This window comes from Heptranchias perlo, chromosome 18 (genome assembly GCF_035084215.1).
Source record: "Heptranchias perlo isolate sHepPer1 chromosome 18, sHepPer1.hap1, whole genome shotgun sequence".
NCBI lineage: Eukaryota > Metazoa > Chordata > Chondrichthyes > Hexanchiformes > Hexanchidae > Heptranchias > Heptranchias perlo.
Window position 1 is genome coordinate 10,885,730 of NC_090342.1, and position 144,179 is coordinate 11,029,908.

A 144,179-nucleotide genomic window follows, 5' to 3' on the forward strand; every position below is an offset into this window, starting at 1 on the left:
CAGCTCTTTCAAAGAGCCGGCACAGGCACGATGGGCCGAATGGCCGGCTCTTGTGCTCTACCTACTATGATACATCAGCCTCTTTGGCAGTGTCAGTGAGCTGGTCAGAGGTGAGGGGTCACCCCATCCAATCTTTGATGGTGCTCAAATGAGCATGTGCCACAACTTGTCTGGTAATTGTGTGCACATTTGGGGGTGAAGAGATGCATTTCCTATTCTGAAATCACTAGTGCAGCGTGCAGTTTACTGATTATATTTTTGTCCATTGTAACAGTTGAAAGAAGTGCCACCAGGTTTGAAGTGGAAGGTAGCATTTCCAATCTTATGGAAGATGTTTCCTTGGACCTCTGAATTGTGCAATTTCTACTGTGACAGACTTTCCTTCTCTCAAGTCAAGATTTTAACCCTTCATAGGCCAAACACCCCACATTTACATTGACATTGACATGAACTGCATTAAAGAGGAACCACACTCATTACACAGTATCAAATATCAACACTATTCATGAAACGTCCAGCATACATCGTCCTTCAGGACGGTGTGTTTTGTTTCTATTTTTATTGATATGTAAGGATTACAACCATTGCATACACATGTTATGCAGTTTTATTTCAAAGTTTCCACAAATATATTTTAACAATAAATGATCCATTTAAGGACACATGAATTGAGCAAATTTGTTAAATGCTAAGTATGAAACTTTGTAAACCTTCATTGAAAAACATTTTGTTTACCACACCATACCTGGTCATACCAGTGCAGTTTATTTTCCCAAAGTACCAATGGCAACTGAGTTATGCAGTATGCTTTACACAGTTATCAGGACAGAGTGTAGTAGCTAAGGCCTTGCATAACTTTATTGTAAATTTATATAAATAAACATGCAAGTTTCAAATGTAAACTCAAATAAAATGAAGTGCAGACAAAATATTTACCTCAGACATGCTGGGTTTGTGACTTCCATTTTACAAAAAAAAGAAAAAAAAAAATCAAAAATGCTAAGGTATCAACTGTAAAACACCGAGAGAAATATCAGCACTAATAACAAGTTACGCAGCAAAGCCATTCTTGACATACTTAACTCATCCTGGCCTACAATAGTGTTTCTATGTCTTTAATTATAACATCTCAATAAAATAATTTACCAAGTGTGCACTCACAGAGTGAACTTATTTATACAATACAACATTCAAATCAGTTTTTAATCTGTGTTAATTTTTTTTCTTTTAAAAGTGAAGACCATCATTTACTTTATTGGCAATGGGACACAAAAGCAATTGTCTTGGGTACAGAAGAGCAATCCCTAGCATTATGTAGCTTCTGCCAAGGGCGGTGATAAATCAAAAACACATTCTTTGAACTACATCAAATGGAAAGCAGCAATTCAGCAAAATAAAAATTCAAAAATCCCACTCTAGCTGTTGGCATCCTGGCCCCTTAAATACAGCTCACTAATAAATTCAACAAGATGTACCTAGTACTATATACAATCGGTTACTGTAACATGCAAATGATCACTATACACAATTAAATATGCTGTAAGGCTATGGTGAATTCCAATAAGGAATTAAAACAAAATCAATTCACTTGTTCTATCAAATTTGATAATGTAATTTATAGCTCTATTATAATTTTTGAGCCTAGTTTGAATACACCATCAACTTAGATTTACGAAGATAGTTACATTAGCCCCCTGGTCATACACCAAAAGTAAAGTGTGCAAACTAAGTTTGCTGTACAAATGAAAACCATCCAGCACATCAATTTAATCTGTTATGACATTCTATTTTTAACCCTGAGTACTGCAAGCTCTTTGCAGTTTTCAAAAATCAGTTTTTTTGTCACAGAACACCTGCAGAAATGATTTTCTGTTCACTTCAATGCTGCACCTCACAACTATTTGGAAAGTAGAATTCGAGAAATATAGTGAACCGCTGAGCAACAAATTTGTTGATTCTTCGAACAACATAATTGTAATTTCCATGGTTTTTCTTATTTCGGTGCAGAAATGCCACTGCAGTCCTCAAAGGGTTAAAGTAGAGCTATAAATGTCCATAGACAGCGCACATCACGGTTGTCCACTTTCACAATGTGGGTGCATTCTACTTTGCCTATTTGGGACAGCGGTCTATAACTGAGGCCAATTGCTGATGCTTCAATGGGAAGTTGGAAGTCATTGCACAGCACTGTCAATTGGCAGTTTTGTCACTAGTTCTTAATTTAGATGGCCCTTTCAATGATTGTTTAAACAAAGTATGGCAGGAGGTTTGTCACTGAATTAGTGAAGCAGCTGTCCTTTCAGTTAAGTGCTCATGTTCTCTCTTTCTAAAGCAGGGCATGTAAATTGTGCACTTTGCTACTTACTTTAGCACACGGACACAAAATTCTAACAAAAATAACTAATTTGTGTTTTTTGGAAAACGTTAGCTAGTACATTTTCAAAAACAAGAGAGGAGTGAAGAAGGGGACCACTTAATTATTTCTGCATACATTTAGTGTAAAGAACCTGCATACATCAGTAAGACAAATAGATTTCATGGATCATATACTGCAATTAGCGTCTAATTGAGTTTCTAATACATTTCAGTTTCAAGTAATTCACTTAAGTCTATCTCAACATGTAAAATCCAAAATGGCTTTTAGCTTGGGCTGATGTTGCACTTCTTTTCCAGATGATCTCTCGCTCGTAATTTGCGGTATGCTTCCAGCTTTCCAGTGTCTGGGCAGGAGTCTGCATTGGAGAGTTTCTACATGGCATCATATTTATTTGTCAGTTTGTGTGCATGCAGTTTTCATTCTCTACATCATTCTCATTACAGTCTTCATCACTCTCCCCCGGGACACCTAAAGCAGCAGAAGTTTCCTTCTTAGCACTGTGATCATGTGCAAAATAGCCTGTGCCACTGATTGTGTCTTGTCTCTGGTAGAAGAGGACGTAAGCTGCTTTGGACTGTTGGAATGACAGGAACAGAGGATAATTTGTTAATCGGTGTACGCTCACACCAAACTCAGTGCCCACAACAGCGATTCAGTAGAACAGTTACTATTTGATACTTAACTATTTTACAAAATAAAATACAGCTGACCCAAATGCCACCATTAGTGCATTGGCTCTAATTTAGATGGCCCAGGTTTGAATCCAACCATGACTAACATTCAAACACTATTTTGTTTTACTGGTTTTTAAGATAAGGGAGTCCTCTACCTTTGGGCAGGACAGGAATAATTTCAGACACCCAAAGGGCAACCTTCCTTTCAGCTGATGAGTGGAACCTCTGCAAGCCATCCACAGACCCAAATCACCTTCATTGGACAAGGGGATAGTGGCAGGAAGACAGATATGGAATTGCAAAAAAAGAGCAGAAATGTAGATGGCAGCTCAAAATATGAAGAATAAGACGCTAAAAGAAATGTAATTGTCTTACAAATCAGAAAATACAATGGGCTAAAAGAGTCAGCATTGTGATGGCTATGAACTCTGGTGATTGGCGCAAGGGTAGCACTTTCACTTAAGAGTCAAAAGGTCATGGGTCCAACTCCATTACAGACATTTGAGCACATAATCCTGGCTGACGCATCAGTGCAGTTCTGAGCAAGCATGGGAGGTGCCATATTTCAGATGAGATGTTAAACCACGGCCCCCATTTGCCTACGCTCTGGTGGACGCAGAAGGTCCCAAAGCATTATTTGAAGAAAATGCATGGGAATTCTCGGTGTCCTGGGGAACATTAATACCTCAAGCACCAGCACTAAAACAGTTATCTGGTCATCCATCTCACTGCTGTTTGTAGGACCTTGCTGTGTGCAAATAGATACTATGCTTACCTACATTATAACACTTGCATGCTCTTCAAAGGTGCTTTTACATCCTCGTGTTCTGACATGTTGCTTCCCTAAAGCAAGTTGTACAACTATTTATTAATACAATGCAGGATTCTGTTTTGGGGGAAAATAGTATTGAAAAGGCACTTGCCACTATTTGGTCTTCTGTTGCAGGTGAAACACTAGTATCATCAAAATAGTACCATTTATTGTCATCTTTGTTCTTGGCGAAGGCTGTGTCTATGGGATAAAGCTAAGTTAGCACAATGATAATAGAAAATGCAGACTAGAAATATTCCTGAATACTTTCTGCCCCCATAGATTTAACAAAATCTTCAGTTTAGAGTCTAAAATATAACAGATTATTTCCATTTTTTTTTAATATCATTGCATAACGATTAAAATAACGAAATGTAAGGATCGGCACAGGAAAAGCAGCCCAGTCAGCTAGCTCATTATTTTAAAAACTCAATGATTGCCATTTTTGGACATTTTTGCTACTGAAGCATAAACCTTTAGTAGTTCAATACCCATCATCTTGGATGTTTTAATATTCCCCTCACAATTTATACTTCAGGAATGCTCAAATAAAATTAAAAACAGATCTTAGCACGAGAACATCTGAAACAGAAAGCTACTGTGGAAGAAATGGGGTTTTGAGGTGATGCTCAACAAGGTTGTGTTGTGTTTTCTTGTGATCCACTATGAGCAGCCTCCATTAAAAAGGGAGTTGAATATTTTGGAGCTGCCAATGGCCTAGATCACAGGCAGTAGAAGATCAAATCAAAACAATTCTTCAGCTACTCTTATATTACACTGAGTGCCATGCTAGTGTCGCTGGCTCCTGTGGTGTGGGTGTTTTGTGGCCAGTAAATTTGCCAGATCTGCTGAGGCCAAATGATATAAAGACCCAGGGGATAAAAAGTAGTCTTCCCAGGTGCTGGCCATAACAAATCAGGCAAGTTAATTTTGGTGGTGCTGCTGGTTGTACAAGACCTGTGTACTGAATGTGGCACAACACTAAACAATATCAAAACAGCTTAGTCTGTAGAAATGTGCTTCGGGCAGCAAAGAGAAGACCCAACATGGCAAGTTCAAATGTTAACACTAGTTAAGCAGCAGTCAGTATGCTAGCTTCAGCAGAGACCGAACACTTATACCAGTCAGCCACTTTAGCAGAGATCCAACACTATACTAGTTAGTCATTTCAGCAGAGATCCAGAACTTACACTAGTCAGTTACTTTAGCTGAGATCCAACGCTATACCAGTCAGTCACTTCAGCTGGCTGTCAGGGTTACTGCACAATAGTTGGACAGGACTTGTTCCATCAGTTTCCCCTCACCCCTGCCCTCACCCATTTCTTTAACTGAGCTAAGAACTAATCAAGCTCACCCACTGCGAGCAAGACACAGAGGAAGCTCATTGATAAATTTTACTCTGAATAAAAAATGGCATTAAACATAAAACAAATTAAAATGTCACCACTGTGGATCCAATATTCTGGTAGACATAGAAGAAGAATGCCGATTCGGAATACTTACAATGTCCTCCACCCATTCCACCATAGTGATTAGACACAGCAATCAAATTATATTCACAACGGCCAGCATTTGGATTGATAAGAAATTCAGACATATCTAAATCACTAATGAAAATAGAGAATTACAATTACAAAACTTATTTGTACACAACTCAAAATGTTATACTTGCAGACATTAGCATTAGCTTTTAGAAAGAATAACACTTTACTGTAGTCAGATCCAATTATCTACCCATTTTTAACGATTCCCTATGTAAATGCACAAATCTTAATGTCTCAAATTACATGCAATGTTACTCTATGTAAATACTGCCTGTATAGAATGAACAAATCCAATTTTAGAATTTTCGTAAACCTTATATACTGTTTATTAGATGTAATGTTAACATCTGTAAACCAAGTTGAATATGGAAGGGGAAAGAACTACCAATGAAATTCTATTTCTCTAAACTTTAAACCTTTTTCTACATCTATTCTACTGAGCTGTTTTATTGTTAATCTCATTTCCCTACATCTGTCCCAATTACCTTTTTGTTACTGGAATCTCTCTAGGTTAAATCCCATGTTCATCTTTTTCCTTCCTTTGCTGACTTGGTCCCGACTCTGCCCTGCACTACATTTACTCCCTAGTCTGTCTCCTGTCCACGGTGACATTGCAGGCCCATTGTCTGGTCTTTTTCAGTGCTCCCCACAATGATGCAACTAAAATGGAAACTGAACAGGATGATCACTGGCACAAACCCAGGTCCCATTACTCCATGAGAATGGGAGTTGGTACCCCAGCCTAGACAGCACAGGGGCAGACTTGTTAGAAATATTATTGCAAAGGTCATGATATTGTCAGAGATGCGAGTCTGTCATCAGCTACATTCTTCACAACACAGGAACAGGGTTCATAGGAACAGGAGTAGGCCATTTAGCCCCACGAGCCTGTTCCACCATTCAATTAGATCATGGCTGATCTGTATCTTAACTCCATCTACCCACCTTGGTTCCGTAACCCTTAATACCCTTACCTAACAAACATCAATCTCAGTTTTGAAATTTTCAATTGGGATTGTCAGATTTCTGTCCTTCATAATTTTCAAATTTTTATGTATCTGTTGACTTTCTAGCACGTTTTACCTGTTGTGGTAAACTAATGAAAGTTGTTTTCTGAAATGACAGTAGAGTTTTCCTTTGGGTAGGCGACGCTGTTTTTCAGAAATGAGGCGTGGGTTCTAGGGAGTGTATAAATATTTGCGGTGGGGGGGGGTCCCCATACACAACTGTTTGAAAACCACTGGATTAAATACTGCAGCTCAACACATCCTTTGAATTACATTATTTGTCTTCTCCGTTACATCTGGATATCCTCCTTTAGGCGAGGAGACTGTTAATTTCCCCAGAATCATTGTGGCCTGTACCATTCCGCATTTAGCTAACAACACGAAGGGGGTAAAATTGGTCTTCGCGAGTAGCGCAAAACAGGCTCGTAGTGAATCGGCAGCCTGTTATACACCGCCCCCGGTCTTTTCCATTGAAGTTCACAGAATGACAATTCAAGCTCACTTTGGAGACTCGGTTAATTTCACTGTTGGTCGTACTTGGTTTGAACTTAAAAATCTTGGTAATATTTTCCAAGTCGATGGAAAATAAAATCTGGCGCTGTGTATAATGGGCTGCCGATTCGCTATCGCCCGTTACGCGCTACTGGAGTAGACCAATTTCACTCCCGAAATGTCAGCCGTGGACAGGTCGGCAATGTTAGTTATTCTCTTTCCCCTTCCCCGCACACACCTGTCTAGGTCATTCCGCTCCAAAACTGCCAAAGCCTAAAACAAACTCCACTTACATTTTCAGATAGTTTAAACCAATATGATAGGAACATATGATACTAGCTTATGTTCATATGGGTAAGACAGCCCCAGGTCTTGAACCTACAGCTCAAGCAATGTCAAACTGAGGTGAATTTAAGAGTGCGTGTATTTAAGAACATAAGAAATAGGAGCAGGAGTAGGCCAATCGGCCCTTCGAGCCTGCTCCGCCATTCAATAAGATCATGGCTGATCTGATCCTAACCTCAAATCTAAATTCATGTCCAATTTCCTGCCCGCTTTGATGCAAGAGAAACTATTAATACTACCCACAGCAGCAAATCAGAAGTGACGTCTTGCTGCAGATCTAATACTTGGATCTGAATGTACACCTGTCTAACCAGGGGAGCCATAGCCAGATTTAACTCGCTCTATGACATACCTAATGGGAAAATCAACCAATGTGTCCAGCTTGTCTCGCCAATATCGGCTATAGGAAAATCGCTTCAAATGCACCACCAGCACAGGGGGTAATGACCACAGATCTAGCTTTTTGGTGGCTTGCTGATGTTGTTTGCAGTTTGGACAGTACCTGAAGAAAAACACAATTGAAGAAGAAAAAAAGTACAATCTTTCCCATTCCTTCTCCTTTATCAAACAAGAATCCCCTCAATACATTAAAAAGACCGTCAGTGTACTTAATATGACGGAGTGGAAGTCCCAAGTTCTTAAGTTTCTCAATCTCTTTGAGCAAAGTATTCTGAATGTTGGGCACTGCAGCAAAACCTTCCACAGCTGAGACTGGTGCATATTAGACACACATCATCCCTGTTGCACACAAATAAGCCACGATGAATAAGCCAACTATGATATTATGTTGAAGTAAATGAAAATACAGCTGGAAGTAGCAGATGCTAAGCCTACAAATGTAAGCAGTGAAAGGAGGTGTAAACATCAGCTACATACACATACCAAGCAACATAATGGTGCACCACAAATCTTCACAACCAGCAAAAGTAAAGCCAAGGATCACAAGTGCTCCAGGAGCAGTAATAACATCTTGTGGTGGTAACATTGTGGCTATTGTGATCATTAATCTACAAAGCTTCATTCTGACTTCTTTCTGTAGCAGTTCCAGTTAACATAGCTTTATATAGTTCCTAATGCTGTCTTGATATAGTCAAATTAAATGTCTTAGTGGTCCATTGCATCACCTGAACTTGGGCAGGACTAGGCTTGTGTGCAGATTTCTTACTCTTTATTCTATTTAAATGAGTTGCCCATCTGGCTGATTAACAATGATCAAATAAAACCTTTAGCTGAACAAAATGACAATCAATGTTAACGTAACTTAGCAACATCCTCTATCAACGACGTACTGATTTACAGGAAAGTTTCCATTCTAATCAAAACTTCTTAAAATTACTCACCATGGGTCCTCTGCACCTAGCTTTTCTTTAGTTGTAAAAAGTTCAATACAGTCTTTTAACTTTACAAACATTTTTTTCTGAGGCCTATATTCCATGCTTTCATGCTTCTCAAAATCCTAAAACGAAGACAGACAAGCATTTCTTACTTTAGTTTGTAAAATTATAACGGAAAATGCTTTATCCACCACAGCACAAGAATGTTCACTCTATGCTTGTTATGTTTCCTAAAGGAATGACGCATTGTACGAAAATATACCGGTGATCTCCCGCGGCATGCCATGAAACAGACAATATGTTGTTTTCTTAGGACAGAAATGTTATATCATTACATGCATCGTATATTATTCTCCTGCTGAGGTATAACCATGTTGCTTTAAGGCTATTAAGCAAACACAGAATGAGGTCAAAGTTTAATTGCAGATGGGACAATGCTCATTAATTTCAGGATCCAGGTCAATGACTGACTTGTTTTTTTTAATAAAAACTATTTAGCATCTTTAGCAGTGTGAGGCGGTACCACACTGTACCAGTGTGGATACGGTAGCATAGTGGTTATGTTACTGGGCTGGAGGCCTGGACTAATAACCATCTCCAACAAGAGAGGGTCTAACCACCTCCCCCTGACATTCAACGGCATTACCATCACTGAATCCCCCACAATCAACATCCTAGGGGGTCACCATTGACCAGAAACTTAACTGAACCAGCCATATAAATACTTGGCTACAACAGCAGGTCAGAAGCTGGGTGTTCTGCAGCGACTAACTAACCTCCTGACTCTCCAAAGCCTTTCTACCATCTACAAGGCACAAGTCAGGAGTGTGATGGAATACTCGCCACTTGCCTGGATGAGTGCAGCTCCAACAACACTCAAGAAGCTCAACACCATCCAGGACAAAGCAGCCCGCTTGATTGGCACCCCATCCACCACCTTAAACATTCACTCCCTTCACCACCGGTGCACCGTTGCTGCAGTGTGTACCATCCACAGGATGCACTGCAGCAACTCGCCAAGGCTTCTTTGACAGCACCTCCCAAACCTGCAACCTCCACCACCTAGAAGGACAAGGGCAGCAGGCGCATGGGAACAACACCACCTGCACGTTCCCCTCCAAGTCACACACCATCCTGACTTGCAAATATATCGCCGTTCCTTCATTGTCGCTGGGTCAAAATCCTGGAACTCCCTTCCTAACAGCACTGTGGGAGAACCTTCACCACATGGACTGCAGCGGTTCAAGGCGGCTCACCACCACCTTCTCAAGGGCAATTAGGGATGGGCAATTAATGCTGGCCTTGCCAGCAACGCCCACATCCCATGAATGAATAAAAAAGGCAGCTGATAATATGTAGGTAGAACAACTTTCTTTCTCTTACAAGTAACTTAATTTTGACTCAAAAATCTGGATATGAATCTGTCACGAAACAGTAGCTGCTTCTGACACATAGCTTGTGCATTCTCTTCAAGAGCCATTGTCTAAAGTTTGGTTTCAGCAGAGAATCTACAATGTGGTTTGCACACACATGCAAGGTTAACCATACTTAGAAAATGAGTTCTTCCATACCTATCAGATATGACACACATTACAGCTATTTCCTACTCTTTAACCCTGTTAACTTTTACCAAATCAAAACTATTTAGCACCATTTTAACCACCTGTTCTCAGTGCACACTTGGTATATATTTTACCTCTGCCGCATTGTCATCGAAGCATCGCTTCTTTATTTCAGGGTCCCAGTCTAATGCAAGATATGTTCGCTCTGCGGGTGAAAACAGGTAGAACACTCTCTGAAAGTCACCTCTTAGACAAAACTCATACTTGCAATACAACTGATTGAATTAAGGAATATCTATCAGCTGAGGTGGCCTCACATAACGGGTTTAATCTATAACAGCACGTGCTCAAAGGCCCAGTTGGTAAGGACAGTGTGTAACTGGGAGCTCTCGGGTTTCATTCCCAGCCTGTGCTACTGGATGATCTCATCTTGGCTGTGTGTAGGCACATGATCCAAGCAATCCTGGGATGGAGAGGGAACTCAACCAGGGCTCCCAGTCCTGACATTTATCCAGTGACCGATGCCAGGAAAACTTGTGAGATGACTGGCGAGGATAGGTTTGGATTCAGCCCCAGTGGTAGAACAGCCTCACAACACTATTGTCGAGGCCAAGAAGTATCAGAGGCTCTCTGGCATCCGTGAAACCACGCATGATGAAACAGCCTTTTGGAGAAAAATGGAGGGGAAAATAAAACCCAAAACAAAACAGATAAACCAGAAGGGCATAAAAATCCTGTGCAAATTAACATTGGCAGCATTGATCGAGACGAAGAAATCCAATTTATCAGTGCATTTCAATGTGAGCTTTCACCAAATTAGTTAATATACAGTGTAAACGAAGGTATTTGTTTGTAGTACACAACAACAGGACAAAGGGACGTTCCACTCTACATATATAGAGTTAGCCTACTAATTTGTCACTGTTTAAGGTCAATCTAATATTCTGGTCACTGCATTTCAGTGCAATAATACTTGGGTGTGGAAACGCTACAACTGGTTTGTGCTACTTTTCAGCTCAAAGCTGAACAAAGTAACTTGCCACCTTGCAAGTAATATTCATCTCATTTTCAGACCTCCTCCTTGCAGCTCTTCTATACTAAACTGACTAGCGCCTTGTTTATAACAAGGGATCGATTTCATTCCCTTTAACATCAGGTTCCTCAAATCAGGTTCAAACATCAGTCTTTGGTCAACGAAATTTTAATGCGGTTCAGAAGTCGTCTTCTCACCAAGCAGTGAATGACTAAACAAATTCTTTCAGCACTTATTGCTGTAATGAGACGACCTGACATGCACCTTGTATGATTTCACCAGACCAAAACACGTGTCAAGATGCAGAATCAGAAACTTCAGTCAGAGATAAAGGTGGCTTCTTAAAGAACACTCAGCAAAGGGATGTCAACAATATATAAATATGCAAGGTTTACTTTCATCTGCTAACGACGCCTGATTATTGATTTCATGTCAGTTTATCCCAGATAAGCACATCGCATGCAAGAGTTAAAAACTGAAACCAGCACTTGCATGTAGAGTAGCAAAAGGTACATCTATTTTGCACACAACTCCATTGTGACACATGAGCCATGAAGCCAAGTTCTCCTTCAGTATAAACTAACTTGGTTCCATTATTCTTTCATGGCTCCTTTGTTGCAGTTATCATCACAACAGTGAACTTATTTAAGGGAACCAATGCCTGTTCAGTATTCGTTTACTCAGACCCAGTTAGCCTCAGTGTTAAATTGGGCTTGATGGTTCAGTGGGTGAGTCGCAGGTTTGACCTCTGTGTTGAGTTAGCTGATCTCATGGCAGTTGGCCTCAGAAACCCGACTAGAGAAGGAAATGAAAAAACCCACCAGGACCCGACTCCTGATTGCTGTCCACCGATTCCCGCTGTGATGCCCCGACCAGTTTGATACTAGAGTGAAACATTAAAAATGGTCATTTAGGCGAGGCACTGAAGGGCTATGGGAATTGTTAGAATCAGACTTCAGCGCGATTCCAGTTTTCAACAGGGGAAAGAAAAGTGGAAAATAATAATTTAAAAAGGCCGATTAATATCTTGTTTCTGCTGAAATATACAGCAACGAGTTTCTGGATATTTATTACACTTTCCCCATCCTTCCAAAGCATATTGCACTACAAATCCTGCTGCAGCTTGGGAGGCGGCAGTTAAAAGGTTTGCTCCACAAACTTCTCACTGCTGCTGTCAATGCTGCTACACAAGCGAGTCATAGCAGAGGTAGGTAATGATATGGATGGAATGCTGTTAATTGCATCCATATGATTTATATCAATTAGTGTTAACTGTAGTCAGGTGGTGTCTATCAATTGGGAACTCTCTTGTATCCATTTATATGAGAGCTTATCTAGGGGGTGAATAGTGGATAATGTGGATCTCTGTGAATAAAGGCTTGGAAGCAACTGAAGACCAGGCTCTAGTATTCTATCCTTCACCACCTGGCTATCCAATTTATTACACTGCTTCCTGGCTGTATGGTGCTCCGACCAATGATCTCACTGAGAACTGACACACTCCCAAGGCAAGGAGGCCGGTGAGCTAAGGAATTTCACGCCGTGTGCAAGCTTGACACAACATTCTGGTTGGCACCAAGTGCTCGAGCTACCAGGTGACCTACGTATCGTACTATAATCGGTGTCGGGGTTTCAACCATAATACTTACCATCAAGTCTGATTTGTCGGCTATCTTCAAATCGGATTTGCCTGTCGTCCTTGACATAATTGATATCAGTATTCCCCAAATTATTGAACTGGAATGTAAAGAGTTGTTTTTTATGTCCCTGGAAGAGCTGCACTTTACAAGTGTCTTCAGTGCAGATGCCATTTTCGGAGTCGTCATTATCTCCCCCAACAGAGTCCTCTGATTGGCTGTTCTCATTCTCGGAAGGAAGTTCTTGATCCTGACTGGACTCGTCATCTTGTTCATCTGTCTCCATTTCACCTGCCCAGAGGAAGAAATCATTGCAAAAAATCACCGACAGTCACCAAATTTTCATTGCAACAAACTGTCTTTTCTTCAGAACTTTATATCTAATCACCCTCACTGTAGATAAGCTGAAATGTATCTTATTACACAGTGGACCCCTTGAGATCAGAGAGAAAGCTGATCACACTTTGTGCAGATGGAATTAGAAAAAAAAAACGGTTTGAAGAAAAAGTTTTCTCCGTAAGGTGCATTTTAAAAGAAATGGTGAGGGGGAAGGGCAGTGAAGAAGGGAGAATTCTCCACTAATAATTCAGAAACAGCGAGATTAGAACAGTAACATGCTGGCCTCACCGTCCCAATTATTTACAATTTCGTTAGTTTTCACTTAAGCTCCATTATAGTCTGTAAAGGAGTTCGACCAATGGTAAGATTAACCGCCATTACGATGGATTACTATGTTAGTTCCAACAACTTGGAACAGGGCAGGGTCAGTGCAGTTCAGGATCACCGATGCGGACACAACTTGGCAAAGTTAAATTATAAACCTCCCATCTAATGGTAACAAGGGGGTCGAAATTTGTCCTACAACCCATAAAAATTCTCTCTCTCTCTGGGTAACATGGAAATAAGAGCAGGAATTCATTTGATCTAAAGTGACAAGTGCAACTGAGGACATCTATACAAGGCTGGGTATATGGAGGCTGATTAAAAATGCATAATGCGTTAGGATAATTTTACACTTTTAAAACAAAACTTGTTGGAAGTCAACAAGTGACTGAAAGCTAATAAAATTATTTTCTGATAATGCATTACAACAAGTAAATTAAAGAACTCGTCCTCCGTTAGCAACCTTTTAAAATGAAGTCAATCATAATTGTTTCAACAGCATAAATAAAAATGTTTACAACAGTTGTGATGACATCAGGGAGAGACAGCTTACAAAGAGTACCAAGCCAACTAGTATGTGGGACATTGAATTAACCTACGCAATGTAACAATGAGACTACAATGGCATTACCCCAGAGTATTTACTTGAAAAATATAATTTGTATGAATCCTATCTACATACTTAAATATTAAGTTTGAAGGGCTCGAAGACACTATATGTCTGGCCTCCCACCACCTTTTGCTGCTCCACTAAAAGCAATGAGCTTTTAGTGGAGTTTACTGGAAGCCAAGGCAAAGTGACAATACATTATCATCCATGATTTGAACTTTAGGGCTGTGTGCTCTTTAGCATAGGTAGAACTGTTCTAATTTAGGATGGCACTTGGGGTGGGGTTGGATCAGATAAGTCTTCACCATGAAACCATACAAGCCTAATCATTCGACTAATAGGGACCATTAAACACACTGAGGCTGCACATTCATTCCCCAATCTATTAGGCTACATGGATTGGAAGAACACAACATGCTAAATATCCAGCTCCACACTGCCGAGAACAAATAAGTAGGGATCAAACACAGTCATTTATGCCCCCTTGCCACTACACAATAGAAAACAAAAAGGCAGCTGCCTGGTTAAGAAACACTAATGGTGAGGAGCTTATGGAAGGATAACTAAACTAGCAGTTAACATTTTATTTAAACAGATATTTCGAATCACACAATGGGAATGAAATACATTCCAGTTTTCAGTAACTCAAACCACTGTGATTTGGGTTCAGAATTTAGTTTGATGCTCATCCTGATAACACAGCCAAATATTTATCTCGAAAAACATAAAAACTGGAAATACTCAGCAGCTCAGTCAAAAGTAAGGTTTTTGAGTCACTAACAGTCAACGGTAAATCGTGTGATTTAATTTACACAATGTACTCAAGAACAATGCAAGAAGTCAGGAATGACAAGAGACCACTGAAGCTCATCCCTCCAGTGCATTAACTCTCCCCATCATGGCATCTAATTGCATTTTGAGTAACCCATTGATTTTGCCTGTATTAACCTACATGGCAGTTTATTTCAAGAATTTATCACTGAATGAAGAAGTTATTTCTTGTATCTGTTCCAAATTTACTTTTCACTAATTTCCATGTATGTTCCCTGGTCCTCTTTATTTGACTTACTTTGAAGCAATAATTTGGGTTTACCTTATCTACCATTTAATATTTGATCTACTTTGCTAAAGTCTTCCTTAACTACCTGCTCTCCAAATTGTTAAACTCAAGCTTCTCTAATCTATCTTCATAGCTCATCCCTTTTACCCTTTGGATCAATCTTCATCTCTTTTCTGTACCCATTCTTGTTACCACCACTTGACTCTCATTCGCAAGACACTAACTCCTTGCTGGGTTATTTCACGAGTGCCTGTTACCCACCTGAATCTCAATACTTGTGTGAACTGTTGCACCACAGGGGGCATTCACAGCAATGTTCACACACGAAGTGCACAAACATGCACTTCCAAAAGGAGTTACTGGATAGCGACCAGGAGCAGGAACTGTGACTTATTCTCTTTTCCATAAGCCAAGGCGTTGAGTTAAATTTTTGTGCCCTTACCATATCCATGGCTGAGATCAGCTTACTCAGATAGTACCTGGGTCCTTCTAGCCTGTATGATTCACTGAATAAACTGACTGGGTTATCAGGGAAGCCTCTGTAGCCTTATTTTAAATGCAAGTGTACCTTTTTTGACATGGTTACCAAAACAGTATTTCAAGTGCGGTCTGACCAATGCATTATGAAGTCTTAGCATAACCTCTGTAGCTCACTGTTCTGGACATATATCCTAGCATTCTATAAATTTTTAAATTGCTTCTCCACATTGTCCAGACATTGAAAGTGATGTCTCGACTATTAATCCCAGGTCCTTTTCCAAACCTGTTTGTACTAATTTAATTCTATCTATTGTATACTTGTGTCCCACAGATTTCAAACTATATGTAATAATTAACATTATTAGTGCTAAATTTAATTTGATTTGTGTCTACCTAATTGCATGACTGATCTAAATTCTTTTCTGCAAATCTTTTCCTGCATACTCTGTTTCAACTTGTCACTATTTTTATATCAACAAATCTGAATATCTTACAGTTGGTTTTGGTATCCAGGAGTACAATATTGACCCTTGTAGGATTCCACACAACACTCCCTTCCATTCTGACACCTAGAAGTACCCTCCATTTCTTACTTTTGGCCAGCTTGTTCTCTGATTTCATTGAATCATACACACAGGAGGCCATTCGGCCCATCATGCCTGTGCTGGCTCTTTGAAAGAGCTGTCCAATTAGTCCCACTCCCCTGTTCTTTCCCCAAAGTCCTGCAAATTGCTCCCCCTTCAAGCATTTATCCAATTCCCTTTTGATTTGATCTTGAATTTCCGAGAATTTGTTCACTTAGAAGCCTTTCAACCTCCAAAGAAAAAACGTGATATAAATTTCTATCCATACAGAAACTAACGTAAACTCTTTAGACACAACTCTGAAGTAAAACAACAAAATGGCATTGCCCTGGTCTCAAGCCCCAGTAGTGAACTGCAAACTTTTCTCAGAGAAAGACACAAAACAAACTACAAAGATTCATTCAGCTTACCTACAATTATGAATATGATAAAGTTGTCTTTTTAAAATGTGTTAGGCAATGTCAATAACTTAAATTCTGAGTTTTATTCATTTCACTTGCCTGTAGATCTAATCAGCCTAAATAATCAGTCAGGGTTACACCATTTGACAGCCTGAATGGTACATGGACAGAAACAGAAGATTATCAAACATAGGTAAATGTTGTCGTTTTTTTGTTGCACAATTTATTGGAACAATGGGTTCTGTAGACTTTGGTATCTAATACGAAGATTATAAAATAAAATCATACCAGATTATGCTTCATCTAAACCAAAGTACTGCCAACAGTAGGTATTAAACCACAAATATATTTCTCGTGTGAAAATACTATGGCTAAATATTAGCCTATAAATGTGACTGGACCTACTTTGGCACTCGTACTTTACACAGATCTGCAGATAGAAGGGAAGGGTTTTCCAAGGAACAGCCACAAAGTTCTCATTAAGATTTACGGCATTACCAAGTTAGAAACACTCGAGTCTTACTTGGAGATCCCTCCTCATGTACACCATTTTGCCCACTGCCATTGATACCAAGGTCTTTGGAAAAATGAAGGCTTCCTTCTTCTTCATCATCTTCGTTACAGGTTCTAACATATCGGCTAGAATCAAGGGAACAGGAACAAAAATAAAATTCTTAGAAAACTTGCTTCTTTTTTTTACTTCTGATTAATGTATACTTAAAAGAAATGTGAAAACAAAAATCTCAGATTGAAGGTAAGAATTGTTGCGAGTTTTGAGCCCCGTAACCTGTAGGGTCACTGACAGCCCATTGAAGCCATTCAGTTTAGAGCAGTTCAGAGCTCCCCCTGTGATTAGTTGCATTGTTGGGGCAAACCACAGTCTTCAGTTAACATCAATGTGACATTTTTACAGCAGTCATTCTGATAGAATCTTAATGCGTTTGGTTAATGTGTAGAATGGTGGCAGTTTTGAACTGCAGATTAAATGCCCACTGGGGAAAACGGTTGAGATGACAGAAACTCGTTTCATATAATAAACTAAAAGCAAAAAAACAAAACAGCAGATGCTGAAAATCTGAAACAAAAAACAGAAAATGCAGGAAAATATAAGGTGGTCAGGCAGCATCTTTGGAGAGAACAGACAAGTTAACATTTCAGGTACGGACACTTCATGGGTTCTGTTGAATTGGCCACTATTGGTGGCTGTGCCTTCAGCTGCCTCGGCCCTATGGACTGGAATTCTCTTCCTAAAACCTGTCCGCCTCTATCCTCCTTTAAGACACTACTTAAAAAACCTACCTCTTCGACCAAGCTCCTGTCCTAATGTCTCCGTATGTGGCTTGGTGTCAAATTTTGTCTGATTACACTCCTGTGAAGCGCCTTGGGACGTTTTACTATGTTAAAGTTCTATATAAATGCAAGTTGTTGCTGAAGAGTCCACACATGCTGCTTTCTCTATAGATGCTGACTGACCTGCTGAGTGTTTCCAGCATTTTCATTTCACAAAACACCCATTTACCAAAGGCAGACTGAAAAGCCAATCCTAAAAGTTAAGTACAGCAGGTTTGGTGCCATTCTAAACTCCTACATGCATATGCATTTTGATTATCAAATGCCCCACAGATGTTCTATGCTTGTGTGTGTTTTGCCACAGCAGGAGATCCACCTTCTCATGTCAGCTTATCTGCATAATCGTGGGGGCGGGAACGATGTTCTCTCGAGTGCAGAAGCAGCAACTGGAATGCATAGAGGAGGCAGAGGAAGTATGTTGATGTTTCCCCAACTTAATCTTCTTAGAAGTTATACGGGTTGGTTGACTTATCTAGCTGGGTGAGTGATTGTGTCAGCTGGTGGTAATAGGACAACTTTTTGTGTAGGGCTGAGAGTTCAGACGTGACCATTACCCTTGGGTATCAGAAACCTGCCTCCAGCCAGGAATTCATGTTTATTTATAGATTCAATCAAGGCTACCACACTTCCCCGGCAAAGGATAAACATGAACGAAAGTAACCTATGGGCCAGACAATCAGTACTCCATCTAAATTGTTTTCATCACACTGCTCTTATCTTTAATGATGTGGAGATGCCGGTGATGGACTGGGGTTGACAATTGTAAACAATTTTACAACACCAAGTTATAGTCCAGCAATTTTATTTTAAATTCACAAGCTTTCGGAGGCTACCTCCTTCCACATCGTTCACCTGAGGAAGGAGGTAGCCTCCGAAAGCTTATCTTTAATCAACTGGAAGACACTAAACAAACTATTAATAGAAGACCGCTTGCTGCCCTCACAAGACGAACATAAAAGATTTCAGAATGATGAGAATAACCAAAAGGCCAGACACTTACCACATTTTCATAAGTAATAGGTTATAGAGCTTCTCCTCAGTTATGTTTCTAGGCACAGATATCATAAAAGGTTGGCCAAACAAGCAAGCGTTGCTATGGTGACCGTAGCTGGGCTGCCGATACTTCTCACGTAGATACACCGGAATCACGACAGTGTCTGTGTCGTCCGTCCTACTGCCAGTTACTTCAAAACTACAACAAAAAAAAGCATCTCACTTCATTGTGCATTATCTTTCTACAAAAATCTATTAGTTTTAATGAAGTACAAATCTTCATCGCTGGAGAGGGAAAAGAATTGAAATGGTCCACATCATTCTCAATCATGGCACGTGGTTAAACAAATGAAAACAGTTCATTGCTTGACAAAGCTGTGCTACTTTAAAAAAGTGAAATCCCTATCTCTGTAACCTCCACCAGCCCTACAACCCTTAGAGATCCTCCAATTCTGGCCTCATGCGCATCCCCGATTTTCATTGCTCCACCATTGGCGGCCGCGCCTTCAGCTGCGTTGGCCTCAAGCTCTGGAATTCCCTCCCTAAGCCTCTTTGCTTCTTTCTCCTCCTTTAAGACGCTTTTTAAAAACCTACTTCTTTGACCAAGCTTTTGATCAACTGTCCTAATATCTCCTTAAGAGGCTCGGTGTCAAATTTTGTTTCATAACGTTCCTGCGAAGCACCTTGGGACGTTTTACTACATTAAAAGTTGCTATATAAATGCAAGCTGATTGTTGTTGAAGTTAGTGAACAGAATTTTAAAAAATACTATTGTTAACTTCACTCATTTAAATTGATTAAAAACTCAGTTTGTACGTTAGAACATAAGAAATAGGATCAGGAGTAGGGCCACACATCCCCTCGAGCCTGCTCAGCCATTCAATAAGATCATGGCTGATCTTTGACCTCAACTCCACTTTCCCACCCTATCCTATATCCCTCGATTCCCTTAGTTTCCAATAATCTATCAATCTCAGACTTGGACATACTTAAAGAATGAGCATCTGCAGCCCTCTGGGGTAGAGAATTCAAAAGAGCCACAACCCTCGGAGTGCAGAAATTTTTCCTCATCTCGGTCCTAAATGGCCGACCTCTTATCTCGAGACTATGGGGGTGATTTTAAAACCCAAGAACGGGTGGGTTGGGGGCGGGTGGGAGTTGAAAATAGTTGTTTTTTAGGTTGCGACCGCAACCTGGCTTTATTTCTGGGTTTAACGTTGGCGCGTAAAAGTACAAGCTTACCACTGGGAACGCAAAGTCCGAAAACTTTGCGGTTGCAACCCAAAAAAACAGCTATTTCCAACTCCCGCCCGCCCCCAAACCACCCGTTCATGGGGTTTAAAATCACCCCCCTATGACTCCTAGTTCTAGACTCCCCAGCCAGGGGAAACAGCCCCTCAGCATCTTCCCTGTCAAGCACTCCAGGAATTTTATGCGTTTCAACGAGATCACCTATCATTCTTCTAAACTCCAGAGAATATAGGACGAAGATATATAGTACTAAAATCTTGCAAGGCAACAAGAAACGGCAGTAGGCCCTTATTGGTGCATGCAGCAGTACCTTTCTCCTTACACCCACTCTTTCTCACATATTCATTCTCAACGCCTTCACGCGAGGGGTGCGGAAATCCAACACAAGATTACAGATCGTCTTTGTTGCAGAATAATATTCTTTTCTAGGATGACTTCTGCTTCCGAGCTGTCAAAATATTTAATATTTTGAAACCGTAGACTGAAAAGGGCAGGTTATTTCCCTGCTCTTGCCTACTTCATGGCCCAGGCTTCCCACCTTGACGGCGGATCTGGGGCGTGCCAAGGTGGAAAGCAACTTAAGAATGCAATATTCCATGGGCCTTTGTGGTCGGGTTCCACCCTAGCGATTAAATATACATAGTCGAAGCAAATGAAAAAATACGGCCTCCACTGTGATTTCCGCCACTTGCACTCTACAAGGCCCCAGCATCTAAAGTTCAGTTAACAGTGGAGGGGCTTCACCCGGGAGTTCCAGTGAGCAGGACGAAAGTCTCTGCCATCAGTGCCAAGGTGGAGGGCAAATGGGATGCACAGGAGGCCAGAGTTGGACGACTGAGGGGTGCAGGAAGAGGAGCAATTCTGTAGGAGGCTGCAGAGGTAAGTTGCAATGAGTACATGGAGAGATCTGAGGAGGAAAAATGCTCTTAGAGACACGATAGGGTGCGTTATAAATGTAAGCCTTTCTTGCATTGGTACTCTGCTGTAGAGCTCCCTCTGGTGGAATATTCATTGCATTGTTGGTTAGCTGGTCTGAAGAGAATTGTGAATATTTTCAAAAGATAGCAGTAATTCTGTATCTGTGATACTGTTAACATTAATTAATTCCGTAACCAATTCAACAATGGAAAGATCTAAACTTTCCAGTACTGTGCAATAAAAGTCCCTTGCACAAGTGTCTCTTATGTTCAGGTGGATGTGGACTACTCTGAATGATTGTAAACAATTTTACAACACCAAGTTATAGTCCAACAATTTTATTTGAAATTCACAAGCTTTCGGAGGCTTCCTCCTTCCTCATTTTCACATCGTTCACCTGAGGAAGGAGGAAGCCTCCGAAAGCTTGTGAATTTCAAATAAAATTGCTGGACTATAACTTGGTGTTGTAAAATTGTTTACAATTGTCAACCCCAGTCCATCACCAGCATCTCCACATCATGGCTACTCTGAATGAGGCATTATTGATTTTTGTCTGGTTTGAAGCGTTTAGGGCCAAGAGTAAAGGGCTGCATGGAAAAAGGATAGAGATGCAATTATTTCAGTATGTCATGGGTACGGAGGGGTAGCATATTTGTTGTTTGGAGCTAGTGTTCACAAGTAATGATAAGAGGTCTGCCCTTCAGCTAAAAAGTGAAAACCAGTCTCAACCATTCACAAACCAGCTCATCACCTAAATTATGCAGTGCAAATATTAGTGTACAAGTTTGCTAATGCTCCTGTGAAGTGCCTTGGAACGTTTTACTACGTTGAAGGTGATATATAAATGCAAATTGTTGTTGTATCAATTCCTTTGTCCAGTGTTTTAATGGAGGTGCTAACTAGTGTATAACAATCCTTCAGGCTGGGCTGTGGAAAGGTGGAGTTGTGGCTGGGGAAAGGGAAAGTGGGTGCATACAATAAAACCCAGAAGAGAATGATGGCGATGAAGAGGTGAAAGGCTGCGTCCTTTGCTTTCTGTGCCATAGTTTCTGCTTATTATGAAACACACTCTTCTGTATACAACTGCATCTGGAGTTTGTCTGGAAAAAGTTCAAGAGGGATCACTTTGGGACCAGTGATCATAATTCCATTAGTTTTAGGATAGCTATGGAGAATGATATGTCTGGTCCAGAAGTTAAAATTCTAAATTGGGGAAAGGCCAATTTTGATGGTATTAGACAGGAACTTTCAGAAGTTGATTGGGAGAGTCTGTTGGCAGGCAAAGGGACGTCTGGTAAGTGGGAGGCTTTCAAAAGTGTGTTAACCAGGGTTCAGGGTAAGCACATTCCTTATAAAGTGAAGGGCAAGGCTGGTAGAAGTAGGGAACCTTGGATGACTCGGGTGATTGAGGCCCTAGTTAAAAAGAAGAAGGAGGCATATGACATGCATAGGCAGCTGGGATCAAGTGGATCCCTTGAAGAGTATAGAGATTGCCGGAGTAGAGTTAAAAGAGAAATCAGGAGGGCAAAAAGGGGATATGAGATTGCTTTGGCAGATAAGGCAAAGGTGAATCCAAAGAGCTTCTACAAATACATAAAGGGCAAAAGAGTAACTAGGGAGAGAGTAGGGCCACTTAAGGATCAACAAGGTCATCTATGTGCGGAACCACTAGAGATGGGTGAGATCCTAAATGAATATTTCGCATCGGTATTTACGGTTGAGAAAGGCATGGATGTTAGGGAACTTGGGGAAATAAATAGTGATGTCTTGAGGAGTGTACATATTACAGAGAGGGAGGTGCTGGAAGTCTTAACGCGCATCAAGGTAGATAAATCTCCGGGACCTGATGAAATGTATCCCAGGACATTATGGGAGGAAATTGCTACAGGTGAGGTGCCTGAAGATTGGAGGGTAGCAAATGTTGTGCCTTTGTTTAAGAAGGGCGGCAGGGAAAAGCCTGGGAACTACAGACCGGTGAGCCTGACATCTGTAGTGGGTAAGTTGTTAGAGGGTATTCTGAGAGACAGGATCTACGGGCATTTGGAGAGGCAGGGACTGATTAGGAACAGTCAGCATGGTTTTGTGAGAGGAAAATCATGTCTCACAAGTTTTTTGAAGGGGTAACCAAGAAGATAGATGAGGGCTGTGCAGTAGACGTGGTCTACATGGACTTTAGCAAAGCCTTTGACAAGGTACCGCATGGTAGGTTGTTACATAAGGTTAAATCTCACGGGATCCAAGGTGAGGTAGCCAATTGGATACAAAATTGGATTGACGACAGAAGACAGAGGGTGGTTGTAGAGGGTTGTTTTTCAAACAGGAGGCCTGTGACCGGCGGTGTGCCTCAGGGATCGGTGCTGGGTCCGCTGTTATTTGTTATTTATATTAATGATTTGGATGAGAATTTAGGAGGCATGGTTAGTAAGTTTGCAGATGACACCAAGATTGGTGGCATTGTGGACAGTGAAGAAGGTTATCTAGGATTGCAACGGGATCTTGATAAATTGGGCCAGTGGGCCGATGAATGGCAGATGGAGTTTAATTTAGATAAATGTGAGGTGATGCATTTTGGTAGATCAAATCGGGCCAGGACCTACTCCGTTAATGGTAGGGCGTTGGGGAGAGCTATAGAACAAAGAGATCTAGGAGTACAGGTTCATAGCTCCTTGAAAGTGGAGTCACAGGTGGATAGGGTGGTGAAGAAGGCATTCAGCATGCTTGGTTTCATTGGTCAGAACATTGAATACAGGAGTTGGGATGTCTTGTTGAAGTTGTACAAGACATTAGTTAGGCCACACTTGGAATACTGTGTACAGTTCTGGTCACCCTATTATAGAAAGGATATTATTAAACTAGAAAGAGTGCAGAAAAGATTTACTAGGATGCTACCGGGACTTGATGGTTTGACTTATAGGGAGAGGTTGGATAGGCTGAGACTTTTTTCCCTGGAGAGTAGGAGGTTTAGGGGTGATCTTATAGAAGTCTATAAAATAATGAGGGGCATAGATAAGGTCGACAGTCAAAATCTTTTCCCAAAGGTAGGGGAGTCTATAACGAGGGGGCATAGATTTAAGGTGAGAGGGGAGAGATACAAAAGGGTCCAGAGGGGCAATTTTTTCACTCAAAGGGTGGTGAGTGTCTGGAACGAGCTGCCAGAGGCAGTAGTAGAGGCGGGTACAATTTTGTCTTTTAAAAAGCATTTGGACAGTTACATGGGTAAGATGGGTATAGAGGGATATGGGCCAAGTGCAGGCAATTGGGACTAGCTTAGTGGTATAAACTGGGCGACATGGACATGTTGGGCCGAAGGGCCTGTTTCCATGTTGTAAACTTCTATGATTCTATGATTCTATACTATCCAGATGTTGCATTTGGGTCTTTGACCTTGTTTAAAATAAACATTAACAGCAGACAAATGTGTTAAATGTTCAGATATTAATATTTACAATGCAATTTCAGGGCCTCTCTCTTTCACTGCAAATGTGTAGCCAAACATTTTTAAAAACTTTTTGTCAGAAGCAAAATTTAGGTATTGGAACAAACAATTCACAAGATTAACAGTTACACATTTACTTACACAAATATATCATCTTTTTCCATAATGCTACTCAGGTTTTCATCCATAGAAAATATTCTATGGAACCGGTGATTGTATATATCTGTGACAACCATCTGAATACAAAGCACATGAAAATTACATCAACAACTATGACGAACGAAATTAAAAAAACTGAACTATTTAAAAATTGGAATAACCCGATTCTTACTTTGTCTGCAGGGACATCTGATAAAGTGGACAGTGCAGCACACAGATCTGAAATAATACCTATTTTAGGGACAACAACTTTATACTGGAAGAAAACAGAAGAACTTCAGTTAAACAGAGATTTTATGTCACAGTATCAGCAAAAATGTTCGTGTGACATGCATGCATGTGTAAGCTTAAGTGTAACAACTGCATAAACAAATTCCAATATTATAAAATAGCCCAGGTTATCTATCCTCAACTAACTTACTCCAAGTTGCAGCTACATTTCATGTTTATGGTTCTCCTGTAATGGCTTTTCTCCCCCCCCGCTGCACGATCACCTCAGGAGCCCCTAAAGGATCTATACTTGGCCCCGTCCTCTTGCTTATCTACATGCTGCCTCTTGGCAACGTTATCCCACAGGCATGGGATCAGTCTACTACTAATGTTCTTATTTCGACACCATAACCACTTTGATGTTGTCAGACTGCCTGTTCGACACTTGGATACGTCAAGCTTTCTTCAAATGGACATGGGGAAAGTCCAAAATGAACTATTTTGGTAATCAGCACAAACTCTGCTTCCTTACCACCGACTCCACCTCCCTCCCAGTCGTTCACTCAAGCTGAATAAAATCATGTGCAACCCGAGTGTCGCGTTTGACCCAAGCTAAGCTCCAGTCCCCATCGCCAAGACCATTTATTTCCAGTTCCACACACCACTGCCTCGCTTCAGCCACTCCTTCACTGAAATCCTAATCCCTGCTTGTGTCACCTCAAGACATGGTTATTCCAAAGCTCTCCTTGCTGGCCTCTCATCCTCCTCCTCGTGACCTGAACTGAACATCTGTGTCTTTCACACATGTACAGCTTCAATCTCTCTGAAGGTGGACCGAGCAATCATTTTGCGAGGTGAAGATAGAAACGATTGTTACACTGCTTTATTTCACAACATGGTGAACACAATGAACTGCAGTTATGACTGGACTCATATAATTCAAACAGTCCAACTTATTTTGGCATAATGCAAAAGAAAGAACGTCATGCTACCCCACAGCAGCGATGGCTTATAAATATCCTCTGGCATTTCTCACCTTTTTGCTTTAGTGAAACGCCTCACAGCTTTCTCTTTAACAAACCTAACTGTCTTGGTATCCTTCTGTGCCCATCTGTCTTGTGTCTCTTGTTGTTTACAGCCTGAAAATGGGATCAAAGACTTTCCAATACAATGGGTTTGAGTTGTTTAGTGATTACCAAGACAAGCTAACAAATTGATTATTTATAGTCTGTGAGGAAACCTCAAAGCTAGCACATTAGCATCTTAACTACCTATTGTCTCAGGCACCTACTTTTTAAAAAAAAACTTGCGTGAATACATTATGGTTCAAAACACAACATTTAAAGTAAATGGTCAAATGAAGTAAATGGTGGAGGAGGGAGGGGTTTAAATTCCTGAGGCATTGGGACCGATTCTGGGAAAGGCGGGACCTGTACAAGCTGGACGGGTTGCACCCAAGCAGAACCGGGACCAATATCCTCGCGGGGGCATTTGCTGGTTCTGTTTGGGAGGGTTTAAACTGGGATGGGAACCAAAGGGCAGGTACAGATAGGACAAATTCAGACCAGGAAACGGGAAGTAGAAAAGCAGTTAGTGACGTAGTTAGCAGCTCAAAGGCAAAAGAAGCAAAGGTTAAATAGTGTTCAGCACAGGAATTTGACGGGGTTAAAGGGTATATACTTCAATGCAAAGAGTATTACAAACAAAGCAGATGAGCTAAGGGCACAGATAGACACATGGCAGCATATCATTGCTATAATGGAAAACTGGCTTAAAGAGGGGGATATCCCTGGATATAGAGTTTTCAGGCAGGATAGAGTGGGTGGGTAGCATTATTGGTCAAAGAATCAATTACAGTTGTGAGAAGGGATGATATGCTAAAATGGATCATCAATCGAGGCCATATGGGTTGAGCTAAGGAATATAAAAGGGGCAGTCACACTACTAGGAGTGTATTATAGACCCCCGAATAGCGAAAGGGAGATAGAAGAACAAATATGTAGGCAAATTTCTGAGTGCAAAAATAAGAGGGCAATAATAGTAGGGGATTTCAACTACCCTAACATCAACTGGGATTCAAACAGTGTGAGGGGCACAAAGGGCGCTAAATTCTTGATCAGTGTCCGGGAGAACTTTTTTAGCCAGTACGTGACAAGCCCAACAAGAGGGGATGCAATTCTAGATTTAGTGCTGGGAAATGAAGATGGGCAAGTGGGTGACCATATTGGGGATAGTGACCACAATTCAGTTAGTTTTAGCATTATTATGGAAAAGGACAGTTAAATCTGGAGTAAACGTTTTAAATTGGGGGAAGGCAAATTTTACAGAACTAAGAGGTGATTTGGCAGAAGTGGACTGAACACAACTACTTGAGGAGAAATCAGTGGCAAGCACTAAGAAGTGAAATTCTATGGGTACAATGCAAACACGTCCCCTGAAAGAAAAAGGGTGGCACTGCCAAATTTAGAGCCCCCTGGTTGTCTAGAAGTATACGGGGCAAGATAAAGGAGAAAAAGAAAGCTTACGACTGTCACAGAAAACTAAATACTGCAGAAAGCCTAGAGGAGTATAGAAAGTACAGGGATGACGTAAAAAAGGAAATAAGGAAAGCAAAGAGAGGGCATGAAAAAATATTAGCTAGTAAGATTAAAGAAAATCCAAAGATGTTTTATCAGTACATTAAGGACAAGAGGATAGCTAAGGAAAAGGTGGGACCTATCAGGGATGGTAAGGGTAGCTTGTGTGTAGAAGCAGAGGATGTGGGTAGGGCTTTAAATGAAGATTTTGTCTCCGTATTCACAAAGGAAAGGGATGATCTGGACTTACTAGTTAAAGAGGAGGTGTGAAATATTGGATAAGGTAAATATAACGAGAGGGGAAGTACTAGAGGGACTGGAATCCTTGAAAGTTGATAAGTCATCAGGGCTGGATGAATTGTTTCCTAGGCTATTGAAGGAAGCCAGGTAGGAAATAGCGGATGCTCTGAGGATCATTTTCCAATCCTCACTAGATACAGGGGAGGTACCGGAGGACTGGAAGACTGCAAACGTAATACCATTGTTTAAAAATGGTACGAGGGAAAGGCCGAACAATTATAGGCCGATCAGTCTTACCTCGGTGGTGGGCAAACTATTAGAATCAATACTGAGAGATAGGATAAACCGTCACTTAGAAAGGCATGGTTTAATCAGGGACAGTCAGCATGGATTTGTTCAGGGAAGGTCATGCCTTACAAATCTGATTAAATTCTTTGAGGACGTGACAAGGAGGATTGATGAGGGTAGTGCAGTGGATGTTGTCTACGTGGATTTTAGAAAGGCATCTGACAAGGTCCCACATGGCAGACTGGTCAGAAAGGTAAAAGCCCATGGGATACGGGGAAATGTGGTGAATTGGATCCAAAATGGGCTCAGTAACAGGAGACAAAGGGTAAAAGTCGATGGATGTCTTTGCGATTGAAAATCCGTTTCGAGTGGTGTGCCACAGGACTCAGTGTTGGGTCCCTTGCTGTTTGTGGTATATATTAATGATTTGGACTTGAATGTCGGGGGCATGACTGCAGACGACACAAAAATTGGCTGTGTAGTCGATAGTGAAGAGGATAGCTGTAGACTCCAAGAAGATATCAATGGGTTGGTGGAGTGGGCGGAAAAGTGGCAAATGGAGTTCAACCCGGAGAAGTGTGAGGTAATGCACTTAAGGAGGGCAAACAGTAAAAGGGAATACGCAGTAAACTGGAATATATTGAGAGGGGTAGAGAAAGTGAGAGACCTTGGAGTGCATGTGCACAGGTCCCTGAAGGTGGCAGTACAGGTAGATAAGGTTGTGAAGAAGGCATACAGAATGCTCTCAGTTATAAGCCGAGTTATATAATACCAAAGCAGGGATGTAGTGATGGAACTGTATAAAATGCTGGTAAGGCCACAGCTGGAGTATTGTGCGCAGTTCTGGTCACCACATTACAGAAAGGACGTAATTGCTCTGGAGAGAGTGCAGAGAAGATTTACAAGAATGTTGTCAGGGCTTGAAAATTGCAGCTACGAGGAGAGATTGGATAGGCTGGGGTTGTTTTCCTTGGAGCAGAGGAGGCTGAGGGGTGCAAAATTATGAGGGGCCCAGATAGAGTAGACTGGAAGTACTTGTTGCCCCTAGCGATGAGTTCAAGAACTAGAGGTCGTAGATTTAAGCTGATTGGCGGAAGGATTAGAGGGGACATGAGGAAAAACTTTTTTACCCAGAGGGTGGTGGATGTACGGAATTCGCTGCCCGAATTGGTGGTAGAGGCAGGGACCCTCAACTCTTTTTAAAAGTACCTGGACCTGCACCTAAAGTGCTGTAAGCTGAGGCTACGGACCGGGTGCCGGAAGGTGGGATTAAAATGGGCACCTGGTTGTTCTTTGAGCCGGCGCGGACACAATGGGCCAAATGGCCCCCTTCTGTGCTGTATCTTTTCTATGATCCCGAAATGAGACCATCTGCATCTTCCTCTTCAAATCCCACCATGGCCTCGCTCCTCCTTACCTCTGCAACTTGCTCCAGTATCTTTCAGTCTTCTGATTCTGGTCTCCTGCACATTGCCCTGCAGCCCCCCCTCCCCAATTCCCGACCTCTCCCTTCACTCCACCATTAATGGCAGAACCTTCAGTCTCTACTCTCTGGAACTACCTCCCTAAACCCCACTGCCTCTGTACTTTTCTGTCTTCATAAAAAACTCAATACCCAACTTTTTGACCTTTAGTTCAATCATGTCTCCTAATTTCTGTCCCATGGCTTTCAGTCCATTCCTCTTATTTCTCTGTAAAGTGCTTTGGGATATTTTGTACTTTAAAAGTGCTATGTAAATACAAGCTGCTATTGAATCTATTGTTTGGATAGATGACCACTTTCTTTTTAAAAAAAAATGTAACCATGACTAAAAGGCTTCCAAATTTATTTTCCAGTTCAAATCGCGAGGTAAACCATGCTTCTCATACCTGCATAGGTTTGGTGAGTGGATCAATTCTAACGAGGAAAACCTCCAAAGTGCGTTCTTTTTTCAAGGGTAAAGGAAGTGTTAAATAGCAAAATGGGTCAAATGTCACAGAAACCTTAGAACATTCAGGACAAACGAGTGTGGATTTAAAAAGACCATGAAAAATATCAACAATGATGGAATCATTTCGCTTCCTGTGATTTTCCCATGCCTCCTTAGCAACCACCTAAAGAAAGAAAAAACAAATCGAGGTAAGTTTCAGAGAACAAAGCAACATAGCTCAAAATGCCTATCTATGATCGGCTACTTCACAAGTGACTATTTCCCTCTGGGAATAAAATTTGACCAAAAATGTTTATAGCTGTGACTCTTTCTATATTACATAGAAATAGATCATTCGGCCCAACTGGTCTATGTTGGTGTTTATGCTCCACAGGAGCCTCCTCCCACCCTATTTCATCTATCCCTATCTGCATAATCTTCTATTCCTTTCTACCTCATGTACTTATCTAGCTTCCCCTTAAATGCATGTATGAAAGAGAACAGTTTTCGTTCCTTGGAATTTCTCGACATTACACTGATGCTGCTTTACGTTCCACGTGTGTCACAAATGTCCCGTCCCTACTCTCTACATTTCAGCATTTGATAGCAGAGTTGCGACGGTCATAGTGATAAATGCCGGACAGCAAGAATCTTTGGATTGTACCAGAAATATGATGTTGACAGTGATGTGATATGGGCAATTAGAAACTCTCACTGTTGTTTCATGGGAATTCAAGCAATTAAGCTTTCAGGCCGTGTGAATAAAAATTGATAAACCATGCAAACGGGATCACTTGGGGGCGGAGGGGATTGAACAACTACCAATATAAATTACTTTTTTTTCCCCAATACAGTTTATTTAATCTCCTACCTGCAAGGAGGCAGAACGATATTTAGCAACTGCTGAATCTTGATGGAAACCTACCACTTTGGGATGTTTAGCCAAAAGCCACTCTGCTGACACATGCTTTGGGTCTGCTAACGAAAAGCTCTCACTGTGGGATCAGAGGCTAACTCGTCCGAGTTGGCATTGATGCTTTACCACTTTGGAACCCTGAACATCAATTTTAACAATGAAGTGAATGGGGAAGGAGACTATTTCACATTGAAAGCACTTCTCCAGAGAACACTGTTCAACATCAACAACAATAAGCATTAACCACAGCTGCTCCCTAAAACAAAAAAAAATTACAATTGGTTGTACCTCATCGGGTCTTCCTTCTGCATCTTTCAGCTGAATATATGGCTTTTTTCTAATCCTATTCAAATCTTCATGTAAACCATCAAGAAGAAAGGCAAGCAATTCTTGAGAGTCTTGTTGCTGGTAGCCAGAAAACTGAGGAGCAAATCGACCCACTTGCGTCTAAAACACAGGATGAATATAAATTGTTAAACACATTTACAAAGGGCCGAGGTGGACAACCAGTGCCTTATTTACTTGCCTTGCCTATGCACACAGTCCTCACATCAGAGTTAATAGCAAAAGGCATAATCAGTCAAAAGAACAAAGCAGGCAGCTTTTCTTCCATTCTGACGTGGCTAACCTATATTTTTAATTTAATTGCAATAAGTGAACTATTTGCCACTGGATGTGCAATAAGAAACAGCGTATTCTTCATTCTTTGTACGACAAAACTTTTTAGGAATAGACTTTATGTGCTTCTTAACCACTCCCCCACGCAACTGTTAATGTTGGATTAACTAGATATTTTTGAAGAATGTAATACAGTCACCATCGTGATTTCCAGAAAGTTATAGGAGCTACATTTAGGGTATAGAGAAGTAACAACTTTACAGCTCCTCAAGCATCTACACAGTGGAAGTGATACTCTAGTTGTGACACCTATGCTGGTGGGTCGAATAACGTGGCAACAATTTCTCCACCCAAATGAACCTGGGACGAGACTTTAGGTTAAAACCTCTACTTGTGTTCTGAAGGCCACTCTTTCAGAAAGCCAAATCAAATACAACTGACACACAAGAAAGGCTTGGAGTTTAAGGAGTAAAGTTAAAACTAACCAGACTTGAAACCAATGCTAATGGTGCAGTTTTCCACGCAAGAAACTCAACGCGTTCAAAGAGGTTCAAACAGAGGGTGCGTGAACTTGAAGAATTGCAGCAAGAGCTTAACTAGAAGCAAGGAGGGTGGCGTGAGCATATTTTCCATATACCTGGTATTAAATGAGACACTAAGTGCACACTGATCACGAAAGGCTGAACTAACTGCACTGCGATCTCCAACAGAACTTGTGTTTTAGAAACCAATGTTGATCAGATGCTGAGATACTTCAAAATATTGAATCATAAAAATTACAACAGAAGGTGGTCAGTCAGCCCATTGTGCCTACATTGGTTCAAGGTCTTCAACTGGAGTTATCTATTTTAATCCCATTTCCCTGCCGCTATACAATATCCTTTTATTATTTTTCCTTCTCATATGCAGTCTTGACGAGAAGGAAATAACGAACAAGAACACCACTGCACAAACTTGCCATTTTGTGTGCTAAGCTGTAATGGTGGACGCTCTGCTGGAACTAATCAAGGTATCTACCACCGAGGAGAGAGACCCTGATCTGATATTGGGCCCGATATTAGGAGGGCGGCGGGTTCGCAGCGGGGGGGTTAACTGGGCGCGTATTTAAAGGGGCAGTCCTCCACTGATGCTGCAGAAAATAGGAAAAATTACAGCATGGAGCAGCCCAGGGGGGGAAGGCTGCTCCCAGGTTTAATGATGCCTCACTCCAGGTCTTAATGGATGGGGTGAGGAGGTGGGGGAGGACAGAGATCTTCCCCCTGGCGGGCGGAAGTGGTCTGCCTCTGCCACCAAGGCCTGGCTCGAGGTGGCAGAGGAGGTCACCTGCACCACCAACATATCATGCACCTGCATACAGTGCAGGAGGCGCTTCAATGACCTAAGTAGGTCAGCCAAAGTGAGTACACTTACTCATTCCACTACACTCCGTCTGCCACATCACTGCCCCCACCCCACACCTCCTTGTGCACTGCCAACACTACTCTGTCACATCACCCCTCACACCCACTCAAAGCTCATCCTCATCTTACCTGCACTTACTCACCTCGCCAGTACTCATCCCACCACTACCACTCAACCCAATCCTCATACAATCTTATTGTTCTATCTCATACTCACCCTCTCATGCATCTCTTTCACGGTCAGCCTCACTCAACCTGGCACTACCTGTGCTGCAGCCACAGGGCATGCATCACATAAGTGCAGTAGGAAGCGTAAGGCAAACGTGTCGTGAACATGAAGGGGATTGCACAAGAGTGTTTGAGGGTTTGTTATGGTTTTTACTAATATTTAATTTCTGATCAAATCACATTACATATTATATTGTCACCATTGCTGCCACGTCTTCGCGAATCTTGTCTGGTTTGTGCAATAATGCCCTTTCCTGAGGATCACTATGAAGACCCACAACTGATGCCACCCATTGTGTCACTGCAGAGTGGGTGTAGGGGTATTTGCAGGGCTCTTTAGTGCAGACGACTGAGAGACGTTGGCGATGTCCCCGGTGGCACCATGGAAGGATGCGGAGAAGTTGTTGAGGGCAGTGGTGACTTTGACAGCGACAGGTAAGAAGATGGTGCTCGGGCCAGCCAGGAGCAGCTCGGCATGAAGGAGGCTGCAGATGTCCACGACTACTTGTCGAGTGACTCTGAGCCTCCGTGTGCACTGCTGCTCAGAGAGGTCCAGGAAGCTGAGCCTTGGTCTGTAGACCCTGTGGCGAGGGTGGTGCCTTCTGCGACGCATCTCTCTTTGCCATTGCCCTCCCTCCTGCTGTGCAGGTGGATGTGTCACAGCACTGTGTTGTGGAGCTCCACGTGTCAGAGGTGGACGGCGTGGCCAGCGAGGCTGGTGATGCTGTACGTCCTCCGAGGTCATGACTGCAGCTACGGCGGCCCCCATCCGGAAGATGTACATTTGAGGGGGTCCGCAAGGTAGGTAAGTGTGTCTGGACACCGGGGTAACTGTGCAAGTTGGTGAATTTTATTGTTAGGAGGGTGGTGGTGGAGGCCAAGCTTTGTCCAAAGTGACAGAGTGGCCTCCTGTAATAAGTGAGGGTCTCCCCCCACCACCTGTCAAATGGACCTTTGCAGCTGCCACAGGCTGATGGCTGCAACACGTCCATTTCAACTGGGAGTGTTTCCCCCAGTACGGTAAACAGCCCCAGTTGATCTGAAAATCCCACCCCTCCTAAAATATCAGGTCAATCAGGTCTGTAAACAACCTGAAGTACCTGGTTAATTACTTCAAGTGGCACCCCGCTGGCTTTAATTGCCGGCGGGAGTCCCACATGCGGGGGCTGCGCGCGCATATCAGCGCGTCACTGGGGAACCTGGAAGTGGGCGGGTTGGAGCCGGGCTCCGGACCCGCCCCAGGAATCCCCGATTTTCGCAGCCCCGCCCACCCTGCCACGAACGCACCCGCTCGGGGGTGCGCAAATCAAGCCCATAGTCTTTCAATAACCAGGCTGTAAATCAGGGTGCCTTTGGGTTCAGATGCAATATTTGACCCCCAAATACGAGGGGAGATCCCATGATGTCCGAGAAACTCAATTTGCGGTGCCAGAAAGGGGATACAAGTATAATTTTTGTTCAATCTGCTCGTATGTTTTGAGCTGCTCGTGGCATCAGGAGAAATGTATACAGAAATCTGTGTCCAGGAAAAGTGACATTCTACCCTCAACACTGACATGGGCCTTGCTGACGAGCAGAAATACAGGAGCTGATGGTTGTCCAGAAAGGCAAACAGTCCATCTTTGGAGACCTCAACTCCTGAAAATACCTTGTGTATAACACAGGAAACGTGGTCCAGTCATTCAGTGTGTACAGGTGTATTTTCTGATCCCGTAGCAAATTTGGCAAGTCACATCATTGTGTTTGAACATTTCACACCACTGAGCATGAGCAATAATGAATGGACTGTTGCATTTTTCACAGTATCCAAAGCCTTTGGTAGATATTGATGTAGACAATTATAGAGACACTGATTTGTCTTGATGTAGTACTGCACGGTCTATTCCTAAGGGTGCGCCGTATGACCATAGCCTAGCTCGGGCACACATTCTACTTTGCATGTGTAAGGACAATTCTTTCCTTAGTCCTGTGTATTCATAGTTCTGAAGTGAGGAGCTGGAGTGGAATGGCACAGATCCTGGGGCTGGATAGGATGCAGAAATCAGAAACATCATCGCCTATCTGCAACATCTTAATGACACTTGGATGGGCTCTGTTAGCATGTGGTTTCTCCAGAACCCCAGGTTGGACTATACTCCTATGGCATGTAAAGGATGCTGAAGGAAGAAGTTTGTAAGAAATTACAAGGCCAGATCACCGGTGTAATGTCATTAGCCGAGAAACAGTACCGTTTATTAGGATACAGTATTCTTGGATATTACAGTTCTACACTACAGACTTTCATTTGTTAAAAATTAAAAATTGGGTGTGTCACTACTGGGATTATTCCAGTATCTCAGTCATACAACATAGACCGCAGGATTTTAACATCCTTTGCAGGTCATTACTGTGATATTACCAGATGGTGATCTGTAGTATACTGTAGAAACATTCCATTCATATCATAATAAAATCTTTATAGTTTTCTTCCTTCCAGCATACATTTGAATATACATGGCCCTAGATTTCTTCCCCCACCCCATCACTTTAACTTATATGAAGGGATCTCAATCTGATATAAAAGTCTTAACTACAATGTCTTAAACATGTCTTTTCTTTCAGAACACGGTCGGCTGTTAGCAACTCCAAAGTTGTAAACCGTACTTTGCGAATCTAGGTTTTCAATTGTTGTCAATGCATCCTGAATCTCTGGAGTGACCAGAGGCCAGGCAGCAAGGCCTTGAGCAGCTAACGGCCCTCAAGTGGCCCAGGACGGAAGGTTTGATGGAAGTTGCAGGCCATGGCCAGGATCTAGGTGCAGACCAGATGAGTCAATGTGAACGATGCCACGAAAACAATGAGATTGATGGTCGTGTGGCCACTCAGATCCTAGAGATTGGGCTTCAACATTGGTCAGTTAGATGATAACAATCAGATGCCAGGAACTAGGGCTTTGTCATTAGCTTCAGCTAAGGCACCAATCAGATTCCAGAAAATGGGACTTGAATGTTGGTTTCAGAGACAAATCATTTTTTTTTACTATAGATTTAATTTTTCTTTTAAATTAATAATGATACAAGCTTTTCCCCACCACTGTGACATTCCATGATTGTCAGGATAAACAGGAATTCTTAACCATAATATTTTTGAGATGAAAAAATCTAGCAATACATGATCAGATCAATAGTATACAGTATCACAATACTGTGATTAACATGTTGCCAATAGTTATTTACAAAACCTGATGCTACTATATGGATTATATTTTTTCCCCTGAGGAAGGAAGTTAAAAATGATCCTTTGGATGAAGTATAAAAACTGAGGTCCTGTTATCAGTTGATGAGGATTCCAGGCACTAACTGCAAAGAGGAAATTAACCAAGCGTCCTGCCTGATGTGCTCCAAACAGAAATATGTTTCCTTTGGGACCCCATGTAAAAAAGGCTGTGCCTACTCACTTAGCCATTTGAATTAACCCTCTTAAAATATATTGCATTAAACTTTCAATTCAGTATGAAATTCCATTGTTGAAGAGTTAACTTTAAATGGTTATACTCAAATCTTTATTTCATCTATAATAATCTTTATTTTAATACATACCTTAAATGCTCTTGGTGTAACATAGCTATATTTTCCTGACCATATCTGCTTGATGAGATCTGCGTAAGCGTTAGCTATTTCTCCTTTCATTCCCAATAGGTTATCATGATTTAACTCATCCACGTACTCATCAGAGAGGAAGTATTCGGTCAGTGGGGGAGTGTTGCTCAGACACTAAGAAAAAGGTAAACTTACATAAAGTAACAAATAAAATAATCAGGTCAAGTTTAACAATTAGTTATTCTGAATTTCTACGACAGGATTGACCATTGCTACCTGCAGGTTAGCCACAGCTGTCTCAACAGTATTATGGAATACATGGCAAGAAAACGCTTATACCACAGTCACTGTAAGACAGTTCCTTGGTGGAACTCCAGAGGTAATGGTGCTAGGCAGGAAGAAAAGCCATTGCTGGGAATGCTCTGGCTACGATCAGATATAAAAGCAATAGCATTGCTCAACAACTAGCTCAGTGCACGTAGGATTGGATTACACTTGCTAGTTTTTCGCAGACAGCATACTCCACTGCCATGCAGTGCTCTATCTCAGCTTACAGCTGGGAACTGGTGAAACAAACCCAATAAAGGCAGGTGAGTCACAATTTTCAGTCGAGAGTTTAATTCAAATTTACAAATATTGACTACTCTGGGCTGCATTTTCTTAATTGTAATTCTGGTTCTCCAACAGGAGGAGCAAATGGCAATACTAACTAGCTCTAGATGCAACTTGTACAGCGGAATTGAAAAGCACAACCAATAAATCTAGTCACTGTGAAGCAGTTGCCATATCAACCAGATCAAAGAGACGCTAAATCCTAGAGGTGAAGTTGCTTATTGCATTTATCTGTTCGCTCCATTTAATTACTGTAAATATAACTCTGATGTTTCTTGACAATCCAGATGGCCTAAGTAACTGAACATACAGTAAAACACTTGAGGAAAGATTTAACTGAATGAAGAGTGAGGAAAGCAAAACCTTATCACTTGAGATTAGTTACCCTTGAATGGCCCGTTTTGGCAGCACAACAGACAATGAGACACTTGGACTAGGACAACCAATGTATTGGATTTCAGTCAAACTGTCAAGGTCACCCACATGATCTATAATAAAACATGGCTTTGCAGGAACAGTATATTCTCTAGATACTTATTTAACATGGAAAGAAAAACCCAGCGAGCAAACTAAGCCAACAACCCATGATTGATGAAGTCAGAAATAGTTGGGAAATATACAAGTCAGTCAATATCTGTAAAGAGAAAGGGCGGATTAAGGTTTCAGGTGTAGATCCTTCATGAGAAAGCCATTTATAGGAGGGGGAAAAGAACAGCAGGTAAAAGTAGAGTTAGCCGTGCTCACTCCTGCCAGAGAGAGTGTTCAATGGTCTGCAATTTTTTTTTTTAAATGCTGGTTACGAGGTGAAAACCATTGGATGATAAAAGTCTTCTCAGTGAAGTAATTAAACAAACATTTAAAAAAGTGGAGGTGAATGAAGTGGGTCTAGCATAGGTCTAAAGTTGCAAAAATCAAAGTTCAGATCACAGGGCTGCGGAATGTCTACGATAAAGGCAAGAGATTTTCCCTGAAGTTTGGGTGAGCTTGATGGTAACAGTGCGAGGGCAAAGATGGAAAGGTCAAAGTTAGAATGAAAACAGATGAATTGATCAGCCGTGGGAAGGTTGGGATCACACTTGAGGGTTGCATCATATTGTAGGTGGCAAAAATGACTGAAGATGATCTGGTAGGTGCAGTGGCGAGCAGGATGGAAGGTGGGGATAAGGGAGATTCTGTCACTGTTGTGAGCAAAGAGGAGGCTGAGAGCAGAGGCACAGGAAATGGAGCAGATACAGTCAAGCACCCTGTCAACCACAGTCAAGAAAACCTTAGCTGAGAAAAAAGAACATTTCAGCTGTGCTAGTACAGGGGAGTGATCAGAGCAGAACAGTTTCTCAGCTTTCTCCTAGCGGTTTGGTACAACTGAGTTGCTTTCTAGGCCACTTCAGAGGCAGTTAAGAGTCAATCACATTGATGTAAGATTGCAGTCACATATAGACCAGATCGGGTAAGGACAGCAGGTTTCCTTCCCTTCCCAGTTTGAAAATTAAAAAAACACAAACAAACATGAGCATAAACAAAAACGGTACAAGTGTGCAGAGTACTGCTGCTCCAAAACACAATGCAATGGACCTCTAAGATCTGGGTGAATGATCATACTTCCCCAGATGGCAGTCCTTGGGTATACTATTAAGGGGAGGTACAAATGAGGGTAGGTGGTTTCCCCCATGGTGCTGGTAGGGTGGGAGTGCAGGGGGCATGGTGAAAGAGGAATATGGCCAAGCCATTCAGGGCTGCATTTGCACATTTTCCAGTGGAGAGAACGAATCCCCATTTAAAGGGAAGTGCCAGTGCTCTACTGTGTTCCTGCCTCTTTTCACAAGTTATCAGATAAAGAAATACAAGTTTATCTCATACTACCTAAAGACAAACTGTGACTTTCAACATACAACAAGCTACAGTTAGAGCAAAAGGATCATTTATCTTAATTGCATTTTTAAAACATTCATCAGCAAGACTGCAATACCTCATTCTAAAAGTCATGAAAGAAATGCATAGCTGTTAGGAAAGAGGACACCATATTCCTTCAAGTATTACTGCACCAAGTGGCTGCAACACGGTAATTCTTCTTCCTGTCATAAAGGCTGTGCATGGAATAGTGGCTGTCCTCTCTCCCACTCATCAATGATCTCTTACCAAATTTAAAGGAAGAAAGCACAACTATGTGGCAGCATCAGTAAAATTTGTTGAATATTGACAAAGTGCCTACGGGATGACTTTGCTTGCATAGGCACTCACCCAAAAAAATCTCCATTTAAATGAAGTGCTAAACACTAGTTCCACTGTTTCAGCAAGTTATATTTAAAATGGTTACTTCTGCTGATTTCATTTTCTGCAATCCCATAAGGGTTCCGGCAAAATTTTGACTACAGTACAAGGAGTAGCGTGAGAGAAATCCAAACATGAACATATTTGACATTACATTAGAAAGCTGCCAGTAGGAAGATATTTCAGTGTGGACAGGGCTAGGAGAAGGAATACATACTCCTAGTACTTTAGTGAAAGCGTTCCACGGATAGGAATATTCTCTGTAGTCTCTCTCACGCACCAAGCACCCTGCACAAAAGATTACTGGTGTACAGACGATGGACGCGGAAGCCCTTAATATCAGTATTAAATATTTACAACGTTGAACGATTAGAGGTCTCTAATTAATGACCTACCTGAACTGCTGAATTCATAAAACACGTGTTACCCAAATTACTCAGGCCACAGTGGCCAGACTGTTCACTGTGTCTTCCTGGTTCTAGGTAATCGTAGTTGTTATAGCCAGAATATGGGGGGATACAGTAGTTTGAGTTTTTCACACTGAAAGAAAAAAAATGGAGCATTTAGTTAAAAAAAAAAATCAAAATTAAATGTCACTGTTCTTAGGACATGTATTTTTTTTTTATTTATAAAGGAAATAGCAGGGCTTACATCTGAAGTATTTGCAACTATAGATTAAAACGTTAAGACTTAACATAATTCTGATATGCACTGTAGGACACCAAAAAACAGTTGCCAGTATCACTGTCATAATGCATAAATCTGTAGCGCCACCAGACTTCCCACAAAAGTACTGGGATCTCTACCATTCATTTACAGGAGCTTTCTCACAGCTCACTTTGTTTTCCACTTCTCCGTCTAATTTTAAACAGTCTGACTTTATACACCAGCAACATAGAATCATCTCATTTCTTCCTTTTTACAGCATGAAACCATCATGGAGGCAAGGCTAAGAGGAGTCTAGAAGGAAAGGAAAGAGTGCTTCAGTTACAGGTGAGGGTGCAGACATTCCAAGGCCTCCATGACATCACTGGCTCAATACATTAGAGGTTCTATTTATAAACTGCTCTGCTAAGGCAGCACAATCTAGGTTTCACATGCAGCGAGGAGCCTGTGGTGGAATGGGGAACTGACTAATGCATCCTGGCAAGCAAACTGTGCAGAAAAGCTATGACTAGGGTCAATTCGGGAAAAAAAAAAGAAAGACGGTTCTTACTTCAGTGATGCCGGAAAGGAAGCTGTAGTTTGAGAAAATTACTGCGATCACCTGAAGACAGAGTTAATTCCTCCTAATGAGTAAGCACTACAATCTCAAGGCTTCAAAGCATAATAGCAGGGATTCCAGGGGATTTGTGTTACAACAGAAGTTGCAAAACTACGAATATATAAATAAACCATTGCAATTTTGAAATTAATTTTTAAGCATTTGATAAATAATGCACCTAAGGACTGAATCAATTAGGACTCTCAAGGTGACTTACAAAGAGCACCGATGAGAAAGGCAACACGCTCCTGTTTAATAAAGCATGGCAGCTGCAAGGAAGCAGTTTAAAATCTGTATTCTTGTGTTAAGGCTGTGCTCCAAAATTAAACAAGCGAAATAAAAATCATGCTGAAACTACATAAATAATTCAGTTTTCTTCCCAAATAAACAATTTAACCGTAATCCATGCACCCCACCCCCAAAAAAAGGGACATAACGATTCAGGTTACATTTATCTTCCTAACCCTTTGAGATATGCTTAACTTTTGTTATTTTAGGAGACATACCCTTTCTAGTGCATAAGGTCTAATTTTATTTATGAAAGTGCAATTACTATGCAGGTATTCACACTGCATCACCGGGGCAGCCCTTTTTAAAATTAGATTTGGTGGGGGGGGGGGGGGGGGGGAGGGAGGGGGAAGGGGGAAGGGCAGGGCAAGGCAAATGAAGAAATTACTCGCACGTCTTTGAATCCCTCTCTCTCGGGTATACTGATGATTCCCGAAGTCAACCATACTTGACATTCAGTCTGACCTTGTATAATCTCAGTGCAGAAATGAAGGAAGAGGAAAATGTCTGATGGTGCATTATAGTAAAAACTGTTTAAATACCCCCTTAAGCCACTCATTCTAAGCAGGAGAATAGATGGCACTTTATGTTTGATGTTAGATCACTTAAAAGACAAAATTCACACATGTATTACCTCAGTCTTCAGAATCTAATTGAGCCGAAGATTAAGTTGGTAATCAAAGCTTAAGGTTTTTAAGCAAAGCGTCATTTGCCACTCAAATGGATTGCACGATGCGGGGAGAATATTGTCCCTCCCACCTCATTATAATGACAAATAGGCATTACATTAATAAAGGACAAATGTTTGTACCATTTATTACATTACCCTCCAGCAACCATGAGATCCAGGGGCTGGTTCACTCTCACTGATTGGGAAAAAGAGGCACTGTATGGGGACCAGTGATTGCACAGGTACAGATGGTGATTGCACAGAAAGCCAGGCTTTACATATTGGAAAGAGGATGACTTAGAGACAAACTTTCACTGGGATCCACAGCTCTTCTGTAAAGGGGATATCAGATTCCTGTGCCTGTATACTGGTCTGAAGGTTGGGGGAGGAAAAAAAAACCCTACTGCGCTACCTGAACAAGATAATCAGCCAACGATGGTCATACATGGGATGTGCTGCAGCTACTGACCAGCACTTTGTGAAAATATTGGGTACTAAGTAGGCTGAAGTTTGGCACTTTGAACTAACAACTTTGGCCCTTGAAATTCAACCTGAGAAACTTCCAATGGTGTTCCAATTTGGCAATAAACATCCATTAATGTTACTTAACTAGTGGTCTGGGATCACACTTGGATATTTTATGGAAATGTTACCATTTTGGATATCTCCTGTTCTAGGAATCAATGTACAATCAGGAAGTGTATGGCAGAAGTCCCCCATCTTTTTGGAGACTACATAGCACCTGCAGTGGAAGCCTGCTGTCCCCTGATTGGGATAGGGTCAACCTTTACCACTGCCCCTAACGTTGGTATTTTGTCTACATCAGTTGACAACACTGCTACCATGATGGCATCCTCCAGAAATACTTTTTCCATCAAACAGTACTGACCCCACCACTTAAACTGCCCACGTTTAAATCAGGCAAATAGCGCAAATCATTTGCCGTTACCTTTCTTGTCAATTACAAAGTCACCGCTCATAGCGTGTTAATTGCACCGGCTATTTCAAAGAGCCGACACAGGTACGATGGGCCGAATGGCCTCCTTCTGTGCTGCATAATTCTATGAAACAGGTGCTCAGTGAGCAGTTCGCACCCCGATTTGCATTGGGGACAGGCTATTCCTTGTGGTGTTTAAAACCCCATGTGAGGCAGGCTAGGGACAGTTCAATTACATTCCCGAAATCAATCATTGTGAGCAACAGAACAGTGCACACTGAAGCACATCAATGGGGCGAGAGAGGGAACACATGGAGCCACAGCACGTGGGAGAAATAAACAAACCCCCTTTGTTTGGACAAGTGCTTCAATTCCAGGTACTAGCATGCAAATGCTTGTTAATCTTAAGCCCTTACCATCGCACTTCTAAATGAGGAACATTAATAATACAGCATACAAAATAGCGCATATATCAAAATTTACAGGATGGAGTAGTAATCTTGAGACTGGAGGTAAAAACACAACTTGTTTTCTTAAGTATGCAAGTTTTGAATGAAGCAGCTTCCATAGGTAAATTTTCTATTAGATAGCCTCCATACAACGCACCTTGGGTAGGATTTTCCATTGGCAGTAACAGGCTAAGCACCACCGGGAGGGGCAAGTGTCTATTTAAATTGCTAGGTTTTTCTGAAAATCTCAATTTACAAGGCCAAAATACAATAGATTTCCTGACTGTTGTTTTACCCTGACAATGCCCAACATGGGCAGAAAAATCTGTAGTATTTGACAGTCAATGGTCATGTTTTGGGATTTTTTTTGGGGCAATATTTCCATAGACAGGATTTGGAAGAAAAACTACATTTAAGGGGAATGTTTTAAAGCAAAGTGCATTCACACAAGTTTCAAGTAAAAAGGGCAGAGACAAAAGGTGGTTAAAATACTAATGTGCTAGGCTATTAAGTGGATAAATTGCTTACTTAAAAGCAATTTATTATCCTGTCTCAGTAATCGATAAATGCCTCACACCCACCATGTTGGAAAGTTCCTCATCCTGGGGACTTAGCAGGGGCTACCTCGCATAAGTCCTTCCCTTGGGTTGTGAATATAGGACGGTAAAAAAAAAGCGACACACACAGGCAGGCTGATTTTTTTTTTAAGAATAGAAAGCTGTGAGGGTGGTATGGTCCAGCGAAGGCTGCGAGAAGTTTGGAACACCTTCAGGAGTAGTTAGAAATTACCTTGTTTAAGTCAAGAAAGATGATGTGGGGAAGTGCAGTGTTCTCATTATTTTGTATTATTTTACGAAGACAAGCTGCACTAATTGAATTCAATGAGTTTGAGCATAACTGTTGTTGCTCTGAATATTATATCTCCTGGGTTAAGCTGTTTATATAAAGGGAATACCAGCCAGTGTGCCTGTCAAGGGCATAGAATCCACTTAAGGGAACAACTGACACCACTGAACCAGAGCAGGTATCTATAGTAGACCCAAATTTGTAATATTTACTTGAAGATTAAAGAAAATGCTGTTTTTAATTTTAGCTCATGTATATGTAAGGAGTATTTAAGCAAGCAATTTTTACTTTAATGGAAACTAAATATTTCAGCTGCCTCAACTAACTTTTAGCATTGTGTTTCTAATTTTTTTTTATTTCACACTTCTGTTGATTTACAATATCAATTCATTTGTTTGAGAATCTTCTCCCAATAATTACTGTAGCCACTATTACCAGATTTGTTCCTTTGTACAGGGCATTTTAACTGTGTAGGACCTGGGCCTGGATAAAAGTCTCTCGCAACTTTTGAGGACTGTGCATGCTCCATATTTCATTACAAGCACAGCTACTGATCCAGGGTGAAAAATTAGATGTCATACTTCAAAATCTGTTTGCAGGTTTTTTGAGATTTAAATCAGAGAGAAATCAATTCGAGCACCAAACTGTATTGGTTCAGTTTATCTTTCGAAATACATCAAGTTCTCTCATAGTTCAGTAAGAATTTTACTTAAAATTTCAATTCACAAGCATTACAAAATGTTTACACACATTTTTCTAAAAGTGTTTATAAAGACACTTTTATTTCACTTAATATAAAATGACCACTGCTATGAGAAAACATATGACTGATCAGTCAATACTCAACTAATTTTAAAAAAACACTTTTAAAATTAAAACACACGAAGTGTGGTAAATAAGGTTGATGAGCTGCTGGTGCAAATAGCCATACTGGAATATGATGTTGTGGTAATAACTGAGACCTGGCTCAAAAAAGGGCAGGATTGGGTACTAAATGTTCCTTGATACAAGATGTTCAGGAAAGACAGGGAAGGAAAGAAAGGGGATACGGGGGTGGCAGTATTGATTAAGGAGAATATTGCAGTGCTGGAAAGAGGATGCCCTGGAGGGGTCAAGGACAGAATCTATTTGGTTAGAGTTAAGAAACAATAGAGGTGCCATTACACTACTGGGTGTATTCTATAGACCACCAACTACTGAGAAAGATATAGAGGAGTAAATTTGCAGGGAAATTAGAGAGAGGTGCAAGAGCAATAGAGTAGTTATAATGGGGGACTTCAATTATCCTAATATAGACTGGGATAGTAAGTGTAAAGGGCAGAGGGGGAAGAATTTTTTTTTTTTAAAGTGTGTTCAGGAGAACTTCCTTGATCAGTAAGTTTCTGGCCCAACGAGGAAGGAGGCATTGCTGGATCTGGTTCTGGGGAATAAGGTGGGTCAAGTGGAGCAAATGTCAGTCGGGGAACATTTAGGGAACAGCGATCATAGTATCATAAGGTTTAGATTAGCTATGGAAAAGGACAAGGAGCACTCTAGAGTAAAAATACTTGATTGGAGGAGGGCCAATTTCAGTGGGTTGAGAACAGATCTGGCCCGGGTAAATTGGAATCAAAGATTGGCAGACAAAACTGTAATCGAATAATGGGCAGCCTTTAAAGAGGAGATAGGTCAGGTACTGTCTAGGTACATTCCCACGAGGCGGAAAGGTAGGGCAACCAAAGCCAGAGCTTTCTGGATGACGAAAGACATAGGGCTCGATATTGCCAGGGTTGTGGGTTCGCGGCGGGGGGGCTATTGGGCGTGTGGGTAACGCGCCCGGTGAAATCAGTCTGCCCCGCGCGCGATCGCAGCCTAATTGGATCCACTTACCTGTTCTTCCCGGTTCCCCAATGCTGAGTTGCGCGTTGGGCGGACTGCGCATGCGCAGTAAGGTCTGTCAGCTGGAGGAGCTATATTTAAAGGGGCAGTCCTCCACTGACAGATGCTGCATCAGATAGGAAAAAATACAGCATGGAGCAGCCCAGGGGGAAGGCTGCTCCCAGTTTAATGATGCCTCACTCCAGGAATCATTAAATGGGGTGAGGAGGAGGGGGGAGGACAGAGATCTTCCCCCCGGCGGGCGGGAGGAAGCGGCCTGCCTCTGCCACCAGGAAGGCCTGGCTCGAGGTGGCAGAGGAGGTCACCTGCACCAACATATTGCCCATCTGCATACAGTGCAGGAGGCGCTGCAATGACCTAAGTAGGTCAGCCAGAGTGAGTACACTTATTCATTCCCCTACACTCCGTTTGCCACATCACCGCCCCCCACCCCACATCTCCTTCTGCACTGCCAACACTACTCTGTCACATCACCCCTCACACCCACTCAAACCTCATCCTCATCTTACCTGCACTTACTCACCTCACCAGTACTCATCCCGCCACTACCACTCAACCCAATCCTCATACAATCTCATGGCTCTATCGCATACTCACCCTCTCATGCATCTCTTTCACAGTCAGCCGTACTCAACCTGCCATTACCTGTGCTGCAGCCACAGGGCATGCATCACATATGTGCAGTAAGAAGCGTAAGGCAAACGTGTCATGAGCATGAAGGGGATGCACAAGGGTGTTTGAGGGTTTGTCATGGTTTTTACTTCTATTGATTTCTGACCAACTCACATCACATATTGTATTGGCACCACTACTGCCACGTCTTTGCGAATCTTGTCTGGTTTGTGCAATAATGCCCTTTCCTGAGGATCACAATGAAGACCCACACCTGATGCCACCCATTGTGTCACTGCAAAGTGGGTGTAGGTGTATTTGCAGGGCTCTTTTGTGCAGACGACTGAGAGACGTTGGTGATGTCCCTGGTGGCACCCTGGAAGGATGCGGAAGAGAAGTTGTTGAGGGCAGTGGTGACTTTGACAGCGACAGGTAAGATGATGGTGCTCGGGCCAGCCGGGAGCAGCTCGGCATGAAGGAGGCTGCAGATGTCCACGAATACATGTCGAGTGGCTCTGAGCCTCCGTGTGCACTGCTGCTCAGAGAGGTCCAGGAAGCTGAGCCTCGGTCTGTGGACCCTGTGGCGAAGGTAGTGCCCCCTGTGACGCATCTCTCTCTGCGGTTGCCCTCCCTCCTGCTGTGCAGGTGGATGTGTCACAGCACTGTGTTGTGGAGCTCCACTTGTCAGAGGTGGACGGCTTGGCCGGTGAGGCTGTTCGCCCTCCGAGGAGGTCATGACTACAGCTACGACGGCCCCCATCCGGAAGATGTACATCTGAGGGGGACCGCAAGGTAGGTACATGTCTCTGGACCCTGGGGTAAGTGTGCAAGTTGGTGAATTTGATTGTCAGGAGGAGGGTGGTGGAGGCCAAACTTTGTCCAAAGTGACAGAGTGGCCTCCTGCAATGAGTGAGGGTCTCTCCCCCCCCCGCCTCCCACCTGTCAAATGAACCTTTGCAGCTGCCACAGGCTGATAGCTGCAACACGTCCATTTCAACTGGGAGTGTTTCCCCCAATATGGGAAACAGTCCCAGTTGTTTCTAAAATCCCACCCCTCCTGACATATTCCCTTAATCAGGTCTGTTAATGACCTGAAATACCAAGATAAATATTGTTAAGTGGCACCCCGCCAGCTTTAATTGCCTACGGGAGTCCCACATGCGGGGGCTGCGTGCGCATGTCGGCGCGTCTGTGGGGAGCCCGGAAGTGGGCGGGTTGGAGCCGGGCTCCCGACCCGCTCCGGGATTCCCCGATTTTCAGAGCCCCCCCCCCCGGCCAGGAACGCACCCGATAGCGGGTGCTAAAATGGAGCCCATAGAGTGTAAGATGATGCAGGGAAAGGGGGAATATGACAAATGTCAGGTTGATAATACAAGTGAGAACCAGGCTGAATATAGAAAGTACAGAGAAGTGAAAAGGGAAATAAAAGGGACAAAGAGAGAGTATGAGAATAGACTGGCAACTAACATAAAAGGGAATCCAAAAGTCCTCTATAGGCATATAAATAGTAAACGGGTAGTAAGAGGAGGGGCGTGGCCGATTAGGGACCAAAAAGGAGACCTACGCATGTAGACAGAGGGCATCGCTGAGGTTCTAAATAAGTACTTTGCATCTGTTCTTACAAAGGAAGATGCTGTCAAAGTCACGGAAAAAGGAGGTAGTTGAGTTATGGGATGGGCTAAAAATTGATAAAGAGGAGGTACTAGAAAGGCCGGCTGAACTTAAAGTAGATAAATCACGAGGTCTGGATGGGATGCATCCAAGGTTGCTAAGGGAAGTAAGGGTGGAAATTGCGGAGGTACTGACCATAATCTTCCAATCATCCTTAGATAGGGGGTAGTGCCAGAGGACTGGAGAATTGCAAATATTATACCCTTGTTCAAAAAAGGGTGCAAGGATAAACACAGCAACTACAGGCAAGTCAGTTTAACCTCGGTGGTGTGGAAACTTATAGAAATGATAATCCAGGACAAAATTAACAGTTACTTGGACAAGTATGGATTAATTAAGGGAAGGCCAGCATGGATTTGTTGGAGGCAAATTGTGTTTAACTAACTTGATTGAGTTTTTTGATGAGGTAAAAGAGAGGGTTGATGAGGGCAATGCAGTTGGTGTGGTGTATATGGATTTCCAAAAGGCATTTGATAAAGTGCCACATAATAGGCTTGTCAGCAAAGTTGAAGCCCATGGAATAAAAGGGGCAGTGGCAGCATGGATATGAAATTGGCTAAGTGACAGGAAACAGAGGGTAGTGGTGAATGGTTTTTTTTCAGACTGGAGGAAGGTATACAGTGGTGTTCCCCAGGGGTCGGTACTAGGACCACTGCTTTTCTTGATATATATTAATGACTTGGACTTGGGTGTACAGGGCGTAATTTCAAAATTTGAAGATGGCACAAAACTTGGAAGTGTAATAAACAGTGAGGAGGCTAGTAATAGACTTCAAGAGGACATGGACTGGCTGGTGGATTAAAGCAGAGAAGTGCAAAGTGATACATTTTGGTGGGAAGAACGAGGAGAGGCAATATAAACTAAAGGGTACAATTCTAAAGGAACAGAGGCCTGGGGGTACATGTGCACAGATCGTTGAAGGCGGCAGGGCAGGTTGAGAAAGCGGTTAAAAAAGCATACGGGATCCTGGGCTTTATAAATAGAGGCTTAGAGTACAAAAGCAAGGAAGTTATGAAGAACCTTTATAAAACACGAGTTCAGCCACAACTGGAGTATTGTGTCCAATTCTGGGCACCGCACTTTAGAAAAGATGTGAAGGCCTTAGAGAGAGTGCAGAAGAGATTTACTAAAATGATTCCAGGGACGAGGGACTTTAGTTATGTGGATAGACTGGAGAAGCTGCGGTTGTTCTCCTTCGAGCAGAGAAGGTTGAGAGGAGATTTGATGGAGGTGTTCAAAATCATGAGGGGTCTAGACAGGATAGAGAGAAACTGTTCCCATTGGTGGAAGGGTCAAGATCCAGAGGACACAGATTTAAGGCAACATGAGGACAAACTTTTTTATGCAGCGAGTGGTTATGATCTGGAATGCACTGCCTGAGGGGGTGGTGGAGGGCAGATTCAATCGTGGCTTTCAAAAGGAAATTGGATAAGTACTTGAAGGGAAAAATTTGCAGGGCTACGGGAAGAGGGCGGGGAAGTGGGATGGGCCAAATGGTTACAGCACAGAAGGAGGCCATTCTATGATTCTGTAATTCAAGTTTGAAGAAGCTTGTTAAAATTGCTAGTTTTGTCCTTCTTGGCTTAAGTGAAAAAGTGGATGTAAAAGTGCTTAATACCCTATATCTGTACTATGGAAAAACAACAATACCGTAATAAAAACATACCACCAGACATGAATACACAATGGTCCTTGAATAAATTAAAGCCTCTGATACCTTTTCATTTTAGATTCTCTTCAAACAACTGATAGTTTATTAATCCAATTTAAATAGATTAGAACTACACAAACGATTAGAATTATTGCACTGTTCATAAAAGAAATAATAGTAAGTAAAATCCTCCATTTCAATTGAATATCCACGATTCAACGCTTTTAAAATAGTCACTCCCAATGGATTCAGTTAATTTATAAAAAAGCTTGTCCTTGCAGCTTTGAATATTTTCTCCTCTAGGTGCTCTGATGGCCTAAGGTGTTTATCCAGCGAGTAGGCAAGCCATACAGTCCAAGTAGGTCCCAGATTTGATCTCTGGTCCATGCTTGGTTAGCTGATCTCGACTGCTGCAGTCCTGGACTAACAACAACCTCTGCTGAAAGTGTGCCTATTACAACACAGATTCAAGAACCCATCGATGCTTACTGTCCAGTCACACATATGAAGAATAGTCACTTGGACAAGGAACTAGATGTCGGGAGAGAACAGTATTGAGCTCAACTGTGATGACTGAGTCTACCAAGGAACTCGTTTTATTCTAAAGTAAGAAATCCAAGATTTCCCCTTCCTCCTCCAGGGCGGTGATGATAAACAGGACCACTTCCTCGAGAGGTAGGGCTTTAACATGTAGACCCAAAGCTTACATTGTTGATTGGGTATCAGAACTACATAATTTACCTCATCACACCTTTCCACCACCACTTATGGGCCTGCTCAGTGGGCCTGTAACATGTTACGGTTCACTGGCATTCCTCATGATAGGAGCTACTTGTGTAAGGCACCACTGCGTGCCAATCGCTTGCAAAATCATATCCCAGCGAGGGACATGAATCAAATGGAGTTGAGGTGCAGATTAGCCATGATCTGATTGAGTGATGGAGTAGGCTAGAAGGGCTGAATGGCCTCCTCCCGTTGCTAAGTTCCAATGAGACTGTGTGGTATGTTTTGATTTCAACATAGAACGTAGGAAGGAAAAAAAGTTTGTAGGACAACATATTTACAACTTAGAAGGATCAAGAGTGCAACGCTCAGAAGAGCTATAGAAATATCAAAATAGAGTGTAGCTGGTTGTTAAAAGTCCATCTCATGTAAAAATGTCCAATCCTGAGCTTGGTGGAAGTCTCATCACCTGTAACTTGATGACTGAACTGGGAACTGTATTATTTTTATGCCATAGGGAAGCGAGGAACTCCAAATCCAGAGCCACAGCTACAAATGCTCAAGTAGTTTAAAGAGTATTATGTGTGCACAGTTCCAGTTGACCAAAGTTTAAAAGCCACATTGGTCCTAGTCTGAGAGCCAGTATCTTGATTAAAATAAGCCTGTCCAAAATGTGCAATATTTTCAGATTCAATTTCTTTACTTCAAAGTAACTGTTTCTTTTCATTAAACTTCTCTCTTGTACCGTGCTAGCGATTTTCCATAATTATGGGAAGTAGATATCAAAAGCAGATTTTTCTTGCTCCCATAGCATACAGCAGATTTGCCAAATTTAAAAGAATGTTCACTATTAGTTTTGCTTGCTTTAATTTATCCCAATGTTTGCCCTTTTTCCACTGGCACTCAAACATTACTTGGCAACCCCTGATATACACAACACACATTACATTTAAATGCAGGAAGGATTTGGCCAACTGAGAACTGATTACAACAGCATACTTGACTGCTTATGAAGCCTCCTACCTGCATATTAACCTAAACCTCATCAGAATATTCTGTTTACAGGATCATTCGCATTTTGCAAACAAGATATTCTTGTAATAGAGCTTGAGTTTACATCTTCCAAGTTTAATATTTATGAATAATCAAAAAGCACTTTAATTAAATAAATCCAAATACAAAATAATTTTGTACTTAAACTAATTTGTTCCAGACTTGTTTAATTTTGTAGTTTTCTGAAAACTGATTGGAACATAATTGACAGTGGAAAACAATATTCTGATAGCGTGCTCTGCCAATGCCTGCATTTGCAACTTCACTTAAATGATATTTTTGACTATTCTTGTTAAAAGAAAATTCCAATAGTTCTCTACAATGTTTGCGCAGGAATTACTGCCAATCAATTTAAATTTGAATTTTCTACACAATTTGATTGTTTCTTAATTGCAGCCTGGACAGTGTATTACTTTACTGTGAAATTTTTTCTATATATCAGTACTTTCTAAACTTATGGAAGCCAAGGTTAACGCACAAATTATCCACTACCTTGAAAGCTCCGGCCAAATTCACGATCAGCAGTTTGGTTTTAGGCATGGCCGTCCACATTATGTACCTTTGCCCTTGAACACTTTGGTGAAGTGTATCATGGTCTTGGACACCTCCAAGGGGTCTGACACTGTGCACATCTAAATAATTTACCAGCATATGGCCTCCCATCAAATGAATGTTCACTACTGACTAACTTTCTCTCAAATTGTTCTCTCTGTGCTGTGGCTCATGCCTCAGATTCTTTTTACATTAACTCAAGGGGCTCTGTCCTCACCTTACATCAATGACCTGCTACATTCATCTAACCCTATCTACTTATGCTGATGACTTCACTCTACAGTCATCAACTTCCCTGAGCTTGCACATCATAGCTGAATGATAACATCTTGATTTCCTTCATGCTGTTAAATGCAATGGAAATTTCTTTTTATTCCTTGAAGTCAAAGTTTCTTCATTTCTCTTTGATGGCTCCACTCTTCACCTATTCATCATCTCCTCTAATTCAAGTGCAGTTGCCACATTTCCTCTATTGCTAAAGCAGTCAAGAAACTTGCTTCTTCTTTCATATCAAAGATTTCCTTTCAGCATTTCATAATGTTCTATAAAGCCTTCATCCATCCAATATTTGAACACGTCTCCCATGTCTGGAGAGGCTCTTCTAGCACCTTTCTCTTGCACACATGGACAAGATATGGGAAAATGCTCAAGTGATAGCCAATCTTCTTCACCTCTAGCCTTCAACCTACCTCTCGCTGTTGCAACCATTCTTGTCTTTCCCTATCTTACTAATGCTACTACAATCAATGCTCCTCTGGCTTTCCCCTTGTTCCTAAGTTCTAGATGTACCACCCTACACAATCTTTCGCCTCTTCTCACATGAATTTAAGATTTCTATGCTAACTCATTCTTTCTTCAAAACTGTGTGACTCTTCATCTTGTTCCTTTCTTCTGCAATCTTCACTCTTTTAAAACCCAAGTTAATCACGTAATTATTAGTTACTGATTTACCTCATCTCTTATGCTTTTCGCCTTTGATGGTATCTGCACTGTGGGCCTTGATTTGATCATGGTCTCTAAATAAAACCTCTCTGGCAATTGGATACATGTAATCTGAAACACTGAAAATCATTCATTTAAAAAAGATACAGGTTCTTATACAAGCCTACTTATAATATAGTACATCACAGAATAATGAGCCATACACCTGACAGCACTCAGTGCAATTGCACAGAAATAGTACAGACTGTGTCCTGATACACAGGTTACTCTTTACAAAGATTAAAAACACACAGACAAATTAATAAAAGTTTCTATATGAGTACAGTACATGTAGTCTTTTATTTAAGATTAAAGGTTTAAGATTTTTTTAAGCAGTAGAACTGACTTGTTTTTCCACTCAAGTATACAGAAACACCCATAATTTACCAACTCTTCGTTGCACAATAATTTAAAAACTAGGCAACTGGATATTTGGAGTGTAAATTCAGCTATCATAAACCTATCAGGATTCAACTAGATCACAAAGGTAAGTAGTGGTCAGTAAAGTATAAATCCATACAGATTAAGGTAGGCTCATTACTAGACTTACTTATCTCTTTACATTATTTTATTTCCCCCAAATGTTTATGTTTCTCCTCTCTTCCTACTTGGCAACCTTGACACATACATCAATAATTAAATGCCATTGATGAGTTACATTTGAAAGCTGTTTAGTTCTAGGGGTAGAAGAAGCCCCTAAATACAACTACCTAATAAGCAGAGAGGGAAGCCTTTCATATTACCGGTAGCATATTCCAGAGGAATGGACAAAGCTACAGTGACTCCCTATACAAATTCTAACACAAAAGAGGAGCTCAAGAGCAATATTCGTTTCTCAATGGGTCATTTCAGCTTAAATGGAATTTCAGGGGAAATATTAATTTGCATAATGAAACAGTGGGAAGTTCAAGTAATTGCAGCTCCAAATTCTTTGAACAAAGGTGTGGCAGCTACACAAATCCACAATCTCCACTCGAGAAGAGATTGCAATATGGAGAACTTTCCAAGCCATTATATGTATATACTTTTTAAAAACAGTTGCACAAGCGCAATCTCCAAAGTGTGATAACCTATCAATCGTAAGCCATTCCAAAATTTATGTCATGCCACATTTCAACAGTACATTTCAATGGCAGTCTGTTTCCACGTCTGGACAATTGTACATTCTAGCATTTGGATTTCTACACGCCTGACATACTGTTAAAATTGCAATCCCTTTACACATAATCCATTTATTTTCTTTTACTACAGTGCTCAAAATATTAAAATACATGACAGGATATCAATGTTCATATTGTTGAGTCAGTGACTGAAAACTATATCCAAAAGTGATCCTCACTCCATTCACAAGCCAAATGTATTCAAAAAAAGTGCATGCAGAGACATTAACACAGTTCTAAAGAAATGCTACTTACTTTCTGTTGTTGAAGCTGCTATAATTATTTGACAGAGATGAAGGGGAAACCTTTGGCAATGTTGAAAAATTTGAAGCACTCGGAGACCTTGAAAAATAATGAAATTATAAAATTTGATAATAAAGGAAAAAAAATCCAAGTTTTACGAAGTTGCTCATGACCTGAGTGGCAAATGGATGCTACATATTAAAAGCATCAACTTGTAATGTAATCGAAAGCATGTTGGGTAATGCCCTTAAATACTACTTGTATGAGTTGCAAATGAATCTAGGAAATAGTTACTTTGCTGGGATACCTTCTTGAATGTAGTTAAATCAGGGCTAGCTGATTCCAGCTGTTCTGGGTTGGGAACTCAAACAAAAATCCACCCAGTAGAAATGATCGCTGAATTAGCTACTATTGGAATAGTCTGCCTATTCAGTAGAAGTAAATTCATTAGGAAGTTGTTCGCTTTCACTAGTACGAGTTAATGGAGTTCTACTACCATTACTGTGTACAGTGGAAAGCATTACTGCACTTTAAATTAAAAGGCCACTCAGCTTTTTCAGTGGTTGTTCCTCCAGCTCACCTTGTACAATTGATTACGTGAAAGTGGAAGGTTAGTATATTTTCTGGCCCTGTACAAGGTGTCACACAGTACATTAGCCTTTATCAAGCCAGCCTTAGAATAAAATTTCAGAGCAGACTGGTAGTCTGTGAGTTGATGACCCCTTCATGAACTGTGAAGTTCAGAGCTCCCATATGCTAAGACCACTCCTGATCATACTCTGCATTTTTGTTAAGTGTGAATACACCAAGTTTCAAAACAATTGAACTGTTTTCTCATCTGTATTAAAGATTTAAAAAACTTACATTTGTAATTTACTGATTATCCCTACATTGCTTCTCTAATTGCTTGGCCTTGCTGTGTACTTTTTCTCCCCGCACTTTGTATTTTTTTTTCTTTCTCCTTGCTCTTTGATAGAACTCACAGCATAAGTAGCCATTCAACTGGAGTTATCTGCTCTAATCCCGTTCCCCTGCTCTCTCCCTATATCTTTTTATAACCTTCCGTTGCAAATATTTATTCAATTCCATTTTTGAATAATATTAATAGTCCATCTCAATACTGCTTGTGGTAAAGCACTCTGTGTTCTAATAACCCACTGAGTGAAAAAGCTTCTAACTTCCCCCTTGCTTCTTCTAGTGATGATCTGGAGTCAATGCTCCACGTTACCAATTTATCAGCCAATGGAAACAAATCTTTCACTATTTACCCTCTCAAAACATTTCATAATTTTTAAAACTTATATTAGATCTGCTCTTAACCCTCTCTATCAGTAAATCAATGACCCAATTCTACGAGCCTTTCTTCACAATTGTAGCCTTTCACCCCTGATATATTCAATTGAATCTTCACTGTATCCTGGCTCCACTATCCTGTCTTATTTCCCCTCTTTATTTAATTTGCTCCTTCCTCTTCTTTGCTTTTTATCCTCCCACCATTCTACCTCTATTTTCTTACTCCAAGTCCCTACAACCTGTGACCAAATTCCTAATACCACAGGCAATATCTGCACTTAGTGGTGTCTTAGTTCTCTCTCGTTCTCTCTTCTATTTTCAAGCTGTTGGCCAGACGCAGCTCGTGAATGGACATTTATGTGAAAAGTCATGTAAAACAAGAGGCTGCACGAAGCACACTCAAATACATTACCGGAGAGAAACCTCTGCACTAACACCTGCTCTCAGGCTGTGCCTGAAAGCAGGACACAGCAATGAGAGGCCACAGAGACAAAAGCAAATGTACAGACATCTCTCTTCCCAGCAATTAGGATTTTGTAAAATTAAGGTTACCTCTTCCCTCTACTTATTACTGTCTCATTTTTTTGGAAATTAAAAATAAAATGCACAATGCCAGCACTCCAGTGGCTTGGCCATAAAGTGTAGGAAATTTTAAAGCTATATAACCAAGATACTTGGGATTTAACATATTGAGTATCTGCACAAGACATAGATACTGCTATTTCTACGTCCAGTTTTAAGGTTATTGGCATAATTTAAAATATTCTCATCTGCTTCGTTTATAAAAATGCATTTGAAGAAAGTAATAGTTTGCTAAATGTTTCATATCACCATCCTTTTTTATCCACCAGACGCCACTTATTTCATTATTTTTCCTCATCAGATTTTCTCCCACCCCGCTTTCCTGATGCTAACTCTTCAACAGTTCCATGGGCGCTGATCACTCTCTACTAACTTGCCCAACTGGCTATTTATTCACGCATAAACCCAGACAGTGAGGATCAGCAGCCAATCTGACCCCAAGTGGCATCAATCAAAGCCAAACCCAATCTTGATCACTTCCAACATTGCACACACATGTACTTCTAGTAAGAGTCGCTGAATAGCAGCCTGGAGTAGGAACCTTGGCCAATATTTCTCCTTACAAACCCAAGGACACCGAAGCCAAATTTACCATGCCTGATACTACAGCTGAGGTCAGGTAGCAGCACAGTTCAACTATTCACTAAACTCATTCAACCATCAAAGCAACGCAGGGAATACTTATTTTGAACTGAAAATACTGTTCGCCTGCATATGAATACATATTACACTTTGCTACAAACAGTAAGGGTCAAATATTTTACCACAGTCTCACTCTTGCAGATTCTCAAAAAAAAACTTACCTAATTTCCAACGGATGGTTAGAATACTGAAAACAGTTCCCAGCCGTACCACACCCATGAACAGAAGACTTTTAAGTAAAACTTTTATCATGCAGTGCAAACTTCACGTGCACGTTGTGCTCACAATTTTCAGTGAGAAGAAACTTAGTCAATGGATTGACAAGCTCCCGGCTTGCTAACAGGCAATATACATATTTAGTTGGAAGTACACCAATTCCATACTTAAAGCATAAAATGAACAGGGCGTGTCATAAAATTACTGCACCACAATGTTTTAGGATGCCAGGTGGAATGTAAAAGGAGCTCACTGGTATTCTGCTTCAGAGTTCCTGATAGCCTTAGTCTTAAAAAGAACATTGCAGTAAACTTTCAATACAACATACCTTTTCCTGAAGAAAGAAAAAGAGGGATGGAGAAATCTCAGTATTTAGATTAATAAGAAGTGTTAAAGGTACATAGTTTTTATTTCTACAGTTGCAGGTTTAAGTATCAGGAAAGGGTGTCACTTGTAGTTTGCTAACCATATTTGCATGGGACTGAATATTTTCACTGCACAATCTAACAGCGTGTTACTTTGTTTTCATTTTTAATTTGTGTAAATATATGATTTTGCAGCCCATGGGTGTAAAATACTATGCGGCACGGAGTGATAGGAGGCGGGTTTGCACCAGCTAATTTCCCATGGAATGACACCCAATCTAGGCTATTATGTGAAGCAGAGGCAAGATATAGCTTCATAAAGGAAGTGTGATAATAAGAGGTGAGTCAACATCCTTTTTCACTGCTCTATGTGGTCAGTAAACGCCATGAGAAGTCACTTGCCTGACATTTTTGGCATGGGGTTAAGAAAAAGAGACACACAATTTGGGAAATGTATCTAAATTCCTATTGAATAGTTGGCAGTCCCCGGCAGTACCCAACAATTAAGTTAATGGCTAATCATGAGGGACTTTGCATTCCCATCAAATAAAACCTCTCGTCCAAGCTCCAAATGTTGTCTCACACTGTCACTAATGACATACAGTAAGATTTCTATAAATGTGGTCAGTTTTCAGTCTGACTGCTGGATAGGCTCGTTCTCCAATAAAAGCTAGCTCCCCACGAGCTTGGCTCCCTCTTCATCTCACCCAAAACTCTGCTGCCCGCATCTTATCCCATCTCTCAGCAAAGCATAAGATTGGATTGGGGTCCATAAAATATTGTACCTTGCCAACATCACCCACTTTTGTGCATTTGCTTCAGGGTTCACATGCTCAGAAGCAGGGGAAGGAATGACCACAAACCAAACTGAGATCATGCAAGCGCATCTACGCTTCTTTTAGATATCTTAATCAATCCAGAAAGAAATCAGGCAGAAAATAAATCAATTAACTATGTTTACCACATTCAGAATCATAAAGATAAATGTATATTAACATTGCATACTGTGCACTTGCAAAATTACAACTATTCTGAAAATAGCTGAACCACCTTATTTTCAAAGTGCTCTACTGAAACTGTAAATACGGTAAGTTAATCCTTAAAACGCTGAAGTTCGCAACTGTATATGCATTAAACAAATCACTGAGTTTAATCATATAGATAATGGATCATTTAACTCAATGAAAAATAATAAAATGTCAGCATAGCTGTCTTTTTGCAATGAGGCTCTGAACTGGCTAAATACCATTAAATCAGCAAGAATATTCCAATTTTAACCGATGAAGGAAAGCAGTCCTTGGAACATAACTTCAGTGCCCATGGAAGTTTTTCAGGAAACAGCCATTTAAAAAACTCAAACACAAACCAAACTACTGGATTTTTTTTTAAAAAAGAAATATTTACAGAAAATTAAGGATTCAATTAAATATGTGCAAGCACCAGGACAGCTGAACATACAACCCAAGTTTGGGGGCTGTGGCATGCTTCATCCTCATTGCAATTGAGTGAAGTTAGTGCAGTATTTTTCCACTGCCAATAGAGGTCTTCCTAGCATGAACTGTAAATACTGTAGAGCTTGCAGTGTGAAAACCAAGTGGCAGCAAATTTACATTCAACACAGGAGGAGCAGCGACCACGAAGGAGGTGCCCCTAGAACTGAAGTCATATTTAGCCACCCCCACCCTCCCCAATCAAAAGACGGAAATTTGCATCCCAAATTTACAGATGTTGGCTATAATTTCATTTCAGTCAGTAAAATGCATAGTTATGCTTTCTAATGTATACTGCAAATGACAGCCAAGAGGGCTAAATGGAACTCATGTTCCAAAATTGCAGTATTTGGCTGTACTAATTCATTTTGACCAGTTATGCTATTCATCTGAGGTTGGGAGAGAAAAGAGAAGTCAGTCTCCATTCGGCACGAATGTCCATTAGGAGTGGTAATTTTCCATCACCAAAGAACAAAGTGTCCAAGAGGAGGCAAAAGGCGGCTTGCATTTATATAGAGCCTTTCATGACCTCAGGACATCCCAAAGCACTTTACAGGCAATTAAGTACTTTTTTGAAGTGTAGTCACTGTTGTAAAGTAAGAAACATGGCAGCCAATTTGCAGACAGCAAGGTCCCATGAACAGCAATGTGATAATGACCAGATAATTTGGTACTGTGACAGTGTAACAAACACTATGCATAGTCTCCTGCTTTCCTCCCACATAATAAGATATGGTGTTCATTTTACCTCAGAAGGATGAAGTGCAAAATGAATCACTTCGGTATCCAAAATTAAGATCTTCTGTTGCTGAATTTGTCACTCAACCAACTGAGCTATGTTAAAATAAAGTATGATTTTTTTTTAAACTGAAAATTTTTAATCTTCCTTTTTTTGTATTCTCTTTTACTGGTTAGGATTTGCGTTTCTCCAGATTTTTTTTTACAATGTACACTGTTGGACGATAGACAAGATAATAGAGTATAAATGTTCACTTAGGCGTCAGCCGTGGCTCAGTTGGTAGCATTATCGCCTAGGTCAGAAGGTTGTGGTTCAAGTCCCACTCCAGAGACAAGAGCACAAAATGTACGCTAACACACCCTGTAAAGTACTGAGAGTGCGCTGCACGATCAAAGGTGAAGTCTTTCGGATGAGATGTTAAATCGAGGCACCATCTGCCCTCTCAGGTGGAGGCAAAAGATTCCACAGCACTATTCGAAGAGCAGGGGAGTTTTCTCGGTGTCCTAGCCAAAATTTATCCCTCAACCAACATTAATCAAATGGATTATCTGGTCATTGCCTCATTGCTGTTTACGGGATCTTGCTGTGCGCAAATTGGCTGCCACATTTCCTACATTACAATAGTGACTATACTTCAAAAATACTTAATTGGCTGTGAAGCATTTTGCGGCGTCTGGCGGTCGTAAAAGGCGCTATATAAATGCAAGTTCTTTCTTTCCAAAGTTAATGTTTAGTTGTATGCATTCACTTCGATCAGCTCTCCGTCTTCAGTTATAATCAATTTTTTAAAAGCTTATAGTCCGTTCTTATTTCCATATTTTTTGGGATTCACTTTTACTGACTAAGTTTTGGGTTTCTCCAATTTCCCTTACTTCTCATTATAATTCATTTCCTTTATTCACACTGAACTTAAATATAAGGGCCACATAAATTAATTTGTGTAATACCACTGATGTGAGCATTCAAGCCTTCGTTTAACTGATGTTTTCTTTTCAGTTAAATTACTAATTAGTTTTAAATTCATTTAGTTTCATCTTTGTCCTCCATTTTGCCTTTTGATATGTTTCATCTTTCACACAATTTTTCAAACTCCTTTTGCTAAGTTTGTTTCAAGAAGAGCGCATTTCAGAGCATTAGTGAAATAGACATGCACAGGCTGTTTCCAAGACACTGAACTCATCATGCTGTGCAATGAGTTACTTAAACCACAGTACAAGGAATTTGCTTCTTTACTTCCTCAAGTGTCATTCATGGACTGCTTTTTTATTATAGAAGATATATAAAAACACATTCTATCTGTTTATTTTTTCATATATTTGAGCTTTGAATATGTATTTTAACAGGAACAGATTATATAAACATTATACACATTGGCAGAAGGTGAGGCTGCTGGTCTTCAATTTCAGTGAGAGTGCATTCCCAGACCATATTCCTCTAGCCTAATACTGCCAACAGCTGTGGAGAAAGCAGGCAAAACAGCAACTATATTTTATAAAATTTATTCCTCATCGTGAAATACTAATTTTTGTCACTACAATCAGGAATATAGAATTGTTTCACAACCAAATTTATTATTGAGATGATTGATTGCTTGCCAAAATACTTGTGGTACTGGACAAACCGTAGACAATGGTTATCCTCCCTCAATGATACTTCTGTAGGAGGTGGAAAGTGAAAAACCTGTCGTCTTCATTCGCAGTGACTGCCTAAAGATAGAACCCAGGAGAAAACTACAGGACTCAGAACACACTGCCAAAATGCAACACCTTCACAATTGAGATAGGTAGGAATTGTGCCATGTGCATGTGCCTGTATACATAACTTATGTTCCATCCCCAAGTCAATTCCAAGGTATTAATTCGAAAGATGAGCATAAATATCAAATCTATTTGAACACATTACAAGCAAATTTTATTTAGTGTACAACTGAATGATGTATGCTTGGTCATGCCATTTTCCAGTAATCTCACAACTGTTCAAACTGAACATCAAGCATCAACAAGTTCACAACCAGTTAGTCTCGCACAAAAATGGTAAGCCAAATAAAAACCATCCTATGAAGCCAAAACTCACTCTATATGCAGATAGACTAGGTGACCGCAAAGCAGCTGTCTGGTCTCCAGGTTCATCAGTTATAAACCAATCCCATTTCACTCCTGATCCTTTTCATCATATTGCTATATTGCAACTGTTCCCAACTCATTTTTAAAATTTTCTATACAAGTTGAACACTATATTATTTCCCTCATCAACTTTCTCCCTTATCGACTCTGAAGTCATGGACCCAAGGTGGATATCGTTCCTTAGGTGGCTTCAACCTTTTGTTAACTCACCCAGTAGCCATTTTGCCTGAGGGAGCCTGATCAGCAAGTATCGGTTGACTATTTGATCACAAAGGCCATCAACAAGTATTTCCACCCCACCATTCTCACTCAGCATCTCCAGCAGCAGCTGACAGATGGTGACAAACTGCAAAAGAACAGATCAATGTTTTCTTTGCATAGTCCAGGGAGGTTGATGTCAACTAGAGTGTTCCTCCTCACTACGGCCCTGACTGAGATGATGACAGATCAGCAATAAAACCTCAGATCTTGATGCTTTGTGCCAAACACTGTACATCTATATACAAGAATTGTAACAACTTTTTTTTTTAAAGGTACCATGTTTATAGATATAAACACTAAATCAGCTGATTCTACCCCTCCCATCCCCGATCAAAATGTCTCATTTATTAGTAGCATGTTCAAAATTGTAAACTATTCCTGTGGTTACGTCTAACTCGAGTTGCAACAATTTTGTTTGAACCATTTGTGGCGGCAGAATTCAGAATGGCCTTGCATAAACATCTTGTTTTCCAGTAGCAAAATGTTCGGATGCAGTACATAACAGAAAAAGTGCCTACCAGAATCTGAAGGCATGGGTAAACGGAGGTGCGTCAGAATACTGATGCAACAGGAAGGAGATAAAACTTTAAAGACTGGCATTGTTCATAGTGTGATATGGTACTGATAGAGGAGTACATGCTAGACGTCAACTATCTTTGCTCTAATTGATAACTACTTGAAGAGCTTCACTTTGTCATGAGGACACACCTCTCCCCATCTCTCACGTCCTCAAACGCTACAATCCCTCACCCCCCCATCCCCCAAGTTCTCTATTCCTCCAACTCTGGTCTCGTGCATCCCCTCCTCACTTTGCCCCACCACTAGAAGCTGTACCCTCAACCATTTAGACTTGCGTTCTGAAACTTCCCTCTTGTCCTCCAAGGCCCACCTTAAATCCCATCTCTTTGGCCAAGTTTTTGGGCCCCCCTCCTAATTTCTCCTTCTTTGGCTTGACGTTCATTTTTGTCTGATTACACCCATGTGAAGCGCCTTGGGACTCCTACGCACAGAAGTTACTATTATAAATGTAGATAAAGAATGCACATCGCACCTTGTGTCAAAATGCACAATTTTACAAGAAATTACAAAAACATAATACATTTTATTGCTTAGGATTGTAGCAACGTTGGTATGTCATTTTAACTCCCTGCCCTTCCTTGTTCTGATCCTAACCTTGCTCCTCTAGGTCTGTATTTCAGTGACATTATCTTGCTCCCTAGACCCCAGATCTCATGCACTCTGGTTTAATCCGTCTTACTCAGGCGCCAGTTTCAACAGTTTCATCTTTCACGCCGTTCTCTAATGGGTCAAACAGGCAGGTGTTCACAGCACTGGTGTAGGAGCCAAGACTTGGAACTTAAAAAAAAAATCATAATCACAGCTTTAGCAATGTAGCATATACAAAGGAATATGGAGGGCACATAAATATGTTGCAGCTACTTAAAAATAACACTACTGCAACGTTCCTCATTGTCAATAGCATGTTTTACAAAATCCCTGAGTGGTCCTCTGTGGTGTACAAAAGAGATATGAACTACAAATTTCAATGCAAGAGGAATTCGAGAGATTTCACGTCAGACTGAATAGATGGAACATCCCAAAACAAAAAAATTCCCAAGCAACTTATTTTGTTTTGTAAACCGAACAAAATGAATGAATGATTATTCGCTGTGGGAATTATATATATGCTAATGTTTCATTGCATGGATTATAGAACTACGCAAGAGGATTGCAAAGAGGAGCAGTGCTTGATCAGTTGGAGAAGATTATAAAAGATATGGTCATGATTGAGTTTTGCTACCTTAAGGGTGCTATGTAAATACAATTAATGAAAAATATTACAGTGCTACAAAGAACATGTTTATTCATAAAAGGAAAAAATGTAACATTTTACATGTCTATAGGAATAAATGCAGAACAATGTTGCCAAGTTGTCTCCTGGGTGACTGTCAACTCGAGTTTGTGCGCTCAGTCTCCCAACACGAGAAAACACAAAAACAATAATTCATGGATGCAATTTGCCATAAGCTTCTGATTTGTCATGGCCTAGGGAGGGGGGGAAGGAGCCTGCCTAGAATAAAGTTGTCCGAATCGTCACCAGCATACCATTTTTACGACAATCTTTTCGGTCCATTTTCCCTTCCTCTCATTTTTCTCCTTTAAATTGACATAACTTTCTTTTAAGCTTCATATTAGCCTCTTTTAGCCAAGAAAGCAGAAGTCTGGGTTAACGATTTCTCCATGGTCACCATTGGCACTGAAGGCAGGACGGATTCCTTCCAATTCTTTCAGAGTACTCTTTTGTGTAACCAAGCTAAGAACAGGTAAAACCCCACAAAAGTGGGTAGCTGAATTTGGCTGTGAACTGAATCCAATGAAAGCTGCTGGGTCCTTCAAGGAAGGGAATCTGTCCTTATCCTGTATGCCTTAGATGTGACTTCAGTACCACACTACTCAGTTCACACTGAATATCCTCTGAAGCACCCAAGCAAGTTCCTCAGTGGCAAGAGCAATAGTTTACTTCAAGACGACAGCCTCCACCACCTTCTTGGGGCAACTTGGGATGGGCAATAAATGCAAACTTGGCAGCAATTCACAGACACTGAGAACAAATTAAAATAAAATGAATGCTCTACTGTTAAGAGCTACTTGGCTGCCACATTTTACCAAACAGAAAGCTATACGAAAAGCATTAAGCTTTACTTCGGCTACTCTCAGAAATGTTTCTAAAATTTGCACTATTTTGCTCTAATCTGCAACTAGATTAGTGCACAGAGATTAGGTACTGGAATTTAATTGTTTTCATACATTGAGACAGATGGGACATTTCAGCAACATGTTCTTTCAGGATTTTTTTTTAAGAAAGTTCAAAATTAGATAACTAAATGCGGCAATAACAAACTCACTTGTTAGAAGCAGCACCTCTTGGCCATGTTCCATCTTCATTTTTCTGCTCTATTACCAGTACCTTTCAATTAAATTACACAGTAGAGTTAAAATAGGCAATAGTGGCAAACAATTACACAAAATAAATACACTATCAAACGTGCCAGCAGAAAAGCTAGTATTCTATATCATATACAACTAGTCTTCACAAAGGAAGTCTATATGTTAAAAATTTACATGCATTCAACTTTTTCCCTTATAAATTCCTATGTGCACATTTATAATGGAAACTATTATAAATTTGTCACGCTGTAATTACACCCTCCCCCTGCAGCACCACCACTAGTGGAAGTGTGTAACTACAGTTTGACAAATCTACATAGGCAGTTTCGATTATAAATGTGGACATAACAATTTATAATGGGAATAGAAACATTAGAACAAAATGTATGACTTTAGAATGGGAATTGAATTATGTTCCACACCCTGGTCCAATTACCCCCTTTCCAACTGAAAACTCTACTTGCTCTTGACTCCCTGTGCGCAACTCGTTATACCCTTCCAGAATGACTGGAAAAAACGAAAATGAAAAAGCTGCAAATGCAGGAAAATTTGAAATAAAATCGGAAAGAGCTGAAAGTACACAGCAAATGAGTCAGCATCTGCAAAGAGAAAAGACAGAATATGATGTTTTGGGGGTATACCCATCATCAGACTGACTGATGACTATGTTGGTACCACTTCCTGCTCTCGCTCCGATCTGAAGAATTTCATTAACTACGGTTCCAATTTCCACCCATCGCCTTCTCTGATCTTCTCTTCTCTTCCCTTCCCTCTCTCCCACCACCTCCCCATATCTCTGGCAACAGACTTTCCAATGACATCTATTGCAAGCCCTCTGACTCTCACAACTATACTGAATACACTTTATCCCACCCTGCCTCCTGTAAGGACTCTATCCCTTTCTCCCAGTTTTTCCATTATCACGTTTGCTCTGATGAATCCACTTTCCACTCCAAAGCTTCTGAAATGTCCCTGTTTTCTCCTCAGCCAAGGTTCCCTTCCACAGCAGTCAATAGAATCCTTGACCCTTTCAACCCCATTTACCGAGGTCAATTTGATGAAGTGTACACGCATCCAAAATATAAAACCGTCTTTTCTCTTTACAGATGCTGTCAGCCCTGCATTTTCTGTAGCTATATAGACATTCTGTTCTGTGGATATCAACTATGGAAAAAGTTTGGTCAGAAATATGTATTTGTGACTCAGCTGTGATAGTAGGGACTACTGAAAGAATACTGTGTATTAATCACTATTAATGCTTTAACTGTACAATCAAATGCAAATAACTTGGAGAATTCAGATAAGGTTCAAATACTTTCAGAGAAAGCAGCGTCACTTATTTTAACATTACCCCATTTCCTATATACTTTTGTTGCATAAGGACTTCTTCCATCCCATCCCCGTGATAACTTAAGATTCAGGCGAATAAGACAGTGAGTACTTAAGTCATACAACTGGGTTCAATCCCTGGTCTGTGCCAAGTTAGCTGGTCACAGTTGGAGCAGCAGTAGGAGTTGCTAAAGTTGACCTCAGCAGCCTAATAGGGAGGGGAAAATTGTTATCCAGTGACTTGTACTGAAGTGTTTGTCTAAGTGAGGACATCAGCAGCCTGGACAATGATGCCGCCCACATTTAAACAGCATCCTACCTAGGCACTCAAACAAAGAACGGCCAGTCAAGCAAGGCAACAGAGGGTACCTGGCACCTGTGGAAACATATTCCATCAGGGAAACAACTTGGAGGTTTGATGGGGGAGGGGTGGGGAAGGAAGAAAACTGGCATGTTTAAAATTATTGAGTTACACCATTCTGGGACAAGGGGAAATCAAGTTTGATCTGTTGTGTTAGGAAAAGTTTTCAGAAAAATCACATAGGTCATACATGTCATGTACTTTTTCTTTCTCTTTCCATTGATACGTTTCTGTTGCATCCTATAGAGTGGGTGGAGGGGGATGAGGATGGCAGGGAACAGATTCTCAATCAACTGCCTTGGTCTCCCAAATGATCCAAAAGCTTCACTGGGTGCTTAATATGAAATAAAATGATCTCAGAGAAAAAAAAGATAGAGGAGAGGAAATATATGCCATGTTTATACTGCACTGAAGGATGTGGCATTTGCTCTATATTGACAACAATGCAAGCAAGAGCCATGTTTTCACTGCTTTTCATACCACTGTGAAATTGGTGCTACTCAAAACACTTGCAAGGAGCACTGCTCAGATCACATTTTTTTTATTATACAATTGAAATTGGCTGAGATAGATTGTTTCAATCATTAAACTTTAACCGATAATAAAGTAAGCTTCATTACACAAAAGCCTACTTTTTTGATGTAGTTTGCACCAGTACGTTTATACATTTTTCCAGGTACGTGACCACTTCTTTCAGGTGGTTTGAGTGACAGGTGCAGCTTGCCACTTTTAACTTTGTTTATGGTTCAACATTGATGGTTCTGAAATCAGAGTGGGGTGAATGAGGGCATACCCCAAATAAGCCATAATAGTTGTTGGGCATGCTTCCAATTTGCTGCCTTGAGGGTTTAAAAAAAATAAAGGCCTGTTCTGGCATTGGAGATGCACAGAGAAAGTTTGATATGAACACAGAATAGGCATTATGAGTGGGAGGATTTTTTTTTCTAGCGAGCTGCAAGATTTCAATGTTATCCTTAATTGGGAACAATTTAACCACAGTTGAGTGTGGCAGGCTATCGAGGAGGCTTCAGTTCTATAAACTCCAACTATTTCAAGTAAATTTGGTAACTTACAGCTGGACAGTATCTACTTTGTTTTGTTAAAACTTGAATACTCCAAAAAAAATTGCCTGCATTATTTAAGAATCAGTATCCATGTCAGAGGCTTTTACGTCAAAGATGCCGTTTTCACACACAGTTTTTGTACACGTGGAACTGATTGATACAATTTTTTAAAAACAGGATGACATTTGCAGTAATAGATAGGTCTGATTTGACAGATACATTTGTAATTTAAAACAGATAGTTTCTCTAAGAGGAGCAGCAATTTTTAAAAATGATTGGTGTGGTCATATGACCAACTTTCTAACATAATAGAGATTTACTTTGTACCACACTATCTTTATGATAGCCCCACCCCTTCCCTCAGTAGATGAGTGGTTGTTCATATCTGAGGATAAATCAAAGGTCAATGAATCATAATCATGAACAATTATCCACATATTGTTAGTTGGTTGAAAGTTATGCTTTTCTTGAGGGTTTTTTTTTTGCTGGCATTACTACTTCTCTTAAATCGCATTTATGTAACTTAGAAAAACATCCCAAGGCACTTCACTGGGATGTAAGGAAAATGGACAATGAACCAAAAGAGAGATTAGGAGGGGTAATCAAAAGTTTGGTCCAAGAGGTGGGTTTTAAGAAATGTCTCAAAAGGAGGAAATGGAGGTGGTGAAGCACAGCCACCAATGGTGGGACGAGGGGAGAGAAGGATACACAAGAGGCCAGGGGAACAAAAAGTGAGAGAGGTGGGGGGGTGGGGCTGGAGGAGGTTAGAAATTAAGAGGGGTGAGGCCATGAAATGATTTAAATACAAGGATAAGAATTTTAAATTTGAGGCACTTCAGTCCTGTGGTCACAGATTCAAGTCCCTGTTTTGCACTTCAATATCTGCCGATTACAGTGATAAAGTCCACTCTCTTCTTGGCATGGCTGCTACTCGAGACGTCCCAAGTTAAGAGAAGTGCTTCACCTCTGGGATGTGAACAATCACCATAAGCCATCTCAGTCGACAGCAGGGGTGCTGGCAGTTGTAGAAGTGTCGGTTTTGCTTCCATTATTTTCTCAATTGAAGAACAGTGGACTGAACGGAGACTAAGGGGAAAAACTGGAGAAAATTGGAAGTAAAAAGCTTTTGGAAAGAAAGATACCCAAGTTAAAGATTTTAAATACAGTAATCCCTCTCTTTTCTGGCCTTACAAAATACAGGTAAGGACAAATGCGTTTAGAACGTATACCAGTAAATTCCATGCGGCTTCTCAGACAGGTGATAAATATGTTAAGGTACACAAGACCATGACCAAATTGGGAGAGATCTCAGAGACTTGCTCCAGAGCTACCGAGTGGTTGTCAAAGCAAAATTTATTGGGAATTTTAGCGTAGCAATTTACACTGGTAAATGTGGCCACAAAAGTGCGATCAAAAATCATGACAACAGGAAGTAAGGTTTATGGACAGTAAGTGCTTGCACTATGGAAGATTTATATGATTTACCTGTTACTAAGGTAGCCATAAGCTGTCCTTAATGATTGAGTTTTAGAATCAGAAATTGCTACTGGTTTCAGGAACCATCAAACCTGCACCCTACCCCCCTCACCTTCAACTGCAAAAATAAATCAATGAAAGAACACCATATTTTAAAGTACTATACCTGCCCTTGATATAGTCCTGCATCTTGTATCGTGCTATCAGGCTTATTCATGGGTTCAAATGTGTTGCTCATATACTTATTCCACAATCTAATCTCTTTTTCATCTGGAATACTAAACAGTTTCCGCATCTCCTTTTCAATTGTATCTGAGATTTAGAACAAAAGCAGTAATGAGGAATTCCTTTCCAGACATTAGTACAGAAGATATTTTCAAAGTTTGATAATAGCAATCAGTTTTATTATTCAGAGGTATGAAGGACATATTATTAGTCTCTGCTAGTTATATCTGTGAATATTTATTTTAAAAATGGAACATTTACTATAGGCGGAGACTTTGTCAAACTCTAAATGATGTGCTACCTTCACATACAATTGGGACCCTATTTCCATCCGGCAGAGAAAATCACTCAGGGACAGTAACCCTTTAACTGTTCACAGGTGATTCATACACATTCCTGTAATTTTGCACCTGGGATGTTAGATGTCTACCCCAGGCATTTTTTCAAGAACGAATGTTAACAAGGACATGAATTATGAAAAAACACAAATTGTTAGTGGGTGAATTAGAGGGGGGGGCGGTGTATTAGATTCAGTGAAGGTTAAAGAGCAAGTCACATTTTAGACAAAAGCTCCAATTAATCATTTCCTTTATCTGGCAGATTTTTGTGTGAATAAAAGGTGACCAACTCGCTGTTCCGTAAGGTATAGAAACCAGACGTTGAGTAAGGTTCCTTCTGCCTTCATGAAGTACCACAAAGCCAACTTCAAAAGAACATCCCTTTTTACAGTGTGATTTTTTTTTAAAAAGTTTCCACACCAGACATCATTGTGACCCAAGCGCATACCGGCTATCAACAATTGTGGTCCATTTGTTCACTGCAGTCTGGGTTGAGATTACCAAAGGAATCTTGTGTGGCAGAGAAAAGACTTTTATCCCATCAATCTGGGCTAGATTTGAGCCTAGGTCACAGAGCCAAAAGATCACAATACTGACTCACTGCCCTTTTTCAGTGTCTGAATTTTTCTTCGCCAATAACAAGTCTCAATGGCACCAAGGAAGTGACTTGGAGAAGTTACTGAGGCCAACACTACTGTGGCTCAATTAGCTGAGTTAAAACCAAAATACTGCTAGGTTGATGGCAGTAACTATTTATGAAATTCAGCTCCTTCCAGTTAGTTAGCTGGGGCTCATCACCAAAATTCACTAGATATATTAAAATATTCAAAAGACTCTTAGAAAGATGTCAAGACTGCCTCTTTAAGCTTTTGTATATATACACACACAATAGCTTTATTTTTGCATAAACTGGCATTGAACCAATAAAGTACCATACATGCATCTAAATGTAAGTTCTGTTTTATACTGACAACAGATGTTATTTCCCAGAAACATACAACAAACATGGTCACACAACTGTGCAATCTTGCTTCGTGTAACAAAAGATCGTAATGACCATTCACAACACTTTATATACGTGCACAGCATGTGAGATTTAGATGACAAAAACTTGCAAACTCCCCATCAGCTCAGCAGATGAAAGCATCGTCTGGTTCAGCAGTGAGCTACATAGATCAGGAAGGACCTAGATTCAAAATCTGGTTGGTGCAGAGCAAGAATTGGGGCGTAACACTTGGTCTCAGGATCTCTGGACTGGCGATGGTGAAAAAAAGAATCAGCTTGGGTTCCTACTTAGAATCATTATCTGTTACATATGTGCACTTTCCAACAAGGGTGAGTGTCAGATGAAGACAGAATCAGGCTCAGCTGTGATGTTCCTCAAGGTGAAAAATTAACCCAAGTTCAGCCCTGAATAGCTGCTTGGCTATGATACTACAGGGCTGTCAGCATGCATGGAAACCATATACCAGCAAGAGGCACTGCCTTTTTAACAGTGGGGGAAAAATGGGGGACAATGGGAACAAAAGACACTAACTCAGGGGGAAATTGAAGCATGCAATCCAATTGACGGCCTTCAAGTGGCACATCCTAAATTGGACTACACATTTATAACTCCATCCGTTAGTCAAGTTGTATTAACATGCATCATGCATGCTAGTTCATGCATGCATTCTTACATTTAATTTTACTTCTTCCCCATACAAATTTTTCTCCCCTCAACTCCAATCTTTAATGCATCAACACCTTGTGGAGATATGGTCCTGGAGGCACTGGTCACCCTCTGGTGCTTTGCCCAAGTGGCATTCCTCATATAGTGGCCTTGACAAGGAACACATACAAATCAGGACCTATTCTGAACTAACATCTACTGCCAACATGGATCCTCTGAGTAGCAATCAAGAACGGGAGCCCTGGCCAATTTTATCATGCTTGGTTTAGGGAGGTCACGGCCAACTGTGTAGCCCCTGTTGTGATCACAGGGAGATCAGCTAATTCAATATAGATTTGGGATTGAACACGGACTTTCGTAATCCACGTGGCTCAACTACTCATTATGAACTTGCCAACCTTCATTTTATTAATCCATTAAGAGAAACAGTGCTTCCAAGCACATGCAATAAATATGGTGGGCTGCAAGTCACTGTAAATATATACATTTGTCACTTTTAAACCAAATTTACAATATACAGATTAAGGAAGAAGATTACATTACTTGGTTAAAAGTCCACTGACAGTAAACTAAAATGGAGTGTGACACAAACTTCAGAATCGAAGAATTGGGTGTTTTATTGAGGATGATGATATAGTAAATGTTCCACAACACCGCATCACAAACAAGATAATCAGCTTAGTGATACAAAAGTGCTTTAATCATGGCCATTGCTTCACAGTGACTGAATTAGTTAAGTTCTGTTTGTATTACACAAAATTCTGGAATTTCTAAGTGGTATTTTTGGGATTACATTCCTTGATTCCATCCATTTATAATTAGGATCACCAGTATACGATATGGTCTATTCTATTACGGCGTGGGATTACAGGATTTTGAAGGCTGCGTTCTGCAAATCCTTCCATTTTTCCATGAAAACCACAAAATCACAAGTATTGTAGCCCTGGCTATAATACTTACCACCACTGGCTGCTGAAGTGTTCCACAAAGCCAATATTTGCCTGGCCATGGAATCTCATAGCCCTGTTTTACTGGCAGCAGAAAAGGCTTTACCTCCTGCTTATCTGGAAGAGATGTGTCTCTCGCAGTTGATAATTGGTGCAGCACAAAAGTTCCTAGCGCACAAACGCCAAGAACACAAAATCTGCTACAGATTCCACTCAATATTGAATCAAAAATTCTGTATAGAATGCCAGTAGTGAGGCTTTGCCTTCCAGATGGTGTCATTGTGGAACTCTCTCTTGTATGCAGAAGTTCAGGTACGAGAATTGAGTATCATTTGCTGAACCTGGATTATTAAAGCATACATTAAGCTATGGGAAACCCAGCAGAATTTTGGCAAGCTTTGCTGTGCTGCAAGCAACGAACAGGGCAATTTTATAAGATCCTCCCTCCGCACAGGTGCCTCCTGTTATTCCACTTTTTTTTTAAACCTTGTAACAAGGGTAGGGTATATTAGAAGTGATATTTCTAGCAGACAACAGAAAACATATTGGATTATGCAAAAGCAGAGAGTCCATTCAATGCGCGAGAAAAAGTTAAGCTTCCCTCAATGGCAGACTTGGCAAAGAGTGTCCGCGGCTGAGCCACAGGGACCAGGTTTTATTCCGTGTTTGTACTGAGCTGGCTCCTTTCAGCTGGGATGACAGTAGGAGCGCTACAACTGAGCCAGGGAGAGAGAGAAACAACATAATCAGCCCGTGTTCCCATTCCTGATCGCTAGAGAACAGTCCTTGCTTGAAAGTGCGTATGTGGATGCCGGGTTTGGTCATTATGCCCCAGATGATTAAATGGCCTACCAGTAATCACCATCTAGGCTTGTGTGAAGAAAGTGCACTTGAGTGAGCTACAAGAGGACATCCGTAGAATTGCATCCAGCAGAAAACTATGCCTTCAGGAAGAGGAAAAAAGTGGAATTTTTCACAAAAAAATGTTAAAAATTGTCGCGAACAATCACTCACCTATGATGTCAGCTTTGCTAAATCGCCTTGTTATGACACTGTTCATGTTGCCATTTTCACATAATTTTAATTCTGTTAGGTACACCTCCACTTTGCAGTGCTTCACAAACATGCCCTGCTCCACCACCTGAGAAGAAAATATCACTATAGTAATAATAGCCATAGACAGAAGATTCCCTCGAGTCTCATTCAAGGCAAATCCAGTTTAGTGCAAGCAAAGTGGATTTTTTTAAAAATTACATGAATACTTCACTGTATATTAACCTAACTTTATAAACCAGCAATAAAAAAGGTGGCTACTACACCTTATTTACATGTCTGTTTTTGAAGGTAAAAAACACTTGCTGATTGATCATAGATTAATGTTAACGTAGCCCTCTGGAGAAGGCCACAGCTATTCAGTCTCGCTCTTCCGTAGTGCAGAATTCTTTTGCACCTTTTAAATTAGGCTCCTGCATCTGAACACTTCCACCTCAGATTACACGATAGATGTACAGGTATACACTGAACCACGTAAATAGATCACTCCCCTAGCCCCAATGGTTGTGCATGTCCAGTGTTCTTGCACATTCACCACATGAATTATGGATTACAAGAAAAACCTAAAACATTCCACCCCAATATGTTGGTACACTCATGCTAGGACACAGTTTCCTACAGTGAGTCTGTAACTCTCAAGAGGAAGACACTGAAAATCAACAGGCATCAAAGATAACACTGATGAGGACAAGTACACTTAGTCATTGATCAGCAGAAGTAGAAGAGTGACTAAGTACAGGATGTTGCACGGCCTACCATCGTCCACTTCAGAGGTTACGTCCTCAAAGAAGTTGGAGGTTGGTCAGACAAGATGTTCCCCATCTGAATCCATGCTGGCAATTGTTTACTAGGTTATTATGGTACAAATACTCAGGTTTATTCCTGATAATCAATTCCATTATTTTACATGAAATGGACTGTAGTTGCCAGTGTCTGTTCTATCCTTTTTTGAATATGGGCACCACATTGGGTGTTTCCAATGTACTACTACCTCCTCAGTAGCCAGTAATTCCATCTTAATGGTTGTCACTGCATAACAAATCTCCTCCTTAGCCTCTCAGCAGTCACGGACAAATACCATCTATTTCTAGTGATTTGTTTTGAGCCCCTTTAGTCTGTCTGGACTTCCATCTCATTTATATCAAGGTCACTGATTTTACTTTGGTTATCTGTGTTTGGGAGGTCATGTCATTCATATTTTCCCTTGTGAAAGAGGAAGTAACTATCTTGTGCTCATCTTCAATATTTGTACCATTTGCATCTTTTATGGCATCTTTTATGGCTCTGAATGGCCTCTTACTGAATTTTTTTTACTGTTATGTTTAACCTCTGCTGCTATGCTTTTATTTAGGTCTCTCACTGCCCTATATAACATCTTTTAAAACTTATTTTTGCATTTTCTTATATTTAGTCCAGAAAACCACTTCCCTTCCTCTATGCAGGACTTGTAGAGGTCATTTTTCCACTTTGCATCAATTTTAATGTGTTAATCCAAATCACGTTTGTTTAGTCTGAGTTTGTTGATTTTTGGTATGTACTTATCTTGCATGCTCAGCATTATACCTTTAACAGTTTAAATTCAAATTCTCTACACGTACAGATGTGTCCTTTTTTATGCTAAGTGCAAGACACCCTCGAAGTTTTGTCATCCCATTCACTCAAGGGAGATAGTTGGGTGATTGAAGAACTCCCCAAAGTATTTCTCTGATTCTCTCTTTTGGGCACCTACCCACAATGGCACAGCTGAAATCAGGAAGTGAGGATGCAGAGAATTACAGGCAGAAACCCATCGTTCATGTTCTACTTTATCATGTACTTTCATATGAATGTGCACTAAATAAGAAAACAACTGCATTGCAAATGATTTCTTCTGTAGCTATAATGTTTCAAAGCTGCGTGAGACCTGGAACTTTACTAGTTATTAAGGCAATTTTAAAAAGAGTCCACATTGATTGAAGCCATTAGAAGTAAAATCAGAGTATTCTATTGCACTCAGTCAGCAAATGCATTTATCTCCTGCTTGCAGGCACATGGACACTCCTTCACCTTTACGGCTCACAAGGTTAACCAAGCCATAAAAAAAACCTATCAAATAGAAGACATTACTTTAGAGTTAACTTTTAAAATACATGACTGCTCTTATCTTCGTAATTACAGACACAGTAATTCTACTAGCCAGACATTTCTGGCCTGATGTATACATTCTTAGAAGGTATGAGGGATGATCTAAGTTAAAACTAAGAGTGCGGGGAGAGGGAGAGCACACATAAGGGTGAAAGAACAAGAAACAGCGAGATCAAGAGTGGAAAAAAAAAAATCGGTGGAGGGCATGGGGTGTCAAAATCAGCCACTTGTTAAGTTCATGATCTTTAAAAAGTGGCCCCAGTGGAAAATGTGTACATCAAGTGAGGACAGGATAGGTCTAGGCTGTGATGCCCTCTCCTCCCACCCACAAATGCACAGTCTGCCAATACTCGCTGTCTGGCTTTACACCTCAAGGAAGGCCATTTGACTGAGGTACCAGAGGGCTGCCAAAAAGTGTGGAAATTTACCTCAGCATGGGTCAGCATCTTAAGGAAAGATACGAAGAGTGACAGCTGTGACCCAGTTGTCACTGATGAGAGAAAAAGAACTGAGGATAGATCTGTGGGCAAGGCTTTTACTCCACGGAGGAAGAATGGAGAGTGTAAAAGTTTTTGTAGGACCCTGTCTACAATTTCCTATTGGTTGGATGACCGACCTATCTTGAGGTGTGTCAAGGATCAAAATGAACTGCAATGACATTTAAAGATACTTGGCCCTGTGTTAACAGAACATGTTAGCCAATCAAAATGGATCACAAAATATTTAAAATGCACCAATCTGCCCTCATAGCGCCTATCGCATAATCTTAGAAGTTGTAGCTAGGTTAATCTCATCAACCCAAACACATTAAACAAGCAAACAAAAGAAAATATAATTTTGAAACTGAATTCTGTAAAATCTGGAGACAGTATAAAAGCTCGTCCACAGATGCAGACTCAATTTCTTCTCAATTTGCAGGGCTACGGGGAGTGGGACTAGCTGGATTGTAGAGCCGGTGAGGACTCGATGGGCTGAATGGCCTCCTTCTGTGCTGTAACCTATGATTCTATACTGTACTCATACAAAACTATCTGGATTATTTTATTACTGGATTTACCTTTTCTTTTCAACTTAAATTCTCCATCTTGAAATTGGGAGTCAGGACAGAAGTGCTCAAGTTTTCATGTCCCCATGATATTTCCACAAGTCCACCAGATGCTAACAGCAGCCTTTGTTCTGGGGAGACTTGTGGAAGCATTAAGGGGACGTTAAAACTCGTGCCAATAGGTGAGTGAGAGCTGACCATGAGAGTATCCTCAGAAGACTGAATACGCAGTGCTGAATCATGGATGGGGCAAATTATGAAAACTAGATAGGCACCAGCATGATAATAGCTCTGAAAGCTACTGACTTACAAGTTCTATAGCATCAGCTAGCCATAGAAAGCTGATACACATGCTCCAAAATCTTCATGCCACAATTTTAATATACAAAATTAGCACATTATTACAGTTTCGTGTGAGAGGGGGGAAAATTACAAAGCGTTCATATGAACTTGTACAATGCCAGTGAAACAAGTTTAGATGTTATGCAAACTAAGATTAGGTAACAGCCTTGAAATCACCATCTGCAATATTTTAAAAAATTTACATCTGTATGCATTTCCCATCAACCCTTCGTTATAAATTCCTATGCCCATTCTCATAATGGAAACTGTCAAAGTAAACTTGTCACATTGCTTTGCCAAAAGTAAACTAGTCACATTGCTTTGCCAAAAGTAAACTAGTCACATTGCTTTGCCAAAAGTAAACTAGTCACATTGCTTTGCCAAAAGTAAACTAGTCACATTGCTTTGCCAAAAGTAAACTAGTCACATTGCTTTGCCAAAAGTAAACTAGTCACATTGCTTTGCCACTATTGGTGAGATGGCGTAACGGCGGTATGACAAGGTTGTTTATAATGGAAATATAAAAATAGGGACAGAATGTATGACTTTAAAATGGGGGATGGAATTAGATCTGTGCGCTTGGGTCAAATTTACCCCATCATCTAATGCTGCTTCACCTGAAGAGTACACTAGGTCTGAATTTCCATGTACCGTGCCACGGGAAAGAGATCAACTTTTATTGAAATGCCATATATGAAATGCACTTTTAAAACTGTAATTTTTATTGTTTTGGTCAAAGTAACCCTCCTCTCATGAGGATTGAGCAAAATGGCCTTCACAAAGTAACTTAATCTACGATGAGGTAACTTGAAATTGATTATTTGGAAATGTCATACCCAACAAATATATATTTCTTAATGAATCTGTACTCCTTTTGAATCAATTGCTAATGTAGAAAAATGCCTTAATAACAGTATGTATAAAAAAATATATAATTCTGAAGCTTAGAATTGCATAAGATTTCAGAAAACACAAGTGTATGTAACATTTTACTTGCGAAAGGGTAATTTTGCAAGCCTAGTAAGTAGTTTCCGCTAATAAAACAGAAGCTGTCATCCGGTGAGTCACTCAATACATGACGGGGTCCCTTCAATTGCAAGTATTACTGCTATTACAGTCCTCAGCCCTATTGTGGTATCCCCAGCAGAGCATTTATTTAAAGTTAGCCATATCACAAAGGGAAAAACTATTCATAAAAATGTTCCTTGCAAAATAAATTTTGAATGTATTCAATGTTACAATTCTGGAAAAATTAATTCCACGGATGGAATTTCTGGAAGTTCTTGTTTGCTTACACCAACAGTTCTACCTCATTTTCCTTAAGTTACAGGAAGAGCAAGACCGAAGTTTCCTCTTGTGTGTGTGTGTGTGTGTGTGTGTCTCTCTCTCTCTCTCTCTCTCTCAATCAATCAATCACATCTTCCCAGTTTATGTTGATGCCACGTAAATGTGTCAAAAGATATACACAATGTCCCATGTAGAGCTGAAGGTAATAATTCAAACATTTCTGACCCAAACAATAAGAACAGTTTATAAATAACTTTAAAACCTTGAGAGTTAACTGTCACTATGCCCACATCTATGGCAGGAATGGAACTAGTTAGGATGGTTTCAAAACAGTTGGCTACATTATAATTGGTTTCTGTTCGCCAACCCAAATGAGAAACCATAAGCAAAAAAAGCACCGACCATAGTGGTATATTTTGTGTATTGGCAGGCACGCACAGGTGGAGGGGAATTGCAATGTAATGCTAGGTAGACTTCATCTTGTATCTGACTTAAGCTGTAAGTAACCTTGAAGTTGACATTTTCAATTGAGTGCAAAGAATTGTCTATTTCCCACCAATGCCATCCTTTATCCTCAACGTACAAAACGGAAAAAAAACTAAAATTCAATTTCAAAGCAACCATATCACCAGCATAACCAATACTGCCGCACAAAAGGAACTATTGGTAAACTGAACATCTTTCACTCATCGACTGTTAGGAATCTGCAACATAAAGCAAGGATATTTTAAATTTTAACAAGCAGTGGGGAATCCAGATTTAGTCCAATGATCAGAAATATGTATATTTCTGTTACCCCATTTCATAATTTGTTTGCAGTTGTTTAAACAGCCACTTCCCTCCCATTATATCAATGGTATGAAGAGTCATGACTAGGACTTTGGGCAGCCAACTCCTCTACAGGAGTGAGTTTACCAGTGATATAGGTTATTGACATTAATGATACATATTAGGTACGGCAACATAAACACTAATTTTCTGAAAATAAAATTAGCTACTTCAATCATTTAAAAGTATATTGGATAACTAAATTATGGTATATTAATTTCAAAGTAGCAATTATCAATCCATTGAATCCTTTTCATTTGAGATCACTTCTCATCATGCTTCAGCATTAAGAACTAGTGGAGAAGGAAGACAGCGATCAATGGGTGCTGTCCTTTTGATGTTTTAACATACACAAATTTCTATACAACTCTCCCTTTCAGATGGGCTTACTCCACTCTTTCGTCCAAAAAAGCCTGTGCGCGTAAGGTAAAATAGGTGAGTGTTTACCCTGTGCAGGATAATCTGTTCAAAAAATTGGTGACAGGAAATTTGGTCCAAAGTAAAACACTAGAGGGGGTTTCGTCAGATGTTGGGATGCTGAGGGTTCCAAAGGCAATAGAGCATTGTGAGAGTTGCTTGAGCTTCCTCTACTGGAATCTTTTGAAGAATTTTGGGTTTAAGTGGGAAAGGAGAACAAGAAACCACCAGTGCCCACACACTGTCGTCCCTGTGGCAAACACCTGGTAGCTTCTTCTTCAAACACCAGGCACTAATATTATTTACTCCTGAAAAGATTTCAGTACCAAGGGCAAACCTGAAGCATATCTAAGCAAAGGGCTCAGGACGGAATGCCCCCTTGCTACTTTGAGCCTGGCCAGTTTGCTGGTGTATGTCCAAAGAACACTGATTTGCTTTCAGTAATGATCTGAAAGTGCTGCAATACTACCAAAATGCCATCTGGACTCTGAATAGATACAAAAAATGGGAGTTGTTTCATTTCCATTGTTTCACACAATGTTGTGAATAGTCCTTCCTCTGCTCTCCTACAATACAGGAAGGAGGTTACACGGGTGATGCCACTGCTGGATGGGTGGTTTATACTACAACTTCTTCCAGCTCTCTTGCTATTGAGTCTTGGCCTAAGGGCATTTGACCACCTTACCGAACCCTATTTATGGTATCAGCCTTGGTTCAGTGGTAGCACTCTTGCCTCTGAGTCATGAGGATGTGGGTTCATGTCCTACTCCAGAGACTTGAACACAAAAGCTAGGCTGACATTTCAGTGCAGTACATCAGGAACTGTCAGAGGTGCCATCTTTCAGTGTGACATTAAACTGAGGCCCGGTCTGCACTCTCAGGTGGTCATAAAAGATCCCATGTCACTATTTGAAGAGCAGGGGAGCTCTTCCGGTGTCATGGTCAATATTTAGCCCTCAACCAACATCACTTAAAACAAATTATGTGGTCATTATCCCATTGCTGTTTGTGAGACCTTGCTGTGCGTAAATTGGCTGATGTGTTTCCCTGCATTACAACAGTGACTACACTTCAAAAATAATTCATTGGCTGTAATGTCCTGAGGTCATGAAAGCTTCCATATAAATACACGTTCGTTCTTTCTTTCTTCTTTAGCAATATTAGCTATGTCCATCAGGAGTCATGCCAAAGAGAGTCGAAGGTTCATTTCCACATGCTTCCTAAAACAACTAAAAGGGATTGTCAACTTGTTTTGCGTATCTGCAGAAAGATGCAAATATTGCAGCGTAGCATGAACTAAACCAAGATGTCTTGACTAGAAGATACTGTTCCTGAGTCCAGGGTGTCTATACTTGACTGCTATTCCCATGTAGCCATTATGAAGTAGGTCCTCCACCAGTGGAACAAACGTTAACTTGTTGGAGCCAAGAGGTTAGGACAACAGATCAAAGATCTGTGACAAATCCTCTCCAATACATTTGATGACAGACGACCTTCAGTTGAAGTGTACCATTGACGAAGACGCTCCTTCCTCACAACTTGCTTGGATGCCAAGGTTTTTCACCCCAATAGGGGTAACTTCTCATGCTTCTGTTGCGCTTGTTAGACAACTCAGAATCAGCAACTTGCAATATGTAGATAATGCTAATATTCTAAAGGGAAACTGTGTCTATTAACTGGCTAGTACAAAAAAATGGAAGAGCTCAAGAACCATTGAAAGCTCACCATTTCTTTCTCCTCTGGCAATGGCCTACAATCTCAGCTATTGCAGTACATGATCACTGCAGGAAGATTGGTTCTGAAAATGGACCTGAAGGAACCAAATTTTAAAAGTGACTCCAGGTCCACTGACGAAATATCAACGCCAAAGCCCAAACTTATGAGTTACGACATATCTAGGTTCCCCTCTGGTCACTACAAAAGGTGTTTGGCATTAATCTCAAAATCAATGAAACCAGGCACTACTCTGAATGATCTCTTGGCTCTTCCCAGTACTGACAACATAGTGTGAGAACATTTCACTGCTGATGGTGCCCTACATTTTGTATTGAACTAGTCATGCTCCTGGCAGTGCCTGGTGCTGAGATACTGGAGCTATGATGCAAGTGGTTGACTAATCCCGTGGAATAATATAAAACAGTACTTGGCCAGCAGCAGTTTTTCCAGCGCAGTTTCAAGCATCCACTCCTATTAAAATTAATGAAGCCAATCCAGTTCTATTGACACGATGGGCCGAAGGGCCTCTATCCGTGCTGTATAACTCTATGACTATTACCATTTGTCTTGGAGAAGCTTAGGGATGTGCAATAAATGCAGGCCTTGCCAGCAACACCCACATCCCATGAACAAATAAAAAAGAACACAGATCTCAAAAGACAGCTCTATACAGAATACAGAAGAGTATAATTCATAGTATGTAGAAGACACTACGTTTTTTTTTTAAGGAGGGATGGGGCTCAGGAGTATTTTGTGCAGTTAGGGGATGGGTTAATGGTGTGTGCACTTTCTCGATGTCTGGAAGGGGCAGGTGTGATGGGTCAGATGGGTTTTTCCCCACCCTTTTCATATAGCAAGTCACATTTTGTATGTAAAGACAGTATTCAGTACCGCTTCCTCTTCAAAGTACATCTGCAAAAATGGATGTGTCAGCTCAGGCTGAGTGGTAGCATTTGTGCCTGAGTCGGAAGGATATGGATTCAAGACCCACTCCAGAGATTTGAACACAATCTAGGCTGACACTTCAGTGCAGTACTGAAGGAGTACTGCACTGTCAGAGGTGCTGTCTTTCTGATGAGACATCAAATCAAGGCCTCGTTTGCCCTCTCTGGTGGATGTAAAAGATCCCATGGCACTATTTGAAGAGCAGGGGAGTTATCCCAGTATCCTGGCCAACACTTGTGCTCTACCAACACCAAGAAGAGATTAAATTGTCATTCATCTTATTTCTGCAAACTGACTGCTGTGTTTGCCTACAAAATGGCAGTAACTATACTTCAAAAGTAATTAATTCATTGTAAAGCACTTTGGGATGCCCTGATGTGAAAGGAGCGTTATAAACGCACGTTCATTTCTTCTTTCAACAAATTCAATACAAATGGAAGCCATGCCAAAATGCAAGGTATAGTACTAACAACATTGGACGCAAGTAACTGTAACTCATTCACGGAACTGGCGATGTGCTTTGTGATCAGATGCATCAAAGGGCCAAATTTGCAAGACAGCAGGTGCTCAAATTGCAAGGGAATTAGCAATAGAACATCACCCAATGCAATATATTAGTCATTTGACAGTCAGCGTTGGACTGGGGCTTCAAAATAGCTTTAGGATATTAAGTGCAGGAACAGCAGTTGGGCGCCATATCACCTGCGTGCAGAAAATGTAATTCACTGCAGAGAACAAAAGTCATATAAAGACCCATTCAACGGAGAGAGCAGGAAAATCTAGTCAGATCCAGTAAGTGCATTTCAACGGAATGAAAACGTCAAACTGTGTTACAAACTGTACGCAGGAAGGGGGAAACAAAATATGAAGTAAAATTGCTGTAGGTTACTTTACAGGAAAAATAAATCTGAATAACTGACAGCATAATATCACTTTAAGCAGAGCCAAAACCACTTTCTATCAGTTGGTGATATCCTTCCTTCTGGAGTTCCAAGGCAGTATTATATCTAGCTTGATATACATCATGTGAGAACATTTGAAGAGTTTATTTTGTACCAAATCTAATCTTTCCTAAAAAAATTCTGCTTAAAAAGCTTCTACTTGCCAGTTTTCTGCATTCTTTTGGCTCCCAGCATCTAGTTTGGAAGAGGCTGGAAACAATTCTGAAGGCCTTTTTGCAGCCAACAGAAAGACCAGACTCTCTGAAGATTAAACTGGTTGTGTCAAAACCAGGAAGAGGGCCCATAAACTTCTCATTAACAGATCCAGGAGCCCAGCAGCATCTACAAAGAAACTTTTCTAGAGCGCTTTAAGGGTTAAAAATATTGAAGGATTCTAATTATATGAATGCAATTACTATCTATAAACTGAACGTAACATTTTAATCCAATTCTTCTGAAAAACAGGGAAACCCAATGTTCATTTACCTACATGACCAAACATATATGACAACTTAAATAATACCACATTTAAGCATATTAGACAGTCTATGAGCCTACATTTTGGCTTCCAACATTGCACACATCTGTATTGCAACAGACTGGGTACCTTTCGTGCAATTGGTTCTTGGCTCTCCGTCAATCCATACCAGCTGACCAGCTTATTCCAACCTTCCGTGGGTACCAGTATATAATCCAGCTCATCTATGAGGTGCTCCTTTAGAGACTGTGAATCACCATCTGTGTGGAACAAATGCAAAAGACAAATTTCAGACAACACTGGAAACAAAGTAAAGTTGACTTCAGATAAATTCAAACCTTGCCCGATGTCATAAAATCATCAACAAATATAAAAACTAGATTTGGCTGCTACTTTATCATCTTTACATAAAGTTTTGCACCCGGTGTCTCTCTAATTGTGGGACAATTTTTGATATATCTGTATGATGTAAAGCATTCTCTTTGTATCCTGGTAAATTTGCAAATTTAAAATCAAAAACAAACGCTTACTTCAGTGCTTCTGAGCACATCTTCCAAGTTTTGTAATTTCTTTCATCGGTAATGTAGCTTTTTCCACCAATCTTACTATACTCTTCCTCTAAATACAATTTATATCAAACGTGAAAAATTAAAAATATACGTGAATCAAATCACTACCTTCTACTGTCCTAAAGATTTCTTCAACTCCAGGCCTACTCCTCTCTCCGTAAGCCATCCTGCAATGCCCTGGACTACCTCGGAAATGGGTGTATTTCTAGCCCTGCTGTACACTCGATTGCATTATGGCATTTGAAAAATATGAAGGAATCATTATTTCACTTCTCAAGTGTTCCTAGAATGAGCAGCCAAGCATCAAAGATTGATTTTATCACAACTGTGCTGCATACAAAATAATTTACCTAGCAAATTTCCACTTGATACAAGAAAATTGCATCAAAAATTGATTTTGTCAATCTTCACAATATTTTCCAATGTTGCTTCTACCTTCGAAAAGCCCCCAGGAAGCAAAAGGAAAACAGGCAAAAAAAGCATTTCTTAAACTGTTTTCTGCAGGAACAAAATATTAGAATATTATTTTTGATATAAATAAAATCATATTGAAATAAAAATAGGAGAGAGAAAAAAGGGAACTCAAAGATAAATTGGGGGAAATTACACATCGAGAAGTTTCTGAAAAAATACTATTTTAATTGTACAAAATTATTACAGTAATAAACCCATTCTTGACATCTGAGTAGCTTAATTCCCATGTTTGTTTCAGCATCAATGAGCTGAAAACTTAGGATGTACTTACATTACATCTTTAGCAGTTTCTACTTCATACTGATGGTAAAGTTGCAGTACAAATCTGAAAGCAGGATCTGACTTGGCTCTAAGAGAAGCAGCGAGGCTCTCCTTGGAAAGAGTAGTTTTATACCAGTATGGTTTGAAACTGCAAGAAGTGGAACTCCAGTGTACTGTCAAACTTGGTATAAAAATTGTTAGCAGGGTCCCTTTGATCTCCTGGGTACTTTATAAACCAACCTGCAACTAATTTAAATGCTTATACATTTATAAAGTGTCAATTGTAGCTCAGTAGGTAACACTCTCTGTGTCAGAAGGCTGTGGGTTCAAGTCCCACTCCAGAGACCTGAGCACAAAATCTAGGCTGATGCTCCAGTGCGTAACTGAGGGAGTGCTGCACTATCCAAGGTGCCATCTTTCAAATGAGACTAAGTTAAACTGAGGCCATGTCTGCCCTCTCAGATGGATGCAAAAGATCCCATGGTACTATTTCGAATGGCCAATATTTATCCCTCAGCCACATCATTAAAACAGATTATCTGGTCATTATCCCATTGCTGCTTGTGGGACCTTGCTGCGCACAAATTGGCTGCTGCGGTTCCTACATTACAAGTGACTACACTTCAAAAAAAAGTACTTCATTGGCTGTAAAGTAATTTGGGACAGTCTGAGGTCATGAAAGGCACTATATAAATGCAAGTCTTTTTTTTTCTTTTATATGTGCCGATGTGCTGCCCACACTGTCTACATGTTTAAAATTTATTGTGAAAGAGAAGCTCTGTACATTCCCACAGCCATGCGTGCACAGAGCTCTTTCCTGGGTATTGAAGTTCCTGACTCAAACCCTGATCCTCAACTTACGGACTCAGATCCTGAGTGACAATCCAAATTCACCCCAACAAAAGCAACGATTGGCCACTGGTGCCTGAAAACTTCCCTAGAACAATTGGTAAACTAGGGGTTACGTCACCTTTTGAAGCAAAAATATATTTCATAGTTTGTGTAGTGTCTGACAACATAAATTTTGTGCATTTAAAACAAAATAATTTTCTGATCTTAAGTGAAGCTTCCAGCTCATCAAACACAGTTGTTCGTTGCTATGATTGACAGGTTTACTTATAATAAATCTAAACTTTGTAACATGGGTTAGGAATTCCAGCAGAGAATGGTTGCTAACCTCTCAAACGGGCCAATACAATAATTTGAGGCATTCCTCTTGCAATGGGCAGAAATGTTAATGAACACTGCTAGGCAAAATTTTAAGTTTCTTTTTTTCTTTCAAAAAAAAGGTTAAACATTAAGGTGCAGCACAGCCTTAAAACAGAAGGTATTCTTCAATATTTTTGGAGGAAATTAAAAAATTTATGCAATCCACAAGCGGTTTATGCGATACATGATCGGTCAAAATCTGCAAATACTTTTATCTTCATTAATTACTTCTAACATGAATTTTGCTTGGCAATGTGTTACAAAGTCTCTGCTCTCATAAAAATGTAAACAATTTCATATGAAGCAGGAAATTAGCAACAAAATTATAGCTTCAATTGTAATAGAGCAAGAAAGCAACTATTACAGTATAACAAACAGGCTGGAGCAATATAAGGCAGTAACATATTAAGGGGTTGAGACAATATTATAAACCATTGAAGCTTCACTCTGGATGTGTAGTATTGTCTCAACATGCCAGCTAATGATTCTGTACAAAGTTTAAAGGTAGAGTTTGGGGAGTGGAAGCCAATTCAGTTTTAGTACTTTTTCTATACAAGCGCAGGTATCTTGGAGTGACAAATGGCTGGCTTTTGTGACTGATTCAATGTGACTTTAAGGTGGTTCTGCGTTTCATGATTTGAGTTGACAGGTTTTCAGGTGTTGCACCTTTAACAGTGGAATAACACACTTATATACACTACAGTTCTAACTAAACATTCATACTTCTTAACCAGTGCAGAATGCTATTGGTAGAATAAGAGCAAAGGATCCAATTAACTCCACCAAAACATTAAATAAGATTACATATATATTGAACTGATCAGAATGCTTTTCAGTCTACCTGACCAGCTACTTTCCATTAGCTGCAGAAAGGTGCTACCAATAAGTGAAGCCCAGCAAATAGAAAGCAGAACTCAACAAGCATCTCATACGGAGTCCACTTTTAGTTTTATTTTACTTATGTGGTTTCCTGGAATTTTCCAAATAACATTTTTAAAAAGTTAAATCCAGTTATTACAAAAGTGCTAGAATTTCTGAGTAAAATCTACTGTTTAACAATGGTTATATAGTTAATTTTTTTTTGAAAACGTGCACTTGAGTCAAAATGCAACAGACCACACCAGACTCTATCTCCATAGACTCATAAAAATCAAGAGATTTCAGGAATTCATATAGGTTGTCAAGTCTGCCAATTTTGGATAAAAATAGATAGGGAATCATTTTGAAATCTGGAAACTGATACATGAAAGATTGTCAAAAACTGAGAACAATCTTGTTCGGGTGGTATGGTCATTATAAGGGCAGGACATATGATTCAAGGAGGAGCTCTGTGCAGGCTACGAATTGTACAAATCATGGGGGCACAGATCAATTTTTTAGGGTCAGCTTGATAAGTGATATTTTATTTTTTATGTTTAATGTGGATAAAAGGCAAAATACATTTGTGAAGTCTTTAAATGATTTCTGGAGGGACTAACTGCACAGAATTTGTACAGAAGAAGCGTAAAGTAGTCTGGCACAGTCTCGACGGGCCGAATGGCCTCCTTCTGTGCTGTAACCATTCTATGATTCTAAGTGTGTGTAGTCCTCCTGAATATCTCCATATGCCAAGATGACAGAATGGTTAACAGAACTACTGCGAGCATCCTTTTACTGTACTGTTAAAGTTACAGAACAGGGTCATTAGCAAAGTAATACTGCCAGAAGGTTTTGCATCTAAAAAAAATAAAGCAAGTGGCCAAACCTTTCAGGAGCCCAGAGTTGTCCACGGGGCCAGGATATACATTTTGGTCTCCCATTTGGTATTTGTCCCAGCTATCAAAACCAACATATTTCTTCCACTGTTTAAACCAGCGGCTATCCACCAGGTACCTGTGATGGTAATGAGAATCATGTTAAAAATGGCAAGAATTATTTGATGCCATTGATCAGAAAATTGAAAAGAAAAACAGTTTTACAAAATGGACTGCATAGAGAATAAAAACAGCTCACGTTAACCATCAAATACCCATTAAACAAATAAAAAACATACCAGCAGATACAACCCAGCAGGGTGCAATAGAAAACTATCATTTGGAATCCTCAGATGACTTAGTGTGTAAATGCATCAACTAGTGTGGCAGTAAGCCATACAGATTAGGGAGGTCCCAAATTCTCTCTCTCTTCTGTATAGAGTTACCTGGTCTCAGTGGCCCTGACTAAAAAGGTGCAGAGGTTGGGGGGGGGGAAATCAGCCAAGGCTCCTGCTGCCCTAATGCTGAAAAGTATACATGAGCGACAGAAAAAAAAACAGGCTTGGTTAAGATGACCAACGGTCAAACAGACTGGCTACAATCAACTCATATGGTGAGTTAAACAAGGCATCGGAGAGCCACTCTCCTATTCCCAGCATGAGTCAGCTTCAGGTGAGGAGGAAAAGTAGTGGGGAAAAAATATAATTTTACCTCTGGAAAAGTTCAAGTCAGGTAGCTGTGATGATCTGTACCTCACTACCACAGGCATAGTGTGGTAAACTGAAGCATTAGCTCTTAAGTTGATATACTGTTGAGCAAAGTATGCTCTTTCTTTGTATGTCCAACAGATGACATACTGCACCTGTTCTTTGAACAATGATGCTTTCATTAGATGCAAAAGTAGGAAACAAGTTCCATTAGGGCATGCTGAAAAGCTACTTACCGTTACATTTCATTTTTGTTCGTGTTCAATTGAGCAAATTTGTTGGTATCAGATATTGTAGATAGTTCACTTAGGTTATGAACACAAGGAGATGCCATTTTGCCTTTCTTCTTCGCAGCTGTGCCCAGGAAGTTCTTTTGCATCACTTCCTGTTTTGGGAACAACCAAAAAAAGCTATGGAATTTACTGAATTTTAACTTTTTTTAAATTCAAGTACAACTAAACAAAGTTTCCTTACAAAAGAAGTAGGAATACATAGTTGCAACGATCCTGTCATAAGAAGTGAGGTACAGGGAGTTTCTGGGCACAGCTCTGAACAAGAAAGGCAAAAAATGTCATCTCTTCAATTCCACTTCCCACCTCACCTTTGTCCAAACACCTGAGTGAGCTACATACAATGTCCAGGAAATGTAGTTCTCCTTAGTTGGACAAGATTACAATGCTTCTGGTTATCCAGGGCAATAAAGTAGAAGAAAGTCTGCTCAACACTGCAATCCCTCCATCAACTCAAGACCTAGATTCAGTCCAACCAAGAAAAAGGCTTATGTTCTGAAAGCTCATCTATCTATAAAGGATGTGGAGCACAGTAGATTCTCTTAACCCTGTTTTGAATCAGTTCACCTGCCAATGTCACCCTAATTTTCCTTCACTGTTTTTACATCTCGAATTTGCCCTCCCTTGTTTGTTTCTCTCCCTATTTGGTTGTCACACCAGTGTGTACATGCCAACAAGGCCAGGTGCAGTTCGGGTCAGATTGGCATCAACTCCACTGCCTCGAGAAATAAAAATGCAACGAACGTAAAGAGACCTTTGACGCTGGTTGGCAGTTTGAACTGAACAGATATCTAAACAAAAATTTAAGGCTTGGCAAGAACAGTGAGTAATTTTTCAACTTGATAACCAATATTAGGAAAATGGATTCTTGAACATGGGAACATAGCTGTATTTGGGCTTCAAAGAAAAATCATTTTACCTGCGAGAGAAAAGTACTTTTAGAAATTACCATAATAAATTTCAATGTGAAAATATTTAACAGGTTAAAAAAAGTTACAGTGCAACCATTTATACCACATTACTTTTGATAATTAAATGATCTATATATTCAAGCACATCCAAACCATAATTAAACCAATAAACAAGCATCTTATCCATTACAATCTCTTCTGGAAGCAAGATTCAAAATTAAGAAATGCCACAGTACCCCAGAGACATGAATATATCAAAAGGCATTTGAGAGCTGCCAGAATTTAAAAAAAAAACTTTTATAAATTGCCAACACAAATTATTCTGTATGCAACTTTCAACTGACAGGAAGAGTGCAGCCTCAGCTTACAACTTTCAAAGACCACTAGGATTGTTAAAAGTCAGTTACAAAGCTAATAAACACTTTGCTGAATATATCTGTATTTAAAACTGCAAGCACTGAGAATATCGGAAATCCGAGTGAACATACAGTCAAAATCAAAAGCATAGGAGTTTACTGCACAGTAGGCCATTCGGCCCACTGTGTCTGCACTGCACTGGTTCCTTTGCTGGAGCAATCTAAAATTAATTCCACTGCCCTATTTCCCCGTGGTCTTATTATCCTCTGTTTCAAATATTTATCCACTTTTCCCTTAAAAGAAACAGAAATTTCTAACCTCTCTCCTCATTCTCAATATGACTTTAAATTGATGATCCATCAACTTCCCAGCCAGAGGAAACAGTCTCACTATTTACCTCATCAAGACTTCATAATTTTAAAACCTTTACAAAATAGTCACCTAGCCTTTTCTGCTCCAGTGTAAATAATCTACATAACTCGTCTCTCCTTATAACTATTCTTAAACCGCTCCACCTCCTCCTTTAAGACCCTCTTTGACCAAGCTTTCCAAACTTTTGACCACCCTTCCTAATATCTCCTCCTTTGGCTTGGTGTCCATTTTTTCCCCCCATACGCCTTAGTGAAGTGCCGCAGGACTTTTATCTACGTTAAAGGTGCTAGTTGTTATAGTTTCCCATCTATGCTGTATGCTCTCTATGGCTTTAATATCTTATATAATGGGGTGCCCAAACTGCACACAGTACTCGAATTGTGGCACAACTATTTCCTTATACAAATTTACCATTACCTCTTTACTCTTGCATTCTATGCACCATTTAAAAGACGGCTTTTACCTGCACTCACATTTCCAGGGAATTGTGTATTTGAAGCCCACGAAGTTTCTATTTACCCAAACCTTTCAGTATCTTTTCATTGAGTGTGTACTCCCATTCCTCATTTTCCTTCCAAAATGCATTACCTCACACCTATGCACATTACATTCCATCTGCATCCTCCTGAAGTCTTTTATAGATCTGTTTGCCAAAACCCTTACATTTGAGTCTTCAGCAAATTTCAAGCTTGTGCTCCTCATACCCAAGTGCAAATCATAATCATATTCTATATAAACAAATACTGAGATCAAAAGTGCACCTTGCACTGGCCCTTGTAGTACACCATTTCCAACCCTTCTCCAATTCAAGCAACACCCATTTACTCAAACTCTTTGCTTCCTGTCTGTTAACCACCTTTGTATCGATGCTGCTATATTTCCTCTTCAACCATAACCCTGAACTTTTGTAACAAGCTTGTTGTGAAATACCTTATTGAATGTCTTCTGAAAATCCACATACATCACATCAAATGCATTCTTTATCTAGACAGTCACTTCTTGAAAAAAAATCCAATTAATTTGTCAAACACGATTTGCCCTTAATAAGTCTGTGCTGGCTGGCCTTGATTAACCCAAAAATTTCTAAATGTTCATTAACTTTATTTCGAATTATATAAATTCTAAAAGTTTACCCACAAACTATTAGATCAATAGTTACCCAATTTATTCTCCTCCCCCTTCTTGAACAGAGGAGTTACACTGGCCTCCAGTCCCCTGCCACAATTTCCATATCTAAGGAGGAATGGAAATTTTTAAAATCAGAGCCTTCTGATTTCTTTCAACAGTTTATAGTGTGTAACCTCAGGGCCTGGTGACCTTCCTTTTCTAAAGTAATTTCTAATCATTGTTCCACGGCCTTCTCAAGTACACCTATTTACCTAATCCTACCAGCATTTGTAAAAACTGATGCAAAATACTTATGCAATATCTCTGCCATATCATTTTCCACAACTAGATTTCCATCTTCATGAGTGGCCCTACCCTCCGTTCAACTATTCCCTTGCACTTATAAAAGTCCTTGCCGTTTCCTTTCATACAATTAGCTAGCCTTTTTCACACTCCCTTTTGCCGCTTCTAATCTCCTTTTTCATTTCCCCACACTTTCTATATTAGTCCTGATTTTCTTCAATATTGTTAGCACTACTTTCATCATCCGCAGCCCTTATAAGTTTCAGTTTAGCTTTGATCTCTCTACTTATCCACAAACTTCTATTATTCGATGCATCCCCTTTTCACCAAATAGATACACTACCTCTCATATACCTGAAGACTCCCCACTGTCCTGTTTGCTCATTTTACCACTAAGTTAACTTGGGCCAGATCTCTTCTTACTTCACTGAACTTTGTCTTTTTTCTTTGACACATTAACTTTTTTCAGTTTTTACTCCAAAACTAGCTATGCTGTGGTCACTACTTCCTAATTTTCTCCTGCTTAGCGTCACCTCTCTCACTTCTGTGTCAGTGGCCATGGGCTTGAGCGCATTATCTCGGCTAATATTTCAGTGCAGTACTAAGGGAGTGCTGCATTGTCAGAGGTGTTATCATTTGGATGAGGTGTTAAACCAAGAATTTTTCTGCCTGTTTAGATGGACATAAGAGGCACGACCTGAACAGCAAGTGTCCTGGTCGACATTTATCCCTCAACCAAAATCACCTAAACAGGTTAACTGGTCATTTATCACATTTGCTGTTTGTGGAACCTTGCTGTGCACAAATTGGCTGCTGTGTTTGCCTACATGACTAACCACACTTCAGAAACATTTAATTGACTATGAAGTGCTTTGGACCATTCTAAGGATGTAAAATACACTACAATCTGCTCCTGTTAATTCAAGATTGCTTGATGGGGGGTGGAATTTCTGTGGGGTTTCTCCCACTTGTCTGCTGTAAATTCAGTGGAAGAATGCAGAAACCTCAGAAAAATAACATGAGCCTGGCCTTTTTAGCACTAAATTCCCATTTTGCTGTGTTATTTAGGTTGCTTAATTCACTATATAGCAAATTTCAATTTTTGTGTGTAAAAAAGGCTCTGAATTGTCAAGAATAAATTGTATACAAATGCAAGTTTGCTTTTTCTTCTCACTCACTTATTTGCTCCACTGCATTTCCCAGAACTAAATCAATCAATTTTCATCATATATTTAGTCAGAGAAAATCATGCTCAAACTATACAGTGCTCTATATTAGCACTATATTGTATATAAAACAATAAACGATATGGAAAAGGTAGCACCAGAAAATTACTTGAAACCAAATTGTCAGAGTAGGACAAGTGGACAGAGGTTGAAACTAGGTAAACTCAAATTTAGGACTGTCAGGGTGTTTGTCGTCACACAGAGAGTGATCAATACATGGAACAGACTTCTAAGTAGGAGCAGTGGAGGTGAAAATCCTGGAATTATTTCCCAAACAGTTGGATGATGCAATGGGGGGGGGGGGGGAAGTCGACAGGGTCTTTCTGAATGGATTAACTAAAGTTAGCCAAATGGTCACACTCATCCTTATTTACTTTGTGATCCAGTGCACTCAGAGCTAATGACCTATATATATTAAGACTCACCCTCTAAACAAGAATATTCAAAAGAGAACAAAAAACAATGAAGTCGATCAGAATCCTTTTAAAGTGATTGACTTTAAAATGATATTAAATGGGGATAGAGCCAGAATACACAGCACACTGAAGCTCAAAACGAAGGCCTGGTAGGATGCAAATTCCTTATCTCAGTTGCATTATATCGGGAGGCACCAAGCAGAAGTTAGATGATTAACCACAGGCAAGGAAGGTAACATCAAAGATTAATCACCCCTGCACAACTTAAAACTGGCTATAGAGTAACACGGGCAGAGGCTGAGAACTGGCTGACTGCTCGTCCTCTCATTTCCATATGCACAGGGAGATTCTAGAAATGGGGTAAAAGTTGCCATAAAGTAGTATTAATGCAAAACATGCAATATGAAAATGAAACATTTGTAGATTTGGACCTATGAACAGATACAGTAAACTTTGCCACTATGCCACTAAAATGTTCTTGTAACTCAGATTTATTTTGATTGATGGGATTCACAATCAATATTATAGTGGCATTGCTTCAATTTCTTGATGACTTAGTTGTTCTTCATTTTGCACTTAGAATTTACTGCCTAAGTCAGCTCTCTTTCCAATCAAATCTACATGACTGCATAAATATCAGATACAAAAGTAAGCGGTCTGCACAAAAGTGACAGCACAACCTCAGTCAAAACACCAATTCTTCAATGATGGTGAAGTATATCAGTAACCTACCAGCACAATTCCATCACGTCCACTGTAACTCATGGCCTCGGCCTTCATTTGGAAGTAACTTACTTGAAAGTACAACTGCTTGTAACAAGTTTAGGCATAGCTTGAATGGTGGGGTAAACTTGGGTTAATTTCTTTGCTACACTGCAAATACTGTAACATCCATCTATTTCCCTTTGTACCCTTCTCTACACTTGCCTGGCTGCTGTTGTGGCTAATAGTAGTTCTGCGAATCATAGTTATAATCTAGTTCTGAACAAAGAAGCAAATGTGTTCTCTAATTCTAATCTGTTATGGGATCACGGTGAAACAGATTCCAAATAAAATTCAACAGCATAAAATCTAGCAGCAATACAGCAATCTCGCATTGACAAATAAGACAGTGAGCGGAAAGATTGTGTACAATAGAGTGGCTATGCACAACCTTACCAAGTTTGCATCTATTATTGGTAGTGCAATGCTTCTCTGAATATCTTCAGGCCCACTGGCCTTATTCTCAAAGCCCACAGTTAAAATATATAGTTATTGAGGGCAAGATGAGGACAATTACCATGACAATGCACAAGCTCATTTATAACTCCAACATGTGAGGCTCCTAGAACTCAATATTGAGAACTGCTAATATTTTCTCATATCACCACCTCAAAGAGCACTAATACAAACAAAATCACTGCAGGTCACATTTACCTGCAAGTTAAATGTGGATGAGTAACCATACCAACATTATTAGAGGGCACTTGAGATGCAAATAATACTGTGACATAAACAAGCAACATTGGAATCAGTGAAGATCTTCTAAACAATTTTGGCTGAGTGAATGGGTTCCCTCTCACCCTAAACTTTAGTGCAGAGCAGTTAAACCACACGTCATAGAATGTAAAAACAGTGAACAGATCAGGTACCATTTGGTTTATATCCTCTTACTTTCTACAATAAGTATTTCTAGTCATATAGAAAACTAAACACAAAACATACTGTATACAGGTACGGTAGCATAGTGGTTATGTTACTGGACTAGTAATCCGGAGTCATGAGTTCAAATCCCGCCATGGCAGCTGGGGAATTTAAATTCAATTAATTAAATAAAATCTGGAATTAAAATACAAGCATCAGTAATGGTGGCCACGAAACTACCGGATTGTCGTAAAAACCCATGTCCTTTAGGGACGGAAACCTGCCGTCCTTGGCCTATATGTAACTCCAGACCCACAGCAATGTGGTTGATTCTTAATTGCCCTCTGAAATGGCCGAGCAAGCCATTCAGTTGTAAAATCTCACTTAAAAAAAGTCATAAGAATAAAACCGGACGGACCACTAGGCACCAGACACGACAAAGGCAAACCAAGCCCAGTGGACCCTGCAAAGTCCTCCTTATTAACATCTGCAGACTTGTGCCAAAATTGAGAGAGCTGTCCCACAGACTAGTCAAGCAACAGCCTGACAGCCTCACTCCCAGAATCATACCTTTCAGCCAACCTCCCAGGCTCATCCATCACCATCCCTGGGTATGTCCTGTCCCACCGGCAGGACAGACCCACCAGAGGTGGTGGTACAGTGATATACAGTCAGGAGGGAGTGACCCTGGGAGTCCTCAACATTGACTCTGGACCCCATGAAATCTCATGGCATCAGATCAAACATGGGCAAGGAAACCTCCTGCTGATTACCACCTACCGCCCTCCCTCAGTTGATGAATCAGTCCTCCTCCATGTTGAACACCACTTGGAGGAAGCACTGAGGGTAGCAAGAGCACAGAATGTACTCTGGGTGGGGACTTCAACGTCCATCACCAAGAATGGCTCGGTAGCACCACTACTGACCGAGCCCTGAAGGACATAGCTGCTAGACTGGGCCTGCGGCAGGTGGTGAGCGAACCAACACGAGGGAAAAACTTACTTGACCTCGTCCTCACCAATCTACCTGTTGCAAATGCATCTGTAGGAGTATCGGTAGGAGTGACCACCGCACAGTCCTCGTGAAGATGAAGTCCTGTCTTCGTGGGACACCATCCAACGTGTTGTGTGGCACTACCAACGTGCTAAATGGGATAGATTCAGAACAGATCTAGCAGCTCAAAACTGGGCATCCATGAGGCACTGTGGGCCACCAGCAGCAGCAACAGAATTGTATTCCAGCACAATCTGTAACCTCATGGCCCGGCATATTCCTCACTCTACCATTACCAACAAGTCAGGGGATCAACCCTGGTTCAATGAGGAGTGTAGAAGAGCATGGCAGGAGCAGCACCAGGCAAACCTAAAAATGAGATGTCAACCTGGTGAAGCTATAACTCAGGACTACATGCATGCTAAACAGCAGAAGCAACATGCTATAAACAGAGCTAAACGATTCCACAACCAACGGATCAGATCAAAGCTCTGCAGTCCTGCCACATCCAGTCGTGAATGGTGGTGGACAATTAAACAACTAACGGGAGGAGGAGGCTCTGTAAACATCCCCATCCTCAATGATGGCGGAGTCCAGCACGTGAGTGCAAAGACAAGGCTGAAGCGTTTGCAACCATCTCCAGCCAGAAGTGCTGAGTGGATGATCCATCTCAACCTCCTCCAGATATCCCGACCATCACAGAAGCCAGTCTTCAGCCAATTCGATTCACTCCACGTGATATCAAGAAACAGCTGAGTGCACTGGATACAACAAAGGCTATGGGCCCCGACAACATCCCAGCAGTAGTGCTGAAGACTTGTGCTCCAGAACTAGCCACGCCTCTAGCCAAGCTGTTCCAGTACAGCTACAGTACTGGCATCTACCCGACAATGTGGAAAATTGCCCAGGTATGTCCTGCCCACAAAAAGCAGGACAAATCCAATCCGGCCAATTACCGCCATCAGTCTACTCTCAATCATCAGCAAAGTCGTCGACAGTGCTATCAAGCGGCACTTATTCAGGTGAGGCGAGAGTGACTGCCCTTGACATCAAGGCAGCATTTGACCGAGTGTGGCACCAAGGAGCCCTAGTAAAATTGAAGTCAATGGGAATCAGGGGGAAAATTATCCAGTGGCTAGAGTCATACCTAGCACAAAGGAAGATGGCAGTGGTTATTGGAGGCCAATCATCTCAGCCCCAGGACATTGCTGCAGGAGTTCCTCAGGGCAGTGTCCTAGACCCAACCATCTTCAGCTGCTTCATCAATGACCTTCCCTCCATCTTAAGGTCAGAAATGGGGATGTTTGCTGATGATTGCACAGTGTTCAGTTTCATTCACAACCCCTCAAATAATGAAGCAGTGCGAGCCCGCATGCAGCAAGACCTGGACAACATCCAGGCTTGGGCTGATAAGTGGCAAGTAACATTCATGCCAGACAAGTGCTAGGCAATGACCATCTCCAACAAGAGAGAGTCTAACCACCTCCCCTTGACATTCAACAGCATTACCATCGCCGAATCCCCCACCATCAACATCCTGGGGGTCACCATTGACCAGAAACTTAACTGGACTACCCACATAAATACTGTGGCTACAAGAGCAGGTCAGAGGCTGAGTATTCTGCGGTGAGTGACTCACCTCCTGACTCCCCAAAGCCTTTCCACCATCTACAAGGCACAAGTCAGGAGTGTGATGGAATACCCTCCACTTGCCTGGATGAGTGCAGCTCCAACAACACTCAAGAAGCTCGACACCATCCAGGACAAAGCAGCCCGCTTGATTGGCACCCCATCCACCACCCTAAACATTCACTCCCTTCATCACTGGCGCACTGTGGCTGCAGTGTGTACCATCCACAGGATGCACTGCAGCAACTCGCCAAGGCTTCTTCAACAGCACCTCCCAAACCCGCGACCTCTACCACCTAGAAGGACAAGAGCAGCAGCCACATGGGAACACCATCACCTGCACGTTCCCCTCCAAGTCACACACCATCCCGACTTGGAAATATATCGCCGTTCCTTAATCGTCGCTGGGTCAAAATCCTGGAACTCCCTTCCTAACAGCACTGTTGGAGAACCTTCACCACACGGACTGCAGCGCTTTGAAGGCGGCGGCTCACCATCACCTTCTCAAGGGCAAGTAGGGATGGGCAATAAATGCTGGCCTCGCCAACGACGCCCACATCCCATGAACAAATTTTTAAAAAAATACAGCTTTCCACTTATCACATTATAAATGAAACTAATCTGACAGTCAAATGCTTTAGTCAATAGACAAGCATTTAACAATAAGGCCATCATTTCTAATTCAATGTTTAACCATGTTACTGTGGATAACCAGAATGCTCCAGAGAAACTCATAATTCAATAAATTGTGGAATCTTGAATGACATAATAAAAACGCTTCTTTCAATGAATTATGTTTCAAGTGTTACTTAGAACAATTATATTCATAATGGGACCTAACTGGATTTTTAAAAAATTGCATTTATAAAGCACTTTATCACATCTCTCAAAAACTTCCCAAATACTTCACAGACCAATAGATTACTTTGAAGTAACTATTAAAGGTGAATATGGCAGTTTTGTTTGCACAAAGATCCCATGAATTAAATGAATGACCAGTTAATCCATCTTTGGTGGCGTTGAGGGAGATGGGGCTATTGGCTGAGTCATGAAGGCAGTTCCTAGCTCTTCTTCAAACAATGCCACGGGATCTTTAACGTTCATCTGAATCATCAGACTGGATAAACAGGGCCTCAATTTAACATCTCATCCAAAGGATAGCACCCCCGACAATGTATCAATCTCTCTATACTACATTGAACCGTTAGCCTAGATTTTGTGCTGAAGGGAGAGAGCGGAGCTTGAACCCAAGAGCTTCTGACTCAGATGTCAGAGTGCTATTAACTAAGCCTAGCCATCACTCAAGCAATGGTTACAAGTGTCTTGTGAATCCAGAATCATCACTGCACATATATATGTTAAAATTGGATAGCCATGTGGTGAAGGATAGAATACTAGAGCCTGGTCTTTAGTTGTTTCCAAGCCTTTATTCACAAAGATCCCTCTTACACACACACCACACCTTAGCTAAGCTCTCCTATAAAAAAGATACAAGAGTCCCCAATTGATACCCACCGCCTGAATACAATTAACACTAATTGATATAAATCATATAATTATCAATATATACCAGATTCCAGCCATATTTTCTGTTTGTGTAACCTGAACATTTTATAATAATGGCAGCATCACTGGTAACTGATCAGGTATGTATAAATTCATTACACACCATGTCACAACATTATACCATATTGTACAACATTGGTGGCACAAATGCTGTCATGGCAACATTTGCTCTGTTGTACCCATTTTTTTGCATTCAATTAATTCTTCAGAGTTGAATTCCTAGACATAATCTCGGACATCCATGAATGGAAAACAACATAAGACTGCTAAAACCATATTCCTTTGGCAGTGTCTCAACAGCTAAACAACACAGCCAAGATATGAAGAGAATAGGCCGCAGTTAGCTATCAATCCAATAAATATTTCCAAAGCGAGGCTGAGTGGATAACCAACAAGTAACAAAAAAAAATCACGAGCTTGTTATGGTCAAACTCAGGTATAAATGTTTACAATCTAGCTGGCCATGACACACTCTTTAAATAATACTATTGACTTTAATAAGAAATGTCACTTATGAAAATATATTCAGTTCACTGAAACTCACTATCATAAATGAATACAATATTGACAGCTAGGCGCATTAAGACTTTTAATTAAGGGGGTCAGATGCTCAAAGCTCAACTGATCTACAGGCATCATCTGAACTCCCAATATTGAATTATAGCCTCAGTACTCAGTCTTCTAATACACACATATACTAGTTTAAAAATTAAAACCATGTCAATTATTAATAGTGCTGAAATAATATTGAACCAAGTCTGAAAGGCTGTATTATTGTAGAATATGGACACAGGAGGGTATAAAAGTTGATTTTCCAAGTTACAAAGTAGTATTATATAGAGAATGAAGAGATTGTAGAAGGCACTGGAAGCCTTAGAATCTTACAAGGAAATAATCCAAGCAAGTGGTTCAAACCAAGTACAATTAGTGCAATTTATAGCATTATTAGGTTACAGATTTGCAACCATGTTTTTTTTAATAGATACTGCAAACTTTACATTTCTGTATCATTCAAGGTTTCTTTGTCAACAGCTCTCTAATGTCAACACTGAATCGCCATACGCTGCATTACTACTGCATGAGAATATTTGTAGGAAAGGCTTAATGAATGCAATGTAATTACAGTCTACTCCATTCCAGGCGGATTAACACCTCCTGTGCAATCTTATTCAAACTGCTTAATTTGAACTACTGGACAATTCAATTTTCTTTTTCCAAGCAAAAACCAACTTTGAACTAACAGGAGTCAACTGTATTGCAAGATTATCCAGAAAAGAATTGAAGTTTATTCAGTGTTGTCATGGGGATTTCAGTAAAGTATAACGGTGGACGTATGAAATTTCCACTGATCCACAGTGTAGGCTTTTCTTTTCCATTACAATTTCAGAAAAGCACAATAACCTCCTGGCTGCCATATCAAGCTAACAAAGGGGATTGTGGACCTCTGGCGTAGTGCTTAAAACTGAGCAGAGCTTCCACCCCCACATTGGCATTGTTACTAAAATCACAGTTACCAAAAAAAATCACTGTTCCACCCCTACCACTCCCCTGATGCCAGAGATCCTAGTCAAGATTCAATTTCTCCAATGCTTTCCTGGCAGTCCCTTCACAAATTACAACTCATTCAAAACATCTCTGCTGGCATCGTCATTTGTAAAATGTTCCAAACAGCCATCACACCCAATGGCACCACCCAACTCTACATGAGCAATCTTCTCTATCCTTACATGCCCATCTCCTTTGACACTGGGTTACTTCATGTCACCAACCACACCCACCTTTGCACCATTGGTGACAGCATTTTCACCCGCCATGGTGCTGTTTCTAAGGCACCCACCCTAGATCTCTCCACCTACTTTCAAAAACCTTCAAACCCTGTTCTTTGACCATTCCTTCAGCCCCAACCCTCTCAGTTTCCCCCTTTTTTTTCCTGCTTGGCATCTAAGGACTTTTTTCCCTTCAATGTAAAAGCACTTTGACACAGCTTCCTATACATGGATGGCACTTGTGAAATGAAAACTGTTTTAGTGAGTATGTCAAATTTTCATATGTCCACTCGAACTCTGATTGCCCCTTTCCCTCTGCAGCAACAGGATTACAGATTCTACCCTTCCAACCTGGGCTGTGTCTGGAAACAGCATTATTGGCTCTATGACCAAGGTGCAGGTGGAAACAATGTGAGGTGAAGACTGTTGCACAAGAAGCGTATTGCTCAACATTAAAAGAACTTTGGCTTCAATGTGCCTTTTTCTTCGTTCCAATATGCTAAAATGGCAGGGAGCACATCAGTGCCAATATGCTAAATAAGCCCAGTGACACTATTGCTGGGACATTATCGGGATACTAAACAGACAGGTCAGGGCCAGCACAGTGATATGATGAATACAACAAACTATCTAGAAAATAAACCTGTAACTTTGTCAGTTAGTCTCACGTGCATCACATCAAACTGCCAGCTATGGCTCGAATTGAAAACGTCAGCCTTGGCTCAGTGGTAGCACTCTCACCCGAGTCAAAAGGTCATGGATTTAACCCCCATTCTAGAGACTTGAACACAATCTAGGCTGACACTTCTGTGCAATGCTGAGGGATCGCTTGGCTGTCGGAGGTGCTATCTTTTGGTGAGGCGTTAAAACGAGGCCCTGTCTGTCCTCTCAGCTGTGGGTAAAAGATCCCATGCAACTACGTGAAGGGGTAGGGAGTTCTCCTGGTATTCTGGCCAGCATTCATCTCTCAACCAACATCACCAATAACAGAGTAACTGGTTATTTATCTCATTGCTGTTAGTGGGACCTTGCTGTGCACAAATTGGTTCAGTGTTTCCTACATTTTAACAGTGACTTCACTTCAACAGTAGTTAATGGTTGTAAAACACTTTGGGATATGTCGTGAGGGTGTGAAAGGCGTTATATAAATGCAAGTGAGAAATTGGTGATAAGAGTGGCACTTCTCAAAGTCACTTCCATAATGCTGCCCAGCCACTAAACTGATCCTTTAAAGCTCTTCACCTTGAAATGGGACAACCGAGAACACATCCTCTGATCGCCAATAACAAGCGATACCGACCTCCCGGCCTCACCGCTCGCCCTCTGCCAGCGTTCGAGTCTCGGGGGGGGGGTGACATTTGTCCCTAAAGATTTTTGCTTCCAGCCTCGGCCCAAGTGCGACAACCGGGCCACCGACAACAACCATCGGCGGCGGCGGCGGCCCTTTCAAATACGGGTGCGGTCGCTCCGTTTCCCCGTCCATCCGTGTCGCGCTTTCTCTCTCTCTCTCTCTCTGTGGCAGGCGCTGACTAACCGCTCCCCGGCCTAGTGCCCGAGCGAGCAGGCAGGCCGGCCGGTCTCTGCCCTGTGAGGTAACCCTCTCTTCCCAACCCCGCCGCCTGCTCCCCCACCCGCCGCCGCCGCCCTCCTCACCAGGTGTCCCCCTTCTTGAGCGGCGTTTTCATGAGCGCCGCGGTGTCGGCGCGCTGCGTCTCCAGCTCGGCCACTCCGCCCTCCGCCATGTTCGGCAGCAACAGTGCGGGGCATGCCGGGACCCTGCGTCACTCGGCCGCACCAACGAGCGCAGCGAAGAGGACATGAGCAGCCCCTGTGGCCACACCGGCACCCGACCGCCCGCCCGCCCGGCGGAGGAATCGTGCAACCTCCCAGGCGCCGGGCTGGGAGTGCAGCCTCTGACATCGCCCCTTCTCAGGTGTGCATTCCATACCCGGAAATTTCGAGAAAGTTTTTTTTTTGGGGGGGGGGAGGCGATGGTGTAGAAATAAAAGTTATATTAGTTCCAGTTTGGTTTTGCACTTTAGGATTAAAATTACAGTAATAAAGCTACTCCTGACATTTGAGCAGCATAGATGCAGCACAGGAGGTGGCCGTTCATTCTTTGAATGAGCTATCCAATTAGTCCCATTCCCCTGCTCTTTTCCCTGTAATTTTTTCCTTTAAGTGTGTATCCAATTCCCTTTTGAAAGTTACTATTGAATCTGCTTCCAATATCCTTTCAGGCAGAGCATTCCCACTCACTGCATTACAAAAAAAAGTTCCCTCATGTGGCCTCTGGCTGTTTTGCCAGTCACCTTAAATCTGTGTCCTCTGGTTACCGACCTATAACTGATAGACAGCAAAGGGTTACCAACGATGGCTGGAGGCATTCCTGAAGGTTTGATCATGTGACATTCTGACCACATGACTTCTGATGGAGAGAGTGGGTCCAATTGGATAGGAACAGGCCATTCAGCCCCTCATACCTGTTCCACCATTCAGTTAGATCATGGCTGATCTGTATCTTAACTCCATCTACTGCCTTGGTTCCAAAACCCTTAATACCCTTGCCTATTAAAAATCTATCAATCTCAGTTTTGAAATTTTCAATTGACCCCCAGCCTCAGCAGCTTTTTGGAGGAGAGAGTTCCAGATTTCCACTATCCTTTGTGTGAAGAATTGCTTCCTGGCATCACCCCTGAATGGCCTAGCTCCAATTTTAATCACCTCAAAACGTTCACCCCTTAATCTTCTATATTCAAGGGAATACAAGACTAATCTATACAACCTTTCCTCATAACTTAACCCTTTTAGCCCAGGTATCATGCTGGTGAATCTGCGCTGCACCCCCTCCTACCCAGGGGGTGCAGCGCAGATTCTTCCTGAGGTGCAGTGCCCAGAACTGAATGCAGTATTTAAATGGGGTCTAACCAGAGTTTTATATAATTGTAATATGGGCCAAGTGCAGTCAATTGGGACTAGCTTAGTGGTATAAACTGGGCGACATGGACATGTTGGGCCGAAGGGCCTGTTTCCATGTTGTAACTTCTATGATTCTATGATTCTATAATATAACTTCCATCATTTTGTATTCCAGTTCCCTTGAGATAAAGACAACATTCCATTAGCCTTTAAAATTATTTTTTGTACCTGTCCACTAGCCTTTAGTGATTTTTGTACTTGGACCCCATAATCTCTCTGCTCCTCCACAGTTCCTGGCTTCTCACCATTTAGAAAATACTCTGATCTATCTTTCTTAGGTCCAAAGTGGATGACCTCATACTTCCCGACATTGAACTCCATCTGCCACAATTTTGCCCACTCACTTAATCTATCAATGTTCCTTTGCAACTTTCTGCTCCCACCTACACTATTTACTGTGCCTCCTAACTTAGTGTCATCAGCAAATTTAGATAAACAGCTCTCCGTTCCTTCATCTAAGTTATTTATAAATATAATGAAAAGCCCAGGCCTGAATACAGCTCCCTAGGGGACACCACTAGTCACATCCTGCCAATTTGAGTACATTCCCATTATCCCTACTCTCTGTCTCCTTACTCCTAATCAATTCCCTACCCTTGTCAATAGGTTGCCTCCAATTCCATGCACTCTCATTTTTGTGGAACCTTATCAAATGCCTTCTGGAAGTCCATATAAAGAACATCCATAGACACTCCCTTATCTACCACGTTAGTTACATCTTCAAAAAATGTAACTCGGTTCGTTAGATATGAATTACCCTTTACAAATCCATGCTGGCTCTCTCTGATCTGTTCATATTTGTCCAGGTGCTCAGTCACTAATAACAGATTCTAGTAACTTCCTCACAACTGACATTAGACTAAAAGGCCTATAATTTCCGAGTTTATCTCTCCTATCCTTCTTAAATAACGGAGTGACATTGGCAATTTTCCAATCCAAGGGGACAATTCCTTTCAATGAGCCGGCATAGGCATGATGGGCACTCCTTCAGTGCTGTACTGATTCTATGATCTGATCACGTGCTGTCTGAACACATGACCTCTGCAAATGCTATTGCATTTACCTTATAAAGGTTGGGTCCCCTGAAGTTGAGGATCTTCACTTGTGATTTCGCACCAGCAGTTGTTTTGCGAGAAGTTCCAAGCACCAGAAGGCCACCTGGTGAAGAAGAGAAATCGAGGCCGGGGAAGAGGGGACATCAATGGTGGCGGAGCTATTCCCAGGGGAGAAACCAGAGGTGGGAGGAACTTTGATTCCACCAGTAACTAATAGTAACTCACTGAAATTGCGCCAATATCTAATACTAATATAGGTAACACTCAAATTATTCTCATAGCCACTCAATACTATAACTCACTGCTTGTCTATATGTAACCGGTAGTAATAGGTGTAACACGCCAATATCCTACCAATATTTATTCATCAACCAGCATGAAAATATATTAACTGGTCATTTAGCTCATTTGCTATTTGTGTGACCTTGCAGTGCCCAAGTTGGCTGCTGTACTTGGCTATGTAACAACAGTGTTAGCACTTCAAAAGCAGGGGGTAAATAGTAGTCATTTCAATAACCTTGAAATGAATTGGTATAGCAATGGGAATCTTTCAAAAGGATGCGGTACCTTCACAGTTCATACAGATGTGTTCCTTGCTGTAATGTGTTGACAAGTTTATCATTATAGAAGGCAGAATTCATATAGTATTTAGTAGTAAGCTTGAAATAGAAAACATAAAGGCTGTTGAGCACTCCAGCACCCATTACATTTAAACTTGTGACATTGAGTAATAAAGTGCTTGACCAGATGTCAGGAGAGATGATTTTAAGCCAGTAAGGAAAGAAGAGGGGGGGGGTCAGATCATTTAAAAATAAAATGGGGTGGGGGGGGATGGAGGCAGATAGTGAACAAAAATTGAATGTTTATAGACAATATACTCAAAAGAGTGCAAATGAGATATATTATATACTAGGCGATCTCCCATGACATTGCGCACAAGGAATCAAGACCAAGGTCAAGCAATGTTAGATGGCAGGAAGCTAAATGGATCAAAGCAGGGGAGGCAAAGAAGGCAGATGGGAGGGGAAGGGAGCAGAGAGAAGCGGATGGAGGAGAGAGAGAGGAGAGGGGAAGAGTGTTGAGGGAAAGAGCATGAGAGAGGGTGAGGGCAATGGAGGAAAACTAGAGCCGGGTTGAGGGGGGTAGAAGTGGAGTAGGGAGGCAGCAGAGGGGAGCGGGATGAGAGGAAAGAGGAGGGAAGGAGAGGGGGCAGGGAGCAGAGGGGAGTGGAAGGAGGAGAGATTCATTTTCAGTCAGAGCATTATCAAATCACAAGCTTTTGGAGGCTTTCTCCTTCGTCAGGTGACACTCGCTCACCTGACGAAGGAGAAAGCCTCTGAAAGCTTGTGATTTTCAAATAAAACAGTTGGACTATAACCTGGTGTTGTAAGATTCCTTCCATTTGTCAACCCCAGTCCATCACCGGCATCTCCACATCATGATACTTAAAAGGGGAAGGAAGAGGAAATTACATTTATATAGTGCCTTTTACAACCTCAGGTCATCCCAAAGCACTTTGCAACCAATGAATTACTTTTTAAGTGTAGTCACTGTAGGAAAGGCGGTAAGCCAATTTGCACACAGCAAGCTCCCACAAACAGCAATGAGATAATGACCAGATCATCTGTTTTAGTGATGTTGGTTGAGGGATAAAGGTTGGCCAGGACACTGGGCAGAACCCCCCTGCTCTTCTTCAAAATAGTGCCATGGGATCTTTCACATCCACTTGGAGAGGGAAGATGGGGCCGATGTCTTATCCGAAAGCTGGCACCTCCAACAGTGTAGCACTCCCTTGGTGCTGCATTAGGAAGGAGTGTCAGCCTAGATTTTGTGCTCAAGTCTCTAGAGTAGGACGTGACCCCACAACCTTCTGACTCAGAGACAAGAGTGCTACTAACTGAGCCATGGCTGACACCTGGCACAGTTTGTAGAAAGTACATGAAGGCAGCATTCACACTGCAACCGTACAGTCAGTTCTATTTGCCACGAAAGGTGCAGTGTAAATCTAAAGTCAGGGCCCAACCTGACTGCAGAATGAAGTGGAGTGAAACTGCCTGGAGGAGGTAGCCATTTTGTTTTGCACCAACATCATAGTTGTAGTGTAAATGTACACTCTTGATTATCTGGTCATTATCTCATTGCTGTTTGTGGGAACTTGCTGTGCGCCAATTGGCTGCCGTGTTTCCTACATTGCAACAGTAACTACACTTCAAAAGTACTTCATCGGCTGTAAAGTGCTTTGGGTATCCTGAGGTCGTGAAAGGCGCTATACAAATGCAAGACTTTCTTTCACCGCAAAGTGGCACTGATGAGTTGTCAGAATTTATCTCTCAGCAGCTCCATCAGCAGGGATGTAATGGTACTGCAGCTTTAAAACAAATGCCGATTTAAAGAAGTATGATGTGAGAAAAGAATCCTGCCCAACTTATTTACTTCCCAGAGAGAAATTTCTCCTTGCTCCAAAGGCAATTGAGTACAGTACAGTACATCCATATGATATTTATCACTGATACATTCCATTGCACAATATTTCCACACCTTCAACAGCTTAGCAACGGCTGTGTCCCACAGAGTACATGGTGACTTCTACGTGTACTTACATTTACAATTTAATCATGTGCTGGAAAGCATCTCAAGGCTATTTGATTATAAGCCAAAATGAGTCGTTCTAAACTTGCATAAATCACAGGTGAAATCGCATTCGGAGTATTGTGTCTAATTTTCAGCTCGGTACCTTCGAAAGGATATTGATACATCGGTGGGGATTCACAGGAGAACAACAAGATGAGTCTGGGGTCTACGGCTCCACGTTATTAAAGCAGCCTCAAAGAACTGGACTTGTTTCCAATTAGTGGGAAGATTGAGAGACGAGATTTTGGTATGTTGAGGAGCAGGTAATTTAACTTGGTAAGCACAAAGCTAAAGGACGGAAGTACAAAATGAACAAACCTCAAGCAACGCTTGACATTAGAAGAATATTTTGTCTCACACAGTAGGTTATATATGGAACAGACGCACAACAAAAGCAGTTGCGTTGAGAGTGGTTTGTTATCCAAAGTTACCATGTCACAACATATGTTATACTAAGCACCCATATTTAAATAACAGAAGCATATATTCATATTATTTGCTCCATGAGAATTTTCTTTCTTATTATGGTCACTCTTTCATAAGGTAATTAGCAAAAGAACCAGAGGTGAGATGAGGAGAATTTTTTTTTTAAACGCAGCGAGTTGTAATGATCTGGAATGCACGGCCTGAAAGGGTGTTGGAAGCAGATTCAATAGCAACTTTCAAAAGGGAATTGGATAAATACTTGAAGGGGAAAATTTTGCAGGGTTATGGGGGAAGGGGAGGGGAATGGGACTAATTGCATAGCTCTTTCAAAAAGTCAGCACAGGCATGATGGGCCAAATGGCCTCTTCCTGTGCTTATATCACTGTTCTTGAGGATTAAAATCATATTCTGTGATTTTTACCCATCCTTATGCTTGTTTTGCTATATGATTTTTTTCTCTGTCTGGTGATTTTTTTTATTGACATTTAAACCTTCAGTACCTTGTCACCGTATTCCCCTGCTTTCAAAGGTCCCTTATATGGGAAACGGGGATGTTCGCTGATGATTGCAGTATTCAGTTCCATTTGCAACCCCTCAGATAATGAAGCAGTCTGTGCCCGCATGCAGCAAGACCTGGACAACATCCAGGCTTGGGCTGATAAGTGGCAAGTAACATTTGCGCCAGACAAGTGCCAGGCAATGACCATCTCCAACAAGAGAGAGTCTAACCACCTCCCCTTGACATTCAATGGCATTACCATCGCCGAATCCCCCACCATCAACATCCTGGGGGTCACCATTGACCAGAAACTTAACTGGACCAGCCACATAAATACTGTGGCTACAAGAGCAGGTCAGAGGCTGGGTATTCTATGGCGAGTGACTCACCTCCTGACTCCCCAAAGCCTTTCCACCATCTACAAGGCAAAAGTCAGGAGTGTGATGGAATACTTGCCACTTGCCTGGATGAGTGCAGCTCCAACAACACTCAAGAAGCTCGACACCATCCAGGACAAAGCAGCCAGCTTGATTGGCACCCCATCCACCACCCTAAACATTCACTCCCTTCACCACCGGCGCACAGTGGCTGCAGTGTGTACCATCCACAGGATGCACTGCAGCAACTCGCCAAGGCTTCTTCAACAGCACCTCCCAAACCCGCGACCTCTACCACCTGGAAGGACAAGGGCAGCAGGCACATGGGAACAACACCACCTGCACCATCCCGACTTGGAAATATATCGCCGTTCTTTCATCGTCGCTGATTCAAAATCCTGGAACTCCCTTCCTAACAGCACAGTGGGAGAACCTTCACCACACGGATTGGAGTTCAAGAAAGCGGCTCACCACCACCTTCTCAGGGGCAATTAGGGATGGGCAATAAATGCTGGCCTTGCCAGCGACACCTATATCCCATGAACGAATAAAAAAAATATAGACCACTCCTTTGACAATGCTATCACCCTTTCCTAATCCCCTTTGTCCCTTTCTCCCTGCTGCTCAGTGTCCACTTGTTACCTACTGCCCTGCAAAGTGCTCAGTCGATTCTCTGTACATTAGGAGTACTGTAAAAATGTAAGTTGTTGTTGTATTATGTATGTTTATTAAATTTAAAAGCTATATTCCTGCAGAGATATAAAAAAAAATTCAATACAAATCAGTCCACTCTCCTCTAATGTGTACATGCAAATGAGCTGGTGCAATTTGATATTTCCTCAGCAACTTAAACTGGAGGACATACACAATCTTTTAACTAAATTTGCAGTGGCATAAGTGATATTTGCATAGCAAATGAAAGCAGTCAGCCTTCATTTGTATTTACAAATTAACTTAATTGTACCCGGACACTCGTAGCAGTCTTTTAAAAATGGAATTGGATGGGCCTACTTCTCAGAGAGGCGCTAAATGTACTGATTGGCACTTTGCTAATAAGCATTGGGCAAAAAAGAACAGTCACTCCCACAGTGACTCAGTGAGCAATTGCAGCCATGTGGTATGACACTAAACTGTGCACACCAGGAAAGTCCCAGCTTTTATATCTGGCATGTCCTAAGTTAACCGATCTGCTGATTGACTTTAACAGTATGTACATGACTTTAAGTTTCAATCAATCCACCCTCTGTGTTCGACTAAGGATAACTCTGGTCAATACTCCCCATGGGAACCAAATTGGAATTCATTTGCAAACAATGGTTTTGTACTAAAAAGGTCAAACATTTTGTTTTTGCTGATTGTTTTTTCATTTTTAATGTTCGATTGACAATATTATATTTAAAAAGTAAATTAACTCACATGTCTCGCAGTTCAGACTTTTGCAAATAGGTCATTACAAATGTTAATAGCAGTTCACAAAACTTCATTGAAAACATGACTCATTGAATCAGTAATTAAAAGCACTGCTTGACTTGAAAGGGATCTATTTTCAGGTGAATGGCCACCTAATTGTACATTCTATGAAGTGGGATTTCTGTATCCTTAAAAGTGGATTTTATTGACATCACTTCTTTCAAAAACTAAACAATATAAAAATCACGACTAAGTTCAATTTGCTTTTTTCCCCTGTATTACAATTGATTTTTTTTGTTGAATATTTTTCTTTTGATGGTGAGTAGCAATGACACAAGCAGGAGAATTGACTTGGAGAAGTTACTGAGCCTGACAGCATAAGCAACCTGAATTAATGCCAGCAGATAGAGTCATTAATCCAGATGTCCTCTGTGATATTGGCATTTCAACTCTGCACATTGATACAGCTCCATCAAACTTTCAGGCTCAGCGGTTCCTCCCAGACAGTGCCCTTACGCATGGTGAATTTACACTGTTCAATATTAGCATGTGGTTGACAATAACTTACATTTAGATAATTCCTTCAGCATAGTAACACGTATCAAGGTGCTTCCACAGTTGGTGGTCAGACCTGAGCAGCAGACGGAAGGCCTACAGAAACTGCACCTCCCTTCTTCTTCAGGGGTCTTCTGCCCCTTAAAGTCCCTCGCTGCCTTTTTGGGTACTGCCGCTGCGATCCCCCTGAATAACTGCAGCATCGCATTTTATAGCGCCTTTCATGATCTCAAGATCTTCCAAAGCGCTTCACATCCAATTAAGTACTTCTGAAGTGTAGTCACTCTGCTGTGATGTAGGAAACGCGGCAGCCAATTTGCACGCAGCAAGCTCCCACAAACAGCAATCAGATAATAACCAGATCATCTGTTTTGGTGATATTGATTGAGGGATAAATATTGGCTCTCCCTGCTCTTCTTCGAAATATTGTTCTGGGATCTTTTACATCCACCTGAGTGGGTAGATGGTGCCTCGGTTTAACATCTCATTTAAAAGACAGCACTTCTGACAGCGCAGCACTCCCTCTGGGGTGTCAGCCTAGATTTTGTGCTCAAGTCCCTAGAGTGGGACTTGAACCCGCAACCTTCTGACTTCAGAGTGCTACCACTGAGCCACAGCTAAGAATTACACTCTTCTACAGTGGATTCCTGCCACCAAAAAGGATAGTAAATGGCACCCACCCCGACCCAGGAAATGGTACAAAGTTTCAGTGGGGTCTGAGGGGGCAGGTGGAGGTTCTGCCCCTCTCCCCACTACCCTGTCATGAGCAGGAAAATCCAACTCCAAGTCCCATAGCTTTAAAGTTAGTTATTTTGAGAGGGATGATCTTACTGAAGTATTCAAAATCCTAAAGGGTATAGACAAGAGGAAATGTGACTATGTTTAATGTGGTCACAGATTCTACAAGAGGACAACATCAAATTAAGAAGAGGGAGATGAAAAGATAGTTTAGATTTAATCATGTGCCAGAGAGTGTTGATTGTATGGGACGGACTGCCAAGGGCCACAGTGAAGGTTGTCCATCAGCAAATCCAACAGAGAGTTGGTTAAGTACCTGGTGGAAACTTTGATAGAGGGATATGAGAGATATTGTCAGATATAATATTTCTAAGACACTGGGACCAGCCAAATGGTCTTTTCCAGTCTTGTACATTCCTATGTAACCCTTGGCCTCGATGTATGAGCTATTGTTAAATTTACTTATCATTAATCCTACACATACAAGTCTTAGTATTATTTGTGTTTATATAGAGACACATTCTAATTACAGTTATATCCAGTTAAAATATTCGACCACAGCTTCCATTAGTAATGCAGCTCACAGCTCTGCTCTAAACATGTTTTTACTACTGTCCCCATCACTTAAAACGTCCGCGTTTAAAACAGGCAGTCATTTATATCGGCCAAAAAGTGATAACCATTATCCTTTTGCATTAACTTCAATTTCGAAGTTGCAAGTTACAACCGTTTAAATGCTCCGTTTATTTCGGGCAGAAATAGGCGTAGTTACTCATTAATTTGCACCTCATTAAGCTGCACTGAATTCAAGAACAAATATAAGCAAATAACACCTCGTTAATGTTCAATTACTGTCTGTGTACTTAAGGCTGTTTAATCCCCTCCAAGTGGTTTGGGGTTACAATTTGTATGAAGCACTGATTGCAGTTTAAATAAAGCTAGTTGCATTGCGTGCCGTCTTACTTTACCACATTCGTATACAGTAGAGTACGGTAATAGCGCTACCAAGTTATACCGGCCATAGTGTATGGGGGGCAAATAATATTTGCATGAACGCGCCCACTATAAGTGGTGGGGACTGTAAATTGGATCTCCCGTGGCATTGCTCACAGGTAGTCACAGTTCTCGAACACAGTTGTAATCTTTGGCTCTTAACATGGCCTATCACTTTAAGGCCATTGCTCCAAATAGGCAAATCCTCCTAATTGTAGTCACTTCTAAACTGCTGAGATCAGGGAGCAGTTGTAACTGTTTGAAAGTAAAAAAATAATTTTATTAAAGCAACCATATGTTTACTGCTGTGCAGAGGCTGGAACCTACATAATAATTTACTTGGCTATGGTATTTATTCATCTATTGAAAATAGTATTTACTTACTTTCCGGGAACTAATCACAAAGCACTTAATTCAATATTGATAGAGATCATTGAGAAATTCACAAATCAGCGCTGGCAAACCTGAGATCCTCTCTTCACAAATGCTGTCAAGACCGACCCTTCCTCCCCTCCCCTAGCCGACAGATCCCGGGAATCTACCAGTTTAGCCAAATCCCACCTTTAAATACCCAGTTCCACATCCACCGTGGTGCTGAATCACAGACACCCCGCTCGATGCTGCCGGGCCCCACCCCTCCAATGCCACCAAAGTCCAGAACCGTGCCCCTTGCATTGCTAAACAAGCAAACCACTCTCTCCCCGCAGTACGGCCAAAAGACCAGGTCCGCACCTCCAACCTGGAACGCCTTGCATACCGTCTTGCATGTCCTTGGATTTACAACAAAGGCAAGGGCGAAAAATTAAATGCAGAGGCAGAGGACGTCAAATATATAGATTGTAATAAAGACTACTCTATGATTCTACTCATTTATAGGTTTCACAGAATAACAGACTGTTATTGCAATTCATGTTATTGGACTGTATGTTGGAATTCAATGCCCCAAGAGCAATGATAGAAACCTTAGCATTCCATGTCATAAAAATTGAATTGGACTTATCCAGTCAATGTAAATCACTGGCCCTGATAATACACTGTGCAATACACGGCATAACAGCTCGTGTGTTATAAAACATCGCATCCTTTGACTCACCATGAGCCACGTCATGGGATGTATAAAACACACATTTACTCTACAGCTGCTATTCAGTATCTACCATCTCCTTGATGTGCTAAACATCCCCTTTACCCAAATGACTGGAATGAGTGATCTAATTATACTTTATATCTTCTCTACATGAACAGAGAGTTCAGTAATCTTGTGAGTGACTCAATCATTTAGTCAGGGTCTCCTTTGTTCAGAATTCTCTTTAGGATAATTGAGTTTTCAACACAGTACCGACAACCACTAGCCTCTCTTCAACTGCCTTAAACATTCTTAAATACAACCAGCCTTTAATTAACATGCCTCCCATCTACCTGCTAAAATTTCAGAGCCCTGAGGATGCTGACACCTTTATAACATTGCGGGGCTGCGTTCCCCATTTGCCTCTTGACACGTGAATGGGCTAAGATACAGGAGACCTGATCGGACCTGAAGTTAATGAGACTTTCATGATGCGACGGCATCGTTCACACGTAGTACTCTGAATAACTCTCCGTGCCAGCAACCTCCCAATTACTGACAAGGTCCTAACATTAGATCAGAAAAAAAATCATACATCACACTACAGGTTCTGTGCGGCAGAACACATTCTCTGCATGCAGGTCAAATACCCGTGACGACTGCCAAAAATTGGATGTTGCCAGGATTAATTTAATATACTTTTGATTCCAAGAACTATTAATGATGATGTCATATGCTATCATCAAGAAGACTGAGAATTCTACAGACCTAGCAGTTCGATTTCCCTAAATCATTGATTACAAAAGTCTTACAGTTCTTCCTTTATAGTAATTGATATTCTCTATTAAATCATCAGAACTGATGCAATGTTAACAGGTATGTCCTCACATTTCTCTTATGTTTTGACATCACGTGCACAATTTAATAGGAAGCATTTTATATCATTACATCATAACTCAATAGATCTATTTTTTAAAAGCAAGAGTATGATCAGTACTTTTTTCATGGAGAGACTACTTGTAAATTGGTGCTCATCTCAGTCTATATGTGAGGTGCTATGTTCTGGTTGCCAAGATAGACACTTAAGGCTAGCATTTACTCTGCAACTGTCAGTGTGAAGCAGGTTCACTTCATACTACCGCTAAGACGCTGTAGGGCCAGACCTGACTCTTGAGTGAAGTGGAGAGACTCAATCCTCCAGGAGGATTTGACCTTAATTCCAGATTTATGCCACAACTTTAGTTGGTGTAAAAATGAACTGCTTCACACTAACTCTACCCCATGATATCTAGAGAATTAGATCTGAGAACTCAGCTGTGATAGTGGCTCAGTGGTAAATGCACAACATGGTGTATTAATGAGACACACATACTAGGAAGGTGTCAGTGGGATGTTACAATTCACTTTAGCATTACCCAGTCAGGAAATGGAAAACAATTAACCATGGCTTCTACTCTTGATTACTATTTAATGACCACTACTGGAAGTGGGTGTGTGTGGAGAGCTGGTGAGGAAAGGGTCAGATTAAGCTATGATCATCACCATGATCATCACCATTGCGCATCTCCAATTTTAATCGCTCCACTATTGGCAACCGTGCCTTCAGCTGCCTAGGCCCTAAGCTCTGGAATTCCCTCTCTGTCTCTCTACCTCTGTCTCCTCCTTTAAGACACTCCTTAAAACCTACCTCTTTGACCAAGCTTTTGCTCACCTGCCCTAATATCTCCTTATGTGGCTCGGTGTCAAATTTTGTTTGATAATCGCTCCTGTGAAGTGCCTTGGGACGTTTTACTACGTTAAAGACGCTATATAAATGCAAGTTGTTATTGGTGACATTTCTTGCCAACACTTACATTGTAGATTCACACATGAAAAATGACCACTCAACCAAGGTGAGGTGAGAACTGCAATTGTGGAACTGCTATTTAGCTTGATCTACATCTTCTTGGAGAGAAGAGATAAGGGAAGAAAATTAAAATTGAAGACAAACATTATAACTAAGGCTTCTTCAGCTGAGGGAGTCAGAGGACAAAGAGAAAGTGTTGGAATCTGTATTTATTTGAAAACTTCATCTACAAAGAATTACAAATAAAAAATTTTCCTCTCAATTTCTGACTTACAAAAACACATGTCCATGATGAGTAAAGAATTAAAGACAATTGTGGCAGAATAAGCAATTGGAATTAAATGTTAAGTATGGCTTATTATATGTAGGTATAATGATCTCTGTTTTAAAACAAGTCCTGTATTTATGGTTGTATCTTTATTAAGATTTCATATTGGTTCAGAAATTTTTTCACTTGTTTAATAATAGTGGTTACATAAAATGTAGTTTTAAGTATGGGGACAGCTCTAGTTTTGTTGATTTGCTAAGATGAGAAAGTAAGTTAGAAATGCCTTTCTCACAGGTTTAATGACTATTAAAGAAACTTTCAAGAAAGGACATTAAGAAGTAGTTATTGGGAGCACAGAGTTGATAAAAGGGGAACCTGAATGTAAAGGTAATTACAAGGAATCCCAGGTAATTAGCTTTCCGCTCTCTACTCATCATGTTTTCAATTATTTTATTCCTAGGGGTCCATTTGGATGTTCATCCACTTTAGAGGGAAAAAGACTTCTTGCAATAAAACTGATCTTCATCACTAATACGTTTGCCGACTTATTTTCTGGTCTATTACTCAGTTCTCTGCAAATGTTTATTAAGTTTTTACAAATGAATGCTTGGGACTAGAATTAAATTTTGGCCATTTAAAAGAGATGTATAGCTCAGTGGAAGATTCCTACTGCTGGGATTATTGGACAAAAACTGTGTGTGAAGATGAACTAATAATCCAAGAATAAGAAATACAAACCATTTTTTCTACTGACCCTTACATTTCAGTTCCCTTTTAATAGATGAATCTGCAAAAAAAGAATTTGACAGTTTGGGAGATCAATTGGGAGTGAAAACTGGGTAAAAAGGTGAAATAATCTATTTGAAGAAGTACTAAACAAATTTGTCATGTTATTTGGACTGCATATTAACCCCTCAGTTAAATGCTTACACATATGCTGCGATCTCAATTATTATGCACTATTTTAATTACTTTATAATGGAACAATTTTGCCTTTGTCATGAAAATCAAAATGGGCGCATTTACTTAACAACTATAGCATCTGGAGTTATGGCCCAACCTGACTCGAGAGAGAAGTGGAGTGAGATTTTCTGGAAGGGGCGTGGAGTATAACTCCAAGGTGGTGTCAAATCAGGTTTAAAAGGTGCTCAGGGGCTGCTTTGTACATACTGGACACTTTTTAAACCTGGCTAGAATTAATTTAAGTGTTTAGAGGATGCAGACGCTGCCAGAACATGGTGTCTAAACAGGGTGTCTAAATTGTTCTCAATGGTAACACTCTTGCCTCTGAGTCATGAAGGTTGTGGGTTCAAGTCCTACCCCAGAGACTTGAATACATAATCTAGGCTGACATTCCAGTGCAGTACTGAGGGAGTGCTGCCTTTTGGATGAGATGTTACACCTGCTCTCTCAGATGGACGTAAAAGATCCCATGGCACCATTCCAAAGAGCAGTGGAGTTCTCCCTAATTTCCTGGCCGATATTTATCCCTCAACCAACATCACTAAAAAAACAGATTATCTGGTTATTATCACATTGCTGCTTGTGGGATCTTGCTGTGTGCGAGTTGGCTGCCATGTTTTCTTACATCAGAACAATGACTACACTTCAAAAGAACTTAATTGGCTGTTAAGTGCTTTGGGACATCCTGAGTTCATGAAAGGTGCTATATAAATGCAAGTTTGTTCTTTCTTTCTAAATTGCTTCAACCTTGCATGTATAAAGCTCTGCCCTGGTCAGCTTTGAGCACACTATTATAGGAAGTACATAATAGCAATGCGTAGATTCGTTAGGATGTAACAATAATGAGGAGTCACAGTTAGGAAGCGAGGCAGGGAAGTCCCAAGGTATCCTTGTGAGAGCAGGCAGCTCACTCCTGCTCCACAAGATTTCGGAGCTTACCTCCTTCGTCATGTGACTCAAGCTCCGAAAGCTTGTGATTTAAAATAAAACTGTTGGACTATAACCTGGTGTTGTGCAAGTCCTTACTTTTGTCCACCCCAGTCCATCACCAGCATCTCCACATCATGGTCCACAAGAAACCTTTAAAATTAAAAAAAACACTTACCTGGGCTTCATGTGGCCTGGATCCTTGCTGTCACCTATTTTGCTCATGGGCTGGAAACCATGCGGGCCATTAGTTGGGCCCACAGTTAAAATGGCGCGTGCGTCCCAATGATGTAATTCCCAGGGGTTAAAATCGGCATTTAAGAATAGGAGTTCCAGTCAGGAAGTCTGGCTAGAGCCAACACTGCAGATCAGTCTGAGTCTGGTAGCTACAAAGTAAATGCACAATATGGGCAATAAATCAGAACTTTACTTTGGCTTCCCATCATCCATGTTTCATTGAAGCTGAAGTTCAAACCCTACTATGAGCTTTTGGCAGCAGCTCCACTGCTGGGATTTTACTATCGCTTGGTTGTAACACGCACTATTTTATAACAAAGAGTTTTGATGGCTCCCAAACACATGATGAAGATTTACTAAAATAATAAAATAACCAATTTCTATAAGGTTTATGTTTGAAACTGACACTACCTATTGAGCTATGGCCAAGCCAACTTGCCGATAAAGTTAAAGACTCTTACCAGAAGTGACATGAAGTAGAGGGCTTGGAGTAATATTGGTTTTTACTGAATCTGGGATAAATCAAAGATTTTACATGGATGCTTTCTATTCTTTTGTAATTTAAGTCACGAGTACAAAAAGAGAGGCATGTTAAAACAATCACAGTGGCTCCTCTCTTATTCATTTGGCATTTCTCCATGGTTTGGTCCTAATTTTTTTTTGTTCTGCTCTCATATTTTCTGTGCATTCCTTTCCCTTCCATAGTCCCTCACATGGCATATTTTTCTTTTCTTTATTCTCTAATCCCTCTCCCTTTTTTTGTTTCCCAATCATTTGATAATTTCGGCAGAAGTCTCTTATTTTCTGTGCCTCTCATTCTCTCTGTTAAGTTTCTCTTTTGAAAATGCTGGTATCCTGGTGAAGTACTCAGCACCTTTGGCTGCCAAGGGGTAAACAGATTTAGAATGATATAGAGTTTAATATATTTTTATGTGTATAAAGCATCTATAAACCTCAATATTTATTTTTATTGCACAATATATCAGCCTGGAAATTGCTTCATGCTATTCAGAGGTATACGATGCGTGACTAAAGATTTTTGAGAGAATGTTTGCCTGTCTTAAACCTCTGATATTGTTATTTTGAGAAGCATGTAAAATCCATGTGAGTCCTGCCTGTACAATAGGCTGACCAATGGAGTGTCAGCACCAATTAGGCCAATGAGCAGTGACTAAATAGCTTAAGCAGCCATTTTAATTTGGATGTAAAGCAAGTAGGCGATGCTCACAATCCATGCAAAATACCTTGTAAGGTCCAGGTAGGAGGAGTATGGAGGAGTCCACCAGCTGCATCTGTGCAATTGTGGATGAATGGTTGTCTGCATTGTAGTCTACCATTGAGCATATGGTAACTTCGAGGGTATCTGCAGCGGTACCTTCATTCACACAGGTCCTAAATACAGTCGGATTTTCTCTTGTGAATGTTCAGATTGTAATTTATAGAGATCTTGGGCTTCAGTCTACAAGCGGCCCTCTTGCCTGACTTCAACATGCTGGGGGATTGGATTGAGAGAACCTCTCGGCAGGGATTCAGATTTCATTGCTAGCTACAGGTCTGTCTCCATGGAAATCAGTGGACATGCTGAAGGCATGCCTGGTGTAGGCACGATGAGGCTACTCTTTCTCAGGGAGATGCGATCCTACATCCCTTGTGCAAGTGACAGTAGATGTGGCAGAAAGTGAGCAGGACCAGCCAGCCACAACAGCAGCAGATGTAGCTGAATCATCCACAGTTGCCATTTCAGGAACAGCAAAGGATTGCAGCATCATTTAAATCCCATCTTGGTTTTCACTGAATCCTGCAGCCAGTCACCACATTTATTCCTTCCACCAGGGACTTGCTTAGAAGAAGTCACAAGTTAGGGATTAGATGGTGCACATCACACAGCAGCACTATAGGGAAGCACAGTGGTAAAACTTACTGACATCACTCACATTTGACACAAAGTAAGGCAATAAATTAGTTGCAATGCATTTGAACTTTGTTTCATATTGTGTGGAATAAAGTAACAACACAGTACACAGTGGGCATTGGTAGTGTAAAGGACAGTGATGGATGCTTTCATCCTTTATTACCTTTTGTTCTTAGGACATGGTGACTCTGGCAAGGATGCATTTAATAACCATCCCTAGTGGCTTTCGAATGAGAAGTTTGTGATGGGCCTTCTACTTTGTCGTGACTGTTTGTACAAATGATTGGCTTGATCGTTAAGAGTCAATCATATAGTGTGAAATGTAATCCACGTTGGGTATAGGTGACAGGTTCCCATGCCTGAAGGGCTTTTTTGAACACAACAATCCAGCCCACAAATTCCCAGATTTATTGAATTCGATTTCACAACTTGCCTTGGTGGGATTTGAGCTCCCAACCACTGAGTTGTTAGTCTAATACCATAGCCTTCACTTCCTCTTCTTTGGTGAGGCCGGTTTGTGTTGCTAAGTTGTGAAGCATGCAGCAGATGACAATGATCTTCAAAACCCTGGGGCCAGGGGAGAGCACTCTAAGGTGCCAGTTGATCTGCCGAAGCATCTCAAGATGCCAATGGTAGTTGCATGGACCTTGTGTCTGCTCTCTGCCTTTGTCGGTGATTGCCACAAGTGTGTCATTGGACAGGACTGAAGAGTGTAGCCTTGGTATCTGAAGAGCTGTTCTTCAAGATTTTTTCTTACCTTCCAATAACACTGGCACAGATGATTAGTGCAAAATGAAAGTGTTGTGGCTTCTGCCTGGAAAGTAGACGTTGGCTTACACAATACAGTGTTGGTGGTGACTATTCACCTGTGCAGTGATGGAGTAGACCTCTTTCTGTTCATGTAGGCTATTGCATTGTGCCTTGGAAGAAATCCTCCCATACTTTTGAAATCCAGCAGTTTGGTGAAATTGGGCAGCCCCCTCATGCTGGTATTGCATGTCAGTGAGAAAAGAGATGAAGGTGTTGTCCATGTTGAATAAAGCATCAGTTACTTGTTTGATATATTTTTGGACATCAAAATGACTGATACTGCTGATGGCTCCTACATCAGCCTGGAAGTCATCATCTTGACAGTCAATGGCAGTCCATATGCCCAAGGTCTTCTTGAAGCAGATGGCACAGCTCTGTAACTGCTTCCCTGTTAAACCTGAGCATCTGGAAGCAGTGCTCCTCAGTCACTGCCTAGTAGCATGTACTTAGGATGTAGATGTGACAAGTGGGGCAGTGGTGGCTCCAGACTGTAAGTCTTTGGTGCTACCTTATATTTCTGGCAGCCCTTCTCTCCTCCTGCTCACTTTCTTTCAGTAAACCAAGAGATAGGGGAGGACTGAAAGCAATCCACATTGTTGTAAACTTTCTAAGTACAAAATTGGATCGACACTGCTGCAATTGCCTGACCTGTGACAACCTAACTGAGCTCTAACATTCATTTCACATTGATGAGATTAGCAGATTGTACGTGCAATGCATGAAGACAACAATTTTGTTGGCTCTTTCATTAGCAAGCAATAATTCCCCTAATGCGCATGAAGAACAAGTCTACACATTATAGTGCATTGTTTTTTATTGACAATCAGAATAAGGTCACATTCTAACTCAATGCACGCAATTTTAGTTTGTTTGGACCATTTCTATTAGTGATGCTCTCCTTGGGGACACTTGTTAGGAATCAGTTGTTTGTTTTGTGGCATTGGGGAACTCGATGCCATTTACTGGTTCAGACAATATAGTGCATTGCCCGCTCAGAAGCCCTACAGCAATTCCATTACAGGCATTCAACAGGCAGCAATCACATGAATCCCCAAAATAGGTGGTAAATGTCACCCAACTGCCACTTGTATAATGCTTTCTACCAACAGCAATTTCTAGGCTATATTAATTTCTTGTGGCAGTATTTTACAATGTAAAAAAGGAATAAAGGAGAATGAATGGACTTGCATTTATATAGCGCCTTTCATGACCTTAGGATATCCCAAATCACTTTACAGCTAATTAAGTACTTTTGAACTGCAGTCACTGTTGTAATGTAGGGAAATCTGGCAGCCAATTTGTGCACATACCGATTCCATGGCACTACTCACAAGATTAGAGGATAGATAAAGATGATGGAGGCTACATAGGCTATCCTAGCTCATCCATGAGTACAAGGTTTTCACCTCCACTACCTTGTCCAGAAGACCATTCCAAGTGTCCATTACTCTATGTGTGAAAAAGTTCCTCCTGACATCTGTCATAAAATGTAATTTAATTAGTTTTAACCTATGTCCCTTTGTTCTTGTATCCCAGTATAAGTTGAAGTAGTGATCCCAATTATCTTTATTTATGCCTTTTAATATCTTGTATACTTCTATAAGGTCCTTTCCCAATTGTCCCCTTTCATGTCTGAAAAAGACCCAGTTTCTTGAAACTGTCCTCATTGAAGAAGGGGAGGGAGTCCTTCTGGAGCTCTGGCCAACATTCCTCCCAAAACCTAAACCACCAAAAACAGATGAACTGATCTTTCATTGCATTGTCATTTATGGGATCTTGCTTTGTGCAAAATGGCCTCTGCATTGCTAACATAACAATAGTTACTACACTTCATTGTGTGTGAAGCACTTTGAGGCATTTTTGAGAGACAGGATTAGGTGCTATATAACTTTAAATATTGACCTGTTTATCGTTTCCTTGCTACATCTAAAGTAAATTGGATACATCATTGAGATTCAATGTGGCCTATTCTTTTCATATCTCTCTGATTGTGCTTTTTAAAGATTCTATTTGTTCTCTCCTTACAACTGTCCCTGCTTCTGAGTTTATTTGTTTCTTTTTGAGCCCCTCTGTGTATGTTTCTTTTTTGTAAGACAATGTTACTTATCAGCTTAGTTAGAGGATCCATTTCCTCATCGTGCACCGCAAATGCATTAAATGACAGTGAATTTCTTCGCTCTATTTTAACCTATTTACAGGAATGTGTGACTTCACTTTGTGAGCTTTTATTGAGCTCGGGTGCAATATAACTAACTCTAATCAGAATGCACTTTGATAGTACTGCTGTAGCATTCATTAACCATCATCATAGGCATGTGAACATTATAACTAACACATGGTGCATCAATTTGTTTGAGTGCTAGTAGAGAGAGCAAAGGGATCCTAAAATGCCTGCTCCTGTGAAAAGAACCTTCAGGTTATTGTGGATGGTGTGAGGGAACGATGAAATGCCCTATCTGGTCGGAAGAGCAACCTGCTAATAAAGTGAGGGTCTGGCAGACACCATGTCGGGGGGATGGGGGGGGGAGGGGGGAGGGGGGAGGATGAACACAGTGTCTCCTACATGCTACACTTGGAAGGTTGTGCAGAAGAAAATGTTCAATTTGGAAGGTGCCAAGCTAAGCAATGAGGATGATTGTCAGATATCTTACATTGTTATATATGGGTATGACTGTCAATTATCTTACTGCCTACCCAAGGAGGTTACAGGAGTCATACAAGTTTGCCTGAACAGTTTCACAAACAGTATTGTTCATCCAAATTTATCTACTGAAATCTTCAAAGTAGAACACAAAGAAACATAATAAGAATATCTCCAAAGTATTAGAACAGGGAGAGATGCAAAGTGAGAGCTGAGAAAGACCGATGACTAACCATCCAGAATTGATGATACAGAAGTACTTACTCTGCTCTTTGAACTTCATTGAATGATACAGCATAGAAGGAGGCCATTCAGCCCATCGTGCCTACGCTAGTGTAAATTTCACTTAACAAGGTAATTAACATTTTATTCAATCATGCCTAGCAATATACACAGTAGTCAGCAATGTTTCATCCTCTCTGCAAAATTCCCTCCCAAATAACACACACTTCTTTGCTTTCCACAAAAACTGTGATCAACAGGTGCCAGCATGCAGAAACTGGTGATGGCACTCAGCAAATAAAACCCCTTTCCTGCTATGAGACCATCATGGAGATCATGAGCTGGGGGACCGTACAGCGCCTGAGTGATGTTGAGGTTTGTGGAGACAACAATGTGCTTGGTTTATGAAATGATAATTGCATCCATTCACTGTGACGATGATTTTGACTTCCATGAGTTAAAAAGCAGTGTTTGTGCTACACTACAAAACCTACCATGCATTGTCATTGCAGTATCAATAGACATAACAATGCGATCATCATAGGGGTAATTTTCTAACACTTAAAATTGTGTGCAGCACACATCACAATTCTTGTAACGTGCTCTCAGCAGGCAAGGTTTCCTGCTGGGACAGCAAAGCTGGAAAATTATACTTCATGTGCCAGCTTCTTCTTATTCCACAGGAAGTCAACAAACTCAGGAGGTGGAACTACATTGGGACTTAAGTGTTCAACCGACCATTTTATGCCACTCCCATCACTTGAAGCAGGCAGTAGCCAAGTCGCAGACACTTCAAAGGATTTTAGCGAGTTTGAGGAAGGAATAGAGTTTGTGTCACTTAAGTCAGGAAAGAGTTGAAATGGAGATGATAAAGGGCTGGTTCCTGCTGAGTGGAGGAGGATCAGTCGCTTTGGTGATTCTAGGGCCACCGATGAAATAAAACGTACTTCACGAGCATGAACTGATCTGGATAGTGTTGCCAAATCTACCACCCATTTGACCAAGGTAGTTTAGCGAGAGTTATCTGCTCTGTGGACTGTCACTAAGCAGCAAACAACATGATTGGTACCTCAGGCACACCAGGAGGGGAGTCTTGCAACATTGAGGCTATAACATATATATGCATGATGATATTTTTTATAATTATTTTTCATGAAGGTTTTCACAACATACATAATAATATCAAACCGATAAAGCTCCAAGAGTTTACAACCAATAAAAGTAATTAAACTCCTTAATGCCCAATATTAAAGTGAGGGAAGAAACAGGCTTTCATGTCCTGCCAAAGACATTTCTGGGTTCATTTACACATCGTGGTAAAATTTCCATGAGGGTTCTCCTAATTTCCCCCAGTTACTTTGGCAGAAGATCAGCAGAAAATCCGGAGATCCCCACAGAAATTTTGCCCCATCAACTTCAGCGTTGCAGAAAAATGGTTTCCAATTTGCTGTGACACCAAAGTTGGTGTTAAACAGGGATTCACCCAAGTGATCTCACAACAGAGTGCAACTGGAGCAAAAAAAATGAAACCCAAAGAAAAGTCTTTGGAATCTGGACACAGCTGAAATAAAGTGCCAACAAATATTACAGCCTAAAATTAAACCGTGTATGTATCTAGGTTTTTATTTAAACCTCTGATGACTGTGTATGCTTGGTGTGCTCTAGAAATTAATCTAGTGTTCCTTCTACGTACTTCTCCAGTGGCAGAAGTAAGAAAGATGGCTGGCTGCTGGGTGTTGTTGAGAGCCTCTTGGTACTGAGGTGGCCTTTCTTCCTTCCTTGTGCTGTGCCATGACCTTGTCTTCAACCACATGTGCTTTGCTCGATGATGCAATGATTGCCTGTTCCAATCTGCTTTCCACCACATCTTCCGTCATTTGTGGAGGGCTGGGGGTGGGGTGGGGGGTGGAAGATGTGGCATTACCCTGAGAGGCAGCAGCCTCATCCATGCCCTTTGCTGCTGGGCACGTCCAAAGGCTGACCAATGATCTGCATGGGAGCAGACCTCTGTGTGGCAATGAGGGCAATGAAGGCCTCCATAATGGTTATCTAACCGCCCAACATGTGAAGACTGGAGAAGATTGGCCTTTTGGAGATTGGAATGCAAGCCCTCTATAGATGCAGTGTTAACATCCATGAAAGACACTCCGACTGTGGTCTATTGCTTTAATGCCCATTTTAAAATATTATATCCACAAGACATCAGCACTTGTGGATATAATAATGGCATAAGGAAATCCAAAGTTAGAAATCATTTAAGTATATTTACTGAAGATGTGATTACTCACTTAAAAATATCATAACCTCAGTATAATTAAGATGTGTATGAGGGTGCCCTTGGCCTGGCCCCTTCACAACTCCAACATGTATTTATCAGGCATCCATAGAACAACCTGACTGGGGAATGGCAGAACGTGTATAATATTGAAACCTAAATTTATCTCCAATGAGAATTGGCCAAGGCCAGACTTATCTGATTGAAGTGTTAATCCACAAGCCCAGGGCCTGGAAACATTATTGATCATGACTCTGAACAGATTTACAAATTTGAGACACCAAGTGGAATTCTGTTCCAAATAATTCATTGAGCGTCCTTGATTTGCTGCTAAGAAGGGGTGGGGTTGTCAATCCTTTCACCCAGCATTGCTTTTATGTATGGTGGAGTTTACATTTCTATGATTAAAATGAGAATAGCCTCTCTCCACAAAAAAATGTAGCTATCCAGAGTGTACCCATGGTGCGAGAGACAACGGGGGTGAAATTGGCCATCAGCAGAAAAGAAGATCGGGCGCGGTGCAAAACAGGCTGGCAATTCACGACCAGCCCCTTTTTGCACTACTGACGTTGACCAATTTCACCCCCAACGGCTTTCTTTATTTTGGATGAGACAAGTGGCAATTCAAGCCATTCTTTTTGCAAGTTGGACTCCAGAGAATCCAAACCATCATCTAATTTGAATAATGCAGGCCTGCACCTTGCAACAGAAATGTTTAACATTATCCCACTAAACAAGCCCATTGATTGATCCAACGCTGATGAATCGATATAAACCTGTCTGATTGCCTTTTGGCTGTAATCACCTCGAGTCGAGCCATTTGCCTTTTTGCTATGTCTGCACTTGCACATCATGAATGTTTTGAAATGTTGTCTTTTCCAAAAAAAATTGTCATGTTCTCTCTCTCCATGTATAACTTTGGGAATAGACTGCCACATGGTGTGAATACTCATTCCTTTGAGGTATTAAAAGGAAAGATGGACAGAGAACTACGGTTCACTAGGCATGTAGGTTTTTGCATATTCAGTCAGTCTATTGTTCTGTAGTTAATAAAAGAACTAAGAGCAAAAATTAAGATGTCGCCAACATAAGAACTGCTAATCAGTACTCAACACCTAGACATTCTATTCCCAACCCCACGACACAAATACTCCTACTTTGAGTTTAAAAATAGGTCACATTGTTCTTGAAGTGGTAGACGTCAGTACAGGAATGGTACACACACACACACATAGAAAAAAATAAAAGTTCAGTAGAAGTCCGAAAAGAGATGAGCTGGATCAGGAGTGGCCAACCCTTTGAAGGTGAAGAGCCAAAGAAACAAACTGAACCTGACAAAAAGCCACTGTTGCCACCTTTGTAGAGGTCAAGTCTTTTATGTTCTCAAGTGTCATTGTTGATCGTGCAAGAACCACATATCTGCAGCTGAGGGCACTGAGGGCAAGGTGAAAAGACATTCCTGTTCTCCAGGGTGAGGTGGCTCAAGAGTGATCCTCTGTCTAGTTTGAAGTCAAACCATTGCTGTTTGCTCTCGGATGCATTCCAAAATTTATGCCTTACAGAGAGGGAGATCTTATTCGAGGATCTCCACACCAGCAGGAATGCTGTTATTTCTTTGTAAATGCTTTTGTGGCACAACCTGGGTCAGGAACTTGCACCTATGCTACATAAAAATTAGTTTTCTGTTTTCAATCTTCCCCTTCAATTGCACTCAAGGTCCAGTTCTGCACTTCAATTATAATTCGAATTATGTTGTCAGAAAGAATGTGCTTTCCTTCCACAACACTCATCACAGAATTATCTCTGCTTCACATACACATGCACATTGACACCCTCTCTCCCTTGCACACACATAGACACCCCCTCCCTCGCAGACACAAACACATCCTCTCCCTCTCATACACACGCCCTTTCACTGCCTTCTATCTCTCTGCAAAATAAGCCTTTGAAAATAGTAATCTAAAATTAGTGAAGAAAAAGTTGAAACACTTATGCTTTACCTCAAGGAGCTTGACCGAGGGGTGGGATCTATAAGCATCAAGTCCTTTGTTAATATCCAATATTACTGTCAATCATTAAAAAAAAATCAAAATTTCAGCTCAGATAAAAGTGCCAAGATTCATTGTTGTGCATTGACTTCAATGGAAATAAAAATCGGGGATGTAAAACGGACTTCCCATTTGCTATCATCTGTTTTACACATGGCACAAAGTCAAAATTATCCCCACTGAGTGATAGCTCTGTGTCAAGATATCAACTTCAAGCCTGGCTTTTGCAACAGGCTAAGGCATTCAAATAAAGACATTAATGGAGCTACTGAAATACAAAAAGGCACAAATAGTAAGTTTAATTATACACTTTGAAAATATGTTATTTAAAAAATGTTTTTATTACATTTCACTACAGCAATGAATCTTAGCGCTTTTATCTGAGGTAAAATTTTGATTTTTTTTTTAATGATTGATAGTAAGATTAGTTATTAACAAGGGACTTGATGCTTATAGATCCCACCCCTCGGTCAATCTCCTTGAGGTTAAAAACTTGATTTATTTTGCCTGCACTAAATAAACTGGTAGGAGAAAAAATGGCACATTAAATCCTTTTCAAAAAATAATTGTGAACAATTGAATGGTTCACTTTCTTCTCACAAAGAAATTTGCAAATGATTGAATTACAACCAATCACTATCAATAAATTCAAATAATAATTAATATATTTGTATTTCAGCTAATCGGATGGAAGGGATTTAAATTGAATTTGAATAATTTAATAATTTTTCATATGAACTAGTCAGGTAGAAGAAATGTAATTGAGGTGCATTAAATTATAAATATTACCTAGGAATGTGTTGTGACATCACAGCATGACACAGAAAGTGTAGCATGATGTCTGAAGTATGGTGGACAGGCAGTGTGTGCTAGATATACTGTTTTTATAATATAAGTAGAAATATATATAAATAAAATATATGTACAGAAATATATGTCTGTCAACAAATACAGAAATCTGATGCCTTCATGGATGCCCTCAAATATGGGGAGCGCAGTTTGAAACGGATGTCCTAGACATACATCTTTCTTGCATAACAGGTACCAGGAATACTTGATTAATAACATGAGGTTCAGTGCTTCAGAAATATTAAAATATCATAAGCAGCTACCAATCCTATTGATCTATAAAATTTGGTCATTTTATTGCACTTTTATAATTTCTCAGATTGGACAGATCCAACTGAGGAGCCAGCACCGCCGGGAGGAGGGTCTCCGAGAGGAGGGGAACTATTTGAGTGGAAACTAACTGGATTGCAGTCTTTACATCTGTGGATGCAGCCATTTCGTAAACGAAATCCGTGCTGTAAAACCGCACATATACTCTTGAGGGAGACAGAGACTTAGGTTTTATCATTAACTAGTCCTTAAAAGCTAGTCGAAACCCTTTCACCCACCTTCTAACCTTGACTCGTCGATACCTGGCCGCATTGTTAACAATACAGAAAATATTCAACGATGACAAAATGATTTAAATAACACTTCATCATTATTCTTGTTATGTGACTGTGTTTCTGAACTTCGGCACCGCAAGTTGTCGTGTCCAAGGCAAGGTTTCAATTTTTATACACTTAAGGAATCTGATCAGATTATCACTTATGATCAATTTGATAAATCCAGTAAAAAAACAGGTAACACCCTCTTGTTGAAAAGCCTTTGATTCCAAACAATGGACCGACATTTCAACGATATTTATCATAGCCAATGCTACTTGCAGGTGTGTTTATCGGCTGACTACTGGGTATGGGTTTTGTGATCTCCTGGTTGTGTTCTAGTTTTGCCCAGGCTGTGTTTAGTTTCACGGATTTACTATTCAATCCATGTTTTGAGTGAGGCTGAATCCTTCCCATCATCAACCCCCCCTCCCCCTTGACAGTTTGGGGCGGAGGTGGAGGGCGGAGGGCCAGTGAGACCCATGAAGTCCCCAGTGTACCAGAAACATATTACCTATTAATTGGTCTACTCTAGATAACGAGCAGCAGCCCGATCAGCCACGATACGTTTACTGGCCAGCCCTACCTTCGTTCCAAAAAAAAACACATGGGAGAGACACTGCCCGTGACATTACCTGGAGTCATTGTTCCACACTTGGCAGAAGATCTCAACGACGCTTTCACGGGACAAGTGATATTTCGCGACTGCTGTCCCTAAAATTTGAGATCTACATGGATACAGATTTCCTGGAGGTGAATCGATCTGTCCAATCGGCTTTCCCAAGAGAGAGCAGGGGGAAACTACAGGAGGAAAGCAAACAGATCAGAGATGGAATGAGATAGGTAACTGCTGCAGGAAGCGCTTGCCATCAGCTGCTAGCGTTAAGACCCTTCAACGCGATCGCTGCGATCTCAGTAAGATTTGGCTGTTGGGGGCGACCAGACTTGTTTTTTTTTGTGTGTGTTGTTGCTCAGATCAGTTTGTGTCAGAGCTGTGCACAGAGACAGAGAGGGTGGATTAGAAAGAGAGGGAGAGAGAGAGAGAGGGGAATGAGACGAAAAAGACAGCGTTAAGAGTCGGGCGTTTGGAAACCGTTTGCACTTTGGTAAAATTGCACCGGAGAAGGTTTTTTTTTCCAGAATGCAGCGAGAAGCTCAGACTTCGTCTTCCTTAACGTAAAGGTGGATGATAGGTATCTTTCCAGGAAGGAGGGGCTGCAGGTAGGTGATAAAAGTGAAGAGATATTGCATGAAGAGGGGATTGTTGTGCCATTTTTTTTTACAATGCACTTCACTCAATCGTCACGAGTGCACAGATAGATACATGCAACGTAACCATAGTCAGCAAATCGGAAAACATTTTAAGGCATTGGGATCACACCAAAGAATAACTGCTTGGAGAGTGAAAATGGTTAACCCCCCCCTCCACCACAGGATTGAAATCGATATAAAATTAAGTTTTAAGGGGAATTGAAAGCTGACAGTGTGAAGATCGTCATCGTTTGGCTTTTCTTTTTAAAACCCGGGAGGTGTTTATTGCATTTCAATCTCAAACAATATTTTTCTCGGTTTATTGGGATCTTTGATCTCTGGTCCTTCCCAGCCGACAACCAGCGTCCCGTGTGGGGTTTGATTTGTGTGAGTACGTTTGTGTACGGATGAGTGTGAGTGGACAAGTGTAGGAGAGTGTGAATGAGTGTGATTGTGAAAGTGTATGTGAATGCGAGCGAGTGGTGTTTTGTGGAAGTGTCTATGCGAATGTGCTCAAGTGTGCGTATGTGAAAGGTGTGTATGAGTATGTGAACGTGAAGAGTCCCTGTGTGGTTGTGTGTGTATGTGTGTGTGTGGCTACGTGTGTGGTTATATAGTGTGTATACGTATGAGTATCTGAGTCTCTAGCTGTGTGTGTATGGGTATCTGTAGCAATGTGCGAGGTTGTGTGCGAGTGTTTATGATCATGTGTGTACGAGTGTGTGTGGTTGTATGTGGTTGCGAGAGACTGTGTGTGGCTGTGTGTATATCTAGGAGTGTGTGAGTGACTTTGTGTGTATATGAGAGTGTTGTAGCTGTGTTTGTGTATGAGTGTGTATTTGAGAGTGTGTGAGGCGGTGTGTGTGTATGACTGTGTGTTTGCGGCTGTGTGTATCTCGGAGTGTGTGAGTGGTTTTGTGTGTGTATATGAGAATGTGTATGGGAGTGCGTGTTGCTGTGTTTGTGTATGAGTGCGTATATGAGACTGTGCGAGGCTGTGTGTACATGAGAGCGTGTGAGGCTGTGTGTACATAAGAGCGGTGAGGCTGTGTGTACATGAGAGTATGTGAGGCTGTGTGTGTGTACATGAGAGCGTGTGAGGCTGTGTGTGTGTACATGAGAGCGTGTGAGGCTGTGTGTACATAAGAGCGGTGAGGCTGTGTGTACATGAGAGTATGTGAGGCTGTGTGTGTGTACATGAGAGCGTGTGAGGCTGTGTGTGTGTACATGAGAGCGTGTGAGGCTGTGTATGCATGGGAGTGTATGAGGCTGTGCGGAGTGTGTAAGGCTGTGTGTGAGCATGTGAGGCTGTGTATGTGTGTGCATGAGAATGTGTGAGGCTGTGCATGAGAATTATGAAGCTGTGTGTGTGTGTGTGTGTATATGAGAGTGTGTGCAGTCAAATTCTGCACAAGGTATTCACTTAAAAAACGGTTCCACCATCGCGCCATTGTCTTTTTGTATTAGAATTCTGGCAGCAGAATGAACAGTTGCGAATCAAACCCTCGGACTCCAGCTTTCTGATCTTGTACGAGAGTGAAGTATAATGCTGAACTCATTCAGTATCAATAAACAGCTAAAGCCCACAGGTCCTTGTGCATATGTGAGTGGAAGATGTTACAAGAAGAGGCAGAATATTTTGGAAAAAGGAAGCAGCCAGCCAAAAAAAAAAAATTGAGAAAGCTTTGGTACCAACTGTGTTGCCCGTCACCATACAGCTGGTGTTTACCCACTCCATTTTATGTCTTTCTTTATCAATCCAGCCTTCTCCCATTTCATTTGGCTGTTTATTTCATAGAATCAAATAGAATCTTACAGCACAGAAGGAGACCATTGGGCCCATCGTGCCTGTGCCGGCTCTTTTGAAAGAGCTATCCACTTAGTCCTACTCTTTTTTGCTCTTTCCCCATAGCCCTGCAAATTCCCCCTCCCCCCCTTCGTGTCGACATTGTGTCTCCAATCTAACTCTGGGGATTGCTTGAAATGCAAGGGCCAAGCAATAGCGGGCAAAATGTTTAACGGGCGCTTCACACACATACTGACTTTTCGTGCATCTTCAGTTCCTTGTACTTTCGGTAGATTTTAAATGTCTTGAAACATGATGTGGAGATGCCGGTGATGGACTGGGGTTGACAATTGTAAACAATTTTACAACACCAAGTTATAGTCCAGCAATTTTATTTTAAATTCACAAGCTTTCGGAGGCTTCCTCCTTCGTCAGGTGAACGATGTGAAACAGATCAACATACAAAAGTACCTTAAAGCTACTGTACACCTTCGCAAGAATGTCTCTCACAGGGATCTGACTCGCCCAAACCTTTTAATTTATTTTATAAATTGCTGTTCAGTTGTAATTTCTCAGTCTACTGCTATGTCACCTCATTTTTCCTATCTCTTAATCATTTTTTTTTGCTTGATCCAGCTTTTTCCTTAGTCCTTTCCCTTGCCCCCAACTCTTGCCCTCTGTCCAGAGTTACATATTTTTTTCAAAGCTGCTTTCTGCCAACAAAATTGGAAAAGGAAATTATTTTGTTAGATGAGGAAATCAGATTTTTTTCCCCAACTTATCTTTCCCATCATTTTTCTTCTGTTTCTATATATTTTTTGTGCGCTTTTAAGAGTTAGCACATGCGTATAATGTTTGCAGCGACGGGGAGTCTTCCAGCTTAGAGGCAGACAACTGCCGAACAGGTCCTGATAGCTCCGGAGCTCAGACCCTGCGTGTCTGGCAAATGACTATTGACTAAGAGATAATGCTTATCTATTTTCGTCTCACCAAGCCAGATTATTTTCGACATTCACATTCAAGGGGGTTTGAGTTTCTCCCCCCCCCCCCTGCCGTTAAACTGTATCCTTACACACCTTGCAATGCATGAGATTCATTTGAGCAAAGTATCAAATGGGAATGCTCATTCGTGGTTCTCAAATCCATTTGAAATCGGCAAGAAATCGAATCGGAATAGATCTGTATTGGTGGTGGTGGTGGAGAGGGGAACTTGTATTACCGATTTCCCTAAAGAGATGCCAATCCAATACACTCCATCTCATTAGATTCTTCCTTGGAAGCAAACTTCTGTATTTAATTTACAACTAACTTTAGAATTAACATAAGCAAGTAGAAAAAAAAAATCTCTTGCAGTGATGGGAAGCTGAGAGGTTAATGGAATGTGGGTGCTAGTTTACTCGATTCACTGGGCAAATTGGTTCCTTTCCGTTTATTTCACGCTGAGCTATATATTTTTTTGCATAGATTATTATAATCATTAAAACGATTTAAATGCACAGGCTACGAATGAAAGATTAGAAAGTTAAACGGTGATGCAACAGAACATTTCAGGAAGTATTTTAAAATCTCAGGAAAGTTGAATCCCTTTTAAATTAATGTGTGCTTGAACCGAATACCACCCACAATGATCTGAACGCCCTCTACAAGACTGAACTCTTTTACAAAATGTAGTTTTCAGCTTTTGACTTGTCGGGCCAGTGGAAAATACAGAAACAGAAATGCAAGTTAGTTTCTTTCTTACTTTCTCGCGCTCTCTCTTTCTCTTCTGCACTCTAATTGGCTTTAGATGTTTTTTTGGGGTGGGGGTGGGGGTGGTTAAGAACTTTTATTTTTGAAGTACGGTAGAATTTGGACTCTACGTGGTTTTGGGGGCGGTCTGGTAGCTTATCATTCTCCCTCAAACGGAGCACCCAGCCAGTGACTGTTCCTTTTTTTTATACATTTGGATTCTGATAGCGCGAAGAATAAATCCTCAGACTGGAGAATTTTGCTGCGTACATTTTTAAATGTCGATGGTAGTCATGATGTGGAGATGCCGGTGATGGACTGGGGTTGACAATTGTAAACAATTTTACAACACCAAGTTATAGTCCAGCAATTTTATTTTAAATTCACAAGCTTTCGGAGGCTTCCTCCTTCCTCAGGTAAATGTTTACATTTACCTGAGGAAGGAGGAAGCCTCCGAAAGCTTGTGAATTTAAAATAAAATTGCTGGACTATAACTTGGGTGTTGTAAAATTGTTTACATTTTTAAAATTTAAGTTGATCCCATTAGACAGCAAGTGTGTGCTGTGGGTCACAGGATATCTTTTGTTGCCAGCCCATTCACATCAGAAAAAAGCAATTTATCCCAGTTTTTTCTTACGTTACACTGCCCACTTTAAATGCAGCGAAATAAACAGCTCAGACTCTTAAGCAGCCAGCACGTAAAAACCAGCGAGCTTTAAAAGGACACTGGAGGGGGGGTGGGGGGCGGAGGACCGCGATAAACTCTTACCTCCGCTCGGCGGCATGTCATACGGGGACCTAACCCCGCAATATATCAACACAGACGTGAATCGATCATATCCATTTAAGTAGCTCCATATTTTTCCATTGCTTTCCTGCTGGACTCCTCACACGTGACTAAGCTTCTGTCTGGTTTTACCTACTCCTGTTGCAACACTATATAACTTTTAAACAGATAAGGTCTGTAGAATGATAATGCAGCCACTTGTTAAATGGGACAGGCATTAAGGGTGTATTGCAAAAGGTTGTGCCAAAACTGTATTTCACTTAGCGCCCTGCGCCTTTAATATAAATGCCACTGAACCTTTTAATTTTAGAACCATTGTAATTTATTTAATCACTAATGAAAATGTAATGGACACCACACTAATGTCAACTCTCTGTGCAGTAGTGTCATCTGGATAAAATATATCTGCACGATCCCAGTATCGTTCCCTTAATTTGATTCTTTTTTTAAGTTACCAACGTTTAATTTCTTGGTAAAACATTCCCATCCCTCATTTGCACGCCAGAGAGGGATATATGACTGACATATTTCCTATTCGCTGCTCCTTCTCTTCCAGCCCTAAGGTCGGCGAGCTGCTGTGATGGATTGGATATTGATGTTTAAGGACTGTTTATGGATCACCCTCATGCTATAATGGCTGGCTCTCAAAGTTTTCTTGGGATCACGTCCAATGTACATAAGGCATTATTTGAAAGGATTATTGGGTTCATTAGGTACAATACTGAGCTAATTCTGATTAATTCCACGCACAGAAACGTGTGCAGTAAAGCTCCCCCCACCTCTCACACACACACATTCCCAGTGTCTACGGATCACCATTGAACGCGAAGGCATTTTCTGATTGTGAAAAAAGATTGCTTGGAATTCGAGTCTGAGCTGAGACATTAAGGCGTTATGCATTGTGACAAAACAGGCAAGAAATGTAGCGACCCTGTTCACCAACGCTTTATCATTTCCCTTTCCTGTCATTTAACTCTGGTGTGCTGTCTCCAACCTTTAGGCTGAAGTCCTCTGCGGTCATGACGAACGGCCACTGTCAGACTTCACAGGGTGAATGAAGCGTGTTTAGACTGCAGCTACCGGTAGATGCTACTGAGGGGGTTTCAACCCCCTTTACACTGCCTGGCTGGACGTTCAATTATGCTGCTGGAGAGAGAGAAAGGGAGAGAGCTCCGCACGTAGAAGCAGATCTCAACTCTCAGCAGAACTCCTCTCCCCAGCAATTACACGTTTAGTCAGCGTGGGCGCGACATCCACATTGTCTGAACCTTGAAATTTATTACAGGTGGGTTTAAAAAGTATTCAGGAGACCCAAGAGAACTTTCACACCCAGGTTGGCACTGCACTGGATTTACACTCCATATAGTGTTGAACCAAAGCGGCGAGAGACTATCTTTCCCAGGGATTCTCACTACACTTCACAGGCTGGGCCCTGACTCCAGGTTTACAACTGGGCATCGGCACTAAAAAATCTAGTGTGAACACACCCATAAGTCTCAATTTAAAATTGCTAGTCAGGGAGAGGAATATTCACACACTATGCATATCTCAAACTACTGCTAGTACAGCTCTTATATATGAAAAAAATACATTTTCAATTTTTGATGCATAATGAATACTGTAACTTTAAATGGATTTGCAAGAACGCCCATAGAAATAAATGTGTTTCACACCCAGGTCAGATATTGGAGTTAATGGGTCATCGTTATTTGGATGATGCTCAAGGGTGAAACTTGGATCAGTTTTTGGCCAATGTCCACTTGTCAGCAAGCGTGTAGCAAGAGTCTGAAATCTTGGGTTATTGAAACATTTTTGAGCTAGAACGATAGCTCTTACATCTAGTTTGTAGTTACAAATCTTAAAAATCTGCTCTGTCAAAAGGTGAGGGTTCACAAAAATTAACCTTCACTTTTGTTGATGTACATTGATTTCTTTTTGCAGCAATTTTAATTTCATTTACAAAATATATGAATCATGCTTATTGTGTATGAGCTTTCAAATGCAACGTTGGTGGATAAGGATGTATTTTAAATGTGAAAGGAGCTGGTCTTGTGTCTAACCATAATTGAAGATAGTAAACCAATGACAGCAAGTGCTCCACAATGTTAATACAATGATGGCGTAGCACACAGCAAGTAATGCTGATTGAATCAAGCAGCACAGGTAGGGTGTCTGATTATCAAGGGTATATGGATTTGGATCCAAAGTAAAGACTCAAAATGAGGTGGGAGAGCTTGTGGGACTCAGCTTTATACGTTGCTTTAAATAACATTTGTAGTTAAAGCTGCAAACTCAGAGCGGTGAGTATGTGGAACTCGTTACCACATGGAGTGGTTGAGGCGAATAGCATAGATGCATTTAAGGGGAAGCTAGATAAGCACACGAGGGAGAAAGGAATAGAAGGGTATGTTGATAGGGTGAGATGAAGTAAGGTGGGAGGAGGCTCGTGTGGAGCATTAACACTGGCAAAGACCTTTTGGGCTGAATAGCCTGTTGCTGTGCTGTAAATTCTATGTAATGTAATTCTATGTAATGCAAAGCTTCAAAAATTATACATTTACAATGTGTATAAGAAGTTTATCCATTGAAAAAGATCTTCTGATGGCTATCTATTATGAATTTATTAAAGTTCCAGGCCTATTATATGCACGTGTAACTGGTATTCACTCTTCATGCAAGTTATGAGTGACTAGCAGGCACCCAGAGCTGAAAAGCTGAAGTCAGTGTTGTACCTTCCTAAAACAGCTTTTTACTGCAGACATCTGAATATTTCATTGTAGTTAATTAGGAATTAAACAATTATATGTAGGCTTCCTTAGCTCCTCCTTGTACCTCAGAAGTTTATTTTTAACTAAGAGCTGACACCATTGCTTTAAGAGAAATTATAATTAAAGGTGAACTTCACTTTGTCAAAATAACATATCTGATTGATTGCCGTTCTCTAGCCTCCCATTGTAGTGCTGTACAAAGTATAAATTGTAAAAACTATATGGTAAAATTTTCAGGGGCAGATTCTCCTCTTTTGTGCTTGGGCGAAAATAATTGTGTGGGTGGAGTGCATAGAGGAAAATCAGTTGGATAGGCTCGCATACCCGTAATAACAAAGACTTGCATTTATATAGCACCTTTAATGTAGTAAAAGGTCCCAAGGTGCTTCACAGGAGCTTTATCAGACAAAATTCAACATTTTAATTTAAGTGGAGAGAAAATTGGGCAGACTGTGTTATGGACATGCCATCTTCCCTGTTTCACCCAGGGGATTATTCACAGCTAAGTACAAAAGAGAGAAATCTGCCCCATCAAATATTTCGAATTACGGAATCTTACAGAACAGTCGGTGCAGGCTCTCTGAAAGATCGATTTGCTTTGTCAGCGTCCTTTGTAGGCTGACCAAGTGAATTAGCTGGCTTGCTATCTTTATTTTATGTTTGTGTGTATGTGTGTGTGTGTAAGCGTGTATGTGCATGTGTATGTATGTGTCTGTGCATGTGCATATATAAATTTGTGTATATGTGTGTGTGTGTGTTTGTGTGTTAGTGTGTGTGTGTTTGTGTGTAAATGGGAGAGAGACAGACCAAAAATAGTTTTGTGGAATAACATTTTATATATATATAAGTTGGTGAAGCTTGTATTTAATGTAGTTTAATTATGTTATTTCTAGTTTAATCATATTTTAATTTGTCACAAAAATGGCTGGTACACGATTGTGGTGGGGATGGGAAACATGCTGATTGAATCAAGCATGCTTCGAAAACATTGTCTGATTTTTATTTCACATTCAAAATTGCAAAGTGTTGTAGACAGATTTTAGTAAAATGTATTTTTGGGTTTATTAACTGGACTTTTCCCTTCCAAAATATCATTTAATCCTTAATTTAATAACGTGTAATAGTACTGAAAACTGAAGGAAATATAATTCATTAAACATTACCACTGCAACCAAAGGTTGACCACTTAACCACCTCTATCAGAAAATTGTACATATCATATCATCTGTACACAAGACTACGTAATATTGCTTAATTATTGAGGAGCATTCTTGAACCCAAACAGTCATAGTTACATTTTTTAGAGTTTATTCAATTACTATAAATTAAGAACTATTGAATAAAACTACCTGTAATTTTACTTTTCAATATTCATAATTAGACAATTATAGAAGATTATTTTTTATTATACAAAAAGAAAATACTCTTGATTTGAAAGTTGATACAAAATGGTAAGTCTAAAAACTAATATAGGCAAACAAAATACAAGGTCAATGTAACCAGCATCAACACTTGATTTTTGCCTTTTTCATCGTTTTTTTAATTGAATTCTCAAACAAGTACCTTCACATGATATATTTTATGAAGCTGTTATACATCTTGGTTGCATAATGCTTACAGGAGGGGTGCATTGACACATCCACTTGATTCTATAACAAAGTGCCATCTAAAATAATTTATGGGGAGTGATAAATCAAATCCAAAACATATATGTTTCCTAAATTGGGCCATTATGGGTTTCTTTGTGAGTGGCTCAATTATGCCATGTTCTGACAATAGTGGGTTTTGGTGGGGGATGGGGCTGTCCTATAAAAAAAAGTGCTGCACATGTGCAGAAGCATAAACTGGATGTCCATAACTACAAAGCATCATTTTTGTATATCCTACTAAAATATCTCTGATTGATCAATAAGCAATTGCTATCTGCAGCTGGAACCAAAGCAACAAGTATAGCTTTCATTATAGTTTTGATAGAGCAAACACTCCCTCCCCAAAAAACCCAATAAATGATGGTTTATTTGGGAGCATCTAATTCCTCGCATGGTATGTGCCCAATCCCTAGTGGATGAGGATGTGACTTCATGGTATGAGACTATCCATTCAATTCCTGCTGGACTACGGTGTGCATGCAGCTTTGTAGTTGTGTACATGTTCGATCATTGGTAGTGTGGTGCAGAGGATGGTAGGTGGCCTTGTGGTAATGGTGTGGTTCCCGAATCCTTGGTGGTCTTATTAGTACAGCAGGTGATAGGAGGCCTCCAGGTGGAAGTACATTTATAGCATTTTTGAGAATTTAAGAGTGAGGGGGTGGGAGGGAGAACTTGGCACTGTGGTAGTGGTGTGCTTGCATGTCCTCTGGTAGTCTAGTGAGGAGGGTTGTCAGTGATCTTGTGGTGCTGGTGCATCTGTAGGGTCCCTAGAAGTCTCATTTAGAGTGTGGTCCGTATTTGGTGTACTGCAGTAGTGGTACATCTACATGATCAATGGAACAGGATTCAAAATTGTGGCGGATGTCAGGTTTAAAGTTGACTTTATCAATATTTAATTTTTTTACTTTCAAAGCCACTTTGAACCCAAAGTTACAAAGAATCTACATTCACAGAAACAGGCCATTCAGCCCAACTGGTCTATGCCAGTGTTAATACTCCACATGAGCCTCCTCCCACTCTAATTACCTCTTCCCACCCAGCTCCCATATCCCTCTATTCCCTTCTCCCTCATGTAAGCATCAAGCCTTCCCTTAAATGCATCAATGCTATCTGCTTCAGCCACTCTATGTGGCAGCGAGTTCCACATTCTCACCATTCTCTATGCAAAGAAATTCCTCCTAAATTATTTATTTGATCTGTTAATGGCTATTTTAATATATGTCCACTTGTTCTGGACTCACCCATAAGTGGAAACAGTTTCTCCAGATCCACCCTATCTAACCCTTCATAATTTTAAAGACCTCTATCAGGTCTCCTCGTAGTCTTCTGTTTTCCAGACAAAAGAGCCCCAGTCTGCTCAATCTTTCCTGATAGTTGTAACCGTTCAATTCTGATAACATCCTTGTTAATCTTTCCTGCACTTTCTCCAATGCTTCAATACTCTTTTTGTAGTATGGCAACTGGAACGGCACACAATACTCCAAGTGTGGTCTAACCATGGTTCTCTATAAATTTAACATTACTTGCCTGTTTTTGTATTCTATTCCTCTAGAAATGAACCCCAGTACTTTGCACTCTTTACGGCCTTAACGACTTATGTTGCTATTTTTAACGATTAATGTGTCTGTATTCCCAGATCTCTTTGCCCCTCTACTCCATTTAGTTTCTTCCTTCCAAGGATTAAGTAGCCTCCTTATTCCTCCTGCTAAAATGAGCCATCTTATATTTTGCTATATTGAATTTCATGTCCCATTTATCCTGTCTGAAAAATTTGAATTCTCTTAACCACTTGTTGTTAATTGTATCCATGTGATTTATATCAATTTGTGTTAATTGTATTCAGGTGGTGAGTATCAATTGGGGCGCTCTTGTATCCGTACATAAGAGAGCTTATCTAGGGTGTGGTGTGTGTAATGTGGAACTCTGTGAATAAAGGCTTGGAAGCAATTGAAGACCAGGCTCTAGTGTTTTATCCTTCACCACCGGTCTATCCAGTTTAGAACACTTGGACATATAAAATAGCTTAAAATTTAGGACCTGGAATATGTCTTGTGGGCAAAGAAGGGTTACCACTGATAGGAAATCTATTTCTGCCTGTGTTTGTTATTCTTCCTCCTCTGCTGCGTTGGTAGTGTGGAAATTTAAGTCTCTTTGGCAATACTTCCTTATTATTAACATTAAACGCAAGGGGAGGGGGAGGGAAATTTGAACCCTGATCATTGCCACAGTGTACGGATTTTAAAAAAGGTCAAATCTAGTGATAGCCCAGCTGTAGCAATATCTATGTCGTGATGTTTTATTTTAGAAGATACAGCATTTTGGCCAGACATTGAATTTTGAAGTAGATGTTGAGAATTAAGAAAACAGGCCTGTTACATTCTGTGCTTTACAGATGTATATGAATTAAAGTTGTCAAGCATGTTGTAAGCAATAGGCAATTGTCTAGCTTTTTATTGTATGACCACTTGAATTGACGCACATTGATTTGTGCCTTGCTGAATTCCCTGGTTATATGGAGTCAGTGGTTACGGGTGAGGGATAATCCTTCTGTTCCTAGTCGGGGGATTAGACCTTCTAGCAAGCGTTTAACAGTGATTTGGCGAGCTGGATACAGCTGAGTGGCTCTTAAGAATGCATAGGTTGCTACCAATTTAATAAAAACTGGTCAATAAATTCTAAGATTGCTCTTTTCAATCTCCCTTACTGATTGGCTTTCATACTCAGTGGTCTCTTTGATCTGATGCTAGAAGCTGTGGTTACAATGTAATTTTCCAATACATCAAAGATTATATAAAAAAATAATCACATCACTCATAACTTATGCTTTAAATACTGTAGCGCTGTTCAGGGCTTTGTGATCTCAGTAATCTTGCCATTTCTCTTGTTCTGCCTATGAGGTGACCTATTTAAACTGGGTTTTATGGTTAAGGTCAGTAAATTACTGATTTGGAAGATAAGATGACTTAAAGATGTTCCATAGTTCACTTTTGCCATCTTGTTGTTGAAGCAGGGCCCATAAATTCTTTTAAATGGGTGTTTGATAGTTGCTTGGAAAAGAGGAATAACGAAAGGCATGGGGAGTGTGCAGGAGAGTGGGGTCAGACTAGGTGGCCTATGTAGAGAAAAAGACCAATGCTAACTTGATGGGCCAAAAGGCCTGTTTCTCTGCTGCAACATTCTCTGATTCTGTGCTTGGGGTTGAGGATCTCCAGCAACTGTGGGACATGATGTTTCCTGTGGAAGGATTTAACCAATGGAAAAAGTATGATCGCACCAAGTCCCGTTCACCCATCACCCCTTGTGCTCGCTGACCTACATTGGCTCCCAGTCCAGCAACACCTTGATTTTAGATCCTCACCCTTGTTTTCAAATCCCTCCATGATCTCGCCCCTCCCTATCTCTGTAACTTTCTCCAGCCTTACAACCCTCTGGGATCCCTGCGCTCCTCCAATTTTGACCTCTTGCGTATCCCCGATTTTCATCGCTCCACCATTGGCGGCCATGCCTTCAGCCGTGGAAGCCCTAAGCTCTGGAATTCTTCCCTAAACCTCTCCGCCTCTCTCTCTCCTCCTTTAAGACGTTCCTTAAAACCTACCTTTTTGACCAAGCTTTTGGTCACCTGTCCTAATATCTCCTTACGTGGCTCAGTGTCAAATTTTGTTTGCTAACGCTCCTGTGAAGTGCCTTGGGATGTTTTACCACTTTAAAGGTGCTATATAAATGCAAGTTGTTGTTGTTGACATGTTAAGAAAGCACTTGCACAGCTGGCACAGGCATGATGGGCCGAATTGCCTCCTTCTGTGTTGTATAATTCTATGATTCTTTTATATAGTGTCCGTCACATCCTCAGGATGTCTCAAAGTGTTTCAGAGCTAATGAAGTACTTTTGAGGTGCAGTCACTGTTGTAAGCAAATACGGTAGCAAATTACACATAGCAAAGTCTAACAAACAACGAGTAAGATGGATGTCCTGCTAATCTGTTTTAGGTGGTAATCATTGAGGCATAGAATTGCAAAGAATGGCACAGGACTATTGCCATGGAAGTGGGATGGGTTCATAAGCTGCTTTGTGTGTATTCAGAGACATCATTTAAACATGAGTTATAGTTTCAGAGTCAGCATCGCACCACCAAAAGCAGTAGTTGGAGGCTGTGTATTCATCTGTGAATATAAGATGTGCCAACACATTGCTAGTGGAATGAATTCATCATGGCAGTGACTTAACAACAAGCACAAATATTCACAGAAGCCCCAGGTTACTGGCCTGATACAAAAAAAATATTTGTGTAAAGACTGTTGAATGTTAATGGATGCTCAATGTGGGTCAAAAGCTTTACCCTTTTTCTGAAATTAAGGAAGTTTGTCACAAGGATCAAATAAAACAGAAAAATGCTGGAAATATATAGCAGGTCTGTTGGCATCCAAAAAAAAGAGAAAAGACAGGTTAATATTTCGAGTATAGGTCTTTGAAATGTTAACCTTTCTTTTTTCTTTTTTGACGCAGTGTATTTCCTGCGTTTGCAGTTTTTTTTAATCAAATAAAAGCGCCTTGGGCTGTTTTACTACATTAAAGGCACGATATAATTGCAAGTTGTT

General features: G+C 40.8%; 1 protein-coding gene across 13 annotated transcripts; it reads right to left on the reverse strand.

Annotated features, from left to right (window-relative positions):
- Positions 1-488: 488 nt before the first annotated feature.
- LOC137334591 (ubiquitin carboxyl-terminal hydrolase 15-like) lies at positions 489-103,054 on the reverse strand. Of its 13 annotated transcripts, XM_067999383.1 has the most exons (23): positions 102,957-103,045; positions 88,981-89,129; positions 88,049-88,176; positions 83,921-84,051; positions 73,630-73,756; positions 69,600-69,745; positions 65,161-65,222; positions 54,556-54,642; positions 39,961-40,105; positions 36,686-36,859; positions 31,150-31,308; positions 29,905-30,129; positions 24,894-24,977; positions 24,704-24,798; positions 18,965-19,156; positions 17,138-17,253; positions 12,829-13,107; positions 10,281-10,351; positions 8,591-8,706; positions 7,603-7,752; positions 5,366-5,469; positions 3,975-4,063; positions 489-2,951 (listed from the first exon to the last, which is right to left on the reverse strand). In XM_067999383.1, exons 3-23 carry the CDS (start codon positions 88,101-88,103, stop codon positions 2,772-2,774), a joined length of 2,787 nt encoding a protein of 928 aa, XP_067855484.1. In that variant the 5' UTR covers positions 88,104-88,176; positions 88,981-89,129; positions 102,957-103,045; the 3' UTR covers positions 489-2,771. The 13 variants fall into 13 exon arrangements, with proteins under 13 accessions (XP_067855484.1, XP_067855481.1, XP_067855483.1 ...); XM_067999380.1 differs by lacking the exon at positions 88,981-89,129 and having other exon boundaries at positions 102,957-103,054; XM_067999381.1 differs by lacking the exon at positions 88,981-89,129 and having other exon boundaries at positions 2,868-2,951; positions 3,827-4,063; positions 102,957-103,054.
- Positions 103,055-144,179: the final 41,125 nt, after the last annotated feature.

Bases quoted from the DNA above. Each gene is read 5' to 3' on its own strand.
- LOC137334591 (XM_067999380.1), bottom strand. From the start codon at position 103,045: ATGGCGGAGGGCGGAGTGGCCGAGCTGGAGACGCAGCGCGCCGACACC. The intron at 40,106-54,555 runs GTAAGTAGCATT...TTTTTCTTTCAG, and splicing joins AGCAGCTTCAACAACAGAAA to TGTGAAAAACTCAAACTACT. The intron at 5,470-7,602 runs GTATGTCATAGA...TATTTTCATTAG, and splicing joins TTGGTTGATTTTCCCATTAG to TGATTTAGATATGTCTGAAT.